Below are 144,179 nucleotides of genomic sequence, written 5' to 3'. Positions count from 1 at the left end.
GTTAAAGGTCATTAAACTTAGAACTTTAGATACATCCTCGGTAACACTCCACAGAGATACGCGAGTGGAGGACCCCTTTTGTAAGTAGAAGTTAAAACAGGATTTTCCGCATTATTACTTGTAAATTTGTTAATCTTAATAATTGGAGACACGTCCTCGGCAACACTACACAGAGATACGCGAGTGGAGGGCCGCCCCTATAACCAGAATCTCCTGGAGGGAGAGCGTGACTTGAGTGTATAGATCTATACGGGGCTGACTACCCCACACCTGGCTGCTAGCTACAGTCGGACCGAATGGTCCAAGGGTGACAAAAGTCATAAAATGATATTGGACTTCTTATTGCCATATCTAGTCTATCGTATGGTTATGGAACTCTCAATTTAGATAACAGAGATTTACTTGTTGGTAATAATAAATTTAGTAAGCTAATAACCTTAAGAATTAGTTTACTTTCCACACAATAGTTTTATATACGTGTTAAAACTAACATACATTTCAAGGATAACCAGGCTTTCAGGAAACTTCACACAAACACTTTAAGTAGGGTAGATACTTGTACATTACATTCAGATTCGATAACCAACCACAAACTTTTAAGTAAAATAAGGGTTTTTCCTAGGATAACTGAACTTGTTATTAACCAGATTGTGTAACAAATGGATAACTAAACTTTACTTATAAGAAAATATGGGATTTTCTTGGATAACACTTTTTCAGAAAACCAAAGGAAACTTGTTCATTTTCAGAAACAAACCGCTTATGAACTCACCGGCTTTATGCTTATATTTTTAAAACTGCTTGGATTCTCAGGTTCTCCTTAGATAAGTATCCCGCTTTCTTTTGCAGAAGACGGAGCATATGGAAGTCATGTCTTTACTTTTGTTTATACTATCATATCTATAAAACATGTATTACCTTACTTTCAAGTAAATGTAATGATTCTATGTAATGTAATGTTTTTTGTTTACTATGCTTACTATGTACATTGGTTGTGATACTTTACATGACGTCCTCCGCCCCGGAACGTTTCCGCCATCGGTTTCAGGGTGTGACAAGTACCATCTTAGTACACGAAATAGATTCATATCGGATAGTAGGGGGGGGGAAGAAAAGGTTGATCCTAATTGTAGCGGAAAGTGTCTGGCGGTGGTGCTGATGAAGTGGATGCATCTCGGAGACGAGCTACTTGTTGCTCGGTATCTCGTAGTCGTGCCTCCCGAACTAGTTGTCTTGCTCGGGAGTCTCCGTTCACTTCTTGTGTTTGTCTCTCATCTCTCTCAATAGCAAACCACATTTTTTTCCTTCGATTCGGGGTGTCCTGAGCTTGGTTATCAATACCTCAGGTGCGCCGGACCATGACTGCGAGGGCCTGATCAGCTGTCCTCTATGACTAAGATCGAAGAGACCTCGTTTCCTACCATAGTGTGGTCGTATCCCCTGATGGTGACTCCATTTCCAAATATCCAATGTTAGGGTGCAAAGTCATGCTTGGATGTAATGTGTTTAGGCTTTCTTCTTTGTATGTGTAAATGGGTTGAGTCTTTTCCTATAAATAGGAAGTGAGTGACTCCCATTATGTAAGAATGTAAGAGTCCATATGGAGTGTCAGACTAGAGAGAGAATTTGTATACAAGACCCATTTGTATAATCTTTCTAGATCTAATAAGAGCTTACAAAGATTTATTTACTCCTTGTGTTCTTGATTTTACATGATGATTCACTAGATCTTTCTAATTCCGCACATGCCATCATAATCAACACCACTTCAATTGGTATCAGAGCGGGTGTTCTTGATTTCATCAAGAATTGATCATTGATGGCTATTTTGATTTGGTGATTCTTATTGTTCATTGATCTTCGTGTTTAGAGAGTGTTTTTGTGTTCTTGAAGTCGAATTTTTCCTTGATTTGATCCATAATTCGACTTTCTCTCTCTAGAATACTTGTTTGTATCACTTTCTCTTTCTAGAAAACCCATTCAAAAACACTTTCTCTCTCTAGAAAATTTCAAGTTCTTGTAATCATGGAGCAATGGTTGGTTCGAAATGAAAGTTTTCTATACGTATACACTTCTTTTGAATGCATTCTTTATCAATTGACTGTTGGATCGCAAAGTGAAGATGCACTTATGTCAAATAGAGAAAGGGATAGAAAGGGAGATTTCATTGGTTATCCAATTTATCAAAACAAAGATTTGTTTGATCGATTGATTACAACATATCAAGAAAGACGAAGAAATAAGAGGAATGGTGAAGTCATAAAAGGAATTCCTCTTGCTAATTGTAAACCGGGAAGAAATAGACTTGAATATTATGCAAATTGTCGTGAAGCTCAAGAACATGTTCTTGATGATGTTCATCGTGTTCATGATGTTCAAGGAAAAGAAGTTCAAAACAATGGAGTTCAATGTGATGTTCTTGATGTTCAAGAAAAAGGAGTTCAAGTTGATTCTCATGATGAAAAAGTTTTTTGCTCAATTGGAGTTCAAACCGATGATATTTTGTGTTCTTGTGATTCGTTTGAAGGAATGATTCCTTATCGGAAGCCGGTGATTCAAGAAATTCACAAATATCAAACTCCAAAAGATTTGATTCAAACTCAAAATGTTCATGTTGTTGAAAGTGGGTTTGTTCATGAAGTCAAGTCTTCAAGATGCAAAAAGATGAGAAAGAAAAAGAAGAAGAAGATGAATCAGAAAAACAAGCGAGTTTACTCACAAAAATCATCATATGTTGTGAAGCCAAAATCCGTGAAGAAAATTTGGGTTCCAAAGCAACAATCTCCAAAGGTTGCATTGAATTTGAAGTCAAAACCCAAAAGTGTTGGTGGTTCTTTTGAAGATGTTCGTGGATCGTTGAAGAACACGAAGAATGAGTTGTACATCTCGCATGGTGGGTGGTAGAATGTTCATTTTGGAGATTTTCTCATTCCGACAAAAGAACCAAGATCTTCCAAATTTGATTCGTTCGTTGAAAATGGATCTCGATTCGTGAAAAAGGTAACTCAAATTCTCAAATGGATTCCAAAACGTCCATGATTTCGATTCGTACTTTACGTTTTTCATTTTTGATCGATTTGTCTCGTTGAATCAAATCCGTTTCAACACCATTGGTGATCCAACAATATTTTTTTTGATCAAGCCCAAATCAAACATTTAATTTTGTTTTGATTTAATCTTGAGCCCAAAATCAAAAGAACTCGTTACTGTTCATCAGATCTTGAGCCCATATGTTTTCATTTCAAATCGATATTTGGAGTCCACTGATTTTTTTTCGTGATCTGATTTCATCTATTCTGGAGCCCAAATGTTGATTAAATCAACTTGAAACATTTACTGTGTCCGTTCTTCGTCATGTGCATAATAGAGTTGTACTCTGTTGATTTTCTTGATTCTCGGTCTAAACATCAAGTTATTGAGTTCTGCTTTTGATTCAACGATTGTGTTATTCGTCTTGAATTTTCTTGTGATTATAATCTTGTGAATCGGTTATGATTTCTTCAATTTCATACCGATGAGGATCAAGTTTTGGCCAAGAATTAAACAAACAAATCTTTGATTTTGATGAATGAATCGAGAACAACTAGAATCAAAATGTATTGTATGTTTGAAGTCGATTGGTTCTCAAGATCAGTATCCAAATCGAGCCAAGCAAAATCAAATCGTTTTTATTTTCCTTATTCTTGATCGATTTCACCATGTGAATCAGTATGGAATCAAATTTGGAGATGCACATCTGAAATCGATAGATAATATTCAAAGCTTGGTTCGTCTGTGACATTGAAATCGAAAGGTTAAGATTGCAATCGATTTTAAAATGGTGATAGGTGTTTAGTTCAAATCGAATGAATCAAATAGCTTTGGAGTCGATTTCGATTGATTGATTCAACTCGTTCTCATCTGATTTGAAAAGTCAAAGAATATGAAACAAAAGTCAAAATCGAAATCAATTTGAGAATCAGTTTGATTTTTTTTAAGTCGATAGCAGATGTGTTGCTTCAAAATCGAAAGGTCATGTATTGGAGTCAATGTCTAAGTCGATGTTGATGATTCGATTGGGGTTACTTGGATAACGAAAGACGACATATGATTTGAGATGATTGAGTTCGAAGATGATGATGAACTGAAAAACGAACTGGTATGCTGCTTGATGCATTTGAAATCGATGCTTGAAGAATTGATATTGGAATCAATTATGCGAAGTCAAGAATTGAAGGCGAAATTGGGATCGTGGTTGAGAGTCTCCTTTACGGAATTGATATTTTTTTGGTTCGCATATGGATGAATCAAAATTGAGTTCGCATTTGGGTCTCAATATCAATTTCGCATTTGGTTACTTGGGATAAAGATGCGAAGTATTTTCCTCCATGATTTGCATTCATGTTTCACGTGCGAAGTAAGGAACGTGCGAAGTATTAAGATGCGAAGTCTTTTACTGTATAAGTGAATTGGGGAAGAAGAAAGTAAAGAGTTTCAGTTTGCACCCTTGATCTTTTCACGAAATGACAGTTTATACCCAACTTCGCAAAATGGGCAATTAAACCTGAGAAAAAAAATGCAGAATTTTCAGTTTTGGTCCTTGCAGTTTGTGCGAATTTACGCTTTATGCTCGGTTTCGCAAATGGGCTAGAGTTTCGCATATCTGACTGTTTTTGGCGCAACGGGTCCCTGCAAGTTTCAGAAAGTGAAAATTTCTACCCGGATTTTGAAAAATCTTGCAACTTTCACCCAAAAAGTCAAAAATTTTCATAAATTGGAAATTTTTGTGGCTTTTTCGTGATTGTTTTTCTGTGCAAGATTTTTGGTGATTCATTTTTGGTACACATCAAGGGGAGTATCGTGAAGACTATTCCTCGGGCGCTTCTCATCCTTAGTGGGTTTTATAATCATTTTTTGATTATAAAAAGGGGGAGAATGATGGGTATTCGAAGCTTCTCGGGTTTGTCGAATATTCATTTGCGGATTTGAAGACCGGTGTTACTTCGAGGGGTATTTTGGTCTTGATCGTGCTAGCTCGTTGGAGATTGAAGCCGGACATCCAATCCTAACTTTGAGGGGGAGAATGTTAGGGTGAAAAGTCATGCTTGGATGTAATGTGTTTAGGCTTTCCTCTTTGTATGTGTAAATGGGTTGAGTCTTTTCCTATAAATAGGAAGTGAGTGACTCCCATTATGTAAGAATGTAAGAGTCCATATGGAGTGTTAGACTAGAGAGAGAATTTGTATACAAGACCCATTTGTATAATCTTTCTAGATCTAATAAGAGCTTACAAAGATTTATTTACTCCTTGTGTTCTTGATTTTACATGATGATTCACTAGATCTTTCTAATTCCGCACATGCCATCATAATCAACACCACTACATATCGTGTGCCCACGGGGGCATGGGGCCACCGGGGCCCATACGATAAGTCGGTACTCTGGCTTTACATGGAGGATTAATGACATCGGATTCTGCATCCGAGTCATCATCATTATTGCCCTTGGGCACTTCCTCTTCGAGGTCCACTTATTGATTCGGCAGGTCCATCTGCAAGTTCTACTTCGTGTTCCTCCTCTGGTTCTTCTTCTGAGTCGAGCCACCCTGCTATTCCCTGACTAGGGAGGTAGGGGTTTCTTGGCTAATGATACTCATCTATAGTGTATTGCACGAAGGGGGTATAAATACTAGAAACAAATAGCATACCCATTACTCCTATAGTAATTTAATTTTGTTCAGGTTTGGTTCTATAAGCTCTTTTGATAATTAAATGGTATGTTTATGATTCATTGTCCATCACAATTACTCCCGAACACATGTTGGTCGTATTTTGAATGAATGTAATTGATCAGGCTACATTCACCCCCAATACGACTACATAACTGCCCGAGTTTAATGGCGATGTTCAAATCCTCCAAAGACTTTTACTGTTCTTGTTGTGTTATTATTCTAAAATGCACACATAGGTATGTATTTTAATTATTATGTTCAGAGTTAGTCCCATTGTATTTATAGTTGCATATCCTGTATGATTAGATATGCTAGTTCACTATAAACAATGCTCTGATACCAATCTGTCACACCCTCGAACCAGACGGCGGAAACATCCTGAGAATACAAGTTATTTTGAAAAACGGTCAACATAAAATGTTGGTGAGTTCATAAGCATATTTGTGAAAATGATTTGTATAATTTTGAATACCACCAGAAAATCCGATATTTTCTGAAAACTGTTTAGTATGTTTGTGTCAGATCTTGTATTAATGCATGTATGTTATTGTTTATTTGACTAGAAGGGTAAAGAGAATGTAAAGAGCATGTAAAGAGAATATTTTCAGACAACCCGATGTTGTCTGTAAAAGAGAAAGTTGCCATACCAACCCCCGAGGTTGAGTACTAGTAAGAGTATGTTTCCGAGTAATCCAAGAGAAAAGAGAATAGTCTTCCGTAAACTTCATAACGTTAATTCCTCTAAGCGAGTCGTCATAACCGTACTAATTAATGACAATTTCACCTGTCTTTGCGTCTTTAGGATGCCGCCGGAATAGAATAAGGCTTTTGTAACCCTAGACTGGCCTAGTCTAACTGTAGCAAACAGCTCAGGTGTGGGGTGTCATCCCCGTATAGATCTATACACAAATCCCCGCTCTCACTTCAAGAGACTTTGGTTATAACTACAGGCTACGATCGTACACTTAATAGGTGCCAACCAACAAAAACTCACTAGATCCTTAATCGAATTTACGCGAAGAAAAAAAAGTATAAACTCATTCTAGGCCCAATGATCCATGTAAGTGAACCACTAAGGCATCGCTAAACATGAAATCATTTCAAGGCCCAATGAGATTATATAACATGAGCCCGAAATATATATATATATATATATATATATATATATATATATATATATATATATATATATATATATATATATATATATATATATATATATGTGTGTGTGTGTGTGTGTGTGTGTGTGTGTGTGTGTGAAAAGACAACTAAGGCCCATTTCACATGTAAGGTATTTACAGGCCCAATTTGGGCTGTTAATCGGGTTAACCCGATTGGGTTTCGGGTTAAATGAGTCGGGTTAGTCGGCTTTTTTTAGAAAAAAATATTCACCCGAAACCCGACCCTAATAAGGTACGGGTTAGTCGGGTTCGGGTTAATCGGGTTTCGGGTTTGTAGGGTCGGGTTAATCGGGTTAGTCGGGTTGAGGTTGAAATGTAAGATGAATTTATGTTGTGCTATTTTAACACATAATCCACATGTATAGGGACTTAAATTGAAAAGTTGGTATACGATATGAATTTTTGGAGTTTCTTTTACCATATTAGTAATGTAAACAATGAATAAAATTCGTAAAAATGTTACAACACAACCGTACTGCATTAAGAAGAGAGGAAAGTTATGTCATTTTATACATCTCTATACATAGTAATTTTACTATCTGGTTCGTTTAAATAAGAAATATGTACTAGTTGTAAAATCTCATAGGATCTTGAATTCATGTCATTCAACGCAGTAAAAAAAAATTTGGTAATAAATTCTTAATCGGGTTATTCGGGTTGACCCGAAACCCGAATTGTTTTGAAAAAATCAACCCTAAACCCGACCCTAATAATAATTCAGGTTAGTCGGGTTAACCCGAATAACCCGATTAAGAGTTCTAACCCTATTAAACTCGACCCTAATTACCTTATTCGGGTTCGAATTGGGTCGGGTTGATCGGGTTCGGGTTTTTTTGACACCCCTAGGCCCAAATAGCACGCAAATAGTATCCAAGGTCCATCGCACATGTTAATGGGTCAATGAGGCCCAATAAACATATAAATAGTATACATGACCTATCACACATAAAAATGGGCTACTAAGGCCCGATAACCTAGAAAATGATCAAATTAATCTGATTGTTAGTTTACCGTTGGTTTTGGCTCAAATATTCACTAAAATAGCATAAAAGCCCACTTTTTTTAAAATGACGTTCTTGGCCCAATAAGCCAAAAATTTACAATTAAGGCCCAATTTTTTTAAGAATAACACTTTAGTCTCCATTTTGTTCAAAACTTGTTTTGATGACTAGTTTGTTGTAAAAATAACATTTTAAACCCATTTTTGTCAAAAATATCATTTTTGGCATGATTTTTGTGAAAATACACATTTTTCTGGTTTTGGGCTTTCCCAACCTAGTTGTTGGAAAATTTATAGAAAAATCATCGTAAGTCTAAATTTGGATCCGTAAATTCTAGAAATTTGGAAATTTTGTCTACATTGTTCACAGTTTTTATCATAATTTTTAATGGCTTCTAACAAGTGTGAAATTGCTCACCTTCACAGGTTGGTCCGAAATTATTTCAAATTTGATAAGCAGTTTTGTAAAATTCGCCAAAAATTATAGAAAAATCGTATGAAAGCGTGAGAGTAGTAACTTTAAAGGTATAAATCTGAACTCTATCCATGTAAAAATGTTTTGAAAAATATTTCCATTAAGAGGTTCAAAACAGTATGATATTGGACCAAAACTCTTCTATCAAGGGCTGTTTTATGAGTTTAAATTATAGATCTTAGAACACACCACTCATTTTTACTATTTAAAGTGTATAAATCCCAGATCTACTAGTTTATATGTAATATATGTGATAAAACATACTTTTCTCAAATTTCTTATGAAGATCCAAGTGATAAACTTCAAGTTCTTAACATATTTTTAGATTAATGAAGTAATCAACACATAATCACCAAATAATTCATGGAAAACACACATAGTCATGCATATACACATAGATCTACACAAATCAACTTGTATTCTCCCCCAAAAACAAGTAAAAATCGAAAATAGGGGGGGATGAACTCACCTTTGCTTTGATATTTCGGTTTTGAAGAAGAGATGAAGAGATTTTTTGTTTCCTAGCAACACCTTGAGAAGGTCTTTGAAGTCTATGAAGTTCAAGAGCATAGATCATGAGATGATGTGGGTTAAGGAGAGGTTTTGATGGAATCTTGAAGTTAAAACATAGATCCAAGTAATTACTTACCAAAGATGATGATTTAGATGAAGATCCTTTTGAGAGCACCCAAAATCTCCAAATTTTGGATGGGTGAAGGAAGAGTTTTTGAGATGGTATTGAGAGAGTTTGGAAGTGTAATTGTGTGTGTATGTTGATATTTTCGGCCATGGTTAAAGAAATATGAAGAGAGAGGATCAAGGTTAATGCATGATGGTTAAGGATGCCTTACCTTGTTACATGAGAGTCCTTTTGCCTAGATTACCACCAAGCAAAAGTGAGGTGTCAAGGCCTTATATTATATGGATTAAACTCTTTTTTTTTAAAACTTGGGCTGAGAACTTGGATTTAGGAAAGGAGTTTATTAATTTGGGCCTTTTCTTGATTTTTGCTCGAAAATATGAGGCCCACTAAATAAGTTTTCGGCCCATTAGACATTAGGATGGTTCATGGCCCAATTTGTACAAATAGAATGGATTTATGGTCCATTAAGGTTAATTGGAGTTGTTATGGCCCAATAAGGCCCATTAGAAATAAGATGGATCATTTTAGGCCCAAAGTAGTCAAGTTGAAAGTTTATTGGTTCGTTTGACCCAATAAGAGAATCCTAGTCCATAATAATATTGAACCGGGATTTCTAAGGTTTCCAACCCTTAGTTGAACATATGAGATGTATTTGAACGAGAATAGAGTATAGGCTTTTATAATGGATGATACTTACATGGGAATAGAATTTCCTAGAAAAATGTCAGTTGTGACTCAATCCTTCGTCCCGAGCCTCAAAAGGTTCAGGGTACATCTCACCCTCTGATCCGCAGGGCATGAACATGTGAAGAAGCAACCCTCCACGTCTGACAACCACCTCATAGCAACGGTCGGATCCTGAACTCCATCAAAAGTAGGGGGCTTCGTATTGTCAAAATCCCAATAATAAAATCCCCGACTGGCTCCTCCCCCTGCCGCTACCACAGCCGATGCGGCTGCCGCGGCCGTTGTCTCTGCAAGAGCCGCATAACGCTCATTAAAATACTCAACCATGGCGGTCTTGATCGACCCAAACAGCTCTGGAAACTCTGCCCGGAACATAGCAGCAACCTCATCATGCATGATATCATGAATCCTAGCATCCAACTCCTCCATACTCATCTGACCAATAACCTCGGCTGGTGCTAATCCATCCTGACCACCCTCTCCTGATCTCGATCCCGAACCGAATCCTGACTCGAAATGTCTCGCATCCGCCATGCTGAAATGAACCATAAGAATCTCAGATACCTCGCATAACTGTTGAGAACTAACCTCTAACCAACAACCTAGGGGTTGTGACTTCCTTGACATGCGTATGGGTCCTATGCTTTCAATAGTACGGGCCCATACTACCTTCCACACCTACCCATATTTTATCTCAAGTATCACCACAACGCCCTAAGTACAAACATACATAGCAAGCACTCAATCCTCACCCCTAACGGAATACCGAATAACTCATATCAAGGAACCCTAGGCTAGCAGGCATCATAAATCAGGCAATCCTATCATGCAATTCCTGAAGATCCCTAGCCTAGTACTAGCATGTTGTTCTAACATATCTCAAAACAAATAACTTGTATGGTATTTTGGGGTAACTTACTGGCTCCGGCTGATCGTACCCTCTGCGTCCTCCTTTACTTATTTTGAAAACCATTTTTGAAAACCTCCCCTTGATTTGTGACTGGATTCACACGAATGTTCCTCTAATTCACTCAAACCAAGGCTCTGATACCAACTTGTAATGATAAAAAATTTCAACCAATTTAAAACATTTTATTTCATTCAAAAACCATTACGTTCATACATCTTGGTTTCAAAATAGTTTAAACATCAGAGTATTCCCCCAAAACCATATCACATAATTCATAAAACATGAGGAGCAGTACGATCACGCCTTCTCCTTGCCACGATCTCCTGAAGCACCTGAAACAATAAACCACAACTGTAAACCCGAAAGCTTAGTGAGTTCCCCCTTGGGATGGAATACCCCAGGCCCGTCAACCATCGGGTTGGAATGCCAAAATACTATGAGTCCAATCATCCTACCTGGATGGAATACTCCTGGCCCACAACCATCGGGTTAGAATGCCAATCTACACTAGCCAACATGCACACATAACATGCAACCACATAACACTCTACAGAACCAACATATTAGGGCTCTATCATCCTACCGGGATGGAATACCCTCTGCTACTGCTCAACATACCTAACCCGCAGGTAACCTCCTACCAGCGTACATAAAGCAAGACCAACTACAGGTCTATAAATAATTACTACCCAACTACCAGTGCGCTAATCCAGCAGAACTAGCCATCACACAACTATCCATTTCTCTAGGATACTAAGCTAACAAGGCATATCCTCATATCACTATCCTATCTACCAGGATACTAGCACGCATATCATTACATAACATAACAAGCTCTAAACAACAATTCAAAGGGTCGACCTTGGTGCCTTAGACCCTTGAGTACAGTGAAGAAAACTCACCTTGCAACTGCCGAAATCCTGCAAATCTCTGGCCGCTGACTCACCGAAAATCCCAACTATCATATGAAAACCATCACATTAGAAACCATCATGAATATTTAGGCCAGGGGCCCACAACACTCATTAAGTCCATTAACCTCTTATTGGGCCAAGACCCAAAACCAAATCCTCTTGCAAAGCCCAATATTGGCCCAATTTACTAAATTGGGCCCACCTCACCAAATGGGCCTAGATCCAAGGTCCATAATAATTAGTGGGTCCAATTTACTCCATCCACACTGTTCAGTCACGGCCCAAGCCCAACTAGCCCATAAACAGCCCAATTACTCAAGGCCCAAAATTTAAAACCCAACAGAGGGAGTACACCGGGCGTACCCCTCTTGGTATGCTGGGCGTACTTCAAATTTCGCGGACTGGAAACGGGACGCTGACCCACTACGTTGGGCGTCCATCAGCTTACGCAGGACGTAATCTCGCTGAACTTAAATTCCACATAAGTTCTTAATGGCTTAAGCTCTTAAGCCCAAACTTCAGATCCTTCGACCAAACATACCTAGGATTTATAAAGTCTCAAACTTTATTACTTGGGATGTCCATAAAGCTCTTAACTCAAGGTCTTAATCCATTAAGACCCACCTACATCACACATGAGACAATCAAAGCAATTGGGACCTCATTTTTCTCACTCAAGACCTCTCCTAAGGTCTGGAAGGACAGCTAATCTCAACCAACTTGCATCATGTATCACTTTGGGGTTATTGGGACAATAAATGGTGTCAAAACTTCATAACACCTAGATCTACACAAAATAGATGTCAAGCAAGAGACTTTATACCTCAAGAGGGTTCCAGAAGATGATGCCTTCTCAGATCTACGAGCTCCAGCCACCCAACTCCTTCCTTGACAACTTCTTCTTTCTTCTCATAGGATCTCCTTTGACAAACCAAGCTCCCCAAGGTCAAATATCCACAACAATGGAAGAAGAACAGCTACTTAGGGTTTCTGAGGGTAAGAGGGCAGATATGGAGGCTAGGGTTGGAACCATGATGTTTCTTATATAGTGGCTGGCCCTAAAATTAGGGTTTTTGGACACTGGACATACGTTGGGCATAAATCCAGTATGTCGGGCGTACGTCGAGGAACTCCGCGTTTCATTTACTCCATTACGCTGGGCGTAACTATAACACCCCGAGTTCAAAAGTGCAAAGTTCAGGGAGCTTGGTGTAATTAAGGAGGATAGACTCGGCGAGTCCATGGATAGACTCGGCGAGTCGAGTCGCGATTTTGGTCACGAGTTTACTGACCAACTCGGCGAGTCGGCGGCTGGACTCGGCGAGTCGGTGCTGGAATGAGAAACCCTATTTTACAGGGTTTGCACCCTATATAAAGAACCTTATGTTTTCCCCTCAGCCTCTTTGCTGACCATTTGAGATCCAGAAAACCCTAATTCGTGAGGAGACCCCATTGTTGAGTGAATTAGAGCTTGGAGGAGGATCTTTGGTGCTTGAAGCTTGAAGTTTGGAGGCTTGTATTAGGAAGCTTGGAGAGATCATAAATCTACAGTTGGTTGGGCTCATTTCAGGGATAAGGAACCATTTACTTAAGCTATTTCTTCATGGATTCATGTATGGTGATTGATATGAGATCTAATTCGAGATAAAAGCTTGGATCTGAGGATGCTACTTCAGATCTAAGCTTGTGATGGTCCTATATGTCATAAAGTTCATGTATAAGAGTTGTTGGTGAAGCTCTTTTGTCCTTAGCCTTAACCCTAGAGCATTTTGGGCTCATAGCTCCTAGAGTTCGCGTAAAGTTTGCCACTTTACATGAGGAATGGCTTGTAGAAGGGTAGATCTAGGGATTTGATCCCCTGCATGGCTTGGAAAGCCTCTGTATGGAATGAGAACTGAAGAGACTCGGCGAGTTCCATGGGTGAACTCGGCGAGTTGGATGAAGATAGGCAGGAACTCGACGAGTTGGAAGAACAACTCGGCGAGTCTGTTGAAGATTGCCTTGGACTCAGCGAGTCTGGTCGTGAAGTCCTAACCTTTTTGGTTGAGTTGTGAATCGGTGAGTCGAGGGACGACTCGGTGAGTTGAGCGAGAAGGGACTCAGAGTTTGTTGGACTCGGTGAGTCTTGGGGCGACTCGGCGAGTTGAGTCGTGGATTGGGAGTTTCTGAGTATAGGGACTCAGCGAGTAGAGTCAGTCAGGAAGGTTGACTTTGACTGAGGACTTTGACTTTGACCAAGAGTTGACCAGTTGACTTCCAGGGGTATTTTGGTATTTATTGAGTTCAGTCATTTGGTATTGATCAGTGGTGGAGTTCGTGTCGGAGGTTGGAGCAGCGTGATCTTATCTCTTCAGTCAGCAGTTGCGAGGTGAGTTATCCTCACTATATCAATAGGGTCTAAGGCACCAAGGCCGGCCCTTGTCGGATGGAAATCCGGATAGTTGTTATGTTATTGCTTTGTTATATGTTTGCATCTTGGTAGTTAGGATGGTGTATGTGAGAGACCTGGTTAAGGTCGGAATCCTGGTATATATAGGATGATATTATGTTAGTGACCGGTTAGGTCGGTATCCTGGTTAGAGTATGTTATGTATGTGATCTGCTAGATCGGTTGGTTAGTGATGAATTACTATATGATTATATGTTTATGTGCACATGGTTGGTTGACTGGGGTTGGGTTGAGGCGGGTCCTACTTTGTGCTGTAGGCCAACATACCCAAGGCGGATCAGATATCCCAAAGGCCCAGTGAGCGGTCCGGATAGGCTGTAGGCCCCACGAGGGTGGACCAGACGTGCCGAGGCTCGGAGAGTGGACCAGGCCGACTGAAGGCCCGGTGCGGGTGAACCAGTCATACTGAAGACTCAGAGAGTGGACCGGCTGGGTTGAAGGCCCGATGCGGGCGGACCAACCACACTGCAGACTCAATGTATATGGCTAGACTCGGAGGGTGGACCAGGTGGACTGAAGGCCCGGTGCGGCGGACCAGTCACACAGTAGACCCGAAGTGCATGGTTGTTCTGTTATGATATGACATGTTATGTGTATGGTATATGTGGTTGGTATTTTAGGGGTATCTCACTAAGCTTTCGGGCTTACAATTGTGGTTTAACGTTTCAGGTACTTCAGGAGACCGTGGCAAGGCAAATGCGTGATCGTACCGCTCCTCATGTTTATGTTTTATGAGATGGTTCTGGGAATACTCTGACAATAAATGTATTGAAAACCTTTTTGTAATAACTTAATGAAATTTGGTTGTTTTTGAAAAGTTTAAATTGGTTGGAATTTTTAGAGCGTTACAGTAACCCAACCTACGCTGGGTGCACCCAAGCGTGTCCCAAAGTATGCATGGCCTTTCTTTGACAACTTTTTCCATTAAGGGACCATTATTGACACTATCTTCAAAGTGTCATAACTCCTTTATTCTAAGTCCGTTTCCGACGGACTTTATATCCACGAAAAGGTGGCGAGAAGCCCTACGCTTCTAGCAACACTCCCCGACCGGAAACCTTCCCGAATAAAACCCATTGCCCATAAAATATCGAAACACCCTTACTCTTGGTCTCGGGGATCCAGGAATAATTACTCTTAGAACGGGGCGTTAGACTGGAAGAGGGCTAGGAGAATGCCATCTGGCATTTGTGGTACTGTTTTATTAGAAGAGCAGATATATAAAATTTTATTGAAATACAATTTACGTTATGTGGGGGAAGCCATGTCACGTGGCTAAAATCTTATCTTTATTCGATAGGTAGACAGGTATGTAGATTTAAAAAAAAAAAGAAATTATTAATTTAAAAATATTAAGTTTTGTAAATAAGTTTATATTTTTGTTTTAAAATTAAATTATATACTATATATTGTTATAATATTCAATTTTCTATTATTTGAATATAATTTTTTTACTTTTCTTTTCTCATTAGCTTCTTCAAGGTAGTATACATTCTTGTTTGAATATGGTTAATAAGTACTAATAACATTGATATAATAAATAATTGATTTTTTTATTTTTTATAACATCTAAATAAATGTATATATATTTACTTACGTTGATCTATAATTTTTATTAGAGTAAATTACACGAATGGTCCCTATGGTTTGGGGTAATTTGCACGTTTGGTCCCTAACTTAATTTTTTTAACTCGAAAGGTCCCTACTATTTGTTATTGTTACACGCTTGGTCCCTATTGTTTATTTTTGTTACACATTTAGTCCATATCTTACGTAAAAAGACAATTATTTGAATAGGGAAAAATGGTAGGGTAGGTAAGGTAAGGTGAGGGGGGTGGGGTGGGGTTGGGGGTATATTTATTCAAATAAATTAAAAATTCAAGGGAAAAATAGACTTTTTATGTAAGACAAGGACCAAGCGTGTAACAAAAACAAATAGTAGGGACCTTCCGAGTTAGAAAAATAAGTTAAGGACCAAACACGTAAATTACCCTAAACCAGAGGGATCATTCGTGTAATTTACCCTTTTTATTATGGCAAAGTAGTTATGTGTAAAAGGTAAATTGAAAAATATTCTAAATAAAAATATATATTTATTTTATATATGTAGATGTAACATTTTCAATAAAATAAATAAATTAATGAGTTATTATGTTTAAGCAAATAATGGATATCCACTATTTATATTTTATAAGCTTTAATCAACTTAATAAATAATAAAGTTATTACAATTAATGAAAAATAAAAAACAGAGTGTCTGTAACCCTAGAAGAGATTTCACGACATATCAGAAAAAAAAAGAAACTGATCTACCCATAAAATTGTTTTCAGACATTTGATTTACGTTCAACTCCCACCGTAAAATACATATTGAATAGAAGGGTATGTCTACCTTATTACTTATTAGGACCTAAAAAGTTGAAATCAACCGGAAGCGTAATTTTGTAGGTACGATTCAGTCTATAATCCTCAGTCATACATCTAATGTCGTGGGTGATAGAGAGAAGAAGTCCGGTAAATATATTCCTTATTCTTCCTTATAAACAATAAGTGAAAAGAATGATAGATAAACTTATCTGTTTGAAGACCAAAATCTGTTCAATTCGAATAAGAGAGGTTCGACGCAGTTGGGGGACGAATTAATTGAGGACAAATCAGTGGGGCGAACTCAGAATTGATAGCAGATAAGTGGATATTAAGGTCGGAATTCGTAGAGGTAAAATTTTTTAATTTTTTTTAGTATTTAACAAATATGAATGACATTAAATAAAAAAAAATCAAATATAACTTTTGAGATTTACTTACCTAATGTCGAGTTATCAACTTATCATAATATTATTAGGCATTTTTTTTAAAATTGTTGAGTAATATTTGGGATTTTTTATATTCTTAAAGTAATATATGAGAATATTGTTTGCATATTGCATACAACATAAATTAGTTCAAGTTCTTTAAGAATAGACAAAATGAAAGTACAATGCATATACATAATTCAGTACATTGGTTAGTATTTACAGACACATAAAATAGCATACACACAATCACTTGGATTCTTCTTATGTATTATATATTTTTGCATGATTATGAAGGTTCCTTTGAAATCCTTGTGTATTTGGCACAATATTGAATTTTGTTTGTAAATGGTGATGTTCTTTAGTTCAATTTGTAGAATTTCTTATGAAAATGTATCCTGGTGTGAAAGAAGCGACCTGAAATTTTTTAACATGCTCTTTAAAAATAATGACATTTAAGGAAGAGTAGACCACAAAAAGAAAACTGAAATAAACACTTATATACTATTTACTATGTAGATTTTTGTGTACATGTATAATGTGTTGTGCAAAATTGCATGTTCATTCAACACTAATTTTGTTGATTCTTTTGCTAAACTATCATGTATAAAAGAAATAAAGTGAAGCCTTTGTTTTTTGAAAATTCATTTTAGCACTTGCTTAACTGAGTTAAAAAGAAGCTTTTGATTCATTATATATTTTTGTATAAATTTGCATAATTGTAGTTTTTCGGTTATTAGCTACCTCACTGCTCTTGCACTACAATGCAGAATTGTGGATTTTTTTGCTATAGTTTGCATAGTGGAATGTGAAAACATAGGTAACAGGTATCCTGGATGTGAAATGTGTGTTTTTAACTATGGGTTTGTTTTAACACAAGAGAATAAACTTTTCATGTTAGTGGTGAATATTTTTTCCGATTTTAATGTCAATTATATCATTTTACTTTTTTTTTCAATTATAGCATCCAAATTTCATGGTATTATTTTAATGGAAAAAATATTTTTCAATTATAGGACTGACAAAAAAAGCAATGTAATTTTAAAAAGACTTATAAAAATCATCAAATCCCAAAAACAAAACCATTCAAAAGCAGCAAAGTTAAAAATCTAAAAGGGTTAGTTATTATAGGAGTAATATGGTCCATTATACCCTGCAATTAAAAAAAACACTTGTATATTTAACAAAAAATAAACAAAAGAACCGAATATGGGCAATATAGTAATTTGGTTAAAGCAGATAAAGTATTTTACAGCAAGGGTGATATTCAAAGTACAAAGCTGGAAACAGTAATAGTACTTTGTTATAACAATGTACTTTGTTTGTTTGATAAATATGATAAAATAAATTCTAGTTATGGCAGGGGTATTATTGATTATAAGTAAATAAAAGAGCGAAAAAGGAATGGATAAAAAAAAAACTAAAAATTACTAAGTGGCGATTATACCCCTGCAAACATAAGTAGGTTTGTTGTCACACCCCAAAACCAAGAACGGCGGAAACGTTCTGGGGCGGAGGACGTCATGTTTAGTATCACAACACAGTAAATGTAAATAAGTAAACAACATCATCCATTGCATTAAATATATAATTTTAATACAAGCGTGTTCTGTACAGTTATAGACACCAAAATAATGTAAGTCAAAATAATAAGATGAGTCTTGAATACGCTCCATCTTCTCAAAAGCTGGCCTCGGTACCTGTCTACTGATGACCTGAGAATACAAGTTATTTTGAAAGAGTTTATCAGCATTAAGCTGGTGAGTTCATAAGTATTTTAGTGTCAATGTTTGTTGCCAAAAACGTTTGAACCTATCTCAATGTATAAGTTTGTAAAAATGTAAGTAAGTATTTGAAAGTGTTTGTAAAAGTTTGAATCTCTCAGAAAAACCTATATTTTCTATTAAAGTAACCTTCTACCAAGGCTTAACTGTTTTGTATACTTGCTTGTTGTAAATGTGTGTAATTTCCCAAGTATAACTATCATTTAATAAAATATAGTTTCTACATTAATGCTTAAGTGAGGTTATCACTAAAATATGTAATGGGTAAATCATTGTAGTACTGTAGTTTTGTATAATAGGAACTACTGTTGTACTAACTACCTTAAACCGGATTTATATTAAGGTATAATGTGCTAAATTGCACCATGCTATCGACTGGTAACAACGACATAATGAATGGTCGTCATAAAGAAATGACGTTTGGCACCCGCAGACCTGCAGGTCCGGCTGTAGCTAGCAGCAAGGTGTAGGATAGTCAATCCAGTATAGATCTATACGCAAACTCACGCTCTCCCTCCAAGAGAATTCTGGCTACAACTCGGGCCATGACATTTAAGGCATGCTCCGACACAGTGGATCACAATTGTTAACGTATTCATGTATATGAAATGTTTCTCGTCCTAGTATAATTGTATATGTTCTCCTTCTAGTATAGATGTATATGTCATGTTTCTAGTATAGATGTATATGTTCATGTTTCTAGTATAGCTGTATATGTTCATGTTTCTAGTATAGCTGTATATGTATGATCCTGTGTTAACCCGATGGTAACTAACTAATGATGTGTCTAGTACGTATGTATATGGAAGTACTTTTGTGTCTATATGTGTATATTTGATATATAATTAATATTGAAACGACCTTCGGATGGTCATCCGAAATCCCACCAGACCACATCCAAATCGAGAAAAAGGAAATAGGGCGGATGGCCTTCCTAAGCCCTTTAAACATTATTTATACATCTATACATATATGGGCATGCAATTGATAATATAAAGGCATAAATAAGTTTTCATAAGACATTTAAAACATAAATATAATTTCAAGAAAAGATCGACTTGATGTCAATCTCTAAAACAATTTGAAGGCATAAGTTGATAAACAGTTTAAGTATAAGGAACATATGTTTGAATCACAGTTTGTAAATAAGTTTGGAAAGTAAAAGAGTTTGTAAAACATTTCAAAGTAAAGCAGTTTGATAAATAGTTTGAACAGTGGTAAAAATCATTGTTTTCCTAGTTATTAATCACATGTGATTAAATGCAATCACATGTGATTGAAGCAATAACTATAAGTGTTTGACTTGTATCCTCCCCCATAAAGTATTTAAAACATTTAAAATCATTTCAAAGGTTGGTTAAAGGGGTATGAACTCACTTGTGGTGAGCTGTTTGAATTGCAGTGTCGGATACCGTGCTAGGTGGCAAACGGAGACTTGTTTACACGCACGAGCCTAGTTATCATATAATAAGCATATATATAACTAATTAGCCAAATAATAACTTAACAAATAAGTTAAGACACTTAGGAACATGTAAAACACTTTGCATAAGTGTTAAAGGTCCTAATGGTTGCATCTAAGTTGCTACGGGACAAGGCAAAAGGGTTTGAAGCATCAAATGACCTTGTATAAGAGTTCACCACCCACCAAACCCCACCTTTGGAGTTTACGGCCGTAAACTCATGGGTTTATGGCCGTGAACTCCTCACTTGGTGGTTTTGGGTGTTTTAAGGTGTTATCTTAATCCTAGAATTAGCCTAGCTTTGTTGGAATAATCCTTGAAGTAGTTTAAGGCCCTAGAATGCTCCATAGGGGAGTTTACGGCCTAAAGACCATATCCCCTAGAGTTTACGGCCATAAACTCCTATGGGTGTTGGTTTTAATTTATTTGAGGCACTTGCACATGTAGGATAGCTTCCATGTTTTTATCTAAGGCTAAAGGGGACAAGAGGCACACATTTGTGCCTTTACTTGGAGTTTACGACCCAAGTGATGTTCCTTGGTCATAAACTCCCTTTTAGGAATGGTTTTGATGTAGTTTAATCCCCATTCAAGTCCTATGTATTCAAGGGTAATTGTCTTAAGGCCTTAGGGGTGTTTAGGGTGCATTTTACCCTTGGAAAAGGGGTTTACGTTCCAAGAGATATTCTTGGCTGTAAACTCCTATAAATCTATGATTTTGAAGCGTTTTGGTGTCCAAAATAGATACAAGCATTAGAGGTTAAATGTCCTTAAGCTTTGGGGGTGGTTTAGGGCACTTAAAGCCCCTAAAAAAGGGGTTTACGGCCCAAGAAATGTCCTTAGCCGTAAACTCCTATTACTTGTGTTTCTTGAATGATTTCTAGCCTCTAATGATCATACACTAAGTCCTTAACTAGTTGCTTAACAAGAAAATGGGACTAGGAAGCTTATAGGCCTCGTTTTGGAGTTTACTCCCCAAGAACGTTCTTGGGCGGTAAACTCCCGGATCTTGTGTTTTAGACATGTAATTTATGTTATAAAGCATAAAATAAGTAATAAAACACATCTAGGAAAGTAGACTCACAATCTGGGATGAAAACCCGAAGATCCGTGAGAGAGAAAATGGCTTTTCTCTATTTGGAATTGTGAATAATGAATTAATTAAATTCAGAAATCTATTTATAGTCCTGAAATATTTTGGCAGAAAATATTTTTATTCTGGAAATAGGACTGCAACATTATGAAATTTGGAATGCTCAAATTTCACAAAACCAGGAGCATCCACTCTCCTGATATCTCCTTAAACGTAAACCCTAATGTACACAAACTTGTTCGGAAAAGTATGAAAATCACTGAAACTGGACTAGCTTCTATTGAATAGATAATGTTCGTACAAATGGAAATTTCGGGTTGTCACATCATCCCCCCGTTAGAAGGAATTTCGTCCCGAAATTAGAATTTAAGCAAATACGAAGTTACAAATAATTAAGCGAAAAGATGAGGGTATTTCAGTTTCATCTGATCCTCGCGTTCCCAAGTGAATTCCGGTCCTCGTTTGGCGTTCTAGCAAACCTTCACAATAGGGATACAACTTTGCTTCGTCTGCTTGACCTCACGGTCCATGATCTCTACAGGTTCTTCCACGAAGTTGAGGCTCTCGTTGATCTCGATCTCGTCGAGTGGGATTACGAGAGTCTCGTCGGACAGACACTTTTTCAAGCTAGATACGTGGAATGTAGAATGTATGTTACGAAGTGTGTCGGGTAGGTCGAGTTTGTAAGCTACGGGGCCGACTCTGGCAAGAATCTCGAAAGGCCCTATGTACCTCGGATTAAGCTTCCCACGCTTGCCGAAGCGTATCAAGCCTTTCCAGGGTGAGACCTTGAGAAGGACTCGGTCTCTCACCTGAAATTCCAAAGGTTTTCTTCGTTTATCAGCGTAGCTCCTCTGTCGGTCTCTAGAGGCTTTCAATCGTTCACGGATCTGAACGATTTTCTCTGTCGTTTCCCGAATGATTTCCGGACCGGTGAGCGTACTGTCGGAAACTTTCCCCCTTGCTAATTGGGTATCACCCACCTCAGCCCAGCACAGAGGGGATCTGCACTTTCGGGCGTAGAGAGCTTCGAATGGAGCAGTCCTGATGCTCGTGTGATAACTGTTATTATAGGAAAATTCAACAAGGGGTAAATGAGTATCCCATGCTTTCCCAAAATCAATCACACAGGCTCGCAACATATCTTCCAGTGTTTGGATGGTCCTCTCACTCTGTCTGTCGGTCTGTGGATGGTAGGCTGTGCTCATGTCCAGCCTTGTTCCTAGGGAATGTTGTAGTGATTGCCAAAATCTTGAGGTGAACCTACTATCTCTATCGGAGATAATGGACATAGGTACACCATGTAGCCGTACGATTTCCCTAATGTATGTTCTCGTAAGCTTCTCCATCTTGTCGGTTTCTTTGATAGGCAGGAAGTGTGCAGACTTGGTCAATCTATCAACGATGACCCATATGGTATCAAGTCCACCCGTTGTCTTGGGCAACTTGGTTATGAAATCCATAGTGATCCGCTCCCACTTCCATTTCGGTATCTCTGGTTGTTGCAATAAACCAGAGGGCTTCTGGTACTCGACCTTAACCTTTGTGCAAGTAAGGCATTTACTTACGAAGGTAGCAATCTCTGCTTTCATATTAGGCCACCAGTATAGCTTTTTAAGATCCATATACATCTTATCTGAACCTGGGTGGACGGAATACCGAGTGTTGTGCGCCTCGGTCATGACCAAGTCTCGAAAACCACCGTGTTTCGGGGTCCAGATCCGGTTCATGAAATATAATGCTCCGTCACCCTTGGCTTCTAAATTCTTGTCCATTCCCCTAAGGGATTCACTCGTCACATTTTCGGGCTTCATGGCTTTAAGTTGAGCCGCCTGAATTTGCTTAGACAAATGTGAATGGATGGTTATGGATAATGACTTGACTTTGCGACCAGAATATTCCTTCCGACTTAGGGCGTCTGCTACTACGTTGGCTTTACCCAGATGATAACGAATATCGCATTCGTAATCACTGAGTAGCTCGACCCACCGTCATTGTCTCATGTTGAGCTTCTTCTGATCGAAAATATGTTGTAAACTCTTGTGGTCGGTAAAGATAGTGCTCTTCGTTCCATACAAGTAATGTCTCCAGATCTTCAGAGTAAACACTACTGCTCCTAGTTCAAGATCATGGGTCGTGTAGTTAACCTCATGTGTCTTCAACTGTCTCGAGGCGTAGGCGATGACCTTACCTCGCTGCATCAGAACACATCCGAGTCCTTGATTTGATGCATCGCAATAGACTACGAAGTCTTCTATCCCTTCGGGAAGGGATAGTATTGGTGCGGTGCACAAGGCTCGTTTGAGCGTTTGGAACGCTCTTTCTTGTTTCTCTTCCCAGTCAAAGGCCACGCCTTTTCTGGGTCAGGGTCGTAAAAGGTTTCGCTATTCGGGAGAAGTTCTGAATGAACCTGCTGTAGTAGCCAGCGAGACCTAGAAATTGACGAATTTCTGTAGGCGTTTTGGGTGCTGACCAGTTCTCAATGGCTTTTATTTTGGATGGGTCCACGTGGATTCCCTCTTCGCTTACCACGTGTCCTAAGAATTCGACTCTTCGGATCCAAAATTCACATTTCGAGAACTTCGCATAAAGTTTCTCCTTTCGTAAAGTTTCTAGGACTTGTTGCAGATGATCGTCGTGCTCTTTCTTACTTCGGGAGTAGATCAGGATGTCGTCAATGAAAACGATGACGAACTGATCTAAGTAAGGTCGGCATACTCTATTCATCAGATCCATGAAGACTGCGGGCGCATTGGTCAATCCGAATGGCATCACCATGAACTCGTAGTGTCCGTAACGAGTTCGGAAGGCTGTCTTCGGGACATCGTCCTCTAGCACTCGTAACTGGTGATATCTGGATCTCAGATCAATCTTGGAAAAATAGTTCGCCCCTTGTAGTTGGTCGAATAGATCATCTATGAGTGGCAGAGGATAACGATTTTTGACCGTCAGTTTGTTGAGTTCTCTGTAGTCGATACACATACGGAATGATCCGTCTTTCTTCTTAACGAACAAGACCGGTGCTCCCCAAGGTGAGAAACTTGGTCTTATAAAGCCCTTGTTGAGCAGTTCGTTAAGTTGACCAGAGAGTTCCTGCATCTCAGCTGGTGCTAAGCGGTAGGGCGACTTGGCTACTGGGGTAGCTCCTGGGACTAAGTCGATTCTGAACTCGACCTGTCGTTGCGGAGGTAACCCGGATAGTTCTTCTGGGAAAATGTCGGGGAAGTCGCTCACTACTGGGATGTTCTTTAGTTCTTTCGTTTCTAGGTTCGTGTCGACAACGTGAGCAAGGAATGCGTGGTATTCTTTGCGCAGGTATTTCTGGGCTTGAATATTCGATATAATGCGAAGACTCGCACCAGGTTTGTCGCCGTAGACTATAAGAGTTTCATTAGACGGGAGGTTTAGACGGACTGCTTTCTCGTAGCACATGATGTCGACGCGATGAAGACTTAACCAATCCATGCCGATAATAACGTCAAAAATTTTTATTGAGACCGGCATAAGGTCGATTGGGAATGAATGGTTATCTAAAGTTAGGGTACAACCTAAGTATATGCTATTTGTACTTTCAGTTTTCCCATTGGCCATTTCTACTGTGAATTGTTCATTAAGTGCGTGTGGTTGTTGCTTAAGCATGCGAGCAAATTTGTGGTTTACGAAGCTTCGCTCCGCTCCACTATCGAACAGAATGCATGCATAGGAGTTATCAAGGAGGAACGTACCAGTCACCACGGTCGGGTCAGCAACTGCTTCCCCGTGGCCTATAGCTAGTACCCTCCCTGCTCCTCCAGTATTCCTCGCTTTGGGGCAGTCCCTTTTAAAGTGGCCTGTTTCGCCACATCCATAGCAAGATGGGCTCGCGCCTGAGCCAGAAACTTGGGAGATCGGTTGTGTCGGGAACTTACAGAAACAGACGGTGTGTCCTTTTCTGTTGCAGTTAAAACACTGCATTTCACGGCAGGCGCCGTTTTGATGGAAGTTGCATTTGTTGCACTTCGGCAAACTTCCAGCATACTGCTTCGTCGGAGCAGTAACAGCAGCAGGGGTTACCGCGGCATGTACTGCCACGATTTGCTACCTCTTGGCAGCTCGCTGTTTCTTCTTCTCATCCCAGAATTTCCGCTTAGTGTCGGCGGGTTTGGAGGGTTCTGGGGTGGATAGGGTGGTTGTGGTTGCAGGGGTTTTGACTCCATGGTTAATGAGTCTTTGTGCCAAACGCTTGGCATTGTCGAAGGTAGCGGGGTTCGATGCTAAGACATTCCCCTGGTACGGAGGCACTAGCCCTATATGTACCGTTCGATCTTTTTCCCCTCACTGGGAACCATATTGGGGCAGAGGGCCACCAGTTCGCTAAATCTGGCAGTGTAAGCGATCACATTGCTGCCCCTCATGGTCAGGTTCCAGAGTTCATGTTCCAACTTCTGGACTTCGCCCCTCGGGCAGTATTCCTCGGTCATGAGGTCCTTCATCGTTTCCCAGCCAATGTCGTTAGCCACGACGAGTGTTAGGGCTTTAACGTGGCCGTTCCACCACGTTAGGGCTTTTCCCTCAAAGGTGCATGCGGCATATTTCACTTTGCACGCAGCAGGGCATGAACAGATTTCGAAGACTGATTCAGTCTTCTCGAACCATTGCGAGAGGGCAATGACTCCGCCGGTGCCATAGAAAGGCTTCGGCTTGCAGTTTGTGAAATCCTTGTAAGAGCACTCTCTCGAGCGCACAGGGATTTCGACTGGAATAGATTCAACAGGGGTTCCAGCTCTGCTGGCATCGGATGAGTGATACTGAGCCATGGCAGTTGCCACTGCTGCAGCTACGACAACATTCAAGGCTGCAGTATCGATGACCGGAGGCGGTGGAGGTGCAGGATTATTCCTATTCCTGGGAGATTTGCGAGGAGGCATCTTTCAGCTATAAGTTTATAAAGATAAGAAAAATGGTAAGAATCAATTTGTAAGCAACGTGAGAGTGACACATGGACTAACTAACCATAGCCCAACTGTTGAATGAGTGTTTGAAATCACAAAACGGAATATTAGTAGGAAAACACAAGTGTGCAGGTTTTTCCCACAGATTAGATAGGTTTCAATAATACTGGTATTACAGATGTAATAAGTTCAGGGAAAATCGACCTAACAGTAGGTCTTACATCATACCAAATGGATAAGTTTGACAGTTCTTAGATTCCTAATTAGAGTACCGAAAGTTAGGAATATTTTACAGACAAGTGCTACTTAGAGCACTGATGTTCAAGGCTATTCCTAAATCAAAAGACAGAGATGTACTATCCATCATCTAACAACGATGGGAATTTCCCGGGCGAGCCCTAAGGTCGGAAACTTGACGAAACACCTCTTGAAGGTGTCGATCCTGAGCTCTCTGACGAGCTCGAAGTTCTAAGACCTCAGCTCGGGACGCAGCCAGCTGTTGCTGTAGGGTTTCGTTCGTTCTCCGGGTCCGTTCCATGTCTTCTTCGAGACGGTGGATGCGGACTGTGTTGACACCTGAGTTGGCATCAATCTCCGTGACCCGGTCGATGGCTGCTCGACCTTGCTCGACATTACGAGCTATTCTGCGGATAATGACAGGCAGAGCTCTGTCAGCAGAGCCACCATCGCTGATGTTGTAAAAGGTTCGGTCCCCAAAGTACGGTAAAGGTTGACCCTGCTCATCACTCCAGCGATTCAAGTTGGTTGCCCACATGGGAGTAGGACCTGGAAAAGCTGGTCGAGGGTTGTTGTTCGGGGCTTGACCTACAAGCGGTAGGTTGTTGACTTCCGGCTCGGAGTCGGATCCATCAGAAAAGCCTTCTGCGAGGTGATCATCCAAAGGGATTGGATGCTCATCTTCGGGCTCTTCATCGATCCACCCGGCATTGCCTTCATTTGGAAAGTACGGGTCACCGTGATGGAATCCAGCCATTTAAATCTACGCGAGAAGAGAGGTATAAGAATATAGTATACGTGTAATTAGTAGTACAAAATACACCTATAGTATTTTAAGTTTAAGTTCTACTGATCTTCTTGTGGTATTGTTGGTAAGTTTTTAGACTTGTTAACATATCACAACCATTCTAGGGCATATGCTAATCACTCCTAGGACCAGCATAGTTGATCAGGCTATGCCATTTCCAGGATTGACCATACATCCCCGAGCTCACTTGTGATATTTAACAATCGTAATACTTTTGTTCTTGTCATTGTGACACTGATTTTAGTATGAATGCAGACTAGTATACTTAATTAAATATTTTAATATTTAAAGTATAGACTCTTGGTCAGAGTGTTTTAATCCCTTTTGGGTTTATAGTTTAGTATATCTTTTATGGGTCGATATACTTGATTCACTATAAACAATGCTCTGATACCAATCTGTCACACCCCAAAACCAAGAACGGCGGAAACGTTCTGGGGCGGAGGACGTCATGTATAGTATCACAACACAGTAAATGTAAATAAGTAAACAACATCATCCATTGCATTAAATATATAATTTTAATACAAGCGTGTTCTGTACAGTTATAGACACCAAAATAATGTAAGTCAAAATAATAAGATGAGTCTTGAATACGCTCCATCTTCTCAAAAGCTGGCCTCGGTACCTGTCTACTGATGACCTGAGAATACAAGTTATTTTGAAAGAGTTTATCAGCATTAAGCTGGTGAGTTCATAAGTATTTTAGTGTCAATGTTTGTTGCCAAAAACGTTTGAACCTATCTCAATGTATAAGTTTGTAAAAATGTAAGTAAGTATTTGAAAGTGTTTGTAAAAGTTTGAATCTCTCAGAAAAACCTATATTTTCTATTAAAGTAACCTTCTACCAAGGCTTAACTGTTTTGTATACTTGCTTGTTGTAAATGTGTGTAATTTCCCAAGTATAACTATCATTTAATAAAATATAGTTTCTACATTAATGCTTAAGTGAGGTTATCACTAAAATATGTAATGGGTAAATCATTGTAGTACTGTAGTTTTGTATAATAGGAACTACTGTTGTACTAACTACCTTAAACCGGATTTATATTAAGGTATAATGTGCTAAATTGCACCATGCTATCGACTGGTAACAACGACATAATGAATGGTCGTCATAAAGAAATGACGTTTGGCACCCGCAGACCTGCAGGTCCGGCTGTAGCTAGCAGCAAGGTGTAGGATAGTCAATCCAGTATAGATCTATACGCAAACTCACGCTCTCCCTCCAAGAGAATTCTGGCTACAACTCGGGCCATGACATTTAAGGCATGCTCCGACACAGTGGATCACAATTGTTAACGTATTCATGTATATGAAATGTTTCTCGTCCTAGTATAATTGTATATGTTCTCCTTCTAGTATAGATGTATATGTCATGTTTCTAGTATAGATGTATATGTTCATGTTTCTAGTATAGCTGTATATGTTCATGTTTCTAGTATAGCTGTATATGTATGATCCTGTGTTAACCCGATGGTAACTAACTAATGATGTGTCTAGTACGTATGTATATGGAAGTACTTTTGTGTCTATATGTGTATATTTGATATATAATTAATATTGAAACGACCTTCGGATGGTCATCCGAAATCCCACCAGACCACATCCAAATCGAGAAAAAGGAAATAGGGCGGATGGCCTTCCTAAGCCCTTTAAACATTATTTATACATCTATACATATATGGGCATGCAATTGATAATATAAAGGCATAAATAAGTTTTCATAAGACATTTAAAACATAAATATAATTTCAAGAAAAGATCGACTTGATGTCAATCTCTAAAACAATTTGAAGGCATAAGTTGATAAACAGTTTAAGTATAAGGAACATATGTTTGAATCACAGTTTGTAAATAAGTTTGGAAAGTAAAAGAGTTTGTAAAACATTTCAAAGTAAAGCAGTTTGATAAATAGTTTGAACAGTGGTAAAAATCATTGTTTTCCTAGTTATTAATCACATGTGATTAAATGCAATCACATGTGATTGAAGCAATAACTATAAGTGTTTGACTTGTATCCTCCCCCATAAAGTATTTAAAACATTTAAAATCATTTCAAAGGTTGGTTAAAGGGGTATGAACTCACTTGTGGTGAGCTGTTTGAATTGCAGTGTCGGATACCGTGCTAGGTGGCAAACGGAGACTTGTTTACACGCACGAGCCTAATTATCATATAATAAGCATATATATAACTAATTAGCCAAATAATAACTTAACAAATAAGTTAAGACACTTAGGAACATGTAAAACACTTTGCATAAGTGTTAAAGGTCCTAATGGTTGCATCTAAGTTGCTACGGGACAAGGCAAAAGGGTTTGAAGCATCAAATGACCTTGTATAAGAGTTCACCACCCACCAAACCCCACCTTTGGAGTTTACGGCCGTAAACTCATGGGTTTATGGCCGTGAACTCCTCACTTGGTGGTTTTGGGTGTTTTAAGGTGTTATCTTAATCCTAGAATTAGCCTAGCTTTGTTGGAATAATCCTTGAAGTAGTTTAAGGCCCTAGAATGCTCCATAGGGGAGTTTACGGCCTAAAGACCATATCCCCTAGAGTTTACGGCCATAAACTCCTATGGGTGTTGGTTTTAATTTATTTGAGGCACTTGCACATGTAGGATAGCTTCCATGTTTTTATCTAAGGCTAAAGGGGACAAGAGGCACACATTTGTGCCTTTACTTGGAGTTTACGACCCAAGTGATGTTCCTTGGTCGTAAACTCCCTTTTAGGAATGGTTTTGATGTAGTTTAATCCCCATTCAAGTCCTATGTATTCAAGGGTAATTGTCTTAAGGCCTTAGGGGTGTTTAGGGTGCATTTTACCCTTGGAAAAGGGGTTTACGTTCCAAGAGATATTCTTGGCTGTAAACTCCTATAAATCTATGATTTTGAAGCGTTTTGGTGTCCAAAATAGATACAAGCATTAGAGGTTAAATGTCCTTAAGCTTTGGGGGTGGTTTAGGGCACTTAAAGCCCCTAAAAAAGGGGTTTACGGCCCAAGAAATGTCCTTAGCCGTAAACTCCTATTACTTGTGTTTCTTGAATGATTTCTAGCCTCTAATGATCATACACTAAGTCCTTAACTAGTTGCTTAACAAGAAAATGGGACTAGGAAGCTTATAGGCCTCGTTTTGGAGTTTACTCCCCAAGAACGTTCTTGGGCGGTAAACTCCCGGATCTTGTGTTTTAGACATGTAATTTATGTTATAAAGCATAAAATAAGTAATAAAACACATCTAGGAAAGTAGACTCACAATCTGGGATGAAAACCCGAAGATCCGTGAGAGAGAAAATGGCTTTTCTCTATTTGGAATTGTGAATAATGAATTAATTAAATTCAGAAATCTATTTATAGTCCTGAAATATTTTGGCAGAAAATATTTTTATTCTGGAAATAGGACTGCAACATTATGAAATTTGGAATGCTCAAATTTCACAAAACCAGGAGCATCCACTCTCCTGATATCTCCTTAAACGTAAACCCTAATGTACACAAACTTGTTCGGAAAAGTATGAAAATCACTGAAACTGGACTAGCTTCTATTGAATAGATAATGTTCGTACAAATGGAAATTTCGGGTTGTCACATCATCCCCCCGTTAGAAGGAATTTCGTCCCGAAATTAGAATTTAAGCAAATACGAAGTTACAAATAATTAAGCGAAAAGATGAGGGTATTTCAGTTTCATCTGATCCTCGCGTTCCCAAGTGAATTCCGGTCCTCGTTTGGCGTTCTAGCAAACCTTCACAATAGGGATACAACTTTGCTTCGTCTGCTTGACCTCACGGTCCATGATCTCTACAGGTTCTTCCACGAAGTTGAGGCTCTCGTTGATCTCGATCTCGTCGAGTGGGATTACGAGAGTCTCGTCGGACAGACACTTTTTCAAGCTAGATACGTGGAATGTAGAATGTATGTTACGAAGTGTGTCGGGTAGGTCGAGTTTGTAAGCTACGGGGCCGACTCTGGCAAGAATCTCGAAAGGCCCTATGTACCTCGGATTAAGCTTCCCACGCTTGCCGAAGCGTATCAAGCCTTTCCAGGGTGAGACCTTGAGAAGGACTCGGTCTCTCACCTGAAATTCCAAAGGTTTTCTTCGTTTATCAGCGTAGCTCCTCTGTCGGTCTCTAGAGGCTTTCAATCGTTCACGGATCTGAACGATTTTCTCTGTCGTTTCCCGAATGATTTCCGGACCGGTGAGCGTACTGTCGGAAACTTTCCCCCTTGCTAATTGGGTATCACCCACCTCAGCCCAGCACAGAGGGGATCTGCACTTTCGGGCGTAGAGAGCTTCGAATGGAGCAGTCCTGATGCTCGTGTGATAACTGTTATTATAGGAAAATTCAACAAGGGGTAAATGAGTATCCCATGCTTTCCCAAAATCAATCACACAGGCTCGCAACATATCTTCCAGTGTTTGGATGGTCCTCTCACTCTGTCTGTCGGTCTGTGGATGGTAGGCTGTGCTCATGTCCAGCCTTGTTCCTAGGGAATGTTGTAGTGATTGCCAAAATCTTGAGGTGAACCTACTATCTCTATCGGAGATAATGGACATAGGTACACCATGTAGCCGTACGATTTCCCTAATGTATGTTCTCGTAAGCTTCTCCATCTTGTCGGTTTCTTTGATAGGCAGGAAGTGTGCAGACTTGGTCAATCTATCAACGATGACCCATATGGTATCAAGTCCACCCGTTGTCTTGGGCAACTTGGTTATGAAATCCATAGTGATCCGCTCCCACTTCCATTTCGGTATCTCTGGTTGTTGCAATAAACCAGAGGGCTTCTGGTACTCGACCTTAACCTTTGTGCAAGTAAGGCATTTACTTACGAAGGTAGCAATCTCTGCTTTCATATTAGGCCACCAGTATAGCTTTTTAAGATCCATATACATCTTATCTGAACCTGGGTGGACGGAATACCGAGTGTTGTGCGCCTCGGTCATGACCAAGTCTCGAAAACCACCGTGTTTCGGGGTCCAGATCCGGTTCATGAAATATAATGCTCCGTCACCCTTGGCTTCTAAATTCTTGTCCATTCCCCTAAGGGATTCACTCGTCACATTTTCGGGCTTCATGGCTTTAAGTTGAGCCGCCTGAATTTGCTTAGACAAATGTGAATGGATGGTTATGGATAATGACTTGACTTTGCGACCAGAATATTCCTTCCGACTTAGGGCGTCTGCTACTACGTTGGCTTTACCCAGATGATAACGAATATCGCATTCGTAATCACTGAGTAGCTCGACCCACCGTCATTGTCTCATGTTGAGCTTCTTCTGATCGAAAATATGTTGTAAACTCTTGTGGTCGGTAAAGATAGTGCTCTTCGTTCCATACAAGTAATGTCTCCAGATCTTCAGAGTAAACACTACTGCTCCTAGTTCAAGATCATGGGTCGTGTAGTTAACCTCATGTGTCTTCAACTGTCTCGAGGCGTAGGCGATGACCTTACCTCGCTGCATCAGAACACATCCGAGTCCTTGATTTGATGCATCGCAATAGACTACGAAGTCTTCTATCCCTTCGGGAAGGGATAGTATTGGTGCGGTGCACAAGGCTCGTTTGAGCGTTTGGAACGCTCTTTCTTGTTTCTCTTCCCAGTCAAAGGCCACGCCTTTTCTGGGTCAGGGTCGTAAAAGGTTTCGCTATTCGGGAGAAGTTCTGAATGAACCTGCTGTAGTAGCCAGCGAGACCTAGAAATTGACGAATTTCTGTAGGCGTTTTGGGTGCTGACCAGTTCTCAATGGCTTTTATTTTGGATGGGTCCACGTGGATTCCCTCTTCGCTTACCACGTGTCCTAAGAATTCGACTCTTCGGATCCAAAATTCACATTTCGAGAACTTCGCATAAAGTTTCTCCTTTCGTAAAGTTTCTAGGACTTGTTGCAGATGATCGTCGTGCTCTTTCTTACTTCGGGAGTAGATCAGGATGTCGTCAATGAAAACGATGACGAACTGATCTAAGTAAGGTCGGCATACTCTATTCATCAGATCCATGAAGACTGCGGGCGCATTGGTCAATCCGAATGGCATCACCATGAACTCGTAGTGTCCGTAACGAGTTCGGAAGGCTGTCTTCGGGACATCGTCCTCTAGCACTCGTAACTGGTGATATCTGGATCTCAGATCAATCTTGGAAAAATAGTTCGCCCCTTGTAGTTGGTCGAATAGATCATCTATGAGTGGCAGAGGATAACGATTTTTGACCGTCAGTTTGTTGAGTTCTCTGTAGTCGATACACATACGGAATGATCCGTCTTTCTTCTTAACGAACAAGACCGGTGCTCCCCAAGGTGAGAAACTTGGTCTTATAAAGCCCTTGCTGAGCAGTTCGTTAAGTTGACCAGAGAGTTCCTGCATCTCAGCTGGTGCTAAGCGGTAGGGCGACTTGGCTACTGGGGTAGCTCCTGGGACTAAGTCGATTCTGAACTCGACCTGTCGTTGCGGAGGTAACCCGGATAGTTCTTCTGGGAAAATGTCGGGGAAGTCGCTCACTACTGGGATGTTCTTTAGTTCTTTCGTTTCTAGGTTCGTGTCGACAACGTGAGCAAGGAATGCGTGGTATTCTTTGCGCAGGTATTTCTGGGCTTGAATATTCGATATAATGCGAAGACTCGCACCAGGTTTGTCGCCGTAGACTATAAGAGTTTCATTAGACGGGAGGTTTAGACGGACTGCTTTCTCGTAGCACATGATGTCGACGCGATGAAGACTTAACCAATCCATGCCGATAATAACGTCAAAAATTTTTATTGAGACCGGCATAAGGTCGATTGGGAATGAATGGTTATCTAAAGTTAGGGTACAACCTAAGTATATGCTATTTGTACTTTCAGTTTTCCCATTGGCCATTTCTACTGTGAATTGTTCATTAAGTGCGTGTGGTTGTTGCTTAAGCATGCGAGCAAATTTGTGGTTTACGAAGCTTCGCTCCGCTCCACTATCGAACAGAATGCATGCATAGGAGTTATCAAGGAGGAACGTACCAGTCACCACGGTCGGGTCAGCAACTGCTTCCCCGTGGCCTATAGCTAGTACCCTCCCTGCTCCTCCAGTATTCCTCGCTTTGGGGCAGTCCCTTTTAAAGTGGCCTGTTTCGCCACATCCATAGCAAGATGGGCTCGCGCCTGAGCCAGAAACTTGGGAGATCGGTTGTGTCGGGAACTTACAGAAACAGACGGTGTGTCCTTTTCTGTTGCAGTTAAAACACTGCATTTCACGGCAGGCGCCGTTTTGATGGAAGTTGCATTTGTTGCACTTCGGCAAACTTCCAGCATACTGCTTCGTCGGAGCAGTAACAGCAGCAGGGGTTACCGCGGCATGTACTGCCACGATTTGCTACCTCTTGGCAGCTCGCTGTTTCTTCTTCTCATCCCAGAATTTCCGCTTAGTGTCGGCGGGTTTGGAGGGTTCTGGGGTGGATAGGGTGGTTGTGGTTGCAGGGGTTTTGACTCCATGGTTAATGAGTCTTTGTGCCAAACGCTTGGCATTGTCGAAGGTAGCGGGGTTCGATGCTAAGACATTCCCCTGGTACGGAGGCACTAGCCCTATATGTACCGTTCGATCTTTTTCCCCTCACTGGGAACCATATTGGGGCAGAGGGCCACCAGTTCGCTAAATCTGGCAGTGTAAGCGATCACATTGCTGCCCCTCATGGTCAGGTTCCAGAGTTCATGTTCCAACTTCTGGACTTCGCCCCTCGGGCAGTATTCCTCGGTCATGAGGTCCTTCATCGTTTCCCAGCCAATGTCGTTAGCCACGACGAGTGTTAGGGCTTTAACGTGGCCGTTCCACCACGTTAGGGCTTTTCCCTCAAAGGTGCATGCGGCATATTTCACTTTGCACGCAGCAGGGCATGAACAGATTTCGAAGACTGATTCAGTCTTCTCGAACCATTGCGAGAGGGCAATGACTCCGCCGGTGCCATAGAAAGGCTTCGGCTTGCAGTTTGTGAAATCCTTGTAAGAGCACTCTCTCGAGCGCACAGGGATTTCGACTGGAATAGATTCAACAGGGGTTCCAGCTCTGCTGGCATCGGATGAGTGATACTGAGCCATGGCAGTTGCCACTGCTGCAGCTACGACAACATTCAAGGCTGCAGTATCGATGACCGGAGGCGGTGGAGGTGCAGGATTATTCCTATTCCTGGGAGATTTGCGAGGAGGCATCTTTCAGCTATAAGTTTATAAAGATAAGAAAAATGGTAAGAATCAATTTGTAAGCAACGTGAGAGTGACACATGGACTAACTAACCATAGCCCAACTGTTGAATGAGTGTTTGAAATCACAAAACGGAATATTAGTAGGAAAACACAAGTGTGCAGGTTTTTCCCACAGATTAGATAGGTTTCAATAATACTGGTATTACAGATGTAATAAGTTCAGGGAAAATCGACCTAACAGTAGGTCTTACATCATACCAAATGGATAAGTTTGACAGTTCTTAGATTCCTAATTAGAGTACCGAAAGTTAGGAATATTTTACAGACAAGTGCTACTTAGAGCACTGATGTTCAAGGCTATTCCTAAATCAAAAGACAGAGATGTACTATCCATCATCTAACAACGATGGGAATTTCCCGGGCGAGCCCTAAGGTCGGAAACTTGACGAAACACCTCTTGAAGGTGTCGATCCTGAGCTCTCTGACGAGCTCGAAGTTCTAAGACCTCAGCTCGGGACGCAGCCAGCTGTTGCTGTAGGGTTTCGTTCGTTCTCCGGGTCCGTTCCATGTCTTCTTCGAGACGGTGGATGCGGACTGTGTTGACACCTGAGTTGGCATCAATCTCCGTGACCCGGTCGATGGCTGCTCGACCTTGCTCGACATTACGAGCTATTCTGCGGATAATGACAGGCAGAGCTCTGTCAGCAGAGCCACCATCGCTGATGTTGTAAAAGGTTCGGTCCCCAAAGTACGGTAAAGGTTGACCCTGCTCATCACTCCAGCGATTCAAGTTGGTTGCCCACATGGGAGTAGGACCTGGAAAAGCTGGTCGAGGGTTGTTGTTCGGGGCTTGACCTACAAGCGGTAGGTTGTTGACTTCCGGCTCGGAGTCGGATCCATCAGAAAAGCCTTCTGCGAGGTGATCATCCAAAGGGATTGGATGCTCATCTTCGGGCTCTTCATCGATCCACCCGGCATTGCCTTCATTTGGAAAGTACGGGTCACCGTGATGGAATCCAGCCATTTAAATCTACGCGAGAAGAGAGGTATAAGAATATAGTATACGTGTAATTAGTAGTACAAAATACACCTATAGTATTTTAAGTTTAAGTTCTACTGATCTTCTTGTGGTATTGTTGGTAAGTTTTTAGACTTGTTAACATATCACAACCATTCTAGGGCATATGCTAATCACTCCTAGGACCAGCATAGTTGATCAGGCTATGCCATTTCCAGGATTGACCATACATCCCCGAGCTCACTTGTGATATTTAACAATCGTAATACTTTTGTTCTTGTCATTGTGACACTGATTTTAGTATGAATGCAGACTAGTATACTTAATTAAATATTTTAATATTTAAAGTATAGACTCTTGGTCAGAGTGTTTTAATCCCTTTTGGGTTTATAGTTTAGTATATCTTTTATGGGTCGATATACTTGATTCACTATAAACAATGCTCTGATACCAATCTGTCACACCCCAAAACCAAGAACGGCGGAAACGTTCTGGGGCGGAGGACGTCATGTATAGTATCACAACACAGTAAATGTAAATAAGTAAACAACATCATCCATTGCATTAAATATATAATTTTAATACAAGCGTGTTCTGTACAGTTATAGACACCAAAATAATGTAAGTCAAAATAATAAGATGAGTCTTGAATACGCTCCATCTTCTCAAAAGCTGGCCTCGGTACCTGTCTACTGATGACCTGAGAATACAAGTTATTTTGAAAGAGTTTATCAGCATTAAGCTGGTGAGTTCATAAGTATTTTAGTGTCAATGTTTGTTGCCAAAAACGTTTGAACCTATCTCAATGTATAAGTTTGTAAAAATGTAAGTAAGTATTTGAAAGTGTTTGTAAAAGTTTGAATCTCTCAGAAAAACCTATATTTTCTATTAAAGTAACCTTCTACCAAGGCTTAACTGTTTTGTATACTTGCTTGTTGTAAATGTGTGTAATTTCCCAAGTATAACTATCATTTAATAAAATATAGTTTCTACATTAATGCTTAAGTGAGGTTATCACTAAAATATGTAATGGGTAAATCATTGTAGTACTGTAGTTTTGTATAATAGGAACTACTGTTGTACTAACTACCTTAAACCGGATTTATATTAAGGTATAATGTGCTAAATTGCACCATGCTATCGACTGGTAACAACGACATAATGAATGGTCGTCATAAAGAAATGACGTTTGGCACCCGCAGACCTGCAGGTCCGGCTGTAGCTAGCAGCAAGGTGTAGGATAGTCAATCCAGTATAGATCTATACGCAAACTCACGCTCTCCCTCCAAGAGAATTCTGGCTACAACTCGGGCCATGACATTTAAGGCATGCTCCGACACAGTGGATCACAATTGTTAACGTATTCATGTATATGAAATGTTTCTCGTCCTAGTATAATTGTATATGTTCTCCTTCTAGTATAGATGTATATGTCATGTTTCTAGTATAGATGTATATGTTCATGTTTCTAGTATAGCTGTATATGTTCATGTTTCTAGTATAGCTGTATATGTATGATCCTGTGTTAACCCGATGGTAACTAACTAATGATGTGTCTAGTACGTATGTATATGGAAGTACTTTTGTGTCTATATGTGTATATTTGATATATAATTAATATTGAAACGACCTTCGGATGGTCATCCGAAATCCCACCAGACCACATCCAAATCGAGAAAAAGGAAATAGGGCGGATGGCCTTCCTAAGCCCTTTAAACATTATTTATACATCTATACATATATGGGCATGCAATTGATAATATAAAGGCATAAATAAGTTTTCATAAGACATTTAAAACATAAATATAATTTCAAGAAAAGATCGACTTGATGTCAATCTCTAAAACAATTTGAAGGCATAAGTTGATAAACAGTTTAAGTATAAGGAACATATGTTTGAATCACAGTTTGTAAATAAGTTTGGAAAGTAAAAGAGTTTGTAAAACATTTCAAAGTAAAGCAGTTTGATAAATAGTTTGAACAGTGGTAAAAATCATTGTTTTCCTAGTTATTAATCACATGTGATTAAATGCAATCACATGTGATTGAAGCAATAACTATAAGTGTTTGACTTGTATCCTCCCCCATAAAGTATTTAAAACATTTAAAATCATTTCAAAGGTTGGTTAAAGGGGTATGAACTCACTTGTGGTGAGCTGTTTGAATTGCAGTGTCGGATACCGTGCTAGGTGGCAAACGGAGACTTGTTTACACGCACGAGCCTAGTTATCATATAATAAGCATATATATAACTAATTAGCCAAATAATAACTTAACAAATAAGTTAAGACACTTAGGAACATGTAAAACACTTTGCATAAGTGTTAAAGGTCCTAATGGTTGCATCTAAGTTGCTACGGGACAAGGCAAAAGGGTTTGAAGCATCAAATGACCTTGTATAAGAGTTCACCACCCACCAAACCCCACCTTTGGAGTTTACGGCCGTAAACTCATGGGTTTATGGCCGTGAACTCCTCACTTGGTGGTTTTGGGTGTTTTAAGGTGTTATCTTAATCCTAGAATTAGCCTAGCTTTGTTGGAATAATCCTTGAAGTAGTTTAAGGCCCTAGAATGCTCCATAGGGGAGTTTACGGCCTAAAGACCATATCCCCTAGAGTTTACGGCCATAAACTCCTATGGGTGTTGGTTTTAATTTATTTGAGGCACTTGCACATGTAGGATAGCTTCCATGTTTTTATCTAAGGCTAAAGGGGACAAGAGGCACACATTTGTGCCTTTACTTGGAGTTTACGACCCAAGTGATGTTCCTTGGTCGTAAACTCCCTTTTAGGAATGGTTTTGATGTAGTTTAATCCCCATTCAAGTCCTATGTATTCAAGGGTAATTGTCTTAAGGCCTTAGGGGTGTTTAGGGTGCATTTTACCCTTGGAAAAGGGGTTTACGTTCCAAGAGATATTCTTGGCCGTAAACTCCTATAAATCTATGATTTTGAAGCGTTTTGGTGTCCAAAATAGATACAAGCATTAGAGGTTAAATGTCCTTAAGCTTTGGGGGTGGTTTAGGGCACTTAAAGCCCCTAAAAAAGGGGTTTACGGCCCAAGAAATGTCCTTAGCCGTAAACTCCTATTACTTGTGTTTCTTGAATGATTTCTAGCCTCTAATGATCATACACTAAGTCCTTAACTAGTTGCTTAACAAGAAAATGGGACTAGGAAGCTTATAGGCCTCGTTTTGGAGTTTACTCCCCAAGAACGTTCTTGGGCGGTAAACTCCCGGATCTTGTGTTTTAGACATGTAATTTATGTTATAAAGCATAAAATAAGTAATAAAACACATCTAGGAAAGTAGACTCACAATCTGGGATGAAAACCCGAAGATCCGTGAGAGAGAAAATGGCTTTTCTCTATTTGGAATTGTGAATAATGAATTAATTAAATTCAGAAATCTATTTATAGTCCTGAAATATTTTGGCAGAAAATATTTTTATTCTGGAAATAGGACTACAACATTATGAAATTTGGAATGCTCAAATTTCACAAAACCAGGAGCATCCACTCTCCTGATATCTCCTTAAACGTAAACCCTAATGTACACAAACTTGTTCGGAAAAGTATGAAAATCACTGAAACTGGATTAGCTTCTATTGAATAGATAATGTTCGTACAAATGGAAATTTTGGGTTGTCACATTTGTTTTTTTTGATTTATACTCTAGTTTCTATGTTCTTCTTGTTAGAATGAAAAGAGAACATAAACAATTAATAACATTGTAGTATTGTAATAATAGAATAGTACATTGTCATTTTTGGCAAACTTAAAAAAGGTCAAAATTACATGCCTTTTAAACTTTGAACGTGCATGAGTGAATAATATGCAAGTATAAACTTTGAACATGTGTTTCATGCTTATTTAAATATTTTTTGCCAATATGTAGAAAGGAATGGTCGCTATGGCGGATTTTCTTACATAAATGGTTCTTATTCTTGATAAATTATTTAAAAAAAATGGTTAAATAAGCATGAAGAACATGATAGAATGGCCATTGTGTTTAAAAAATGGTCAATGTGGCATTGTTTAAAAAATAGATAGTAAAAATAGCAAAACAAAGACAAGGTTATTTATTAAAAAGTAGATCAAATTTATATGAAGTGATGTGAAAATAGAATGCTATTAACAGAAAATATTTTTTGTACTTTCACTTTTGCTGTGAAAAAAACAGGAACTTGTTAGGCAAATTCGATTATACAGGTAAAAAAATGCTAAAAATAATATTACTTTCAATTTTATATGAAGTGATATGAAAGTACAATGTTATTAACATAAAATTAGTTTTGTACTTTCACATGGACTATAAAATTGGACTCTAAAACAAAAAAAAAAAACGGAACTTGGACTTTGAAAACACACATATATAGAATCACGCACACACAAATGTTTGTGTTTAAACCAAAAAAGTAAAAATAAAAAAATTTATAACGAAGGTTAAGTAATTAATACTTCGAAAATAATAAGAAATTGACATATAAAGAAGAGGTAACAGGAAGAAGAGAATGCATAATTTTATATGTCTACTATTGCAAGAAGAAGCATAACGTAGAATAGCTAATCTGATGATGAATCTATGCTATTGAATTGAAACTGGAAGAATGTAAACGTATATGTATATACGAATGAGAAGTCTAAACCCTGTTTTAATGTTTAAATTAGGAATAGATTATAGCTAATTATTTTATTGTTATTGTTATTAAATAGAATTGAAATTGATTGACCTGATTTTTTGGGATTAAGTCAAATCATAATCGTAATGACATATGTGTATAACAGATTTTTTGCAGATATATATGGACAATTTGAAAATTTCAATTTGAAATTTCCAGAAAAGAAGGAAGACAGTAAATATGTTCGAATAGAAGGGCAAACTCGGAAATTCAGTTTCATGTTTTAAGCGGGAAAAATCGAGGCGGATGAGCTAAGGGAATGCCATGTGACATTTTGGGTACTGTTTTGTTAGAAGAGAAGATTGTAGATACGAACGTTCAAACATTTTTTTTGTAAACATTATTTATTAAAAACTAAACAACGCCAACGGACCAAAACTAAGGTTAACGTAGAATTGAATACAAACTAATATTCGTTGTGATCCATACATTACAATTCAAGTAAATTGGCATGGAGGTAAGACGACAATACTTTCAACTAGTATTTTCCAATGCATAAGGATTGGAATAGGATTCATCGTCTCAGTTTGAAAACCATTTCGATACACCGCGGTAGTTAACTATAAATTTACCATTTGCTGGATTTCTTCAATTTCTAGCATTTGTAGTGATGCTATAGCGTGATCACAAAGTATACCGCATTTTTGCCATTTCCTGCAAGTACAAATACCATGGTCTAATTGCACGGTTTCGGTGGTTAAATACTAACTCACTTCATATATGTCGCCAACAATATGCCTAACCCTACAACCATCGGAGTGGATAAATCTTTTTTGAAGCACTTTAAGTGCATAAGGGGTTAGAAGACTATGAAAATCCCCTATGAAATGAACTGAATCATCAAATAAAAATTATGATGTCATGTAATAACATATCATTATTACCTCTGAATGTTGCACGTTGAACATACACTCCTTGCATCGAGGTCATGGACCATTTGAATGATTGTTGTTATGGGTAACTCATGCCTTTTGTTCTTATCCAATTGACAACATTGGGAATATCAATGAATTTAACATTGAAACGACATTAGGGAAAAAAGCCCGTACCCATTTTGCAATAGGAATATTGTCAAGATCATTCCCATTCACCTCATTTTGTAAGCTATTCAAACACGCATAAAAATCAAACATATCATACGCTTTACATGTCTTCAAGAACAACTGCTCCACAACTGTATTGCTTCCGGTGGAAGTGCGTATTTTCTCAACTATATTTTTACAATAATAGCCATGATATGAATAAGGGTAGACTCTCTGAGCAGCAAAGTCTATGGAATCAGACATACGACTTATGAAACCAACTTCCCTATTTTCACCTAAACATTCTTTCAGCCTCCTCATGAACCATAACCATGACTCGTCATAGTTTATGGTTCCCAAAGCAAACATTATGAGAAGGGGTTCATGATTTCCATCTAAAGCAACCGCAATGTACATGGATGTTATGTACGTCCCAATTAGAGGTACGTGACCAACGAATATGATTGGTATTATAGACGTGAGAAATGTACGAATCTGCAAGTAAAGATAAGAATATTATTCATATAACAACTTTAAACAACAAAAAATTTACTATAAAGGATTACATACCACGCATCCCAAATGCCACAAAACACAATTGGAAACTATTGTACGAATCTTTTTTAATGCACGTGAAGGTGTTAGGATTGGTTCTTTGTAGATTATGAAAAAAAATCGGTAGGTTGGAGAAACTTTTTTTGAATACCTCACTGACTGAACTCATTTTCACAACTTTCGACACCTTCTAAAAATGAAAATGGTTGTCCAATTTAAAAGGAATCTGTAATCATTATTCCGTAGAACTATTTAGGCAATCTGCGGAAAGGACTTGTCAGTTTACAGAAGTTACTGAATTGGCAGTCCACGTAACTAATTTGGTAGTCCGCGTAAATGACTTGTCAGTTCGCATAATTGATTTGACAGTCCGCGTAACTGACTTGTCAGTCCGCATTAGGGATGTCAACGGGGGAAAACGGGACGGGGATTAAATCCCCCGCACCCGCCCCCAAAATTTTCCCGTTCCCCCGCCCCCGCTGTAACATCCCAAAAATACAGTCTGAAAATTTCGTTTTAAATTAGTAATAAAACCATATTCATCAAATGTCATATAAGAATCATAAAGAATATATCTCAAAATATCTTAACAACTGTCAAATATATCAGAGTATAAACATCCCAGGCTGAAAAAATGGTGTGTGCACTGCAATCTTCCCGAGCTCCTCTTTTAAAAATTGAGTACCTGAAACCAAAATTGAAAATCGTAAGCACGAAGCTTAGTGAGCTCCCCCAAACTACCACATACCATACAATAACATGTAAACACATACTGGGCCTTGCCCACTGCATCGGATCAAAGTCCGGAAACTGCATCGGGCCGAAACCCGGACTAACTGGGACCATGTCCCCTGCGTCGGACCGAAGTCCGGAACTACATCGGGCCAAAGCCCGGACTAACTGTAGCCTTGCCCCCTGCATCGGACCGAAGTCCGGAAACTGCATCGGACCGAAGCCCGGACTAACTGGGACCATGTCCCCTACATCGGACCGAAGTCCGGAAACTGCATCGGGCCGAAGCCCGGACTAACTGGGACCTTGTCCCCTACATCGGACCGAGGTCCGGAACTGACTGATCATAGCATAGCATAACACATATCAACTAGTATAAACACATATACTACATACTGTTGGGTTTTAGCCATAAGAACTTTCCTATGTGCGCATGCAAAACCCTAATGCTTGGATCTAGGTTTTCTAATTAAACATGCTTTGAATCCAAGACTTCTAATGACTAATTAGGTATAAAACAATACAAAATCAGATTTAGAAGTTTACCTTTGAACCTCTTGTTTGATCTTGTTGTCTTGGAGCTTCTAAAGTCACAATTGTCACTCCTCTAATGGATTACAAACACCAATAAGCAAAGAACATGATTTAAGAGAGAGGAGGGAGGAGGAAATCGGCCAAGGTTTTCTTACTTGAGAAGAGATGCCGATTTCCCTTTGCCATAGGGTCTATTTATACTTGTAGACTCCTTAAGGGTTTCACCTTAAACCCTAATTGGATAATCCTTTCCTTAAAGCAATACAAATCCTTACCATAGATAAGCCTTGGATGATTTTGAGCTATCCCAAGCTCTAGAATCCGTCCAGTCCCTATCTCTTAAGGATTTACAGTCTAAAGTGTAATTATCAAACAATTGACAGTTTATACCCTCTTATTTAATTAATCTTTTTAAATCACCAAATTAATCCTAATTAATTTATGACTTATATTAATCAAATACCAATATTATTATTCTTTATATTATTCTCATAATATATATTAATAATATTTATTCTCTCATAATAAATCATCCTACCAAGTTGCTATGGTGAAGGCAACCCAAAAGGACCATGCACAATCGGGTCAAATACTTGCCTATTATTGTTGCAACCTTAGACACTATTCCAACAGTCTCCCACTTGGATAAATCTAGTAACTATATGCACAAATACAATTCGATTTGCAATCATAGCTCTCAAAGACGCTGTCAAACTCTGATCTAATCAATCTTGTCCTTTAGATAAGGGATCGTACAGTCCTCTGTTAGATATCATGATGACAATTCTATGGAATGATTAGTCAAGCATTTAGGTTTCTCGATCTCTAATTTATTTGACATGGAACTTAATCGAACACATCAATTCAGTTCTGACCGGGCCCCGCACATAAGTCAAATCAAATCACCAAGCGGCCGAGATATCGCTTTTACCTTCTTAGGATAAAAGTTATAGATAAACTTCGACTTATATGCATTTACTTATTCATTAATCAACTATACACAACAATGCGTTTTATAACACCGAGTTACTGATGCGTTTTCGCATTATCAATGTACAACAATTAACAAATAACAAACCATATATCTAGGTTTTAAGACTATATGATATTATCGTCTTGCGATCACCCCTTTTATATCATATTCCATAAGGTGATTCCAGCAAGCACGGGTTTGTTCCAATGCTCAAAACCAGTTCATAAGCACTCATGAACGTCGCAACAATCTCTTGCTATGTCTAATACCATTTAGACAATCTACGCACCAATTCACGACAATCTTCATTCATATCTACTTCCAACATATGAACGATTGTGGACAATTTGAATAATTCGGTTATTCTTAATAAACTCAATTATTCTGGAAGTCAAAACATGCAAAATGAAACAATAGTTAAACAATTAACATAAGACAGTAACATTACTCATAAATAAAACTCCTTTATTTAATCATCAAATGTTAATTACATTTATCTATTACACGTTTCTACTACTACTATCTAATCTATGCTAATATCATCCTTAAGCCCAATACTCCTAGCATGCTGCAAGTGCTTAACCCTGCTCAGTCCCTTCGTAAGCGGATATGCTGGGTTATCTTCTGATGATATCCTCTTCACTACGAGTTGTCCTTCTTCTACACGATGTCTGATAAAGTGATATTTTATGTCGATGTGTCGTGATCTACCATGATCCCTCGGTTCCTTGGTCAAGGAAACCGCACCTTCATTAACATAGAAAATCACCATGGGCTCCTTTATGGCAGATACGACTCCAAGATCACTGATGAAGTTCTTCAGCCATATTGCCTCCTTTGACGCTTCGCTCGCTGCAATGTACTCTGATTCGCATGTTGAATCAGCTATGGTTTCCTGTTTGGAACTTTTCCAGGTCACTGCCCCTCCATTCAGGGTAAAGACCCAGCCCGACTGCGAACGGTAGTTGTCCCTGTCGGTCTGAAAGCTGGCGTCACTATACCCTCGCACCTTCAAGTCACCACTCCCTCCGGGGACTAAAAACCATTCCTTCGTCCTCCGAATGTACTTAAGGATATTCTTCACCGCAATCCAATGGGCTCTGCCAGGATTCCCTTGATATCTACTAACCATGCTCAAAGCAAAGGCTACATCAGGGCGAGTACAAGTCATAGCGTACATGATTGAGCCAACTGCGGAAGCGTATGGTACTCAACTCATTTCTGCTATTTCAGCTTCGGTACTCGGATTTTGTGTCTTACTCAACTTGGCATTACTTTGTATCGGTAATTCTCCCTTCTTCGAGTTTTCCATACTAAAACGTTTTAGTACCTTCTCTAAGTAAGTGTTCTGACTAAGTCCTATTAGTCTCTTACTTCTCTCTCTTACTATCCTTATTCCCAAAATGTAAGAAGCCTCTCCGAGGTCCTTCATAGCGAAGCACTTCCCGAGCCAGGACTTAACCTCCTGCAGAGTCGGGATGTCGTTTCCTATGAGCAATATGTCATCGACATACAGAACGAGGAAGCTTACTATACTCCCACTGGCTTTGACATATACAAACGATTCATCTTCGCTTCGTACAAATCCAAACTCTTTGACTTTCTCATCGAAGCAAAGATTCCATCTGCGAGACGCTTGCTGAAGTCCATAAATGGACTTCTCAAGCTTACACACTCTATTCGGATGCTTCGGATCCACAAACACCTCTGGCTAAGCCATGTAAACATCCTCAGCCAACTTCCCATTAAGGAAAGCGGTCTTGACATCCATTTGCCAAATCTCATAACCATGAAATGCGGCAATAGCTAGTATCACTCTAATAGATTTTATCTTCGCAACTGGTGAGAAGGTCTCATCATAGTCAACTCTGGGAGTTTGAGTAAAGCCCTTCGCGACCAAACGCGCTTTATATGTGTGTACGTTTCCATCCACGTCGGTCTTCTTCTTGAAGATCCATTTGCACCCAACGGTCTTACGCCCGGGCACATTATCAACCAAATTCCAAACTTGGTTATCATACATGGATTTGATCTCGCTATCCATTGCCTCTTTCCATTTCGCAGACTCCGGGCCTGCCATGGCTTCTTTATAGCTATTAGGTTCATCAAGATTTATTAGTGTACCATCACTAATATACGTATCCCCTTTGGTAGTAATATGAAAACCATAAAACTGGGGTTGAACTCTAACTCTATCGGAACGTCTAAGAGGTAAGGACTCGTCAATCGGTTCAACTGGAGTTTCCTCCTCGGGTTGAGTGCCAGCGGTAGAGGTTCCTTCATCTATCGACTCTTGAATCTCTTCAAGCTCGATTTGCCTCCCACTGTCTCCTTGGATTATGAGTTCTCGCTCTCGGAAAACTCCTCTCCTCGCAACAAAGACAACATTGTCCATCGGTCTATAGAAGAGATATCCAAAGGATTTATGCGGGTAGCCGATGAAAATACATCGCTCACTTCGAGGTTCTAGCTTGTCGTGAGTATCTCGTCTTACGAAAGACTCGCAACCCTAAACCTTGATATGTGCCAACGAGGGAGCTTTCCCTGTCCACATCTCGTGAGGTGTTTTGGCAACCTTCTTAGTAGGGACTCGGTTAAGGATATGGGCGGCAGTTTCTAAGGCATACCCCCAAAAAGAGATTTATAGTGAAGCACGACTCATCATAGAGCGAACCATATCCAATAAGGTTCGATTACGCCTTTCTGCCACACCATTCAATTGTGGTGTCCTAGGTGGCGTCAATTGTGAAACTATTCCACACTCCTTGAGATAATCGTGGAATTCAAGACTTAGGTACTCTCCTCCTCAATCGGATCGAAGCATCTTGATTTTCCTGCCCAATTGATTCTCCACTTCATTCTTGAACTCTTTGAACTTTTCAAAAGTTTCTGACTTTTGCTTGATCAAATAGATATACTCATATCTACTATAGTCATCGGTAAAAGTCACGTAGAAGCGGTTCCCATCCTTTGTGGTTGATCTAAACGGTCCACATACATCGGTATGTATTAGGTCCAATAGACCCTCACCCCTCTCACATGTACTTGTGAAGGGTGACTTGGTCATCTTTCCAAGTAAACAAGACTCGCACGTGTCATCTTCCCTAAGGTCGAATGACTCCAACACTCCATCCATTTGGAGTTGGGCTATGCGTTTCTTGTTGACATGTCCAAGACGACAATGCCACAAGGATGCTCTATCCATACTATTGGAAGAATCTATGTTCAAAACATCATTTCCTAAGTTATCAACAATCATAACAGTTTCATATATTCCATTACATGGTATAGCTTCAAAATAAAAGACACCATTTAGATAAGCTAAAATAGAACCATTCTCATTATTAAAAGAAAATCTAAAACCTTGTCTAAACAAACCATGAAATGAAATGATGTTTCTAGCCATTTCTGGCGAATAGCAACAATTGTTCAAGTCTAAACATAAACTATTCCTAATCACTAAAGAATACACTCCAATCTTGGTCACAGGCGACGATCTTCTGTTCCCCATGATTAGATTGATCCTTCCTTGCTCCACATCCCTACTTCTTCTTAGTCCCTGCACATTAGAGCAAATATGGTAACCACAACCGGTATCAAGAACCCAAGAAATAGCATTGTTAGATTTAATTGTGTATATACCTGCGAAAGATGGTTTGATCTTTCCATCCTTGATGGCTTGCAGGTACTCTGGGCAGCTTCTCTTCCAATGTCCTATCTTGTGGCAGTGGTGGCACTCTGCCTCCTTTGGGTTAGGGCAGGGCTTAGCAAGATCAACTTTGGTCCCACTAGAAGAGGCACCATCTCGAGCTTTAACCTTATGATAGTTCTTATACGAAGCCTTCCTCTTCTTTCCCTTTCCTTGTCCAATAGCCAAGACAGGAGCAGCAGGCGGATTAGGAGTTGGTGTAACAGACATGTCCTTGAAGTTGCTCTTAGCAACCCTCAAAAGACCTTGGAGTTTGCTTAGGGTGACCTCCTCCTTGTTCATGTGGTAGGTCATCCTAAATTGATTGTAGCTCGGAGGCAAAGAGTGAAGCACCATGTCGATCGCCAAGTCTTCCCCAAAGTCAACATTTAACTTGCGAAGGCGGTCGACATACCTTTGCATCTTTTGCAGGTGCACGGTAAGAGACTCTCCATGACCCATCTTAGCAGAAATCATGTTAGTGAAAATCTCATAACACTCTTGTCTCGCATTTTGGTGGTATCTCTCCAATAAGTCTTGATGCATCTCGTACGGGTACATGTCCTCATAGGACTTTTGGAATTCGGAGTTCATGGTGGCTATCATGATGCAATGTACCTTCGTTGCATCTCGCTCATGAGTTTCAAAAGCGGTCATTTCAGCCGGAGTAGCGATTTCAGGGTTGATTTTCTCGAGCTTCTCATCGAGGACATACTCCTTATCCTCATAGCGAGCAATGGTGCGAATGTACCTTATCCATTCGCTAAATTTCGTTCCATCGAAGGTGACCTTTTGAAAAAGGCTCATCAATGTGAAAGAACTAGCAGCAGCGTTGTTTGCCTTCATTGTAACGATCACCTATTCGATGTGCCGGTAAACCACACACGCTCCACTAACTTCTTAGCAAGGGTGCAAAGTGTAATTTCATGGGATTGCATCAATTCACTTTTCCTAAAGTAACTAAGATTGGGAAATTTTAAAAAATATGTAGCTACTTTGTATATTATACTTTTAATGAGAGGATGAGGTTGCCCTATCCTACCCGTTCGGCTAACGACCCTCCACCGATCAAGCAAGCGGTGGGTGTGAGTGTACACCCATTAAGCGCCATTTTATAGGCCGCAACCTTATACCCACCCTATAGATCGGCTTCGTGAATGAGGCCTACTAACGGTGTAACAACCCGAAATTCATATCCCTAAATGTAACCCTTTTCGCGACTCGTTCCAATCATCCAATCACCGTTTCCGATTTCGTTTCCGATTTCGGCATTTTATTAAGTCATTATTGAATATTTTATTTTATGACTTAATAAGTGTCTTAATACTCTTAGAACTCATTCTAACGTCTCATATTAATGATCTGAACATTTCTAGAATCAACCATATCGGGTTACGGCAAATTGGCCGGGTGCGACCAAAAGCCCCGTCTAAAGCCGGTATCGGGTAAAATTTCATCGTGTCCAAATACCGAACACTATTTAAAGTGTTCTAAGACTTCATTTTGAAGCTTTTGCCTCATTCTACAACTATCACCCCAACCTCTCTCCTCAAACTAGAATTAAAGGTCCAAATCTCAAGTTTAAGGCTTCAAATCTTTGAGGTAACTTCCCTAGCATGCTATACAACCTCTTTAGCCTTCAAATTCGAGTATAATCTATGGATTAGGACCATCATCATGTGTTTACGGCCCTAGAACTATCCTAGGCCGTAAACTCATATAAATGGGGTTTTTGGAGCAACAAAACCCTTCCAAACCACAATTAGACTTTAGATATGGCTAGATGACTTTATGGAATGAGTTTAGAATGCCTTGAAGCATGATTTAGAGCCTTGTTTAAGAGTTTATGGCCCTGGTAGGTGCCTAGGCCGTAAACTCTAATTTAGAGGGTTTTTAAGCCCTTAAACCCTTCCATGGCTCAAACAAGACTTAGATATGACTTTTAGAATATTGGAAATGGACCTAGAACACCTTAAACATAAATTTTGAAGGGTTTGTGTGAGTTTACGGCCAATTCTTGTGCTTGGGCCGTAAACTCCTTAAACAAGGGTGTAAACTCACTTCTAAGGTGTTAGAAAGCCATCCAACACCACCAAAAGCCTTGGAATAAATCATAGAACCAACCAAAAATAGTTTAAGGGCTTTAAACACATCAAAACCTCACATATGAGAGTTTACGGCCATAGAACATGCCCCATGGCCGTAAACTCCTAAAAGTGTGTCAAATGGTGCCACAAATTCATTTCTAGGCTTGTAGGAATTTTTAGAATCACATGTGATTAATTTTGGGACCTTAAAAACAATTATTCAAGGAGATATGAGAGTTTACGGCCATAGGCCCCATGCCAAGGCCGTAAACTCCCTTAAGGATTGTATTTGGTGATTTTAATTCAATCCAAGCCTTAGGTAAAATTATTCCAAGCATTTCCAAGTGTCAATAGCCATTTGTGACCCTTTAAGCACCATAAACCACCCCACCATGAGTTTACGGCCGTAAACTCATGGGGAATGGGTGTTTAGGCCGTAAACTTCATTAGGGAGTTTACTCTTGGGGAGTAAACTCAAATTCCAAGTCCCTCGCTTCAATTCCCGTCCGTAGATGTCACCCGGGTCACTCCAAACACTCGTTTTGGGGTGTTTAATCTCATTGGAGTATAATGTTCCATATAATTAGTGATTGTAAATCTAATTAGATATATATGGACATTATTTCATTTTACATAGGGACATCGCGAGTAATTAGGCCTCGATTCAATGTTTAGCATCCGAAATCGACACATTTTCGCGTCCGGTGAGTTCATACCCCTACCCTTTTTCCGTGTTTTTCACTGTTTTTCAGGGGGGGAATACAAGCAAAAGTACAAATATATTTTGTACTTAAACTGATTTTCAATTCAATGGTTTATTTACTAAATGTCTTGATTGTGATAACTGATGTTTTGAACTGCAGGTTAAATACAAATTTCTTTTAAATATTGTAATTATATTGTCTTTTGTAAAAGAAATCATACTAATTATAACTAAGTACGAATACGAATAACGAATATAACTAATAGGATAGAACGAATGCGAATACGAATATAACTAAGTACGAATACGAATAACGAATATAACTAATAGGATAGAACGAATGCGAATACGAATATAACTAAGTACGAATACGAATAACGAATATAACTAATAAGATAGAACGAATGCGAATACGAATATAACTAAGTACGAATACGAATAACGAATATAACTAATATGATAGAACGAATACGAATAGGCTTAGGACTACGAATGCGAAATAACGCCTTTGGATGACAACAAGACTTCGAATATACAGCTAGTGTACGCCTTGAACGTCACCAGAGTTCCAAATACGAAAGTACGCCTCTGGACCTCTACTGAGTTTCGATTACATCCGCCTCAGAATGTCGACAGAGATACGAAAATACAACTAATGTACTCTTTTGGAATCCACCAGAATAAACGAAAATACTGTAATGTACTTTTCTGGTGAATCCAAATATACAAAAATACAACTAAGTTTGTAGGTTATAGTCATACGAATGTAGTATATCTAGGAGTTTAGAATACCTAACTAATACTACACATATGGTAAGTACTAATACTTTGAAATCAAACCTAAGAACCAAACAACTCAACACATAGGAAAATATGGGATTTTCCTGGGATAACATAACAACTAGTAACGAACTTAGAATCAAATAGCCAATTCAACACATAGGAAAATATGGGATTTTCCTGGATAGTATAACAAAACATAAGCGAATAAAGTAACAAACGAATAACTAAAACTATAAGGAAAATATGGGATTTTTCCTGGAGTAACACAACAAACTGTTTTTGAAATTGTAACAAAAGATAACTAAACCATTATATAAGAAAATATGGGATTTTCTTGAACAATAACTATTTCAGAAAGTAAAGGAAACTCGTTCTTCTCAAAACTAAACCGCTTATGAACTCACCAACTTTATGCTGATTTTCAAACTGCTTGTATTCTCAGGTCAGCGTTAGACAGGTACACCACAACCTTTTGGAGAAGACGGAGTGTCCCGAAGACTCGTCTTTACTTTTGTTCATATTACATATGTAAAACACTTGTACAACTTTTCTTTTAAACAGATGTAAACAATATTATGTAATGTAATGTTTTGTGATTACTGCTTTACTATGTGCATTGGATTTGATACTCAACGTGGAGTCAACCCCGGAAATGTTTCCGCCTTTGGTTTTCGGGGTGTGACAAACGGTAAGACTAGCATTTAGTTATACATATATATATATATATATATATATATATATATATATATATATATATATATATATATATATATATATATATATATATATTAATCTTGTAATATTATGTTAGTATAGGGTTGTATTTTAAACCTTTTTAAAATCTAGGGTTTGAAATTTAAATTGTCTAAATTAAAACTTTTAATCACAAAACATAAATATCAAAACTTGAGGACAAGTTTTAAACATTTAAAACACGAAGGATCAAATAACAAATAATCTCAATTAACAATTAATTCCATAATTATCCATATTTGATTTATTTAATTATTTCTTGCAAGATAATTACCAATTTAATCAAAATAATTAATTAATTATTACATAAGGAAATTAAATATTTTATTAGCTGATAAATATCTTTAATTAGATCAAGATTTTAGTCATATATATCAGAAAATCGGATTAAGATTGATCTAATATGATAAAGGTAAGTTTCCATAAGATAAGTATGGAAAAATCCCGAATCTGGCCTTTCTTGACGCTTGAACTAGTCGAGTTCCCAACTGGACTCGTCGAGTCAGGCCAACTCGTCGAGTCCACCATGGGACTCGTTGAGTTTACGACATAGAAACACAAAATTCGAATTTTGCACACAAGTTTCAAACAAACAAGCAACAATTTAGTAGAAACCAATCTAGGCTCTGATACCACTGTTGGGTTTTAGCCATAAGAACTTTCCTATGTGCGCATGCAAAACCCTAATGCTTGGATCTAGGTTTTCTAATTAAACATGCTTTGAATCCAAGACTTCTAATGACTAATTAGGTATAAAACAATACAAAATCAGATTTAGAAGTTTACCTTTGAATCTCTTGTTTGATCTTGTTGTCTTGGAGCTTCTAAAGTCACAATTGTCACTCCTCTAATGGCTTACAAATACCAATAAGCAAAGAAGATGATTTAAGAGAGAGGAGAGAGGAGGAAATCGGCCAGGGTTTTCTTACTTGAGAAAAGATGCCGATTTCCCTTTGCCATAGGGTCTATTTATACTTGTAGACTCCTTAAGGGTTTCACCTTAAACCCTAATGGGATAATCCTTTCCTTAAAGCAATCCAAATCCTTACCATAGATAAGCCTTGGACGATTTTGAGCTATCCCAAGCTCTAGAATCCGTCCAATCCCTATCTCTTAAGGATTTACAGTCTAAAGTGTAATTATCAAACAATTGACAGTTTATACCCTCTTATTTAATTAATCTCTTTAAGTCACCAAATTAATCCTAATTAATTTATGACTTATATTAATCAAATACCAATATTATTATTCCTTATATTATTCTCATAATATATATTAATAATATTTATTCTCTCATAATAAATCATCCTACCAAGTTGCTATGGTGAAGGCAACCCAAAAGGACCATGCACAATCGGGTCAAATACTTGCCTAATATAGTTGCAGCCTTAAACACTATTCCAACACATACTGCATCGGACTGAAGTCCGGAACATATAACACATAAACACGCTTGAATCACAGAGACATCAAGCATACTGAACTACTGCATCGGACTGAAGTCCGGAACTACTGCTAACTAAACGGGCCGACATTGTGGCCATAGACCCGTTCCTAATGGAAGGAAACTCGTGAAGTCCCGTAGACAAAATCCCACACTGCCGAAGTCCCGCAGACTCAACCTCTAGCTACTAGATAATAGATTCCCGAACTGCCAACACCAAGATAACACCTAATTAATAATTGGGTTCTAACACATAACTATAAATACATACTTTGGGTAATTACTACATTACCCCTAGCTTGGCTTACCTAAGCCCAAGGCCCAATCCATAAGCCCAAAGTCAACTAGGGATCAAAGCCCAACATATGGCCCAATTTTCCAAATTGGGCCCAAACCTCTACATGGACTTCCCTTAAGGCCCAATTGATCAGTCCAGTCCAACATGTATCATTCTAGGGCCCAACATCATACAACCATCTAGGCCCCAACTATGGCCCATCTATGGCCCAATTTTCCAAATTGGGCCCAATCCTTCATATGGGCCTTACCCTAAAGCCCAACTAATTACTCTAGTCCATTTGATTATTCTCGGATGGCCCAACACAAAGCCCATGTGAAATTAGGGTTTCACATCAAATGATAACTAGGGTTAAGTGTTTCTTACTTAACCCACTAAGGACTTAACACACTAGGGACTTAATCCATTAAGTCCATTATTGCTTAGATTAATTTTTGCCAATGATTATTATTTAATATTTCACTTATTAAATAATTCTCGTGTGTCCTGATAAATTCCCAAATATTAATATTTTCTCAATTAGCTCATTAAGGACTTAGTCCATTAAATTCTTTACTCTACTAGATAAATGGCATGGAATAGTTTGGGCTTAATTCACAATCCAATCCCAATGGCCCAAAAGTGGGTCCAATAGGTCTAAGGCCCAATACTCATAATTAGGGTTTCCACTCAAACATGGCCCAATAGGCCCAAAATCAATATCTAAGCCCATTAGGGTTTGCTAGCGGGCACCACCTACTACCACCTCAGGTAGTGGTGGTCGATGGCGGCTCAAGGGCGGCGGCCACCACCCTAGGGTGGTGGTTTTCCATTTCATTTCATTAATCTTTTGGAAATTACAATTACAATGCTTTATACACACACACACACAACCACACCATGGTGGCCGGCGGCGGTGCTTGGCGGAAACCACCATGGCTGGCGGCCATGGTGGGTACCTATTCCATTATCCAGTATCAACACCATCAACAACCCACATATGCGATTCTGACTTGTTCAAGGGCTTAGCTACCCACCTGGTGGCTCTCATCGATGGCAGCAGCAACCCAAGAGGCAACAACGGCGGCTGTTGGACGGCAGCAACCATGCCTTCTCGGAGATAGCGCCACAGCAGGAGAGTAGGGACGAGAGAGGTAAAATGGCGACGCTTACGAGACGTGCACGACTGGCCTCCCTAACCCCGTATCGGTTCAAGGCTCGCATCTGTCGGCTATACGAGATACCGACCTAACCATGAAATCTTTCCCGATCCTAATGACTGAGTCACGTCGGAGTAGCGGCCTCTCGTCCTCGTCGACAACTAGATAACACGACGGCTTCTTGGCATTGACAACGGTCGCGGTGTCGGCTGGAACAACGAGCTCGTCGGTCTCGCCTGACAGGGACAATGAAGACAACTGCGGCTGAAGGAGGAGAATGAGAAGAAGAATAGTGGAGGCTCGGCGGCAGCAGGTTTATGGTGGTAGTCTCGGCGCCGGAAGTCTGAGAAGGAGGGTGACAGCCGGTGATTGGGGGCTTGAGGTTGGGAGAGATGACGGCTGGGGAGTCACAAGGTGGCGGCTGCTAAGGATTAGGTTTAGGGTTTCGCTTGGGTTATATCTTCATACACGGGAGGAATGACGAGGCTTCACCCGTGTTCTTTCTTCAAACTTGTAATATTTTAACAAGTTTAGTCCCCCTTACCAGATTCATTTTCAAACAAAGTCCTTAATTTACCAATTCAACCCTGCCCTCTGAAATTCCTTTCAAATCAAGCCCGAGACTTACACTCTAGCCCCCGACCCGATAAAATCTTCTCAACTTAAATCCAAAACATACCAAACAGACCCTGACCTCCGTAATCCTTTTCAATTTAATCCCGAACATACTCTTTTAAACCCTGACTTCCAAAATTCTTCACAAATTAGTCCGAGACTCACATTTACTAATTTTATTTAAATAAACGGGGCGTTACACCCGCCCCCACCCCCGAAATCTCCATCCTTTCCACCCCCGCCCCCGCCCCCGAATTCCCCTTCTGACCCCCGCCCCCGCCCCCGTTTGATTTTGGGCTACCTTATTTAGGCTAAAAGAAGTTCTTGTTTGGGCTAAAAGGAACTATTTTTTGGGTAACAAATAGATATTTATAACATAATTTTACATGTTACAAACAACTTAAAACATGTTTTTTGTAGAATTTTTGTACGTAAAAATCATTTTATTGTTTATTATATTTATATAATTAATATATGTCAATTTATATAATTTATTAACGGGGCCCCCACGGGGGTTTCAGGACGGGACTACCAACCCCCGCCCCCGCCCCCAAAATCAAAATGGGGGATAACCTTGCCCCCGCCCCCGCCCCCGTCCCCGATTTTTTTTAAGAAATGCCCCTATACGGGACGGGGACCCCACGGGATCGGGGTCCCACAGGACTTTTTGACATCCCTAGTCCGCATAATTGACTTGACAATCCGCATAACTAACTTATCAATCCGCATAACTGAGTTGGCAGTCCGCATAACTGACTTGATTGGTTACGTAAGTGACTTGTCAGTCCACATAACTGACTTGATAGTTCGCATAACTGACTTATCAGTGCGCATAACTGGCTTGGCAGTTTGCGTAACTGACTTATCAGTCCACATAACTAACTTGGCAGTCCGCGTAACTGCCTTATCAGTCTGCATAACTAACTTGGCAGTCCGCGTAACCTATCTTGTCATATAATAAAGCTTGTATCTATATAAAATTCACATCTTTTATTCACAAAAGGGATCCTTTCACAAAATGGCGTCCAATGTACCAACTTCTTCGAATGTAGCAAATCCGTCAAATGCAGTAGCTCCAACAAATGGTACATCTCCATGGACGACAACAAAGGTGTTGGTCCTAACACAATACTGGATTACCGTTTACGAGGGTCTACCAACAATGGATTCCCCTCATTGCCTTGTTGGTGATGAATGGTCTCGCCTAATAGTTATGTTCAACCATGAGGTGGGACAAGGACAAGAACGGTTAAAACCCGATATTGTTAGTAAATGGATGGATTTAAAGAATAAAGTCACATGATTCAATCGAGGCTACAATTATGAGAAAATACGACGCTCTCATGCAGACGATGAGATACTTTTTGAAGACGTGAACGAATGTTACCTGTGCGAGTTTGATGGAAATGATTTCGAGTATACTGACATTTGGAATCTCATTCAAAATAAACCTTTTTTCATGTAGACGACTCTTTTGTTTGTAATGTTTGTCAGTCGCACATCTTATTTGTAATGTTTCTTTTTCTGTTTTTTTGTAATGTTTTTATGTTATTTGTAATGATTTTTTTGTTTAAATGTATCGTAATATTTGTTGGTGCATTACGTTTTAAAAAATAAAGGATAAATAACATAATAAAAACAACAAAAAAAAAAACTCAACCATATTACATATAAATAAAACAATACAAGTGCAATACAAAATGCAGTATTAGTTAAAAATACGAGAGATTTTTCAAAATATTCCAAGGGGCTTCATAGTAAAAAATCTCTCCGTTGCTAATGAATTTGTATTATTCTTTAGCTGCCTCAAAGATTTCTTTCTCAATATCATTCACACGTGCGTCTTCAATCTTATTATAAAGATCGTTGAATAACACAACTTCTGTTTTCAATTCATACAATTTTACTGCTATATCAAGCGTGTTGCGATGGTTTTCTAAGGTGGTTTCAACGTCAGTGTTGAAGGTATTGGTTAAAAGGAGCCAAAACATTGTATCGTCCAAACTACTGTTCTCATAGACATTAATATATGCACGAGTTAGAAGCAAATACTCCTTAGCGGTCCATGACTTTGAACCCATTGTAAAAGATACAAAGTAGACGAAGTGATATAGATTAGATGAAATGATACACATTTTTGAGTCATTTTATAGTGAAATGATAGTTCGTGGAAGTGACTTGGGAGTCCATGAAACATATATAATAACAAAAATAAATAAAACACATATTTATATTAAACAAAATTAACAAAAAAAGTATTTCATATTAATATATACAAAGTTCCTAAAATCAAGTTATATAGTATCCCAAATAATATTTGTCATCCTATTTCTATAGAGAAATCCCGCATCTCTACGTGGCTTATTAATCTTCACCGGTACCCCCGAAACAATCATTTCCATAAACATGCATACGAGTACTCCACAATCCCCTTTATCTTCAATCTATTCCTACTTTGGGGCGTCTATAGTATCAACAAACTCCATAGCTGCGTTGGCTTTGTGTCCATCGGGGAAATCGTTCCAGTACTCAATCACATCTAACTATGAGATAATACTATCCCCAAAACTTTTGAATTCTCCACCAATCAGGTACTTTGAGAAGAAATTCATAGATCGTGTTGAATCATAAATGTGTACTTAGTATTTAAATGTAGCACTGCCAAAAACCAATGGACACCAACAACGTTTATGGGGAATAGAAGCTGCAAACAAAAAAATTAAATAGCCGTAAATTTAGTAATATTATATACATAAATAAATAATTATTAAACTTAACTAACCATATTCACATCCTTCCATTTAGGATAGTCTCTAACACCATTTGCTACATTCCTAAAAAAATGATTTTCCGGGTTGCAAATTGAGTTCTTGAGGGTATATCGTCCACCTTGTGTTCGTCGACCGTCTTTCCATGAGCAAGCCACTCCATATCACAATATGTTGTAAATTTTAAGATAAAAATGTTACAAATTTTTTTATATAAATTATTTTCTAAAAAAATAGTTAAAATTTAACGAATGTTACCGAAGAAATTAACCACACAGAGTCAATAACTACAAGTAACCTTGACCAAAACTCTACATCCATTGGGAGTATATGCAGCCTGTGTGTAGTGTTGAGGTTGGAATATATCATATTCCATTCTTTCCAAAAACCTAACGTACTAGCAGCATAAAGACTGTATAACATGAGATGATTTGAAACAACATTACTCTGTTCATTCATAATGTCTTCATTTGCTTTTTCAGGACTCTCCACTCCTTTTTTTTTCCTTTGGTTTGATGATTTTCTTCAATTTTTGTGTGGATTGCATCTAAAAAATTAAAATGTTAAATAATTATCAATAATGTAATATTTTATAAATACACCAAAATTAAAATATGAATTTTGTACCACTGTGAACGGCATCCGCTGATACCATGCAACACCCCTCTTTCGTTGAGGCCTAACAATAGGAGTCACTGTTTTTTTTTGTGATGTTCACCCACGTCCAATGACGGCTCAACATGCGTAGGTGTACGCCCAACTTCCCCCTCCAAACCATGAGTATATGTATCATCATACTCCAACTGTGTACCATGATAATATGTTTCTTCCTCTTCTTCATTTACCATGTCCTCCTCCTCTCCAAACCCTATATCTGGTTCATCTTTTTCCTGTAATACACGGTCTACTTTAGAAGTTAATTCAGCTACAACACCTATTAGACGCTTCACCAATGCCTTTGTGCTCGTCTTCTTCTTCTTCTTTGCCGACCTTGTTGATGTTTCGCTTGACATATAAGTTCTTTCTACTTCAAGTTGTTGCATGGAAGAAGCATTTGTGGCAGTTTCAGTTGAATATGTTTCCGACTTGTACTTCTTTTTTCGAGGAGGCAAGCCAACAATAGGTGGACTACGTTGCCAGGGGGGACTCTTCATGGTTAAGAGTCCAATTGATGTAGCGAATATAAAACAGAAACATGAGCTCTGTCGCGTTTTCCATGACAACAATAGGATGGTTTTTAAGCTGCAAAAATCAGATTGTTAGTTTAACATGAAAAAACATTGAAATTTGTAATTATATATAATTATAATATAAAAAGCATACCACAGACACGTTGATTATTCGACGACATTGAACCCAAGATAAAGGTGTTTTACTTCTCTACGACCTCATTCGTGGCATTTCTGTCGGCGTGCGTATATAATACTGGGCTGCCTCTGGGAATGTCTCCAAAATCCATATCTATGGAAAAAAAGGTAAGTATGATGCTATTATAGTATAAAAATGAAAGTACAACGATATTATATAGTACAAACCGAAGTAGAATGTTATTATCGTATAAAAAACGAAAGTATGATAACTATTTAAATGCATTAGAAACTAACCTTAAACGGAAGCATAAAACCAGCAACGATAAACTTATGTACTTTCTTGGATTCAGGATTGGTATGCTTGAATATTCTAAAATTTTTTATTTTCTCAAACATTCCACGCATCAACCCCAAAGTATAGGTCAAAAAATATGTACCCCATGCAAACCTGCAATTTTTAATTTATTTATTATAATTATTATAGTATTTATACACAGTTTTTAAATGTAATACCTGTTCCAATCATCTATATTATCAGCAAACTTGTATACTGCCGCGGGAATGCCCGTTTTAACGTCCCGTCCATGGAGACCTTTCAACATAAAAACAAGTTGGATAAACATTACATCATCTTGATCCTGAAGTGACAAATAATTCAGAGACATAATGTAGTCTTCTAAATTTTTCAGTCGCAAACGTGCATCTGTAATGTCTGGAAACAACCAAGCACGAAGATTTGAATTTGACTGGTCTCTTTTGTCATGGAGTAAATCCATATAAGGACCGACTTTTAAACCACAAATCAAAATATATTCAGTTTCACTAAAATCCAACTGCATCCCCTGTATCTCAAAAAGAAACCTCCCAATTTCAAACACTTCTTGCGACCTTATTTCATGCAACATAATCAAATGCACAAGTAAATGGTCACCATGGGGGACACGCGTTCCTAAGAATCTTCCAAACGACGAAGCTTCAAATCTAATACTAGTTGCGATTGTGTTAGGCGCAAAAAATAGTCTTTAATGATCGTACCGACCACGTCTTTTAAAGTTAAATCTGTTTTTTGATTGAGATCATTGTGCTACCAAACATATACATTTAATTTAATATAAAACGTTAGTAATTGAAAATAAAAAACAAGGTTTCAAAATTACTTTTCTAATCCAGTTTATTAAATAAATAGCAACGTACTTTTATATAATAAACAGTTGATATAAAATGGTACAAAAAAGGGGAAAAACGCCTTCTAAGGTCATTCCGCGGAGACCCTTCTGCGGAGTGACCAACACCTCCTTAGAGACACTTTTTTCCCTTTTTGTTTCATTCCGCAAGGACACTACGTCAATCCGTGGAGGTCCCTCTGCGGAGTGACATACCCCTCCGCAGAATGGATATTCCCAAATTCAAAACATGTTAATCCTAAAATCCAAATTTATACATGTTTAAGGTTATCAATTGGATTTTCATAATATTTCAATCTTAATCTATACAATACGACATTAATTCAAAGAGGGGAAGGTAAAAAATACCCGGGATTCGTATCCATCAACGAAAATATTGGGGAAATTGCGCTCAATTGGGGCCGAATTTTACTGGTTCAAATCGTTGTCACTGGAAAATAACGTCTTTGAAGTCGTTGGTTTGAAGTCCTCGCCAGAAAATCTGAATAGCCTTCCGATGCGGAGACAGTAATGAGATTTCAAAGTGGAAGAGGAATCGGGGGACCAGGGACCAAAGAGGAGACCCATTTTTGTCAAAGAGGAGAGGGGGAAAATTTTGAAAATATCCCCTCTCCGTAAAGAATTCGTCGTTTCGTGGAGCCCCGTAAAGCTTTCTCTGTGGACTACCTCCATAACCGGAAAAGTGTGTTTTGATGACTAAATTTTGAAATACCTAAAAAAAAATTGACCATAGCCGTATTTTCCCCGTTTACTCAATTACCCTGTAATTTTTGTGACGGCTAATATAAAACGTGGATTATTCCATCCTCTGGACTCCGGAGATAAAACCAACGATGAATCAGGGATTAGTTCGGATACTCCGCCCCACACGCAACATATCCTGCGCTTTCACGAACCTTCAGGTGCGGAATCATATCCGATGGATCAACACATACTCTACGATGAAGTTCTAGTAAACGGAAGCAAAACAGCACTCACTTTGTCCGCCGACGGGATACTCCAGTGGTACGATCACCAGAATGTTCTTCAATGCCTCTCCGTCGAGAAAGAAGTTCTCGGAGTGTCAATAGTTGGGCAACAGATCATAATTAGGTCATTCATTGAGACCGAAGGTGGTGGATTTTGCTTTGGAAGTAGCACAAGGAATTTGGTGAGGAAGAGCTTCGTCTTCGAGCCTTTGTTGGAGGATTCGCGACTGAATTTGTGCGAGAAGATTCAAGGATACGTTGACTCATTAGGTAGTTCATCAACTTCCCCCAATTAATATGCCCGAATTCATGTATGCGTATTTATAACGTGTGAAAAATGTAGCTTAGTGCTTGAAAATCTCGTAAACCTGAAACTTTTTGGTACAAATCTATCGAATTATCGTTCAATAGATGAATGTAACTGTAGTAGCGAAAAGCTTTAGCAGTAGACATATTTTTTTGGTTGCTGAGTTGATGTTGAAGACAAACATCTCTGCTATATGTTATAAATCCATCAAATTTTGTTCAAGTACATATCTACATATATCTGGAAGGTGAGATTGAAATCAACAGTTTACTTATTTCTTCATATCTCTTAAAATGGTTGTCTGTTGTCATGACAGGTCGACCAAAGAAGCTGTTTGTATTTGTTAACCCTTTTGGAGGAAGGAGATCTGCTTCCAAGGTTTTCACTGATGATGTAAAACCTATACTCGATGATGCTAATATTGAATATACTTTACAAGGTTTGTTTCATACTTCCATTTGCATCTCTTAATCATCATGCATTACACATTTTATTTATTGTAGTCTAATCATGCTCATTAAGGTTTCTTTTAACCTCAGAAACTAAATATCAGCTTCATGCGAAGGAGGTTTCTCATACATTGGATCTTTCAAAGTATGATGGTATTATCTGTGTTAGTGGAGATGGGATATTGGTTGAGGTTGGTTTGTTATGCATATCTTCCATAAGAAACAAAAAAAACCTTATATATGAAATCGAATTAAAACATCAGTAAACCTTGAATTGCAATTTAACCTCTTTGCCTTTCTTCCATGGGTTGGAAATTCTAGTAGGTTGTTAATGGATTGCTTGAAAGAGAAGACTGGGAAGCAGCACTGAAGATGGCTATTGGAGTTATACCTGCAGGTATGTTCATGTTTTCTTCCCCTTTGCTATCAATATATATTTTACACAATTCCTTCAGGAATGAGTCATTCCATTCTTTTTTCTGATTCCATCATCTCAAACACTACCTAATACTTGACATGAACATAATATATGATAAAGGTACTGGAAATGGCATGATAAAATCTCTTCTAGATTCTGTTGGTCAACCATGTACAGCTGCTTATGCTATGCTAGCTACAATCCGAGGTATGGTTTTTCTTTTTGATCATTTCTTTTGCATTCCCTTTTTTTTTTTTTTTTTTTTTTCATATTTTAGATTACAAATCATGTGACTTAATTTAAGTTTTTATATTGCATGTTCCATTTTTGGCAGGGCATAAACGTTCTCTTGATGTGGCCACTATTTGGCAAGGGGAGACAAAGTTTTTTAGTGTCTTGATGCTTGCATGGGGTAATATACTACTCAAGTATTTTAACTTTTAAACTTTCATTTTTGTTCTAAGGGCATTTTTGGAATTCTGTTTTGTTCCATTTTGGTTGCAAATGACTGGAATTGAATTTATTGAATTCATAAAATCTTATTACCAGTGATTGGAATTCTTTTTTTATCCTTCCTTCATTTGTATAAATAACTGAAGTACTCTTTTGTATGTTGATTTCTTGTTTTTACTATTAACTTTTTTGTAATTTGTTTTCATGTGTGGATAAATCTATGTCTATGTTTACTGATACATATGATTTATGTTTTACTTGATAATAGTTTTAAAAAGGTTTCGGGAACAAAAATTTAATACAAAAATGATTTAGTAGTTTTTAAAAGTATTTGAAAAAGTTTCGTGAACAAAAAAAAAACAATAAAGGGTAATTCTATTAGAAAGGAAGTGAATATCAAGGAATTAAAATCAGGATTGTTGTTGTTGTTGTTTTTTATTTTATTTTATTTTTTTTTAATTTTTAAATAGTCACTGATAAACGCTTATTTATTTTTTTATTCTTTTTAAAATTTAAAGGACTGATAGCAGATGTAGATATTGAGTCTGAGCAATATCGGTGGATGGGAAGTGCTCGAATGGATTTCTATGTAAGTTCAACAACTTTTCTTTTTGCATTTGATAATTCATACTAAAGCTATGTTTGACATACTACCTGAAAAGCTAGCTGTTAGCAGAAAAGCTAGCTGATAAAAAATGTCGTTTGGTAAAACTGGCTGAAAAACTAGCGGAAAAATATAAAATGACATAAAAGGATATTTAAAAAAATGTGTTCCTATAATTAATTAACGAGTATATTTGGAAAATTTTAAAAAAGCTAGCTTATAAGCTACTTTTTGGCTTGCCAAACATGACAATTTCAGCCATGTTTGGCGTACTAGCTGATAGCTGAAAAGCTAACTGTTAAATAAAAAACTAGCTGATAAAAAATAACGTTTGATAAAACTAGCTGAAAAGCCAATTGAAATATATAAAATTACATAAAAGGACATGTAAGAGTGTGTTTCTATAATTAATTAAAGGGTATATTTGGAAATTTTTAAAAAAGCTCATAAAAAGCTAGTCTAAGTAGCTTTTCAAAAAGCTAGCTTATAAGCTACTTTTTGGCTTACCACACACGACAACATAAAAAAGCTCGAAAAATAAGCTAGCTTATCAGCTAGCTGTGGCGCGCCAAACACAGCCTTAAAAAAGCTCGAAAAATAAGTTAGCTGTGACACACCAAACACAACCTAAGAGACTGTTTGATAGTTGCTGATTAAGTCAGATCCAACATCTTGTCAACCCCAGTAAGAGGCCTATATATATATATATATATATATATATATATATATATATATATCAGAGGCTTCTAATAGTGGTATCAAACAGTCTGTAAGAGGCATATGAAACAAACAAGCCCTAAGGTGAACCCGACTTGATGATTTTTGCAAAAACTTACTTGTTCAGGGTCTTCAAAGGATTATAAGGTTAAGAAAATACAACGGGTGTATTTCATTTGTGCCTGCTCCTGGATTTGAAGATGTAGGAGAGGCAAGCAATTTGGGTGTTGAGTCCATCTCCATGGAACCTCCTATCTCCCAACAACATGGTTACCATGGCCCTAAAGTTGACTTAGGGAATTCAATTTGGAGAAAGGTTAATGGCCCTTTTATTTCCATTTGGCTTCACAATGTTCCTTGGGGTGCTGAAAACACCATGGCTGCACCTAATGCCAAGGTTCTCTATTCTCTTCTTCATACTTTTATTTCTTCTTCTTATTACTGTGTATTGTAAAAGTTGATATTTCTTACATTTAATTTATAACCATATTTTGCTTATTTCCTTTTCTTGTTTTGATGTGTAGTTTGATGATGGTTATCTAGACTTGATTGTAATGCGTGATTGCCCAAAATTAGCCTTGATATCCTTAATGTCTGAAATGAGTAATGGCCATTACGTAAAATCACCACACGTTTTGTATATCAAGGTGAGTATGAATGAAATATATATATGCTATGTTTCCAAAAAAAAATGCAATATTTGAATAAAAGTACATTGCGATTTCTTGCATTTGACACTGGAATCTTTAATTACTTGATTTGACTTTTATGGTGGAAAGGTGAAGGCGGTTGTATTGGAGCCTGGTTCGAGGACAAGTGATTCAACAAAGGAGGGAATCATTGATTCCGATGGTGAGGTTTTGGCAAGAGGTAAGGGAACATATAAGTGTCACTTAAAGTCTTTAATGGTTTATGACAAGCTGAAAATAGTTGTGGATCAAGGTTTGGCCACATTGTTTACGCCTATTTAAATTTGTATTATTATTATTATTATTATTATTATTATTATTATTATTATTATTATTATTTGTTTTTGTCACATATTGTTTTATTAATACATTCGATGATTTTTTATTTTTAAAATGCAAAAAGAGAAACTACAATATAGTTTTTTTCAAATCCGGTATTCTATTGAACTAAATTGAAGAAAAAGACAAAACATTTGATTCCGATTCTTAAACTTGAATTCCATTCCATCAAACAATATATTGTTGAAACTTGCACCCTTTTCTAGGGTTATTTTTGATGATGGTGACATTCTCTTCTTTTGCATACGTGAGATATCAAGATTCAAGAGCGAGTTGTTAATTCACCTTTTTGGGTGGGGGACAAATATTAGCAATTTGTCGTATTGAAATTAGCCCCACTTTAATGCATGTTATAAATAGTATTTTTTTAATTAATTAATTAATTATTTATCTGTATACAACAACATTACATTAGTCAAAGGTGAGATGGTCGACAGGAGATACTACTACCGTAAGAGACTTCTAACAAAAAAAATAAAATAAAAATGCAAATGCAAATACAAATATAAATAAATATATACAACAACGTTGAACTTATCACCATCTTATAGTAAAAAGTATGATTTTTGTCTTGCAATAGATTTTTGTCTATAATCAAGGCAAAGATGTAGGGACTAATAGAGCTGAGCCCTGATGAAGTCTGATTTCAATAGGAAAAGCCTTTGTGTCCCCGATTAAAGAAAAAAAATATTATTATGGTTTTAATGTTTGATTATATAAAAAGAAAAATGCAAAGGAAAACTATATTAATTATTTTGTTATTTTATTAAATGAAAAAAAAGGTAAAAGTAAATTAAAAGAGGACAAGTATTATTTTGCTCATTTTTGTGTGTGCATGTTCATCGATGAAGAGAATAAAAAGGGAAAGAAGAAAAAAAAAAAATGCTAGAACCATATGAAATGTGAAACATGAAAAAGGGAAAAATGACCAACAAGATTTCCGGGTGTTTGTGTTTGTGAAGTTTTAACCACAAATAAGGGAGAGACACAATTGCCGATAATGGGGTGTAAGGCGATAAAGAGCATCACCTCATGATGTTGATGCTAGTGTTGGTGAAAGAAGACAATACAACACGATATTAGTAGAGGTAGGGGAGGCTATGATGACCATAATTTTTCCGATTTGTTACTTGGAAGGCCACCATAAACCTCCTATTTTCTCATTGGCATTAGATTTTTTGAGGTAATATTCTAACCCTAACTTCTAAACCTAAGTTGGTTTAGGAAATTACTATATGCATGTTCGAAATTGGTTTGGACTTATGAATTAAGATTATGTGAATTGATAGTTAAAGATTCATATATCTTTGACTTTTAGTTAAAATCAAACATTAGATATGCAATTGAATTGCATATACAAAAATGGAAGTGCTTTGCTAAGGAACATAAAATTCATTGGATACTTGAAAGTATCATGAAATGTAGGCATTTGACATCTTATAAATGATAATTTGTATACTTGAAAGTATCATGAAATGTAGGCATTTTGACATCTTATAAATGATAATTTGGAAAGATTGACAAGAATTAAAGATGTATAAAGTGAAACTAGAAGTAATTACTAGAAAAGTTGTTAAAGAATGATCATTCTAAAGTGGAACATATCATTCTATTTTTGAACATTTAAGTGAAAGCATGGGAAAATGAGTCAAACATGTGTAATATGATTCATTAGTATCCCCTATCTTAATAAAAAAAAAATCTTTTTTGATGATATGTCACTCCCACAATTCTTTTTCATTTGTTGTTAAACTAGGTGTAAAACCCGTGTAATACACGGGTTGATTAAAAAAAAAGATCAAATATCAAAATGTAAAGAATAAATATTTTTTAAAATAAAATTTTGAAATAAGGAATAAAAAACATATTAATTACAATTTATTATCACATTTACTATATTTAATACTTTACATATATACATGTAAATATTATGTGACTTTAATTTTAAAAATTAAAAAATCTAGAAATTGACATGTGGATTTTATTTTATTTTAAAAATATCACAAAATGACAAGTGTCAAAGCTTATGAGAGATTGACATGTGGCAAAATTGATCTTCATTTATTACAGTAGACTAGGTGTGAGTCCCGTGTATTACACGAGTTGATTTAAAAAAAATATTAAAAATTAAAGTGTAAACAAAAAATATATTTTAATGTAAAACTTTAAAATAAGAAAGAAAGAAACGTATTTATTGTAATTTAATATTATATATATATATATATATATATATATATATATATATATATATATATATATATATATATATATATATATATATATATATATATGATATTTAATACTTTACATATATAAGTATATGATTTTAATTTTAAAAATTGAAACAAACCAAAAATTGACAAGTGGATAAAATTTATTTCAAAAATACCACAAAATGACAAGTGTCAAAAATAATGAGAAATTGACATGTGGCAAAAAAAAACCTTCATTTATTAAGGAGGATTTATTATAGTAGATTACTTCAATACCCTTAGTTATTTTAAATCCATTTGACTTTTTGAATTGACATTTAGGAAGGTTGTAATATGGTAAGCTTTAAAGGCAATTCAAAACCAACCATATAATCCATACATTTAAAATGCTTAAAATTCGAAATTCATTATACACTTCACGAAATTTGTTAAATAGAATCCCATGATATAACGACCTTTAATTGTTTACCTCACAGATCTTCTGTAGATTTCGATCCAATTGTACAGGTATATATGTGTGGTATTTCATTTACACATTTGTTTTTCTCACAATCCTCTGCAGAAAAGAAAAGAAAAATACTTCAACCTTTCATTCGGAAAATACATGTATGTGCTTCTTCCTTAATCTTTTATTCCTATCTCATTCTATATGTGTATGTGTGTATGTCATTGTATCCGCTTACTTGGTTCGTGATCTTCCTTTTTTTCCCGTTGTTTTCCATCGACTTCATGTTCCTAGCTCATTCTAATACTGTTTTGTGTGTTACTTCTTTGTGTAACATCATTGTTTTCATAATTTCTAGTTTCATTCTTATTGAACTCTGCAAAAACTGTCATTATTAACATCGTATTTAAAAAAAATGAAGTTCAAACAAATATATGTCATTATTAACATCGTATAGAAACCATTTATGAAACTATAGCATCCTACTTTCATTTTTATATCCCATGTATGTAGTGGTAGAACTTCTGTTGTCCTCTTTCTTAATAAAATCACTCAATTTTTACCACAAGGACCTTTTGCAATTCCCCATCATTTAATTTTTTCATGGGGCCATCAGGACCATGTCAACATAAGTGGCATTGAAACACAAAAGAAAGACATTCTTTCGAGACTGTAAGATGTTTTAAAAATAATCATTTTGATTTTTCTTGGTTATTCCTAGGTTTGATCTTTGAATCCTTCCAAGTGATGATGTTGAAATGGAGTTTGAAAATATATCCATTATAATTTATAACAATCAGGAATATTCACATTTAGTCCACGAATTATAAATTGATGACATGAAGGAAAAATAAATAATTATAAAAGCATGCCATTTTTTTTTTTTTTTTTTTTTTTTTTTTTGTAAATAAGCCAAAACATTTTTTAAATACGGTATTGAGTATTGAGTATTTTTTTTAAATACTTTGATTGCTGAAGTTATTTAACAAAAATACTTATTTAGGAAAAATGCGAACGAACATAGGTTTTCTTAAAGAATTTTGAAATTTTGAAATTTTAAATTATGTAGGGGCTTTCTTATCTAAACAGTCTAAGAACTGTTATTTATAAAAATACTAAAATATAGTTTTGATCCCTTTTGGTGGACATGAAATTTGTAGGTTTGGTCCTAATTTTATAAAATTTGACATGAAATTTTCCTCCCCCTTCTGTCTCATTCGTCTTGCAACCATTTATAAGATTAATTATGTTTATCATATGCACAATCCTTTGCCTACTTTAGGGATAATCCAAAAATCTGGGACAATATTAGTTTCGGGGGTATTTTTGAAAAAACTGTCATATTTTGGTTTTGATATAAATGGCATGGTTCATTCCTTTTGAAAAAGAAAAATTGTATTTTTTTATACAGTAAGCTAATTAACTGTTCTAATAATTAACAAAATTTTCAATATTTTTTATACAATAAGCTAATTAATTGTTCTAATAATTGAATGTTAAAAGTAAAATCCAAAAAAAAAAAATGAAAGCCATGTAAAATAACAACATGTTTAGGGGTGGTTCGGTAAATTGAATGAATCTTGGTTCAAACATTATAATGGTTAAGACAATCCTAAGATTTTGATAGGTTCAAAATTGTTTAGACTTCGTAACAAACATCATTTTGGTTGATTCCGATTTGGCGATCCATTTTAGATGTTATCAAAATTTTATCATAAAGTGACTAAAATTTGTGTAAAAATAATTGTTACTTGACGAAGTAGCATTTCTCAATGACTCAACGTAAATGATTTTGTGACTTTTATGTGATCTTTTTTTTGAATTCGTGATACATTTTAAGTCAAATCGTGTGGCATCATATATTTATCGTGTCAGTATCTCAAAGATCCTATTTTTTTTACATGGGCAATTGTATGTTGGCTTGTCTAGAGTGGAAAATAGAGAATGATTAAACTTATTAATTTTAGATAAATATGATAGGCTTACAAATAAAACTTGAAGTGTTATGTATAAAGAAGTTTTTAGAAATTTATAAGTAAATTGTACTTTTTAATTTGTAATTTATTGTTTTGTGTTTATTTATTGTTTTACAAATCTCTTATATTTAATTTTTCATATATTATTGTCATTTCCATTATTGATTGTGTTTTTCTTACACTGTATTCAAATTAGTATTCTGTTTTATAAATCATAATTATATTAAATGTCTTCACATACATATTACGTGTATTGGATATTCAAATAAATATATTCATTAATTTTAAATAAACAATACAATTTTTTTTAAATCTTACTAATAATTTAAGTGTTTTATAAATATTTTATCCGTGGTTCCCATGGATTGTAACCTAGTATTATAATATGAATAATGGAATAAATATAAAAGTTTAGTAAAAAGGGAAGTAATTTGCTTTAAGTAGAAAAAGGATCAAAACATCTACAAACAAATGGAAAATGACATCTTGAACTAATATGCACGAGTATAAAATGGATTTAGAATGTTGATATGAGTATAAAATAGAATAATATTTATAAAGTGTTGGGAATATATTGCTAACAAATTAGATGGAACCTGAAAAGTTATACACAATTTTCTATTTTAGTAACTTTGTTGAAATAGTTTGCCTAAATTTGCATAAATTGTAAGAATATAGGATGTTTGATAATTTTGTTGGATTTGATGTGAAAGATATAAAAAATTTATTATATTGTTAATTATATATATGGAACTTGATGGTCACCCACAAAACATTAAAAGTTGTAAAATAAATAATATATTTATAAGTGATTATTTATTATTTACTAACCAAAATAAATAAATAAATAACCAGTTATTTATTATTTATAAAGCAAATAAATATAATTTTCTTATTTATTAATTAAGTTTGGACAAACTTGATTAACGACTTGAATGCCATTTCTAAAAGTCATCCACCAATACAAGTATAAAAGAAATTCAATTAAGGTATTATAGACAAGTATAAAAGAAATGCAAGTTACAAATATGAACACTATATCATATAAAATCCTAAATGCTCTATCTTTTTATCTCTTTAATTTTGGAGATGTAATATTTCTCTTCATAGTCTTGTCAATCAAAGGCAAATAAAGAAGCAAGAAAGATTGTAACATCCACTTTCGAGTCATTTCATAATTCAGATCCGCAACCTGAAGATCAAGTATCATAAGGATTCGAGATTTGGGAAAGAGAGGTTTAGACCCAATTGAATGTGGGTAATGTAGATTATGTGATCCAGGAGTTTGGTTTGTGCTTTGGAGTCAAAGGGTAAAATGGGAAAAGTGGTGTTTCAGACTTATTTTATGAATTAAGGATTTTAGTTCGATGTGTTTTAACTCAAAAGTAATTAGATAGAGTTGTAGAGCTCCTCAACACCTTTCCGTGCATATAAAGATCGTCGAAATCGGAGTTGAAATGAAGAAGTTATGACCGTTTAAAGTTAGGATGATTTTAGGTTAAGCCGCGTACGCTGGGCATACTAGGGCATCCCTGAGTACGCTGGGCGTACGCGATCAATACCCAAACCCTTTTTTTTTATGGTTTGAGCCCTATTTAAGCTCCTAAACTTCCCAAACCCATTCCATTCTCAACCTCCACTTCTCCAACACCCTCCTTTCAAATCCCTAACCCTAGTTTGAGCCTTTTGAGCAAAATAAAGTGATCTTGAGTGCTTTAAAGTGTTCTTAGTGCATCTTAGAGAAGAAGCTCTTTGGAGAACTATTGGTTTCTTGAAAATTTGTGACCCTGTTATGGATAAAGTTGGAAACTTTATCCATCTAAACATCATGATTTAGATCTAAAGGTTTGAGACTTGGACTTAATGGTTAAGTTGAAAAAGATGCACTTTTGGTCACTTTGAGACTTAAAATCTAGATCTTGTTTGTTTGGACCATTCTAATGGATAAAGTTGGAAACTTTATCCATTATGAAGTTATTAGGAAACATAAAAATGTATTCTTGGTCCTTAGTTTTCCTCCATGCATGTTCTAGAATGTCTTAATGAGTTAAGAAATTAGGGTTTTTGGTATTGAGCACTTCCTAACCATGCAAAATTATAAAGTTAGAAACTTTATGACTTAAGATGTTATTTCGGGACTAGATCTATTTTTTTTCGAAAATACTTAATGGAATAAGCTCTTAAAAAGAAGTGAAGTTAGCCAGTATACGCTGGGCGTACATTGGCATATGCCACACATACATGATTAGAGGCCCGATTGTGGATATTGAGTATGCCAAGTGTACAAGATGAGTATGCTGGGTTTACTCAGCTAAGTCAACTTGGTTGACTTTTGACCTTTTAACTTTTTGACTTTCGACTTGACTAGGATTTTGACTAAGTTGACCTAAGGGTATTTTGGGTATGTTGAGCTGTTGTCTGAGTTTTGGTCATTATTTGTTGTAAAGGTGATCGATAGAGTTGGTATTTGGAGCAGTGTGTGGTTGCAACTATTTCGTTTGACTGTGAGGTGAGTCTCCTCTTAGTGTTTGGCGGGTCGAAGGCACCAATGCCGACCCATGGATTATTGTTATTTGTATGCTAGCTATTTGTGTGACTCTTGCATGTGTTGTATGTATACCAGACGGAGTCTGATGCTAGGTGGGTCCTAATGAGTGTGTTGGGAGGGGCTCATCACATGTTACTGAAAGATCTGTATTGGGTTGGGTCCGATGCCGGGCAGGGCCCAATGAGTACTAGGTGGGGGCTGATGCCGGGCGAGGCCTGATGAATATCGGGCAAGGTCCGATGCTGGGTGGGGGCCTGATGGATTTCAGGCGGGGACCAATGTGTGTATGATATGGATGGTATGTGGTATTTTGGGGAACTCACTAAGCATTGTGCTTATGGTTTATGTTTATGGTTTCACGTACTTCTAGTTCGAAAGGGTAGAGCCCGACTTGATTGCAACGGATCCACCCATGTTTCCGCGTCTTTATGATTTTGGGATTGTACTCTGATAACTATTTTCACTTTGACATGTTTTAGAATGGTTGATAAGAACAAAGGGTGTTTATATATTGAAATAAAAATGGAATTTTTATCTTATGATTTTTGGGTCATTACAAGTTGGTATCAAAGCCTTGGTTTGAGAGATTCGGGCACACTCTCGGGTACAAATGAACTCAATCTGCGGAATTGGTAATCTTTCAAAAGAAAAAAATTTCTAAAAATAATTTATAAATAAAAAAGGGGTGTGATGCGTGCAATCATCCGGGCTCAAGTAAGTAATTCGTAGAATACACATACATGTTTGTTATGTTATATGTTATGAGAATTGCATGCTAGATTAGGGCTAAGGATCTACTCAGGATTTCATGCTAGGAGAGATGCCTTTATACGCATGACTGTTTTAACTTTTAGAATTGCATTCTAGTATGAATTTTAGATGCTTGGATGAATTGGCCTGATATGTGATGCATTGTAGCCTAAGAGGAATCAAATGTTATATTAGATTTGGAATCTTAATTGCTAGCAAGTGAGCTTGAGATGTACTTTGTTTGGTTTGTGGCTCAGAGTGTTACTGCATGAATGCTTCTTGCTTTGTGCTTTGTGGGACTCTTGATGATGTGCATTAACTATTAAGTGAATATGTTAAGTCACATGTTGTATAGGTTAAATAACCTTAGAGTGATTGATTTGACCCTACTATGCAGCTCTCGTCTGAGTCTAACTGTTGTAGGGTTGAGTCTTTTACTCGAAGGATTATCTAAGATTTGTCGCATGTGACTGTATTTATGAAGTAGTTAGTTGACATTAAATGGAGTTCTTCAGCAGCTGATGGTAGGGTGAGGTCAGGAACCTAGGGGAGACTGGGAAGTGCTTTAGTGGGTTAATTACGTTGATTAGTGGATATTTGGAGTAGCAGCAGAAAAAGTGATGTAACGCCCCGTTTATTTAAATAATTAATAAATGTAAGTCCCAGGATGATTTGTGAAGAATATTAGGAGTCGAGGGTTAAAAGTGTACGTTCAGGACTTAAATTGAAAAGATTTGAAGGCTTAAGGGTTTATTGGTGATTTAGGGATCTTTTATGAAAGAAATTTATGGGATCAGGGTTTAAAAAGTAAGTTTTGGATTCAGTTGTAAAGAATTTCCTAGGGCAAGGGCTAAAGTGTAAGTTTTAGGGTTAAATGGAAAACAAATGGTGAGGAGGGGTTGAAGTTGGATTTTTTGGATTGAAGTTTGGATGGACACGGGTTTAGACCCGACACCATCCTTCCCTCCCGTTACCCTCTTAAACTGTAACCATATTTAAGCAATGAAACCCAAGGAAAACCCTAACCAATATGTTTCAGCCGCCACCATGTACTCGGAGCTTTCTCAGCCGCCATTGCGCTAACAGGCTCGCTGCCGTCGCTACTCCTCCATCGAAGCACCGCCACGACTGCCAGACGTCGTGCAGAATGTCGCAAGGGTTGCCGGGCTGGGTGGCACGATCTCTGTCGTCGTTCTTCGGCAAGGACTTAACCTTCACTTCCCATTTCTCCTCCATGTCGGCTAGCTCATGCTGTTGCTGTCACCAGTCGCCGCTTACAGCGCCCTCGACTGTCGCTGGTGCCGTTCCGACCACCGCTGCTGGGATCGTTTCAACAGCCGCTGAGCTGCCTCTCCGTGTTTCTTTCTTCTTCTTCTTCTATTACTCAGTCAACCATGTCGCCGATATCGATAGGATGGGACACTACCATGGTCGTGGTGGGGTACTGCCGGCGATGCTACGAGCGTCAAGAACCACCGAGAGCTACTGCCCGCCTCCCTATGTCTGCCACCGCCTTTGTGGTTCTTCTAAGTTGCTCCGGTTGTGCTCCGCCATCCTTTCCCGTTGTCACAAGCTCGCTGCCGCCGGAAGATCTCGAGAATAGTATAGACTAGCCACTGCCACCACCGTGAGGTGGTGGCTGCCATCGCAATGTGCCATAAGGTGGGTGGCTAGGGTTGTGTTGTAATCATTTAGGGTGTTTTGTTTAGTAGAAGTTCACGGAAAAGCTACCGCCACCACCATGAGGTGGTGGCTGCCGCCTTGTACCACCGCCGGCCACCATTAGAGTGGTTGTGTGTGTGTGTGTTAGTTAGTTAGTGTGTGTATAAAGCATTGTAATTGTAATTTCCAAAAGATTAATGAAATGAAATGGAAAACCACCACCCTAGGGTGGTGGCCGCCGCCGTGAGCCGCCATTGACCACCACTACCCGAGGTGGTACTGGGTGGTGCCCCGCTAGCAAACCCTAATGGGCTTAGATATTGATTTTGGGCCTATTGGGCCATGTTTGAGTGGAAACCCTAATTAGGGTTTAGAAAACCCTAATTGTGAGTAATTGGGCCTTAGACTTATTGGACCCATCTTGTGGGCCATTGAGATTGGATTGTGACTTAAGCCCAAACTATTCCATCCCATTTATCTAGTAGATTAAAGGACTTAATGGATTAAGTCCTTAATGGGCTAATTGAGAAAATACTAATATTTTAGAGATTATCAGCACACACACGAAAATTATTTAATAAGTGAATATTAAATAATAACCATTGGTAGACATTAATCTAAGCAATAAAGGACTTAATGGATTAAGTCCTTAATGGATTAAGTCCCTAGTGTGTTAAGTCCTTAGTGGGTTAAGTAAGAAACACTTAACCCTAGTTATCATTTGATGTGAAACCCTAATTTCACTTGGGCTTTGTGTTGGGGCCATCCGAGAATAATCAAATGGACTAGAGTAATTAGTTGGGCTTTAGGGTAAGGCCCATATGAAGGATTGGGCCCAATTTGGAAAATTGGGCCATAGTTGGGGCCTAGATGGTTGTATGATATTGGGCCCTAAAATGATATATGTTGGACTGGACTGATCAATTGGGCCTTAAGGGAAGTCCATGTAGAGGTTTGGGCCCAATTTGGAAAATTGGGCTATATGTTGGACTTTGATCCCTAGTTGACTTTGGGCCTATGGATTGGGCCTTGGGCTTGGGTAAGCCATGCTAGGGCTAATGTAGTAATTATCCAAAGCATGTATTTTTTTTAGTTATGTGTTAGTACCCAATTATTAATTGGGTGTTATTTGGTGTTGACAGTTCGGGAATCTGTCAGCCAGCAGCTGGGGTGGAGTCTGCAGGACTTCAGCAGTGTGGGATTGTGTCTACGGGACTTCAGCAGTGTGAGGTGAGTTTCCTCCCAGTAGGAACGGGTCTACGGCCACAATGCCGGCCCGTTTAGTTAGCAGTAGTTCCGGACTTTAGTCCGATGCAGTAGTTCAGTATGCTTGGTGTCTTGTGATACAGACATGGTATGAGTTATGTGTTCCGGACTATGGTCCGATGCAGTATGCAATATATGTGTTTATATTATATGCTATGATTATGTTATGCTATGTTCAGTTAGTTCCGAACTTTAGTCCGATGCAGTAGTTCAGTATGCTTGGTGGCTTGTGATACAGACATGGTATGAGTTATGTGTTCCGGGCTATGGTCCGATGCAGTATGCAGTATATATGTTTATATTATATGCTATGATTATGTTATGCTATGTTCAGTTAGTTCTGGACCTTGGTCCGATGCAGTAGTTAAAGTGCTTGATGTCTTTATGATTCAAGCATGTTTTGTGTTATGTGTTCCGGACTCTGTTTCGATGCAGTATGCAGTATATATATATTCATGCTAGTTGATATGTTTATGGTATGTTATGTTCAGTCAGTTTCAGACTTTGGTCCGATGTAGGGGACAAGGTCCCAATCAATTCTGGACTTCGGTCCGATGCAGTTAGTTCCGGTCTTCGGTCCGATGCAGAGGGCAAGGCCCTGGTTAGTTCCGAACTCCGATCCGATGCAGTTTCCGGACTTCGGTCCGATGCAGAGGGCAAGGCCCTGGTTAGTTTCCGGACTTCGGTCCGATGCAGTGGGCAAGGCCCAGTAGATGCTTTATATGTTATTGTATGGTATGTGGTAGTTTGGGGGAGCTCACTAAGCTTCGTGCTTACGGTTTTCAGTTTTGGTTTCAGGTACTCAGTTTTTAAAAGAGGAGCTTGGGAAGATTGCAGTGCACACACCATTTGTTCAGCCTGGGATGTTTATACTCTGATATATTTGACAGTTGTTAAGATATTTTGAGATACATTCTTTATGATTCTTATATGACGATTGATGAATATGGTTTTATTACTATTTTAAAATGAAATTTTCGGGTCGTATTTTTGGGATGTTTCAAGTGACTTGGAGGATTCGAGATGATTCTTAATGAAAGTATGGATAGGTGTGGAAGGTAGTATTGGGCCCGTACTACTGAAAGGAAAGAATCCATACTCGACTCGAGGAGAGTCACGAAGAATCTAGGAAGCCTATGGGATGAGGATTCTTTGAGCATGTTCTAATTATTGTACGACTGCTTTTCAAAATGGCGATGATCACATGATGAGGAGGTCTAGGTTCTGGTTTGGGCTCAGGTGCTGGTACCGAGCTGATGGATGAGCAGATTCAGGAGTTCATCTTGTCGGAAATCACTTGTGGTATTTTGGAGCAGACTCGTGTGATTTTTGGTATGATCAAGGAAGAGATCATGGAGATTATTCAGGGGTGTTAGAATGCTTACCGCACTAAAATTATTGAGTGGTTGGATAAGCGAATCAGGACCTTTCGGGTTGAGATCATGACATGGAAGTTGGGGGGGGGGGGGGGGGGGGGCGCAGGTTCCCTCATTTCGAAAGGTCAAGGATTTTGGAGCTCCAGAGTTCTTTGGGCTAAGGACCCCATTGGTAGCCACCGATTATTCACTAATATGGAGAATGCCCAACAAACGAGTTTCTGTCGTGAGGGGAGGGGAAAAAGTGGTTTTGTATCTTGTCTTTTGAGGGACCGAGCTTGTGATTAGTGGGGGGAGGTCGGTAGAGAATTGGGATCTGCGGACGTGGTGGCCATGTCTTGGGAGGATTTTCTCATGAGATTCTAGGAGGATTTTGCATCGACAATTGAGATGCAGCAGCTGAAAAGGGGTTTCATGACCTTCGTTAGACTATTGTGACTGTGGCAGAGATTAATGCCAAGTTTCAGGAGAGAGCTTTGTGGTTATGTAGTATGCAACGGACGATGAGATGAAGAAGGTAAGGTATTACGATATGCTGAGGGATGACATTAGGGAGTTTGTGAGCATGTTGGGGTGCAAGACCCTAAACAATACGATTACTAGAGACCGGGAGGGGTAGATTAATTTGGAGCACATTGGGAAGAGGAAGACAGAGCAGATACAGATCGTAGTGGGCCAGGTGTTGACATATCCCACTGGGAATCCGTCAACGATAACAACCACTAGTTCGACAAACGGATTGGCCAAGGGGAAACGCATGAGTAACATTGGGCCTTCACCCTCGCCTTCGAGACCCCGTATCCGTTCCTTGGTGCCCAAGCGCCAAAGCTAACGTTATTGACAAAACAATACAAGTGTTCTCCAAAGCGATATGTGTAGTGCTCTGGATGCTGCTTCTGGTAGAATCTGCACCAATAGCAAACAATCATCCCTGGAACAAGATCCTCCAATCAAAAGCCATCAGCCGCTGCCAAACCTGAAAAGGTAGAAGATACTGTCGGGGATCTGTTCCCCCTAACCACAACTATAAAAGGAACCCTTCCCCCCCCAAGAGAAAGGGCCAAGATCAAAAACCCTTTAACACTCTCTTTACGCTTTAAACCCCCTCTCTCTCTTTCAGACTCTCATTGACTTGATCGTCTGAGCCTCGTTCCGGGACAACCTCCTGGATGATGACTGACGGTCCTATTTTCTTTTCTATGATTCTCAGGCTCTTCATTTCCACCCCTCGTAAAGACGAAGTTAAGCCGATGACATATCACAATAGTTGGCACCATCCGGGCTTGCACTAAGTATTGCAAAACCCACTCAATAACACCAGGCACCGAAAATGACGTACAAAGGACCGTAGTGGCAAGAAGGTGACACCACTATCCTGGTTCGACCAATGAAGTCCCTCGACGGAAGCGGTCCGTCGACACTGGAAGGACAACCACTAGCATAAACACCGACACGCTGCTGGTCGGTTCTGCAGTGGAGTTCATCGGTAGTTTATGGCGGCCAACACCAGCCGTAACGACACATTTGGCCACGACGACAACCACGGCGCCCCAAAGGGCATCAACCACACAATCACAGCCAACAATTCACCAGCAGCGATCCATGCGGTAGGAAGGGACAAGCACCTGGTGCCTGAGCACCATCCTATCCGCTATACAACCAATACCTGTAGGTCATCTGTCTTCCCCGATGGCCGCCATGTCACACATCCGGCTATTCACACAACAACCAACGTTTAACCCATTGTCCTATTACTACCAAGGAATATAACCTCAACATAGCTGCAAAACAACAACATTCAAGGCACACCGATGCAGGGGACCCACTCACACACCATGGGACCAACGGAGTTGAGCTCACAGTCAAATCAACTGGTGCATGCATACCCCACACATGCAGTGTATGTTCCAGAAACGTCGGGGTACAACCACGGATACCATTACAAATATGGTCAAGAGTATGCCAACCCCTATCACATATAACACGCAATGGCCAGTGGAGCACCTGCATATCCACACATGCCCGACTCAGTATCAAGTATTAGCTTGACATTTTTCCAGGAGCTCCTGCAGTACGAAATATCACATTCTGCCATGATCCCAAATATTCCAAAATATAACGGCACGAAAGATCCCAAAAAACACATAGACACTTATGAATGGACGATTACATCGCTCCGGATGGACAAGAGGTTCACCTGCCCTACTTCTCGATCACACTGTCAGGAAACGCCAACAATTGGTTCAAGGCTGTTGAGTATTTGAGATATTGAAACTGATATGGCTTATTTGGTTATTTAGGGAAGCCTTTTTAGGGTTAATCATTTTATGATTCCCTATGATGCCTTTACAGTATAAGTTCTTAATCGAACTCTTCTAAGGCATTGATTTTAGATTAGGCATATATTTTATATTTATGGTAGATATTTATTGTTCCCTATAAATAATCATTAGGTTTACTTTTGGTGTGAGATTTTGACCATATTAGGGATTTATCTATACGTTCATCTCATAATCAATACAAGAAAAACTTTTATCAGATTACTTGCATATGTTGGTGATTGATTCTTGATTGTTCTTGATATTCCGCATTCTTCGTCTCAGATTTATTCCTAAAAAAGGCGTTACAACCGAAAACATCTCCAACTTTGAACAATTGAGACATCTATTCCTACACAATTTCATGTAGTTGAGAAAAGTCAAAGGAGATGCCAACTCGATCATGTCATGCAAGCAAAAGGAGGGAGAGTCCATCCAGGCATATTATGACCGGTTCACCTTAGCAACTTTAAGCGTACCAGGCCATGAGGAATTCTTAGTCACAGTCACCTTCGCCCAGGGGCTACTCCCAGGCCCCCTGTCAAGAAAAATGCATGGCACAATACCGAAATACAGAGACGAGCTTAAATACTGGGTCGAGAAATACCTCTGACAGATCGAAGGAGAAGAACGCAAACAAGCAAATTTAAAGGCTGTAGCGAATGCCTACCTCAAACAAGAGTCAGTCGAATCCTACTCCCGCCACAACCATAAAGTGCGTAATGATGGAAACCACGACAAACAAAGCAGAAATTCGAGACATTCCTCCTGCAGATTCCCCCCATTCGTCAAATACGATCTGAGGAGCCACACGTCAGAAGTACACACTGTAGAAAAACCCCCACAATGGACAGAGAAGGAAAAAAGAAAATACTGCGAATACCACAAGAGCAAAACACATGACACTGGAGAATGCACAATAGTCAAAAGAGAAGTAGCGGACAAGCAATTGAACGGAGCCCTAACAGAAATAACAAGGACCCTACAGTCAAAGTTTGAAGTTGACCAAAAAGATGGAAGAACCCCACAAGGAAGCAAGGTAACAACCAATCAAAAAAGAGGAGATTTTCTCAATAGTGAGACCCAAGGATCAAGACAGGTACCAACGGCCGGCCAAAGGTGATGCGATCACACCGGAAGGCACTCTAAACATCAGTTTCTCACAATCAGACCCGCGAGTGCCCGAATGGGACCCAACATATCCAATTATAATCCCTGCCACGGTCATACAACATAAGACCTGGAGAGCCTTAGTCGATGGGGGTAGCAACACCGATATCCTCTATGAACACTGTTTCAAACAACTCCCGCCATGCTGGAGAAGGAACCTAAAACTCCTAACCTAGGCACCACTCGTTGGCTTCATGGGACACAAGCTGTGGCCACTCGGAACCAAAAACCTTCCATTAACTATAACCAGTGCCGATGGGAAGGAACAAGTAACTAGGATAATTGAGTTCTAGGTAGTCAAACAAAGGTCTGATAATGATATAATCCTTGGGCACCTGAGTATTTTTCAGTTACAGGCTATCCCATCGATAATACCTGGCACGGTCAAGTTCAGAACAACCAAAGGTTCATCAACGGTCATAACCATTAACACACGAGCAAGGACAATCTGGACAATCGCCGCGCGGGCTACCACACACATCCCCAAAAGTAGTCTGACCATGATACTTCCATCCAAAATAGTCAAAGACGAAAAGAAAGATACCACACCCCCGATAAGAAGAACAAGAGTAAGCCGCACACATGTAGCCCAAGGAGGGGGGGGGGGGAAGGGTGCGGTAGCAACATCGTTACCGCGCTAGATACATCATGTATTGTTAGTACAAACTCCAAGAAGGGCTGAATACCACTAAGCATGCGCATGCGCCTTCAGGTAGTGAATACACAAAGTACGAAGAAGAAGCCTGACATAAAACAAAACCAAGGGATCGAAAAAGCCGGGGAGGGAAAGACAGGGAACCACCCTGCAAAAGAAGATATAGATAGGACGCTACCAGCAATGGAAAGAGCCCATAATTGGGTGAAATTGTAAATTACTATGTTGTAATATGAAAAAAAATGAATAAAAGTACATTTCTATTTCTTGCATTTGACATTGGAATCTTCCATTACTTGATGTGAATTTTATGGTGGAAAGGTGAAGGCGGTTGTGTTGGAGCCTGGTTCGAGGAAAAGTGATTCAACAAAGGAGGGAATCATTGATTCCAATGGTGAGGTTTTGGCAAGAGGTAAGGGAACATACAAGCGTCACTTAATGTCTTCAATGGTTTATGACAAGCTGCAAATAATTGTGGATCAAGGTTTGGCCACATTGTTTACCCCTATTTAAATATGTATTATTATTATTATTTGTTTTTCTCACATATTGTTTTATTAATACATTCGATGACTTTTTATTTTTAAAATGCAAAAAGAAAAACTACTATATAGTTTTGTTGAAATCCGGGTATTTTATTGAACTAAATTGAAGAAAAGACAAAACATTAGATTTTGATTCTGAAACTTGAATTCCATTCCATCAAACAACTTATTGTTGAAACTTGCACCCTTTTCTAGGGTTATTTTTGATGATGGTGACATTCTCTTCTTTTGCATACGTGAGATATCAAGAGCGATTCTTTAATCCACCTTTTTAGGTGGGGGACAAATATTAACAATTTTTCTTATTGAAATTAGTCTTACTTGAATGCATGTCAAATACAGTTCAAGGTTGTTGTCTTGTATGTTATTGAAATTATCCTTCCTCAACGTTACATTCCTTATTGATCATAGAACCCATGTATTTGAAGCTCTTATTTCGGTGTGGAACATGTTCATCAACATATACTTCTCTTTCTTTACCACTTTGATTCCTATTGACATTTCAACATAAATATTATGTTTTAACAATGCTGATGCATAACAATTTTATTTTTCAAAGATGCCTTCCATATAGCCAACCTAGCATTCAAATTTGTTCTAGACTTAGCCACTAAAACTATGTCGTCAATAAAAAGCATACATCATGCTATCCCTTCGTGAGTCTCACAATAGATTTTTGTCTATAATCAAGGCAAAGATCTAGGGACTAATAGAGCTGAGCCCTGATGAAGTCTGATTTCAATAGGGAAAGCCTCTGTGTCGCCAATTGTAGTTCAGGCGCAGATTGTAGATCGATAGTATATATCGCGTGTCAGCAAGACATAACTTGATGGGACCCATCTAAGCTTCCAAGGTCTTCCAAATCATCCCATGCAGGACAATATCATATGCATTCTCAAGTTTAATGAACACTATGTATAGATCCTTATTTTTTTATCGATATTTCTCTATAAGACATTGAAGTAGGTTAAGTGCATCAGCAGTAGACCTCCCCGACATGAAGCGGAAATGATTTTTCGATATCATTGTTTCTTGCCCTAACCTAGCCTCTAAAACCTTCTCCCATAACTTCATGGTATGACTAAGAAGTTTAATACGATATCATAGTTTCTTATGTTTACCTGTTTTAATCTATGTTGCAATGCACAATCCTCATCTGGAAACACATTGCAGTCGATGCATGCCCATTGTTCTCGTTATGAACAAGTATATAGTTGAGGTGGGTGCGATTCCCACTTCCACTTTGAAAAGTAATCAGATACATATCCCCTTTTTTAAAGTACTATATTGTGTGCAACTTCAAACCCAAGCAACATACCCCCCTCTTTATTCATACTACCATAACTGAAAGCACCATGCACTCCCTACTATCCATTGATTTCCCTTCCTATATGACAACTGGAGTCTCCCCATACAGTTAGTTGTTGGTCCTCCAAGATGATTATAAGTAAATTATCTAACTATTCCCAAAAACTATGCTTTTGTGAATCCTTTAACCTGACCTATGGGCATAAACACATAAGACATTCACCACTTCATCTTCTACTATAACCTTTTTTTGATCATCATGATCCTATCTCGACATATACAAGCTTCAACTACATTGTCTTTGAGCTCTGAACACACGAAGATACCCACCCAATTCTCGCATTCTCGATGTCAGAATACCACAAATTATACCCATTACACTCTCTAGCTTGTGCCCCTTCCATTTAGATGAGGGATGGAAAATGTTTACATGATTGATACATACGTTTACAGAAAAACGATACATATCATATTTCTTATACAAGAAAATATATTTGATTTTTTAACAAAGGTACTCATGTATTATGTAATGGGTAATGGATATATGAATTGTTAACAGGTGGAAGTCTACTAAACGAAATAGGGAATTTTGACACTAAAAGGGTGGTAATTGTAGCATGGACAATGATTATATTGAGTAATGATCCAAAAAATTAATTAAATATGGATTATATTAAGCCATGAACCAAACAATTAATTAAAACTTTAAGATGTATATTTAGTCTTGGTAATTAGTAATCAAAGTCTAGTCCAAAACATTACTATGTATTTGGGCTAAAGAGAAAGTACATTTTTAAGAACTAAGTTTAATATCAATTGACCATTAATTAAAACTTTAAGATGTATCTTTAGTCTTGATAATTAGTAATTTAATATCAATTGACCAAGGGATGGCCAATTGGGCCTAATGGAAGTCTAGTCCAAAATATTACTATGTATTTGGGCTAAAGAGAAAGTACATTCTTAATAACTAAGTTTAATGGAATCCTAATTTGTTTTAATGAGATTAAAAATTAAAGACATATTATTAGTATTTGTAAATAATGTTTATTGATTAAAAGAAAATGCAACGGTTGGATTAGGTGATTGAAATTACCAGTTAAAACCAAATGGCTATAACCCAACGGTATCCGGTGTTGTCATCTCTCTTTGAGGTTAAGAGTTCAAGTCCCGCAGTGGACGTAAGTGAAATTAAGGAGTAGGTTATGAATAGAGTAAATTTGAAGCTTCAAAAAAAGAAAAGTACCAGTTAAAGAAAAAAAATATTATCATGGTTTTAATGTTTAATTATATAAAAAGAAAAATGCAAAGGAAAACTATATTAATTATTTTGTTATTTTATTAAATGAAAAAAGGTAAAAGTAAAGTAAAAGATGAGAAGTAGTATTTTGCTCATTTTTGGCATGTAGCTGGAAGTGCTACATGATAGAATGTGATTATATCACATTTGAACATGAAGGAAGGTATCTTTCATGCTAGAGTCTGATTCAAAGAGACCTGATTCTAACCATTGCATCATATGATGGGAGGTCATTAGAACATGACCAATCGATATGTTACGGTAGTTGAACTGAAGACCTTAATTTCGGTTATGTAAGAGCAGGAGCCTCCAATGGAGATCAAATTTAAAATGAAGAGTAAGACCAACACCGTTAGCAGTCAAGAAGTTTAAGAGTTAAACTCAGTGGAAAGGACATAAGAGTCACGCTTATCGCCTAAGATGGAGAGGTAATATGCGAAATTCATTATACAAGCCCTGCTTTGTTGATGATTCTGAGACATAATCATTCGAAGGGCGAGAAAATTGTAACGCCCGCAGTTTGGGTCAGTCAATTTAAAGATAGTAAACTTTTAAAATGACTTTTTGATAGAAGGTTATTTAGGATAAATAACCTTAAACAAAGTTATAGTATATGCGACAAGGATTCCGTACATATAAAGAACACTGACATTCAACTTTGTATGAAGAAGTTATGCTTCTTTGAAGTTTTGCAATTAAATCAGCACAACTCTACATATGGTAAAAAGTGCTTTTTTGATAAATTTATTTTTAGCCTAAGACGTCTAAATGAATGTCGCAGTAGTCGTTAAACTGAGAGTGTGCACATAGATAACGTCAAAATCTGACTTCATGAGAGAAAGTTATGAGTTTTCTAAGATTGAGTGTAGCCATATACAACTTAGAAATCAAATTTTAGATTGGGCGATTTTTAGCCTAAACAATCTAAATGAGAGTTGAAGATCTGGGTGATACGATTCTGTCGATATAAAGACAGTCGAGAACGGCTATCACATGAGAGAGTTATGAACATTTAAGAGACTTTAACAGTCTAAGCGTATTAAAAATATAACTTTAAAAATAAAGTCTAAATTAGCCGATTGAGTCTAAATGAAAGTCGTAGATCTCATCGACAACTACACGTAAATATAAAACCCATCGAAAACAGAGCTCGTATGAAGAAGATATGAGTTTTCTAAGATTTTATAATAATCTGCACGTACATACATGATGCACAACGTGCATCGATAACCCACGAGATTGCCACAGTGTCACCACTAGATGAGCTCCACGTCACCACCTCCGACATAGTGCGCGGAGAGCATAGATAGGGTGCACGTCGCACACTGCTTTTTCAGGATATAAACACCAGCCTTTGTATAAGCTTTCATCCTCACACCCCTACACTCCTTTTGTCTCATTATTCTTTGACTTATAGCCATTTTACCTTAGTTTCTAGAATACCGGCGAAGTCCTGCGACTCCCGAGTGCCCGTCAAGTAGTATCCATCGAGTAGAAGATCTTCCAATGCAATTTCAATACTTTTGTGTAGGGAATCTCTATAAGCTAAATTACACTCTAATCTATTTTAGTTTAATTTTTATTTAAATTCATTGTCCTTGTTATGAATTTATAAAAAAGGTTTGTTAGTTGTTACAACGTCATATTACCGATTGATCTACTTATGGGGATGATGTCTAGGTTGGATTTAATGAATTTTTTAAAGTGGGATTTCCAAACAATATACTCTATATACCAAACAAACCCAACCTCCAATGTGATTCTACCTGGCTGTCTCTTATTAGCTATAACTCAGTAGACATTGGGATTATTAAGGAGTCTTATCTATTAATTATTCATAAGAAATAATAAACTATGCCTTAGTGATAATTGAACCTATGTCACATCAATCTAAAAGCCAAGTGCTAAAGTGAAGCACTGCCCAACTTTCTAATCATCCGCTTTAACAAGTGAGTGCATAGTTACTTTCATCTTACACATAGATATGAAGTATCTAGATAGTTACATGATTATGTGCTTATTATCTATGCTAAGAATATTATGTGTTAGATAAGATATTATGAGATGATATTTAACTGATTTAATCATATAAGTATTATACACTTATAAATATGTATTGGGTGGTAATAGGTGATGATAAATAGGAGATGATAGATAGGTGATGGTAGATAGGTGATGATAAATATGAGATGACTAAGAGGTGCCCTGACCTTGACTTGCGATGTTTCGATGTAGTCATCTACCATAGTATAGATGGAAACCACTAACTAATCTAAAACAAGTCATGTGGAAACACCAACATGCTGATAACATGTAGGTGATGAATTACTAGTTTAGGCGATGTTGTAACTACTTATTCATGCAAGGATACTCTAACCCTTATTAGATTTGTATTACGGGATTAATCCCTGAAACAATACTGTTTATGCGATGTAGGAGATGATCCTTAGGAAAAGCAACAAATGTATAAGGAAATGCGATGTAGGCGAGGATAGGTAAAAGCAATGTAGGTGATAAACCTTAAGATAACTCTCTTAGGGAAGAATAAATAAGAAAAATGGGATGGGTAATTGGGTTAATTATTTATTAAATGATTAAGCATATTAACTATAAGATTGTGGGTTGAAAAACCTATGTACTCATCAAGTTTCCCAACCTGGCCCATACAATTATTTTGTATCACAGGAATCGATGCGAGGATACATTAAACTGAGATATTAAAGGAGATGTATATAATTAGTGTAAATTAATGTAAGGTCTGTTTATGCTTATGTTTTGTATCAGCTGTGACCTCCCATGTTCTAAAAGAATATCAATATCAAATATTTCTTTGGAAATGTTTAATGTTAATATTATCTCACATTGAAATAATATTTTTCAGACCAATTCCGCAACAAAAGAAATAATATGTTTTAAATTAAGCATAAATAAAAAATTTAAAAATGAGTGTAACAAAAGGGGATGTCACACATAACATGAAAAATCATTCTAACATTTAAAATATGGCTTTGATACCAGTGTTGGGTTTTGATACATAAAATGGTGCGTTTTTCACAAAAACCGGCAACAAAATCTTTAAAAATTTCTAGTAAATTTCAAGTATATAACAAAACCCAAACCATCAAGGATCCTTTTAAAGAGGTTAAAATGATATAAAACAACCATCGACAGTTATGGATAACAACCGTTGTAGCCTTTGGACCCTCTTGGATTTGGGATGTTGGTGTAGATGGCAAGAACAAGTAGCTTGAACTTCTCTATAAGTAATCCACCACCAAGAGTAAGTTATCAAAAATGCTAGTTTTCTTCTTGTATGACATTTTTCTTTAAGCCTTAAATTTTTAAATAATTAAGCAATAAAAGGAAGACGCAAAGTAAGCACCAAAAGGCAAGCAACAACTTCAAAAGGGAGAGAACTCCAACCTCTAAGCTACATACAGTTTTAGTGTGAAAAAGAGAAGAAAAGAAGTAGCCAAAATTCATGCAAACACTCTCCTTTTATATCCCCTGAAAAGTAAAGCCTATTTATTATAATACTCTAAAGTATTATAAAGCAAAAAGCTAAAGTGGGAAGAAGACACAAATTGTTTTCTATCCATTTTAACCAAGGTAGAATAAGTCTTTAACTTAACCATGGTTAACCAAAGTCTCCAAAACTTTGTACATGACTTATATTATGATACCATATCATATAATGACTAGTTTTCTATTTCTTATAATAGTGTTTTCAAAAAACAATAATTTTTATTTAATTAAATACAAGAGTTGAATTTATTTATTAATAACCAATTACTTAACAGATATTCAATAAGTACCACCTCGATTAAGGTGTGACCCTATATAACCATATGTCATTAGCAATGTCACCAAATAATGATTCTTGAGCATATAGATCCAACAACCATTAACATTAAAACATGCATACATATTCATATATAAGATTATAATACATATATTCATAATCTAGTGAGAGGGAGTTATAACTCACCTTGTTAGTTAGTGAAAACTAACTACCCTTGGCTACAAATCTTGAATTGATTCTTCTTGATTTGTCTTCTTTGCTCAAGGCCTATTTATACAACAAATCAAGATCCTTAGAACATGTCTTTTCCTATTAAGAGCTTAATCAATCTCCATATCAAAATGATCGCTAAATTGATCATAATTCTATCATTTCATTTTCTACCTCTAAACATATTATACCTCGACGAATTAACCGTCCCATACTACCTAATTCATTACACTATAAACTCTATTGCATCAATTCATCTTCCTTACTAGTTAGGGTTTGAAACCCTAAGTTATAAATATATGGATTTCACCTTGGAAATCAGATACAAAACTTGTTCATAGCTTCTAAACACACTTAATAAATTACTGATTGATTTATAATCCTATTAAATCAAGCAATCTAGTAAAAATAACGATTTCATCATTGAAGCTTAAAATATCATATATGGAAAAAATCATTACCTTAAGAGGGAAAGGATGTTAATCCTTGGAATCCTCCATGTATAGCTCATCTTTACACTCTTATGGGTTCAAAATCTACATTCTCTAGCTCTCCATTGAATTTGGGGATTTTTTGGTCGAGAATGTTTCCTTAACAAATTTAAATCTATTCTCTGATTTGCGTAATCATGTTGCGGCAACATCTCTACCACTCCATGGTGCACCTAATTGGGCCGCAGTTTCCTTCTAATTGAGTCGTAGTGCCTTTCCCTTTTAACATCATACTTTCGCCACCATGTCGTGGTGCAAAGTACATGGATCTCTACTTACGACGAAACTTTCTTCCACTTTACCAATTTGAAGCCTCGCTGTGATAAAACTCTTATCACGCCGCGGTGCCTGCACTTCAACAGGTCCTTAATTGATTCCATTCCAACTTTGGGAAAGTTTTTCTTCCAACTTCTAACACTCATAACTTCTTCATTTAAAACTCATTTTCAGTGATCTTTATATTCACATGGAGGTTCTACAACTCCATTAAGTCATTTCAGACTAACTACTTATAGGTCTTAATCAATTAAGTTACAAACTTGGCCCCAAAAGCATAAAATTCCCGTTTTACCCTTTATGGCCTAAATTTACCATCTCTTATATTTCTTCTCTTATAAAAGAGACTTAGACTTATCTTGACTCATTTCATGAAGTTACATCTTCTCAATTCATGGAATTCCTCAGAATGACCAAATCGCTATTTTCATCAATTGTTCGCCCAAAGTCAAATCTTTCTAATTTATTGGGTTTTTACAACATGAAGGCTTAAAATCTATGGATCCTTCATCCTTTTCACCAATGTACTTGCTTCTTCTTCAATATTCCAATCCAATGGCACTAAAATTCAAGAATCAAGAAAAGGAGGCTAGGGTTTCAAGCTTCTAGGGTTTTTGGATGTTCACAGCCAACATAAAAAACCCTCGGAGTTAGTGTCTTTAAATATTATTCAAAACCAACAGGGTTTTGGGCTATTCATAGCGACATACCATGAACCATTTAAAGACGTGTCACACCCCATGTGTTCCCCACGTGCGACAACCAACACATGGTCGTGTCACAAAGTCACTTTCCTCCTAAAATCCTCTTTCTATTTTCCGTAAAATTAAATAAACAAACATACTCATAAAATAGGCTTTACAAATGAGCAACTTCTACTAGCTAAATTTAGGTCAAAGAAGATTTGAGTTTAAGCATGTGATGCTTTTGTGTAACTAAGCTTGAACAATTCAAAATCAGAATCTAAGCATACACATAAACTTGGTATTGATTCAAAATTCTGACCATACATGAGTTCCAACTAGGTCCAATAAAATTAGAATATGGGTATAGGAAATCAATACTTATATTTTAGTAGGATTTTGGTTGGACACATGAATCGTGACATGTAGTCATGTTCTTACACGGATTAAGCACTGGTATTGGGGGTAAGTGGAAAAACTAGCTTACGCAATTGAAGAGGATAAGGAAGAAAGAAACAATAACTTCAAAAATCGATTGGTAGGCATGAGGGAAACTAAATTTCGATGGATTTTCTATGTTTAGGTTACAAAAATGAAGCATGGTGATGATAAGTATATATGAATGAGGAGGGGTGTGATGGAGCTAAAGAAGTACCTTAATTGAAGTTGCATAGGCATGGTTGATCCGCATAGTTCCGAATGAAGTAAGGTAATGAAAAGAATGATGGGTTTTGAGCACTATAACATCCCTATGGTGCAAATACAACCCTAATGCTTTGGATCTAAGTTTTCTCAAGTTATACATTCAATTTCATTTTATCCAAAACATATACCCTAGATAGCATGCAATTGGAGATATACAACATAAAAAAACTAGTTAGATGAATACCTCTTAGTTGTAGCTTGTAGTTCTTGGCCTTTCAAGAGCTTAGTACCTCAACTGTGATACCTCTAATGTGTCACAAACACCAAACACAAATGGAGAAAGATGAGAGAGAGAGGCTAGGAGGCACCCAAAAATGGCTAGGGTTTCTTCTTGGAAGTTTTTGCCAACTTTTGGAGTGCTACGGGTTACATTTATAGTGTGGAATTCCTAGGGTTTCAACTTGTGGACCCTAATTCATTCACTTAGGCCTTTAATCCAATAACTCATTTGATGGTCCCTTTGGACTAACTTTAAATGGACTCTCACATAGAATTAGTCCATCCCCTAATCAACATGGATCATTAACCCAAACTATAAATATTATTGACTTACTTAATCAGTCCCCGTTAATTTAATTAGTCTCTTTTGATCATTAAATTAATTCCAAATTAAGTCTTGATCAATACTAATTAAATAATATGATTTCTCAATTAATATAATATTCATTTAATATATTAATAAATAAAAAATAACCTCTTTCTCAAATATCCATCCTATCAAATTGCTCCGGTGAAGGCAACCCAAAAGGACCATGCCACTATCAGGTCAAGTACATGCCAATTATAGTTATGAGCTTAGACACGTAATCCAACAGTCTCCCACTTGGATAAGTTTAATAACTATAGTTTCCAATGTAACTTCAAAATCCAATTAGCAACCGTAGCTCTCAAAAGCTGTTGTCAAACTCTGATCTTATCAGCAACGCATCCTTTAGATAAGGGATCATATTGTTGGATTAGTGTCTAAGTCTATAAATATTTTGGTATGTACTTGACCCGATGGTGCATGGTCCTTTTGGGTTGCCTTCACCAAAGCAACTTGATAGGATGAATTATGGAGAGAAAGGTTTAAATATGATTTATTTATATATTATGAGAATAATATATTAAAGGAGAAATCATATTGTTTAATTAATATTAGTCAAGAATTAATTGGTCATTAGTTTTGTGACTAAAAGAGATTAATTAAACTTAAGGGACTGGAATTGTAATTATAAGATAATTGCAATATGGGCTTCGGATTGTCTTAAATTAAGGAGTGGACGAATTCTATGGGAAATCCATGGGGAAATCATCCAAGGCCTTAATTAAAGGAGTACATGGGTTGCTTAGGGCTTAAGCATCCAAATTAGGGTTTCCTTGTTAGATAACCCTAATAACCTCACTATATATAGATCCCTTATGACCCAAAAACGTGGTGAAGCTTTCTTCTAGGGTTAGAACACGTTTTGGGCAGCCTCCATCCTCTCTCCTTTTCATCCTCTTGCTTATGGTGTTTGTGAACCATTAGAGGAGTGACATTTGTGACTCTAAGCTTTCTAAAGTTAATACAAGGAGGAGTTGGATTGTTATTGCTACATAACAATCAAGGTAATATCTTAAACCTATTCTCATGTTAATATGATTACTTATATGCTAGAATTAGGGTTTATAGTCTTGTATAACTTGCATGTACAATAGAGAAACCTAGATCCAAGCATTAGGGTTTGTATGAGCACATAAGATGTTCTTATAGCCAAAACCCATCAGTGGTATCAGAGCCTTGATTGGTTTCTATTGTATTGATGCCTTATTAATTTGTTCATGCTTGAAAAAATCATTTTTTGCCTCCTGCCTGATGTACTCGACGAGTCCCATTGTGGACTCGGCGAGTCCATAAGGGGACTCGGCGAGTTTAGCTGTCAGACAGGAGGACTTTCGGGATTTTTACCTATTTTGACTTAGGATAATTGCCATAATTGTTTAAACTTAATAAAATTCGAATTTTGTTAATCCCTTATGATTATCCTTGTCAAAATAAAAGATTTTGGTCATCTAATTAGATAATTGTTACCTTATTTGATATATGTTAAGTTATGGAAATTATTTGATCATTATCTTGCAAGAATTTGAACTAGATCTAATTAGATAACCACCAATTATAGTTAATTGCCTTATTTGAATTATGTGATCTAGAATATTCTTGACAAAGTTTGGAAAAGTTTCAAATTAATCCCTTTAGGTTTTATAGTTTAAATTAGAACTCAAAAGTTTAGTTTTGAAATTTAAATAGTTGAAACCCTAATGTTTTGAAAAGGTTTCAAAACTTGCCCTCAAGTTTTGGAATTTAAATTTTGATAAAAAGTTTAATTTTGATGTATATTTAAATTCTAAACCCTAAGTTTTTGAAATGTTTCAAAACTTGTCCTCAAGTTTTGGAATTTAAATTTTGATTAAAAGTTTAATTAGGAATGTTAAATTCTAAAACCCTAGTATTGTTTTGAAAAGATTCAAATCACTCCCTTATGGTTTTATTAATTAATTAAGGTGTATAATTAAAAGAGGTTTAATAAATCGATAAAGTTTTGGTTTACAATTTGATTGAATTAAAAGTATAATTGTTAATTTTGACCACCTACTATTTTGAATGTGTAAAATACACCCTATACTATATATAACATTAAAAGTCTAACATTATATATATGTATGAGTAAAAGTCAGTCTTACCGTTAGTAGGCCTCATTCACGAAGCTGATCTATAAGGGGTGTTTAAGGAAATTGCCTATAAAATGGCGATTGAATGGGTATCCACTCTTACCCACCGCACTCTTGACTAGTGGAGGGTCGTTAGCCGAATGGGTAGGATAGGACGAAACCTTCCATTATAAGTATAATGAAGTACAAAAGTAACTAAATGTTTTTCAAATTCCCAATCTTAGTTACTTAGGCAAAAGTGAATTGATGCAATTCCATGAAATTACACTTTGTGCCCTTGCGAAGACGGTAGTGGAGCGTGTGTGGTTTATCGGCACACTAAATGGTTCTAAGCAAAGGTAGCAAAGGGTGACTCAATGTTTGTCATAGTTCGGTGGAGCGTGTGTGGTTTACCGGAACATCGAATAGGTGACTGTAACATGTGAGGGCACCATGTAAGTTTGCATGGTTATTCACACCCGCTTTGTGATCCTCGGCATCCCAGTCACAAACTAGAGGGACATATCGAGATTTAAACATGCCATTGAAATGTTCAATGAATCTCAAAGGATCTAGGAGTTTTCATAGATTTGAAACTTAAATTTCTTTTTCGTTTTTAGTGGTGGAAATTAGTGAATCGTCATTCACTTACCTTCAAATATTCTGCAACTAGATTACGACATCCTTTTTCTAGGTTGTAGCGTATTGTGTTGGGTCCTAGCCTTAGTATCTCATTTGGGTGATTTACTAAGGACTCAATCAATCAACTAACTTGAATTCATTTTCTCCCATTTTGTAGATGTCAAAGTTCGACAACTATGGTCTTCCCAAATCCCGTGGAACAAGCATTCGACATGAAGATGATATTCCACGATTCGATCGAGGAACAAGAAATCATGCTTCACTTCCTCCACCTCCTCCAATTATTCTCCCTAACCCACAAGTTCAAAGGTTTGAAAAGTTCAAGCTCACTCAAGCTATTTTGGCAAGTAAACATAAAGAAGGAAAGTCGGTGTGTGCACACGTCCTAGGGATGAAGTCACACATTGATAGGTTAAGAATGTTGGGATTCGTTGTCTGTGAGGAGATGGCTGTTGATTGAGTTCTTCAGTCACTTCCTAACTCGTATAGTAAGTTCGTAAGAGAGTACTATACGATGAACCGCGACGTGACCCTTATATATCTCACCTATATGCTTATTGCTGCTGAATCAGCAATGGTTTGGCGCAATAGAAAAACAAAGCTGATTGGTGAATCTGCCTTCAAGACCTCTATGGATATAGATGATGGCAACGAAAGACTTGCTATGATCAAAAAGTTTGATCATAAGAAAAAGGCAATGTCTGAAGTAGTTCCATGTCCTGTTCCAAAAGAGTCAATCTGCTTTTATTGCCCAGAGAAGGGGCATTGGAGACGAAGCTGCCCTATTTACCTAAGAGATATAAGAGATGGGAGAGTCAGAACGTATGGCTTTGCTTTAGGTAAAATCCATTGTCTAACTCTTTTAAGCTTCTATTCTAGATTCTTAATACATAATGTGATAAGATTACAATAGATGTTTTGTAGGATCGAAGAAAAGAAAGGAAGCTTAAGGGAAGAAGTGAGCAGAATCTAACCATGAAGGAATGGATTTCGATCGCATTACTTGAATATTAGATTCTTGAGCTACTACTTAGAGTTAGAACTAGATTGCTAAGAAATATGTATTAGCATAGTTTTTCAATGAATTGCATTTCCGCAATAAAATAAATTTTGATTTTATTTATTTATCCTTACAATGGCGTATATGAAAAAATTGATGTTTGAATGTTTCTATTATTAGCAATAATGGATTTGATTCTTAATTATGTTATTTATGGAAAGTCGAGAATTTACCAAATAGGGAGAGTTTCTCATCGCTTAAGTTTCAATTGGACAGAAACTTGGAATCATGCAACTTGGTTGCACGATGGATGAGAAATTTCATATTTGGAAATTAGACTAATTCATTGACAAAGTGTCAAGTGAAGAACTTGGAGATCGAATACACAAAGTTGCGTGTTGATCAAGTTCGCCATAAGAGTAACAAAGATATTCGTCATGATTTACTAAAGGTTTAGTAAATATGATTATACTTATAAGATTAAGTGTAATTGTGAATTGATTAAAAAGGTTTAAATCAATAGCAAAACGAATAAGAAGAATCAAGTAGGCAGAAAGATAAAAGTTTCTCCATTCTAAGAAGAAGGGAGAGTAGCTTTTATGCTTTATGATAAGTCTTAATGATTAAGAACCATATCTCAATTGATCCTCTAAGTAAATCTTAGCACAATTGTATGTTTAAGAAAAGGAATCAAGGATTGAAGAAATGATTAAATCAAGAAGTCTATCATACTTCATTCCAATAACAAGTCTTAAAGTTAAGATTGTGACAATGAGTGAAAAGTATTAAAGGTTTATAACATTCATCAAATGTGGAAAGTTGTGACGTCTTGAATAAGACAAAGACCAACTAGGACCAATTTATGAAGTGTTTTGATAAAAGCTACACTAACTCTTGAATATTTGTTTGTCAAGAAATGGTTAATGACAAGAAAATCTTATATGTCAAGGAGTCAGTGGGAGTCTTAATGGTCTTGAAAGGTTTCAAGAACAAATCAAATAAACCGTATCGATCATCACTAGCACACGAGTTAAAGTTTACAACCTATCGTGTTGACATTATTTATGTGCTGTTCCAATTGAGTTAATTATGCATGTGAGTTCTATGAGTTCTAATTTTGAACGCATAAACGGCAAGGCACCTTAATCAATGAAAGGTACATTGATAGGAAAGGGTGAACTGCTTAACTACTTGGAAGACATGGTGGGCAGCTGTGCTACCATAAGGCAAGAAATCAAGATTAAGAAAGTTCGGTCCATATGAGTTTGAATTTGTCGTAAACCTTGGTTTTAACAAATTCACATGGATAGGAACACATACACTGTTTAAATCAAAGTGTCATAAGATTTCCTCCTTCATGAAAATGATTGTGAGGAAATGCTTTCACTAAGAAAGATTTTAAGAAGATAGTGATTGTAAAATTGCATTCTTGAATTTGATTGTGGTTACGGTATCCCTTTCCATAATTTGAATTGTGAGGTTTGGCAATTGTTTAGACACACATATGAACTATCTAAGGCAAAGGTGTATAAGTTCAAGAAGCCTTGATAAAAGATTATCAAAGCACCAAGTATTAGAAACATGAACTTAAGAAATTCAATAAGCATTGTTTTTCTGAAAGTTAAGATGTTTATGAATACATGTCAAAGCTAGTGGGAGCATAAGTGTTATGTTTATAATAATCATCATGATAGTGGGAGCATAAAAGTTATGATTGTATGATTATTAAGGCACGTATTGCAAGTTGACAATATTAATTATAGAAAACAAGAGTTATACCTTGCAAAGTCGTAAGGGTTGTAAAGTTGTTTTGCTAAAATTAAGGGAGAGAATATTATGCTTCATTTCAAATCCAAAGGCTTAGGTTGAGAAATGTTAATAAATTTAGTCAAAGGTACATAGTGTGTTCTTAAAATTTCGATTATGATTACGACATTCCTCTTCACAATTCGAATTTTGAGAACATAGCAAATAAAATATTATGGCAGAAGATTGATAAAGTATCAAATCTTTATGTAAGGCATTATGCATCGTGTCCCATACGCTTCGGATATAGGATCGATTGCAAATGCTTTAATATTTGACCATTCTAAAATTTTCCAAATGTCTAGCGCATTTAGAGGGAAAAGGGACTAGAATCGGTTTTGACTAAAATAATTAAACAACTATCAAAGGACAATCCAAAGTTCGGCGAGGATTGGTTGCTTGTGAGTAGTTGGAAGCATCGTATTGAATGGACCATATCGACATTACTGTGAATAGAAAAGATTCTATTAAGAATGAGTTATCATATGGAAAATATGGAAGCGTGTCCATATTTGGGAATTGAATATTGAAAAATCTATGTCTAGATTAGAAACTTTTATGCAAAAGGATGTTCAAAGGAATGCACTTTGAGTGAGAGACATCATATCTAAGGAATTGTCTTGTAATAATCTCCGATAGAAGACTTTGTAATATCATTGGCAATAGTCTTTGTGACTTTGGTGCAGTGACATTACGAAAGGATAGTTGCATAGAATGTTAGAATCTAGCATATTCTATAAGTAGCAAGAATTTGATATTCTTTCACTTATGAAAAAGGATTTGGAGTTGTGAAATGAGAATGATTGGAAATGTGCTCAATTTGGTCTATTTCACAAAGTAAGAACCATAGGTAAACATTGTGTGCATGCCAAGAGCATGAGACAAGTGTAGTAATAATTCAAGTAAGAAGTTGATTACCCTAAAAAACAAATAATGAGTAATCGATATGGTGATAAATAAAAAGTGTTTTATTTATGCTCAAAGGTTTGAGGCCATATGGGTTTAGTATTATTCTTGTTTTTCACTTTGCATGTTTTGACTTCCTGAATAATTTAATTGGTTAAGAACAGTCAAAATATTCGAACGGACCACAGTCGTTCGTATGTTGGAGGTAGGTATGAATGAAAACTGTCATGAATTGGTGTGTGGGTTGTCTAAAGAGCACTAGACATAAGCAAATGTTTGCTGCAACGTTCATGAGTGCTTATGAATATGAATTTGAGCATTGGATTAAACCCACGCTCACTTGGATCACTCCATGAATTGTATCACAAGTGATTGGTGAGACGATAACATCTTATATTCTTGAAACCGAGATGTGTGAGTTGTATCATGCAAATCGGTTGCACATTGATAATATGTAAACGCACCAGTAACTTGGTGTCATAAAACATATTGTTGTGTGTGATTCGGTGAGTGAGTGCAAGCAAGCATTGTATCAAAGTTTATCTGTTCCTTTTATCCAAAGTAGGATAAAAGCGATATCTTTGGGCCCCTCGATGATTTAGTGATGACAAACATAAATGCTCGGCCGGGCTAGGGCTAATTTGATTTGTTCAATTAGTCAGTCATCATAAATCGGGAATCGAGATATAGTACAAAGAGAATGATTTGAAATCATATCTCATATGATATCTAGAATGGAGGAATATATGATCCCTTATCTAAAGGACACACGTATCTGATAGGATCAGAGTTGACAGCGGCTTTGGAAAGCAACGATTGCAGATCAGGATCTGAAGTCATACGCATAATAGTTATTAGACTTATCCAAGTGGGAGACTGTTGGATTAGTGTCGAAGTCCATAACTATTTTGGTATGTACTTGACCCGATGGTGCATGGTCCTTTTGGGTTGCCTTCACCATAGCAACTTGATAGGATGAATTAAGGAGAGAAAGGTTTAAATATGATTTATTTATATATTATGAGAATAATATATTAAAGGAGAAATCATATTGTTTAATTAATATTAGTCAAGAATTAATTGGTAATTAGTTTTGTGACTAAAAGAGATTAATTAAACTTAAGGGACTGGAATTGTACTTATAAGATAATTGCAATATGGGCTATGGATTGTCTTAAATTAAGGAGTGGACGAATTCTATGGGAAATCCATGGGGAAATCGTCCAAGGCCTTAATTAAAGGAGTCCATGGGTTGCTTAGGGCTTAAGCATCCAAATTAGGGTTTCCTTGTTAGATAACCCTAATAGCCTCACTATATATAGATCCCTTATGACCCAAAAACGTGGTGAAGCTTTCTTCTACGGTTAGAACACGTTTTGGGCAGCCTCCATCCTCTCTCCTTTTCATCCTCTTGCTTATGGTGTTTGTGAACCATTAGAGGAGTGACATTTGTGACTCTAAGCTTTCTAAAGTCAATACAAGGAGGGATTGGATTGTTATTGCTACATAACAATCAAGGTAATATCTTAAACCTATTCTCATGTTAATATGATTACTTATATGCTAGAATTAGGGTTTATAGTCTTGTATAACTTGCATGTACAATAGAGAAACCTAGATCCAAGCATTAGGGTTTGTATGAGCACATAGGATGTTCTTATAGTCAAAACCCATCACATATATTCCTCCATTTTACAAGATATCGTATGGACTGAGACATGGATTATAATCATTCTCTTTGTCCATGTATTGTTTTCCGATTTCCGATTTATGATGACTGACAACAGACTATAATTAAACACATCAACTTAGTCCAGGCTTGGCCAAGCGCTTAGGGTGTCATCACTAAATCATCGAGGGGCCCACATATATCGCTTAGGGTGTCATCACTAAACTTCGACTCATATGTTTGCTCAGTTTACTCATCAAATCACACACAACAATAAGTTTTATAAAACCAAGTTACTGGTGCGTTTACGTATCATTAATATGCAACCGACTTGTAAACTACAACTCATATGTCTCTGTTTAAAGAGTATAAGATATTATTGATATGGGCATATTTAGTCATATAATATATATATATATATATATATATATATATATATTATCTCATTTAATGAACAAAAGGTGATTAATTAGTTTAGAATTTTATTTTTCAGCAACAATGACATGCTCGGATGGAAAAGGAAGCGGAACTAGTGATTGGAAGCTTGGAGATTGGATTTTGAAGAAAGAAGGTTGTTGCTGGACAGCTTGACCCATTGTCAGCTTGACCCATTGTCAGTGTTTTGGCCATATCTCATGAACCGTGAATCCGATTGATGATATTCAAAATGTTATGAAAACTAGACATAATGTCGGACGGCTTTTGTGTTTTGAGAAAATGTTTATTCAAAATGAACTCAACGAGTTGAGCATCAAGTCAACGAGTTGATCAGAATGTTCGCGATTCTCAACGCTGACTTGCCGTACATGGGATTTTAATGACCAACTCGACGAGTTGGGTCACAAACTCGTCGAGTTGGCCCTGTTTTCAGAATTTATATATAGAAATGCTTCTTAGTATCCAACTGGTCCCAAACCTTATCAAGATTCTTGGGTTTTATAAATTCAAGATCATTTGGCCAATTTTAGAAGCAAAAAGCAAAAAAAATTCACAAATTGGTCCAAAGAAAATATTCAATGCAACGGAGGGATCGATATTGAGTTTATTGGAAGTTTATTAAGTTGGGAGTCCAGCTCAACACTCGCACAAAAAGAAGTGCTTGCGGGAGGCACCCATCATTAGAGTTTGCTTTTCTTTTTCTTTTTCTTTTTATTTTGTGTGTTTGGTTTGGTTTGTTTCTAAACTTCTAGTTTATTAGGGTAATATAGGAATGCTAATTTGATGTTTGTTTTTTCTGTTATTATGTAGTTTTTTTTGTCTTTGATCTTTGCAGAAGTTAGGGTGAGATTAGAGCCATTTCTTAAAGCGTGAAGGAAATGAAATGAGGAGTCGAGTCGTAGACGAGAAGATTAGAAGACTTTGAGTGATATGTTGAGTCTGATGTTTATATTTTCTAAAAGGAGTCTCGTCACAGAAGATTTTAAGGAGATGTATTACACCAATACCCTCCCCTAACACCAAATCAGAATTGAAGCAGAAAGAAGAGTTTGTCTGATCAGAGCCAAAAACTCGTCGAGTGCATACATACAACTCGATGAGTTCCAGAGGAAAAACACAATTTCTAACCAAGTTACGATCCAACACGACGAGTTCTCCACTATCAACTCGGCATGTTGCTCAGTCATTTTATTTTTGAGTCTTTGATTAGATTCCATACAACGCGAGTATTGTTTATATTTTGAAGTCCAATGCTAGGTGATTCCAAGAAGCTTTTTCCACTACATTAGGAGCTATACCACACAAGATTTTGACACTCAAGGCATGGATGAGTTGTTCCCATGCCTAAAGTCAATTGAAGATGGAGCTTAACAAGAAGAAGATCGACCTCGCAACTGCTATCCCAGGGGAGTTTGTTCCAATTCCTTCTTTACTTTTATGTTTTCTTATCATGCATAATCTGCAATGGGGACATTGCATGAATTAAGTGTGTGGTAGGGGTTGGTTATATGAGTTAAATTAGTAACATTAGAATCCTAATTTAGGTATAGTTTTTAATTTTTTTTTTCATAAAATTGCTAGGGTTAATTTAGAAAATTTTGGTAAAAGAAATTAGGATTCCATGCTAGTATTGTGTTTGATGATTCCTTGAGGACCTAAATGTTTAGTTGAGCCTATATACGTTCTAGTGCATGTGTGGCCCCCTTTATTCTAGTGAAATCATGGAACAAAAATGTTGGGCTTATAGTGTTGCCTCATGGGCTTGGTCCTTAGCCCAAGTTTTGTAGCCGGTTTGGGCCTGTCCAACCGTGCATGTTTATGTTCTAGGGTTTTAGTATTTAAGGTGCATGCATGCATCCTTTGTTTGTAACGCTTTCATTATTTTTCTCACAAGTATTGTAAACCCTTGCTCGCCTCTACAATGGAAGTTCTTCATCGAGCTCTGCTGAGGCGTGACTATATTTGAATCATAAGCATTACGTTGATTCCATACTGTGTTCATAATTATATTGTGTTTGTTTTGTTTGTTCATCATCTTTATACCTGTGAAAGATCTAATCGATTTGAGATTTATTCTCATAAATTGGTATCAGAGCAGGAGACTGTGTAATTCATACACATCTCTTCTGTCGAAGAAGTTATTATGGTTTTATTCCGCATTGATTGATATTAATTGAGCCGTCATTCCATATTGATGTATCTCATAAATTGGTGATGTTACTCTAATCGATAAAATTACAAGTCTGATCTTAAACAGGTTATCGATAGAACTTCATCACAATGTCAATGGATGATTCGCAAACCAATCCAATCAACATCTCCAATAGTATCGGATCAATGACAAGGATTCCAATCCTATACACTCAGGATTATGAGGTTTGGGCGCACCACTTCGAAGATTATGTGATTGGCTCAGAAGATAATGGATACTTGATCTGGGAAGCCATCACAGTTGGCCTGTTTGCTCACTCAAGCACCTCAAAGATTGTTAAAACTCAAAAAGAGTACAATCAGCTTGTGAAGATGTGAAAGACATTCCTCAAGACGAGAAGGAGAAGTTTCAATGCAACATCAAGGCCTTAAGAATGATTAGGTTTGCTTTGCAGTCAGATACGTTCCGTTTGGTGAGTTCTTGCGCTACAGCTAAAGAGATATGGGATAGGCTGAAAGAATTGTATTCCACTGATGAAGACCTGGAACACTCAATACAAAATCTATTGCTTTCTGAATTTGGTGATTTCAAACAGAAGCCCGAAGAGAAACTTGTTCAGGATTTTGATCACTTTAATCATCTTTTAAGTAAGATGATAAAGCATGGAATCGAAAGGAAGGTTATTGAACAGAAGGTCATATTCATGAACGGTCTAAGACCTGAATGGATGGCAGTGGTGTCCACTGTTAAAGCACATGAACAGTTTAAATCCTATTCTCTAGCGAACTTGGTGGGAATTCTGAAGTCCCATGAAAGTGCACTGTTTAAGGAAACGAACGTAGTTTCCAATTTGGGTTCGTTAGCCATTGTTTCTAAAGGGAAAAGTTATGTTGAAGAAGAAGAAGAATTGGATCTTGCTGACTATGATCTAACCGGTGAAGAGTATGCCCTGATGTTGTCCAACCCTAGAAAGGTCGTCAAAAGAAAGTTCCCAGCAACCAAGAACCGAAATTGGCAGGGAAGTTACAGTTCTGAAAAGGTGAAGGAGGAACCGAAGATAGTTTCGAAGTCAGAAGAATCCAAGAAAGAGGAAAAAGTTGGTGGATACTTAGGATTTGATTGCCATTATTGTGGAGGTAAGAATCACTTCACCAAAGATTGTATGCTGAAGAAAAAGGCAGAAAAGATAGATGAGGATGATGAGGAAGCGAGCCTCCTGAGACGGTTGGAGGAGATCAAGAAAAGAAAATCAGCTGCTAACAATAAAACTATAAATGCTTTGATCGTACACAACACATGTAACAGTGATGAATTCGGTGGAGTGGAAGTGTGGTCCACAGTTTCAGAGGACGAAGAAGTAAGAAAACGCACTCATGGCAAGGCGATGCTGGTGAAAGAAGAACCTGCAGCAGGAAGGTGTTTGATGGTGACCAAAGGAGTATCTCAGATAAGAGGATATACAACTGATGGTGGGCTAGAAGACGAGAAGGAGCGAGAGGACAGGTGTTTTGCTACAAAATCTGTTAGTGCACAGATCAACGAATGTTATGAGTTGATCAAGAAGGTACAAAATATTATTGCTTCTCTGAAAATACTTGTTACTAACTATGAAAAGGAACTAAATAGCTTAAAATCTAAATTTTCTAGTATAAGTAGCAGTCTTACCCAAACCCGTGTCACAAACTCTAACCTGACTGATCAAATTAGCAGGATATCGTCAAATAGCGAGGAAAGGAGGATGTGGATTGAGCTGAAGGAGAAGGAGTTGATTAGATCTAAGGATGAATCATTTTATTTGCAACGATACAATCTTAAGCTTTTAAAACAGCGAAATGTTTTTTGTTTAATTGCTAAAAGACTTTATTTTAATATCACTCAGTTGCATCTCGATTGTGAAATATGAAAGAAGATACATCGCATGATTTTCCGAAGCTTACAATTGTGAAAACGTTGTATCTTCTGATGAAGTCTCTCTAGCATACAAAATTGGTCTTGACAAAATTGAGTCCTACATAAAGTCCAAAGACCATAAGGACATGCTCAAAAATCTATTAGATGAAAATGATAGATTGAAATTAAGAACCGAAAGTGTACAGAAATTTGACTCATTAAATGCCAAATTAAGTTCAGAAAATAAAATTGATGTTGAAAATGCATATGAAATTAATGAGGACGATGATCTGAGTGAAATCTCTGTAGAGGATGTGGTGGACTGCTCAGAATTTGTCAAAAGCGAACCTGAAACTCACAAAAATCTCATTTCTGAAAATTCCGTTGAGTTCGCTCGCTCACCGAGAGACAAGACCAAAATTATCAAGGCAAAGGCCGTGGTGTATCAAAAAGTTCAGACCACTCCCAATTAGGTCTACACAGTTCAAGGAGTCACTCCTCAACAAACAGCAGAACTGACTGCTATGGTTGAAGAAGATAATGCAGCTGGATGTGAAGAGTTCTTCTGGTCAGCACCGATAGACAACGCTGATGAGACAAAAGGCCTATGTCAGAAAACCTCATGGAGAGTGAAGGGTAGGTACGTGCCTGAACCAGTTAATGAGCCTACAAGATATGATGTGCCAAGCACTACTGGCACCAAAACTTCTTTGGGCGAACCAGTGCTCACTACCAGTGAAACATCTTCGTCTAAGAGCGAAAGCAATGCTCGTGTTCCGAAGAAAAAGGCTAACATCCACAACAATCCAAAACAGGTGGCAGATCGAAAACACCAACAAAATCTGAGATACAAGAAGAATCTCTTAGAAAGAAAACAGTTTTGGATATCACAAAATCCTCATTATGTCAGGTATGAAAGGACGCATAAGTCTCAAGAAGAATCAAGAAGCGACCGAAAGGATAGTTTCGGTCCCTCGAATACGAGGAACCGAAAGGACAGTTTTGGTCCACAGCAAGATAGCAACCGAGCGGAGAGCTTCGGTCCTCAGAACATCAGCAACCGAAAGAACGGTTTTGGTCCTCAGAACATCAGCAACCGAAAGAACGGTTTCGGTCCTCAGAACTTCAACAACCGAAAGAGCGGTTTCAGTCCTCAACCCAATATCAACCGAAAGAATGAGTTCGGTCCAAAGTTCAATCAGAAGAACAAAAGGGAAGAGTGTTCCCGTTCTTAGCCAAGGAAGAGTAATAATCAACGATCCAAAATCTTTTCTAAACCCTATTCTTCTTATTCCAATTCTTATCCTTTGAATGATTTAAAAGGAAAAGGAAAGCTCTTTCCAGAAGACAACAGATGCCTAAATGAGAACCAAAAGAGCGCACACGTCAAAAACTCAAAACCTACGTCAAACAAAATTAAAGTTTTCACAATAAAAATAAAAGATGAAACTACTTTAATTAAAAGAACTTATTTGGTTGATGTTTCTCTTACTATTCCCTGTCCCGTAAAAGGCTCACAAGGACCCAAGAAACTTTGGGTTCCTAAATCTGCTTGATATTTTGCAGGTTATATGTGACGAGCAGTTTGACGAAGAATGGTATATTGATAGTGACTGCTCGCGTCACATGACAGGAAGGAAGGAAGAACCGAGGGAGTTTCAGTCTCTCAAGGATGGTGGAATTGTGAAGTACAACAACAACTCATATGGAACTATCAAAGGCTACGTAATGATTACGAATGGTGATTTCTCAATAAGAAAGGTCGCATACGTTGAAGGATTGCAGCACAACCTTATCAGTGTATCATAGTTGGTGGTTGGGACATGATTGAAAGTATCATTTGATGATGAAGGCTCAGAGATAGTCGAGAAGAAGTCCAATAATATTCTGTTGAAATCGAAGAAAAAGGGGGAAATGTACCCTTTAAACCTCAATCCAATTCGAGGGAAACCAACAGTCTGTTTGCTAAAGAAGGCTCACTCAGACGAAAGCTGGTTATGGCATCAAAGACTCTCTCATCTTAACTTCAGGGATATCAAAAAGCTTGTTTTAGGAGATCATGTTCGAGGTCTTCCAGTCCTTAAATTCGAAAAAGAACATTTATGCGCAGCCTGTGAAATGGGAAAGTAGAGTAGACAAAGTCATCCTTCTATCATCAATACAAAGGTGATAGAACCATTGGAGCTATTGCACATCGACCTGTGTGGTCCCTCCTCTATTGAAAATATTGGTGGGAACAAGTATATTCTGCTCATCGTCGACGACTTCTCTCGCTTTACATGGGTGTTCTTCTTGAAGCATAAATCAGAGGCTACTCCTAAGCTCAAGCTCTTCATAAAGCAGGTAGAAGTTCAACTGAGGAAAGTAGTTCGTAATGTCAAGAGTCATAATGGATTGGAATTCAAGAACAAGGATTTCGAAGATTTTCTAGCTGAGAAGGGAACGAATCATAATTTCTCGGCCCCATATACTCCACAGCAGAATGGAATCGTCGAAAGGCGAAACCGATCTCTATGTGAAGCAGCTCGTACTATGTTAAGCTTTGCTTCACTACCTCTGTATTTCTGGGTTGATGTTGTTGCTGCTGGTTGTTTCACTCAGAACAGGTCATACCTAAAAGGCGATTCTCCATTACTCCTTACGAAATCTTGAACAATCGCAAGCCGAATGTGAAATTCTTTCATGTGTTCGGTTCAAGATGCTTGATCTTCATCTCCAAAGAGAATCGTAACAAGTTTGATGCTAAGGCTGATGAAGGAATATTTCTGGGCTACTCCTTGCGCTCAAAGGCCTATAGAGTTCGGAACAAGCGCTCTAAGAAGATTGAAGAGACATACTATGTCACTTTTGATGATAGCTATGTCAAGAAGATGAAGTCTACTGAAGATGCACTGTAGGAAATCTTTCCAAAGACCAGTCAAGTTACAGCTCCTATCTCAAATCTTTTTGAGCAATATATGCTTCTTTTTAATGAACCTGAAAAGGCTATCGATTCTGAATCCAAGGCGAAAGATAACAAAGGTGACAGTCTAAAGCAAGTCATTGACGATGCTGCACGAAAGATGGCTGACGATCAACCAGAAGCAACGGAAACACCAGTCTTAAGCGAACCTTCTGGTGACCGTCCCTCTGTCCAGGGGGAGGGTCCGTCTCTACAAAAAGATCAAGGTTCTTCATTCCAGGGGGAGAATTCAATGTCACAATCATCCAGCTCTACTGAAAAACCAAACGAAGGGGAACATTCTGATCCAGATATTGAACTCGTGTCATCATTCGAGGGGGAGAATTTTCATATCAATGATGATGATACACTATCTGAATTGGAGGAAGAGATCAATGTAGAATTGGATCCCTCTTGTGATCCAAACTACCCACCACTTGTTAAATGGGCCAAAGACCATCCTCAAAGTCAAGTTATTAGGGAATCTTCAGAAAAGGTTTTAACTCGATCACAGATCAAAGCGAAACAAGCTGCACTATTTTCTCAAGTGGAATTTTGCATGTTCAATTCTTTTGTTTCCAAAGTTGAGCCAAAGATTGTTAATTCAGCTCTTGATCATTCTGACTGGGTCCAAGCCATGCAAGACGAGTTAAATGAGTTTGAAAGAAACAAAGTATGGCGTCTAGTTCCATCTCCAAAAGATGCTTCAGTTGTCGGTCTCAAATGGGTTTTCAGAAATAAAATAGATAAGGAGGGGAATGTAATTCGTAACAAAGCTCGGTTGGTTGTGAAAGGCTACTGCCAAGAGGAAGGTATTGATTACGAAGAGACCTTCGCTCCAGTTGCAAGATTAGAGGAAGTTCGAATCTTTCTTGCCTATGCTACACATAAAAACTTTGAAGTCTATCAGATGGACGTCAAATGTGCCTTTCTCAATGGAGAACTTGAAGAAACTGTGTACGTTGAGCAACCACCAGGCTTCGTGAACGAGAAGTACCCAAATCACTGTTACATACTAGACAAAGCGGTATATGGCCTAAAGCAGGCTCCTAGAGCATGGTATGAAACTCTCACTCGATTCTTAAAAATGCCTAAATTTAAACAAGGTTCGGTTGACCCAACCTTCTTTCGTAAGAGAGAGGGTAACCACCTTATGATAGTCCAAATTTATGTTGATGACATCATCTTCGGCTCCACGAATCCCAGCTTAACAGCTGAATTCAGGAAGTTGATGGAAACTAAATTTGAGATGTGCTTAATGGGTGCAATTAACTTTTTCCTTGGCTTAAACATTAGACAGGGACCCGAAGGCATTTTTATCAATCAGGAGGCATACACCAAGACACTACTTGCTAAGTTTGGCATGATGGGAAACTCAAAAGTGAAAGTTCCAATGGCTTTTGGGACAAAGCTTACATCTTCGTTGGAGAAGCCAGCCGCTGACATGACGCTTTATCGTCAAATGATTGGGTCACTAATGTATCTAACAACCGATGGACCTGGCATCGTGTTCTCAGTCTGTTACTATGCTAGATTCCAGGCTAACCCACGCGAACCTCACATGCTAGCCGTGAAGAATATTTTTCGCTATCCGAAGCGAACCTATTCTCTCAGTCTATGGTATCCAGCAAACTCAGGATTCTTTGTCCAAGCATTCTCAGATGCTGACTTAGGTGGCTGTGGATTAGATCGCATAAGCACCACTGGAGGATGCCAATTTCTCGATGGAAAATTGGTCAGCTGGAAATCAAAGAAACAAACCTGTATTTCTCTCTGCACTGCAGAAGCTGAATACATTGCTGCCGCTTCATGCAGATCTCAGGTTGTATGGATACAGAGTCAACTTAGAGATTATGGGCTGAACATGAAGAAAATCCCACTATATTGCGACTATGAAAGCGCAATTAGGATTTTTCATAACCCAGTGCAACACTCGAAGACTAAACACATAGCATTGAGGTATCACTTCATCAAAGATCATGTGGAAGATGGCAACGTGGAAATTCACTTCGTAAGGACAACTGATCAACTGGCAGATATATTCACTAAGGCTTTAACTGAAGCAAGTTTCAACAAAATTTTACAAGGCCTAGGAATGATGGAAGCAGAATTTGTACCAAAATCGCCTTTGCTTCAATAAAGGTAAGAAGCGAAATAGAGCGAACCGAAATGAACCGAACGTTCGGTCTATTTTGGGTTCGGTTCAACCAAGAACCGAAATGAACCGAACACTCAGTCTATTTCGGGTTCGGTTGTTCTGCACTCGTTCGTTTCTTTTTCATCACAAGGCATTTTGTGTGTATTCTTTTGTACATTTTTTTAAAATACTCTTTTTATGTTTCTTTTAATTTTTTTTTATTTTCATAAAATCCAAAAATATTTCTCTGTTTCATTATATATATATATATATATATATATATATATATATATATATATATAACCCAAAAATATTTTTCTTTTTTGTTTTATTTTCATAAAATAAAAAAATATCGTTTATTTTATTTTTTATGTTTTATTTTCGTCTAATGTTTTTCCTTGTATAAGTGTTCTTCTCGATGGTGATGCTCAAGCAGGTATATTCTCTCTTCTATAAACTTCTAACGTGTCCTTAGAAGCATGCTGTTGCATGTTGACTAAAGCCTCTTTAGATTTTGAGTGAAGCCTTAATAACATGATACATACAAATCATGTTTTCCCAAACTACGCTGTTACATTCACTCTAATCATGAGCTACCTTACTCTTCTCAAATTGAGCTTAGAGTTTTCTGCTTGGCCCTTCTTTTATAGCAGAGGTACATTCGCTTCTTATACCACCTATATCATTTTTCTTCATTACACTTCGTCTCACTAAAGTAACCCTTGAGACTCTCAACATTTACCACTGAGGTTTATGGTTATACAAAAATCTGTGTTAATGATCTTAGTTTCGTGTCATTACGTACTAAGTGAAACCCACAATTCAACACCTTTAATGAATTGCCGGTACAACATCACTATGTTACAGTTCTTATATGAAATCTCTTTTTATTTTGAGTGATTCTTCTGAAAATTTCTATTACCAAGATTTTTTCTTCCCCAAGGATCCAGTTAAGTTTTTCTTGAGATTTCTCATTTGTCCACAAGTCAATAAATATCATCCCTACCTACTTGTTCAACATATCACATTAATCTCACAAGTACTTCGTTAAGTTTCGGTCTTATATCAAGTATCGATATCTTGAATTGAAGCAAAAGCCACCCTTTATAGCCTTAATTAAAAAGATGCCTTTCAATACTTCTTAACAAGTACTTGATCGTTATTTAATGGGAATCCACACAAGCACTTTAAAGTCTCTCTTGACTTTGAAGGAAGAGATTCGTGCCCAGAATCAGTTGCTTTATGTCTCAACAAGAAATCACTTAAACCATAAAAAAGTTTGCTTTATTTCTTTATCTTTCACACTCTATGCGTTGTCTTACGTGTTACAACTTCGTTTCTACAAGTACTCCAATGCCCGATAATGTTAAAAGTGTTGGATTAGTGTCTAAGTCCATAACTACTTTGATATGTACTTGACCCGATTATGAGCATGGTCCTTTTGGGTTGCCTTCACCATAACAATATGTAGGATGAATTAAGGAGAGAGAGGTTTAAATATGATTTATTAATATATTATGAGAATAATATATTAAAGGAGAAATCATATTGTTTAATTAATATTAGTCAAGAATTAATTTAGAATTAATTTTGTGGTTAAAAGAGATTAATTAAATTTAGGGGACTGGACTGCAATTATTGGATAATTGAGTTATTGGGCCAAGGAATGCTAAAGGAACAAGGGGTGAACGAAATTATGATGGGAGCCCATCATATTTTCGTCCATGGCCTTATCCAGAAGGTTCCATGGGCTGCTTAGAGTTTAAGCTATCCATTAGGGTTTTGACTGAAACCCTAGCAGCACACACAAGTATATAACGGACCCCTTAGGCCCCAAAAACGTGGACAACTGATTCTATAGGGTTTCTAGTCGTTTTGGGCAGCCTCCTTTCTTCTCCTCTTCATCCAAGTTGCATAAGGTGTTTGTGACTCCATTAGAGGTGCAACACTTGAGACACTAAGCTTTCTAAAGCCAATCCAAGCAAGGAATTGATTGTTATTGTTATATAACAATCAAAGGTAATTCTCTAAACCCTAATTCAGTTTATAATATGTTAGATCTAAGTTTATTAGTCTTGGATTCATTGCATGTACAATAGAGAAACCTAGATCCAAGCATTAGGGTTTGTATGAGCACATAGGATTGTTCTTATGCCTAAAACCCATCAAAAAGGTGATGACGGTTCATGTAAAATATGTGGGTGACGTTTGGGATAAAGTTAAGGCTGAGTCAGCAGTTATCCAATCATTTTGACAATTTGAAAAAGCGCTTTTTATGGAATGGCGTGTAAAAAGGAAACGTCATTTCTCTTTCCTTCGTCATCATCGGGTTTGACAACTGTTCCTCCGTCACATCAGACACGATTTTCAAATTAATCCAAGATATCAACCGAATATTTCTCTCTCTAACTTACGTATAAAAGGATTTGGCACGCTCTTCTTTACCCTTTCATCACTTACAAACTCTCTCAAAGCATAAGGACGATTTCTCTCACTGTTCATCTTCTTCTTCTTCTCAAGCTTCATCAATGGCAGACTCCTCTTCTGTTCACGATACCTCTGTTCACTCCAACCTTCTCACCATCAAAACTTAACAAAACCTCATTATTGATCTAACACCCTTCATCTATGAATCCTATATGCTGTACATCGTCAAATGTCTCAAATACTCACCTCTTGTCGACGCGCTTTCAAAGGTCGAAGTTGTTCCCATGTCCTGCCTTTCTCACGTCTATTCAACAACTTACTATGAAAAGGCTGCTGAGTGGATTCACTTTGATATTCACAATGAGAAGACCTCCATCTCCAAGACTCACTTCTGTGTCCTAATTGGTCTTTCTCAAGAACCAACTCTGGTAAACCCTGACTCGATTACTATTGGTCAACTGTTCACTATGTTCTATCAAATGGGGTACACTGAAACCCTCACCATAGTGACCAAATTCAATAAGTCTTGCCTTCCTCCCCAGTGGAATGGTCTTTTCACTCTTCTCTTCAAAGGTTTATCAGAACGCAGCGCCGACTTAGATGGAGCAAGCAAGTCGTTTATGACCATGCTTTATGGGTTGTATCACGGGATTAATTTGGACTATGGGACCGTCATCTAGCAACAACTGGTTCAAAGCTTGGTTTCTTCATCAAGACATTCAGAGATCTCATGTGGAAGGTACTGGTCCATCATTACAAAGTGGGCAATGGATCGTCTCCACGTTCCAATCATGGCACACTCTCTTCTCTCCTCCATCGCCACCTTTCACACAAAGATAATAGTCACAGATCCAACCAAGTATTCCTTCATTGGATTGATCCCTGAAGCCATGCTTGCCTGTGTGTCTGATGCAAGCAACGTTCTTCAAGAATACAAGAAGCATCCTTCTTCGAGTCCAAGGGAACTCACACCAACCATGGTTCGCTCCATTGAAGAGGCTGACAAGCCAACCAAGAGGGGAAAGAAAACAGAGATACAGAAGGAGGAAAAAGTAACAAAACCAACCAAGGGTCAAACACCTCAGAAGCGAAAGTCAGACAAGGCTACTCCTTCACAGCCTAAGCCAAAGAAGCAAAAGAAGCCAGCTCGAAGACTCATTCTTCAATCGTCAAGCGATTCGGACTTCGAGTATGTTCCTTCTAAACACAAATCCACCGCTCCTTCAGACTCAGAGAGTGGAAGTTCTGATGAGGAGGCTTCGGGTCGTGGTGATACCCCGCCTCGCTCGCCTACCCCAAAAATACCTGTTCGCTTCCAACCACCTTCTCTTCCACCCGTTTCTATACCAATCTCAACCCCTCCAGTTTTCCCATCACTACCTCTCAACCATCAATCACTATTCCTATCCCCGATCCAATCTTCACGGAAACAACCACAACCACCACTACTGGAGTTCGAACCAACGTATCTAATATGGGGGCTCGTTCTTCGGAAACCGAACCTCTTGTTACAACCGAACCGCCAGTCACAACTGAACCTCCCATCACTACAAAACCCTTATCACCTACACAATCCACTGACACCTCCTCAGTTCTTGGAGGTGAGGACTTGGAGTTTGATTCCACTTACTTCAGTTCTTACCGTGTTCAGAGTGATGACGACGAAGATGATCCTGTCACCAAACACCATCTCAAGACTGTTAATGACAAGCTTGATCAGCTGCTTTCCTCCTCTTCCACTGGTACCTATTCCGACGTTGCTCTCAAAGCTTTGTTCTCCTCAGTTGTCCAAGAACATAATGCCTCTCTCACTGTTGCAGCTAAGGCTATTGACACCTCTACTTCCCAATTCCAGAAGGCCTCCATTGTTGTTGAGGCTTCAACAAAGGTGTGTAAAGAAGCAACCGTAAAAGTCAATAAACTAATTTCCGAGGCTCATTTGTTTTTAGATTCTTTGCAGGAGGCTGCTCAAAAGAATTCTCAGACGGTGAATGCTTCGTTTGATAACCTTCAACGCTCTCTTCAAGCTGAAATGTCCAATCTTGAAGCTGATCGTCAAGCCATCGAAGCTGCCAATGCCACTCTACATGCTAATGTCAATGATCGTTCGACTCAACTGGAGGTAGAGTTGGCTGTGGAAAATCGCATCATGGATGAGTTGCACAAACGTACATCTCAGCTAAAGATGCAAAACCTCAAGCTTCGCGCTGCAACAATCAAGCTCAATGACTTAAAGTCTGAAAGGGAGGTTATTCGAATCTCTGTTGGCGATGTTCATTCCATTTTGCTTCACCTCCTTGATGCCCATGATCCCATCATGACCATTACCATCCGAAGGCATTTGGCTGAGAAACTCAGACCTGCATTGGACATCCTTATTCGAATTGAGGGTGTTCCGGTGACTGGTGTCCAGCCGAAAGAAGGGGGAGAGAAGGCGAAATCTCAACCTCCTCCTGAACCTAAGGCATCCACTGAACCGAAGGTTAATGAAGCTTCGGTCAGTAAAAGAGACAAGAAGAAAAAAAGATTGGTGAAGATGACATTGATGATGAAGATGATGTTTTTGAATAGGATCCTGCTAAGCCTTTTCAGAAAACAAAATCTTCTGATAAAGAGCTTGCAGAAAAGTTCAAGAAACAAATGGCTGAGCTAGAGAAGAAGCAAAAAGAAAAGGAGCTCTTGGAAAAGAAGAAGTTCATTTTTCTAGAGTGGACCCTTGATTCGCTCCAAAGGTGTGCTATTGATAAACCAAGTACACATTGGCTCGAGCCTGTTATGTCGTTCGGGCTTGAAAACTCAAAGGATGAGAAGTTTGATATGCCAATCACACGAAAGGCATTCATTTTTCACTGCTTCAACTCAACTGTTCCCATCCCATCTCCAGACCCGAAGGTGGATCAGGATCTATTAAAGTTCTATCTGGAGTTCGCTAAGCCCCAGTACTTGACCTGGAGTTCGTAGAAGATCACAACTGTCAAGGTACTGAAGCCTTATACAGCAGGGAAGTTTGTCAACGTCAAATTCAAAGTGACTCGAGGCTCTGAAGGCTCGGTTCACAATTTCACTCTTGCTGATCTACCAAACCTCAACCCCCATGACTGGATACTCCTCAACAACATCTTACCGTCAAATCCTCAGGAGTATCAGCCGATCATTGACCATATCAAGCGAATGCTTGTCTGCTACATTCACGAAGTAGTGAAGATGGATCAAGAAATCGCCTCAACAGTTCACAAGCGAACGACGATCAAAACAATGGGAAGAGCTGGCGATATTAACTCGATGGTCAAAGGGAAGATTGACTCAAAGTACCACACCGTGATGTTTATCAGAGGCGAAGGTCAAAAATGCATGTTCGCTCTTGTTGATAAGCACTTGTTCTCAACCTCTTGCTTGGAGCACATTTTAGAGATTATCCAGAGGTGTAATCAGAACACAACAGCCGACAAGAAGATGTTTACTGATATACTGAGATGGTACATTCAATTTCGGCAGACTCTTCTTGCGATCATCCCTCGGCTGTTCAAGGTTGTGAAGATAGTGAAACCAACTCAGAAGAAATAATCTCTCGCCTCATTTGACGCAAAGGGGGAGATTGTTGGGCTTATAGTGTTGCGTCATGGGCTTGGTGCTTAGCCCAAGTTTTGTAGTCGGTTTGGGCTTGTCCAGCCGTGCATGTTTATGTTCTAGGGTTTTAGTATTTAAGGTGCATGCATGCATCCTTTGTTTGTAACACTTTCATTATTTTTCTCACAAGTATTGTAAACCCTAGCTCGCCTCTACAGTAGAAGTTCTTCATCGAGCTATGTTGAGGCATGACTATATTTGAATCATAAGCATTACGTTGATTCCATACTGTGTTCATAATTATATTGTGCTTGTTTTATGTTCTAGGGTTTTAGTATTTAAGGTGCATGCATGCATCCTTTGTTTGTAACGCTTTCATTATTTTTCTCACAAGTATTATAAACCCTAGCTCGCCTCTACAGTGGAAGTTCTTCATCGAGCTCTGCTGAGGCGTGACTATATTTGAATCATAAGCATTACGTTGATTCCATACTATGTTCATAATTATATTGTGGTTGTTTTGTTTGTTCATCATCTTTTTACCTGTGAAAGATCTAATCGATCTGAGATATATTCTCATCAAAAAACACAACCTTGCTTAGTTTAAGGGACACAACATATTTAGTATCATGTACCAGAAATGTATCTAGGAAAACTTAATTAGTCATTGCACATGAGACTAATTCCTTTAACCAATAAATGATGAAGTTAAATCCCCTTGCGTAAGCATATGTTTTTTTTTAGGTTTTTAGTTTTGAGGGAAAAAAAGTGAGTGTTGAAAAATTTAGAAAAACAAGAAAAAAAAATGAAAAATAAAAAAATAGTGATGCAATGTTTGAAAGAAAAAATCTACAAAGCTATGAAGAAAAAAAGAAATATCAAGAAGAAAAGCTACAAATTATTGAAGATTAAAAGTATCAAGTATTTTTATTTGCATTGTAATTTTCTTTTCTAGGTTATTTTATCGTATGTGTGCTTGGGGGTTTAACCAAAAATTACTTGAGGTTAAGAAAGTTTTATGGGGATGGATTCGGAGGGATGCATAAAATAAGCGTTGTTCAAAAGAAGTAGGCAAGTGTTTATGAGGATTGTAAGTATTTAGGATTAGAGGGGGGGGGGGGGGGGGGGGTCCTTAGGAAAAATTTAGACACAAATGCGTGCATTGTGGTCTTGGCATAATGGCTGGGTTCAATTGGGATTTTCTGATGTGATATTAGTGTGCTAAAATTCAATTTTGCTTCGGGGCAAGCAAAAGTCAATTGTGGGTATTTTGATATGGACATATTTAGTCATATAATTTATATATATTATCTTAATACTTTATGTTGATTTTATCTCATTTAATAAACAAAAGGTGTTTAATGAGTTTAGAATTTTATTTTTCAACAATAATGACATGATCGGATGGAAAAGGAAGCGGAACTAGCGATTGGAAGCTTGGAGATTGGATTTTGAAGAAAGAAGGTTGTTGTTGGACAGCTTGACCCCTTGTCAGTGTTTTGGTCATATCTCATGAACCGTAACTCCGATTTATGAGATTCAAAATGTTCTGAAAACTAGACACAATTTCAGACGACTTTTGTGATTTGAGAAAATGTTGATTCCAAACGAACTCAACGAGTTGATAAGAAAGTTCGAGATTCTCGACGATGACTTGCCGTACACGAGATTTTAATGACCAACTCGACGAGTTGGGTCACAAACTTGTCGAGTTGGCCCTGTTTTCAGAATCTATATATACAAACGCTTCTTATTCAAATCCTAATTAATTGGGGAAGCTTTGGACGATTTTTGGAGGCTAGAAGGGTTCTTAGAGATGTGGTTTTCGAGATTTCAACCTAGATATCAATTTGTAAGAAGATCAAAGGCAATAACACATTATTTTTTTCTTAATCTTTTGCATGAACCATGTTTCAATCATTATATTTCATTTTTAGTTTGTTATTTGCTGTAGATATGAGCTAAAAAGTCATTACTTCTATTTAGACTAGATGAATTTATGAATATGGTGTGATTTTATGGCTTGGATTTATTTTTGTGAATTTTGTTTTGTTAAGCTTGTTAAATACCCTCATGTGTTGACAATATCTATTTTCTATTAATTATCAAGTCTATTAAGTTGCATGAACATCTCTTAATTGCTTGTCTCATATAATTTATGTGAAAACAATATTATATGCCTAGGAATAGTGAACATGAAACTAGGGTTAACTAGAAAATAGGTAAGTCGATGTGTGAGCTTGTGTGATGAACAACTATACAAGAATCTAATTGAATTAGTAATTTAATTAGCTAACTACAAGAATCTAGGAAATTCATTAGTTTAACCAATTGGCAACTGTTTGAATTGATTTTTTTTCTAAGGATTAGTAAAAGTGAACATGAACCTAATCACATTAGTCGGTAGCCAATGACAAATTAATCCATTGCACTTGCCATAAAATCAACCATAGGAATAAGTGAGTCGAATCTGAACAAAAGTCTTTTTTATTATTGAATCTAGTTATCTTCTATTCTCTTTAGTTGTTAATTTCCTTCGTTTAAGTGTTATTTGATTGTTTAAGTTTCTAGTCTTGCAAAACTAGAGAAAACCCCATTTCTATTAATTGTTTTATTTAGATAATATTAGCATTTATTTTAATTGTTTACCGTTCCCTGTGTTCGATACCCTACTTACTTGAACTATATTACCAATAGATAGGTACACTGTCTTTCGTATGTTTATTTTGTGTCTAAGTTAGTAGGATTAAAACTAGTGCATTTCACACACATCAATTATCGTCTCACAATCACTTGTGATAAAATCCATGAAGTGATTCAGATGAGCATGAGTTTAATCCAATACTCAAATCTTATTACAGGAGTACTCATGAACACTGCAACAAACTTGTGATATGTCTAAACACTTAGACAATCTACAGCCGGATTCATGACAGTCTTACGTCATTACTTACTTCCAAAGTATGATTGACTATAGATGTTTGAATAATCTTATTATTGGGGAAGTAAAGCATGCAAATAGAAACACAAGAATAATCCAATCCAATATGGTCTCAACCATATTGATTACACATTATTAATTATATAATGTTTCGACTAATCAACTTTATACTTGAATCAAAACACCAGTAATCCCATGCTCCAAGCATGCACACTATGTTTGCCTATGGTCCTTACCTTGTGAAATAGGTCAGTCGAACACATTTCCAATGATGCTCATTTCACAATTCCTTAATCCTTATTATAAGTGTAAGAATACAAAATTATTGCCACTATTAGAATCTTGTTAGATCTAAACTCACAAGCAATTATCCTTTTGTAATGTCAAGGCACCAAAGTCACAGAGACTTTGTCAATGATATTACAAAGCGTTCCATTTGGAGATTGTTACAAGACAACTCCATAGACATAAAGTCTCACATTCAAAGTACATTCCTTTGAACATCCTTCTTGCATAAAAAGTTTTTAACCTACACATAGATTCTTAATATCCAACTCCCATTTTGGAAACATTTCCATATTTACCATACGACAACTCATTCATAATAGAATCATATCTATTCATAATAATGTTAATATGATCCATTCATTTACTATACTTCCAACTACCCACAAGTGGCCAATCCTTAGCGAACCTTAGATTTTCCTTGACGGTTGTTTAACTACTTTAGTCGTATCCGGTTCTGGTCATTTTCCCTCTTAATGCCCTAGGCATTTGGAATAGATAGAACGGTCGAATATTATAGCATATGCAATCGATCCTATACTCGAAGTAGATGGAATACGATTCATAATGTTTTACATAAATAAATAATACTTGACCAGTCGTTTGCTATAATATTGCCATATATAGAATTTCTTATTTTTAAACATTTCAACATGGCATTTATGACCAAGTATATTAAAATTTCAATCTGAGCTTTTAGATTCGAAATGAATTATGATTGCCTCTCCCTTAAATCCTTCTATAGCGAAACAACTTTTCAAACTTTGCACCTTTGCAAATTAAAACTTTGATTCGTATAAACAACATTTCTACCTTGCAACACTCATTATAACGATTATGCTCCCACTAACATAATAATTATTCTTACTAGCATAACAATTATGCTCCCACTAGCTTTGACATGTATCGAAAAATCAGCTGGAATTCTAGAAATCAATACTAATTGACTTTCTTACCAAAGTACAGATTTCTGATATAAGATGCTTCGATAAGACTTTTTCTAGGCTTCTCAAACTCATACACCTTTCCTTAGATAGCTCATATGTGTGTCTAAACTATTTCAGAACTTACATCAGTAAGTCCTAAATATTCAGACTATTTGCCATTTCTCACAATTCAAACTATGAAGAGGGATGCCGTAATCATAATCGAATTTTAGAATGCAATTAACACAACTGCTATTTCTTTAAATCTACTTAGTAAAAGCGTTTGATCACAATCCTTTTATGAAGCAGAGATAAAATTTTGCCACTTAGATTTTATGGTGCATGTGCTCCTATCCATGTGAATTTATCATAACCATAATCACAAGACAAGGTTTGTGACAAATCCGAAATCCTATGGACCGAACTTGTTAAATCTTATTTTCTTTCCATTTGGTAGCACAAGGGCCTACCATTGCTTCGAAGTTATTGAGCAGCTTACCCACTCTGATCAATGTACTTTCACTGATCAAGGTGCTTTGCCTTATGCAATTAAATGAGGACGCATAGAACTTACATGCATAGTCGACTTAACTGGTATGGCACAGAAACAAGAATATGTCTACATGGTGGGTTACAAACCTCAAGTCATGTTCTAGAGATTAACAATAGGTTTACTTTTGATTAGTTCTTGAAACTTTTCAAGATCTTTAAGACTCCCACTGACCTCTTGACATATAAGATTCTCTTGTCAAGAAACATTCCTTGATAAACAAATATTCAAGAGTTAGTGCAGACTCTTATCAAGAAAAACACTTCATTTATTTGGTCTTAGTTGGTCTTTGTTTTGGCCAAAACATCACATCTACTAATTCCAAATGTGAAAGAGTCAGAAACATTTCTACTCCACATTTGATGAACGTTATAAAACTTCTTAAGATTATGTCACTCAAGGCACAATCTTGGAGTGTGACTCTAAGACTTGATTTTGGAATGAAGTATGACTTATCTTCTTGATTTAACCATTTCAACAATTCTCGATTCCTCTTCATAGCCATACAAGTTCGCTAAGGTGTCCTTAGAGGATCAATTATGATATGGTTCCATAATCATAATGATGATCATAAAACATGATACTAAAGTATTCTCCTTTCCTTTTAGATTGGACAAACTTTTATCTTTCTGCCTAATTGATTCTTCTTATTCTTTCTGCTTATACTTTGAAACTTTTCAGGGTATTAGAATTATACTTAAACTTGTAAGCATAACCATATTTACTAAATCATTAGTAAATCATGACAAATAGACTTTATCATTCTTTGTGGTGGATCTGACTAGTTCACATCAATGTGTACTACATCCTTTAGTCCTTCACTTGACTCACATATATATGAGAACAATGAATTAGTCTCAATTTTCTCAAGTACCAAGATTTTCATACTTCATATAATTCAAATCACATGATTCCAATTTTCTATCCAATTGAAACTTGGGAAATGAGAATCTTTCATTACTTAGAAAATTACGACACTACCACAATCGATATAACTAAGAATCAATCATTTTCAATATTGCTATTAATCGAAACATATAATTTTTTTTTCACAAATGTCATTGCAAGGATATCATAAAATAAGACAAAATCAAAATTTTTCTGTATTTATAAAAATGCGGAAAACTTGTCCTTAGAATGCACATATATAAGAAGACTATGTTTCTAAATATTCCTAAGCAATCTATCATAACTGCTAAGCAGCCGCTCAAACATCTGATCAACGAACCATGTGATCGGAATCCACTTCTACATGATTAGACTCATCATGCTATTTTCTTTAAGCTTCCTTATTTAATTATGCAAAAAATCAAAATGTAACTTTACATCATGTAATAAGAATCACTAAATGGGAACTTAATAGAGTTAGATAATGGACTACCAGGAGTAGAGTCATACATTTTTACTTTACCATCCACGAGATCTTTCAGGTAGATACCGCAGCTTCGCATCCAATGCCCCTTCTCTTGGAAATAGAAACAGACTCTTTTGGAATTGCACACGGGACAATCTCAGACTTAGCCTTTCTCTTTACCATTTGGTCAAACGGTTTGACATTGGCTGATCCCTTTCCATTGGGAAGAGAAAACTTTTATGGACTTCCAATGTTGCCATTGTCAATTTACATGGAAGTTTGGGAGATTGATCTTCCAATCAAATTTGCTTGACCAGTGCGCCGGATCATTGCTGATTCAGCAGCAATTAGCAAATAGGTAAGATCGATAAGGATCACGTCGTGATCTTTTATATAGTAGTATTTAACAAACTGAACATACGACTTGGGAAGTGATTGAAGAACCAAGTCAACAACCAACTTCCTCGGGAAAACGACACCCAACAGCCTGTCAATATGCAACTTCATCTCCAAGACGTAAGCACATACAGACTTTCCATCTTCGTGTTTGCTTGCCAATAAGGCTTGAGTGACCATGAAATTTTCAAGTCGACGAACACATGGGTCAGAATAATTGGAGGAAGACAAGGAAGTGAAGTATGATTTCTAGCTCCTTGATCAAAACATGGAACATCATCTTCAAGAGGAAAGCTTTTTCCAAAAGATTCGGGAAGACCATAGTTGTCAAAACTAGACATCTACAAGGGGAGAAATTCAAGTAAGTTGATTTAATCCTTAATATAACACCCAAATGAAATATTAAGGGTAGGATCCAACACAATAATTCACAATTCGGAAGAGTGATGCCGTAATCCAATTGCAAATTATTTGAAGGTAGGTAAATGATGATTTACCAATTCCACCACGAAAACGAAATTTTAAATGAATTAGGTTTTAAATGAAATTCCTAGATGTTTTGAGATTCATTGAACTTTTCAATGACATGTTTAATATAGATTATGTCCTTCAAATTTGTGACTTGAATACCAATGATCACAAACAAGGTGTGAATAACCATGCAAATTAGCTTGGTACGCTCGAAGTCATTTATCACCTAATCAATGTGCCGGTTAACCACACACGCACCATTGATCTATAATAACCTACGAGCTACCCATTGCTATCCTTCATTACTCCCATATTAGCGTGTCAGTTAACCACACATGCTCCACTAACGACCAATAAGGTGCAATGTGCAATTTCATAGGTTAGCATCAAATTCACATTTTTCCTAAGTAACTAAGATTGAGAATTTATAAAACATTTAGTTACTTGTATTTCATTATACTTATTAATAAAAGTTTGTATCCTATCCTACCCGTTCGGCTAACGACCCTCTACTGGTCAAGGGTGCGATGAGTAAGAGTGTACTCCCAATGACAGTCATTTTACAGCCCGCTTCCTTAAACACCCCTTATAAACCAGCTTCGTGAATGAGGCCTACTAACACTAAGACTGACTTTTAACTCATACATATATAATATATTAGACTTTTAATTTTATATAGTATAAGGATGTATTTTACACATTTAAAATACTAAGTGGTTTAATCTATTAATAAATTAGACTTATAATTTAATTAAACTTAAATCATGTCATTATGGATTTATTAATTCTCTCTTTTAATTAACCACTTAATTAATTTAATAAAACCAAAATGGTGTAATTTGAACTATTCAAAATATCAAGGTTCTAAATTTAAGATTTCAAAATTAAGGCTATTTATTTAAATTTTAAGTTACAAAACCAAGAGGTGCACTTATGAACCTTTTCAAATTACTAGGGATTTAAAATTTAATATTTCAAAATTGAAACCTTTTAAATTCCAAAACTTGAGGACAGATTTTGAAACATTTTCAAAACACTTGGATCAATTTGACACAAAATTGACCTAATCTAATTTCATATAGCAAGATGATTCAAATTCTATAAACAATTAGTTTTTCACTAAATCAAGTAATTATCTTAAAATTTGACAATCATCATTTAATTGGATGAGGATAATCATTACCTTATTAGAAAATTGGATTTTGTGATACAAAATAGTTTGTGGTAATGATCATAATCCAATTCTGGCCGAGAAACTCAAAAAACTGCAAAACAGATGATCCAACTCATCGAGTTCATGGCATGGTCTCATCGAGTTGGACCAACTCGTCGAGTTCCCTCACGGGACGCGTCGAGTCAGCAGTCAGAGGCAAAAAAATGAAGTTTTTTCAGCTTTGAAAAGAACACAATTGCATCAATATAATTGAAAACAACCTAGGCTCTGATACCAGTGATGGGGTTTGAGCACTATAACATCCCCATGGTGCACATACAACCCTAATGCTTTGGATCTAAGTTTTCTCAAGTTATACATGCAATTTCATTTTATCCAAAGCATATACCATAGCTAGCATGCAATTGGAGATATACAACATAAAAACTACTTAGATGAATACCTCTTAGTTGTAGCTTGTAGTTCTTGGCCTTTCAAGAGCTTAGTACCTCAAGTATGATACCTCTAATGTGTCACAAACAACAAAAGAAAATGGAGGAATATGAGAGAGAGGCTAGGAGGCACCCAAAAACAGCTAGGGTTTCTTCTTGGAAGTGTTTGCAAACTTTTGAAGTGCTATGGGTTACATTTATTGTGTGGAATTCTTAGGGTTTCAACTTGTAAATCCTAATTCATTCACTTAGGCCATTAATCAAATAACACATTTGATGGGCCATTTGGACTAACTCTTCATGGACTCACACATAGAATTAGTTCATCCCTAATCAACATGGATCATTAGCCCAAACTATAAATATTACTGATTTAGCTAATCAGTCATCGTTAATTTAATCAGTCTCTTTTGATTATTAAATTAATTCCAAATTAATTTTTGATCAATATTAATTAAATAATATGATTTCTCAATTAATATATTATTCATATAATATATTAATAAATCCCAAATAAGCTCTTTCTCAAATATCCATCCTAACAAATTGCTCTGGTGAAGACAACCCAAAAAGACCATGCCACTATCAAGTTAAATATATACCAATTATAGTTATGTACTTAGACACCAAATCCAACAAAGAATGGTGTGAGGACCGAAGAGAATCTTGATTTCACAATAGTGTTGTGGGGAGAAAATAAAAATTGATTTAGATACTCGTGATGCTTTTATCTTGAGAATGGATCAACAAAATAACGTGTTTTCTAGGCACATCTCACCTAAGGGTATGTTTGAAATGATGGATAGTTGGAATTTAAAGTCCATGGAATCCTTTTTTTGGTTTTATTGTACTTTAAATTCAAAAATATTCAAATTCAATATTTAAAGCATTCTAAAAATCTTCTCTAACCCCGAAAATTTGAGAATCAAATGCGTCTTGTAATCTAGCTTTACAAATTCTTCATGTACTCCTTCATGCTTCCCATCCAATTCACCATGGAATTCATAAAAAAAAAAAAAATTCAACCTCCATAAAATATGGATTTCGTTGATCCTGCCATAAACCACCATCTTCCACAACTTAGCCATCACTATAACCAATACATCATTAAATTGGATGAAAATTGACGAAGCTAATTTTGATCGATAGTTATCTTATCTTATGCAATTTAGAATGTATTATGTAGAATAAATCTTATTTTATTACATCATCAAAAGTGGTAGACAGGGAAGTATTATCTCGCTTTATACATAAAAGTTTTTAATACAACTTTTGGACTCTATCAAAATTTTTATGATGATTTCGCACATTTATGCAGAAGAAAGTCGCTGTTATTATGACGATGTTGTGCCCCCAAAGATTTGGTGAACATGCTGGCCACTTTCATCTTGATATCTTTTTGAAAGGGAAGAACTTCTTTCGAACCCACTCTTTTTTCTAAAAGTAGCAAGTAACTAGTTTATAAGCAGCTTGTATTGCAAGTGAACATCACAATAAGTGAGGATGTTTATATATCCACCCTTTGGAAATGAAAATGCTTTGATCGGGTGTCTTTTTGAGGTAACAGAGAACCCTTATAGCTGCTTCCTTATGCATCTGTTGAGGGTCACCAACATACTAGCTCAATACGTTCATAATAATCAATGTCCGACTTAGTTATTTGGAGGTAAAGAAGCCTCCTTGCAATATGATGATATTGGCTGACATCAATTTTAAGACTCACTATAATGATCTAATTTTAAATTTTGTTCCGTTGAAAACAAACCAGGGGGAAATCCTTGTAATCCATTTTCTTTAGTATATCTAATGTATATTTTTGCCGACTTAAGACATGTTCATCCGTCGTGTGAGACACTTCAATGCCTAAAAAAACTTCAACGCCCCAAGATATTTGATACTGAACTTTTTATCAAGATAATCCTTTGTTTGATGAATTGTAGCCATGCCACTTTAAAAAAAATTACATTTTCCACATAAATAAGGGAGGAGACGTAGACACAATCATTTTGGTATACAAACATGGAATGATCAACATTCGATTGTTTGAAACAGATTTGAAGTAATGATGCAATAAACTTTTGGTACTAATTACGTGAAGGTGGTCTTAATCCGCAAAATGATTTCATTAGCCTACAAAATATCATTTCCTTTTTTCTTGATAAGCCCAAAGGTATTTTCATTTACACTTCTTCCGATTAGTCTCCATGTAAGAATGCATTTATTACATCAAGCTAATGGATGATCCAAATTTTAAGAACGACGTAATAATTTTGACAAATTTTAAGGACGACGTAGTAATCGTGAGAAATTTTATTTTTATGACCATTTTAACAAAATCACGAGAATCAAAATAAATGAACTAGAAAGATAATAACAACCCATAATATGTTTAAGAAGATAAGCTTTGAAGCTTTTGATCTCACTTGGAATTGGGGAGTTGATGAAGATAAAAAAACTCAAAAGTTGAGTTTTTCTATATTGTATCCACGGTCAAGAGTAAGACACATTGGAATGCTAGTTCTCATCTTGTATGAAGTACTCCTTAAGCATTAAGTGCTTAACAAAATTAAGAACTAAAGTAGAAGCACTTCTGTAACATCCCTTTAAAATAAATAAATAAATAAACTAGTTAATAAATAATAAACCCTAAAACCCCGAAATATATTTCTAAATTTTTATTTTAGCCCTAAGGTCATGTTAAATTAGCAGGGCGTACACCTTGGGGGTGCTAATAGTTACATTTTATGGATATTGAGGGTTAAATTGTAACATATGGACTTGAAATGTGAGAATTTTCATATAGCAGGGGTTCTTTGGTAAATTATGGATTTAAGTTGAAAAAGAATTGAAAAGGAGGGGCTGAAAGTGAAAAATTGGAATTAAGTGGAAGAGTTGGGACGAGACTTAAACCCGTCACTCCCCTCCTCCCTTGGCTATCATTTGAAGCAAAACCCTAACCCTAAAAATGGATGCAACCGCCACCTTATCTCTCAAACTTCCTGCCACCACCGCCACCTCCTTGACGCTGCCTTGAACCACCAAAGCGACCCGTCATTGCTCCTGTTGCCGATGAGGTCAACGACCATCAAAGTCGACGTCGTGGATGTTGCTGCTGTTGTTCTCGGTGGCACATCCTTCATTTCTCTGATTTGCTGTCGGTCACGCCACTGGTATTACCGATTGGTTACGTCGTCGCCGCTAGCGCCGACTATTAGCGCCACCACTGCCGCTGTTTCGTTCCACTGCATTTTTGTCGTCCCTCTGGCTGTCGTCCTCTTCCAAGGGTGAGATTGCAGTTGCATTGTGGGTGTTTTCATGTGTGTGTATGTGTTTGTTGACCGGAAATCAAAGAAGAGCCCACCATGGCAGCCGACCACGGTGGCTGTCTCCATCCTACCACCACTAGCCACCACCTCGGGTGGTTGTGTGTGTGTGTGTGTGTTGGATTAATGTTTTGTGTGAACCTAGATGCTTTGGATAGTATATTGGCTTAAAAATTTATAACTCCCGACATTAAAAATGGTGGGTGCCGCCTCTCGCCGCCAACCACCACCGCCCAAGGTGGCAGTGGATGGTTCCCGATTCATAAAACATTAAATGACCTAAGCATTTAAATTTAGTCTAAGTGGCACGTATTTGGGTTGGAAACCCTTGTTTTGGAGTTTTTCGGGACCCGCGTTAAAACTGTTAATTGAACTTTAAATTACACTCGGTAATGCCCTGCGATTAACTTAATGCAGTATTGGACTTAGTGAATTAATTCCCCAAGGGGTTTAGTGTGGAACACTAACCCTAATTATGATTTTATGTGGAAAATCCTAGAATCGGGAAGCCCTATTTTAGACAATGACCGGGGAGTGTATTTTGGATATTGCTTTTGTTGAATCATAAAAAGTGACACACTTGAACTTCAGCTACCGCAACCGACATGCCACCGCAGTCAAGTGTCTTCATCAGCAACTGCAACCGAAGTCCCTATCTACCACAGTCCTTTTTACTAGATTACTTTACTTATCTTTTATAATACTCTCTATTGTCCAGTATGCCTTGCATGCCTACTCTTAGAGATGTAATCTAGTGTAGTTCGTGAGTCTTTATAAATAGAACTCATTATCTTGTATTAAAATTTACGCATCTAATTCTGATACACATCTCTAAAGTTATCTTTTCTATTTCTCTTACTCACTCTTCTTACTTTCATAATCGATTACAATCTCTCTTCGGAGCAAGTCTTCCGTGACTTAATCACTAAGTTTGATCTCACTTATTAACTTGGCTTGAATGCATTCCTTGTTATGAATCAGCTTAGGTGTATACTTGATATAACAATTGTTGTCATTTCCATTTCTTTACTTTTCTGCAACTAACTCTCTAACATCTAACTCTAAATATTATTGTTGAGCTTTTAGATCCTTCAAGATTAACTATTCCGCAATATACTTGTTCTAACGTTTGTTTAAGTGTGTCTCAAAGTTTTTCTCTCAACAATTGGTATCAGAGCCATAGTGGTTGCTTTTTGAAAATCGAAACTTTGATTTTTTGAAGAGCCTTCTATACCACTAAGCTCATTTCTAAAACAATAACAAAAAAAAGTTCAAAATATGGCACAGTCGTTATCTATGAATGTTTTCAACAGTGTTGGTGGTTCTAATCGAGCCCCAATACTGGTTGCAAATGAATATCATCACTGGTCACAAAGAATGGAAAGATACTTAAGGAGACTTGGTAGAGATGTATGACAATCCATAGAAGAAGGACCACATGTCCCAGTCCTTACACCAGTCCAAACTGACGGAGCTACAACAAGACTAGGAGGAGGTCAACCAGCTATGAGCCGTCCCACCAAGGATGATCTCGATAAAATGGAAAATGATGTTGTTGCTTTTTATGAAATCTCCTGTGGAGTTGATCCTGACAACTTCGATATTATCATAAATTGCAAATTAGCAAAAGAGATCTGGGATGTTCTCAAGAATTTGTACGAAGGCTCAGAACAAGCTCAAGACAAGAAGCTTACAACTGCACTCAATGAGTTCAACAACTTCAAAGCTCATACTGACAAAAGTTTGGAAGACTCCTTCAAAAGGTTCAACATGATTGTCACCAAGTTATCCAATGCGGGCACCATCCGCAGTAACCATGAAACAAATCTTCAGTTTCTTAATGGCTTGGGAAGACATTGGACTACGGCTAAAATGATAGTCCAAGGCGATAGAAAGATTCATTCCTTGTCACTCTACAAACTCTATGGGGAACTACAAGCATAGGAATCCATCGTACTTAAAGACTGTGCTGACTTTGGAGGACCTCTTGCTCTCATAGCACAAAATCAATCTTACTCTACCTCGTATGAAACTTCACCGCAGTCATACGAAGTTGATTCAAAGTATGATGATAAAGAAGAATTTCAAAAGGCAATTGCTCTTGTTAGCAAACAATTCAACCGACTACCACCTCACTCTTTTCGCAAAAATCAACAATTCAACAAACCACCTTTCAATCGTAACTTCAACCCACAAAACAATCACTCACATTATCCTAAAAATTCTCATCCACCACCGCAATCTCACAATACTCAACCAAAGGAAGCACCACAGCCTACTCAAACCATTGACTCCGGTACTCCCTCAAAAGACAAGACTGATATTGTAGTTTGTCACAAATGCAACAAAGAGAATCACTTTGCAAGAGATTGTAAGGCCAATGTAGTTAAAGACAGATCATTCTACCTTAGAATGGCTCAAGAGTTGGAAGAAAAGGAGAAAGCAAGGGCATACATAACACATGTCAAAAGAGACCATCAAGTCTGGTCATCCGGAGACAAAGATGAAGCCATCAGCAATATCAATCGAAAAGGGAAGATCTGCATGTTGGCGACTGTGGATGATGATGGGTCTACAAAGATGGACAAAAACTACTGCTACATGGAAAAGGATGGAACTCTAAGCATCGTCGAATAGGTAAAACTCATGATCCAAACTCTAAACTATAGCATGCATGATTGTCAACCTTACATAGATAATCTTAATGACACATGTGCTGCCATCCTAACAGACTATAACAAAGCCTTAGATGAGAAGAACATTGCGTCCCAGGAGATGTTCCATGTGAGAGGACGACTGGATAACAAAAGACTCAAAATGGCTATGTTAGAAAGAGATTTAGAGTTAGAAAAAGATGCAAGCATGTTGAGTGAAACCTAATTAGAGATAGCTTTGAACCAGAGAGATTTAGCTCAAAGTGAAATTGTATGTTTAAACTTGAAAACTTGTTCAATGAAAGTGAAGCTATTGAAAATTTGGTAAATAATGGAACAGTGGACAACACATATAATTGGGGTTGGTAAAATGGATATCCTACCGCAATGGATTCCTCACCCCGGTTCAACAAAGACAGACTGTATGTCTCTCCAGACCGAGAATTTCATTTCCCAGTCAATGACAAGACTTTTCCCGAAGATATCAAAACTCACTTCGGTAGATTACATAGTCTAAGCAACAATTGTGTCATTGAGGAAATTGTGCCTGAGGTTTCAGGTCACACATGTGATCAAATTCCTATCTGTGGCACTACCTTCCCAAATTCTCAAAACGCATCCATAGTCGATGAAGAAATTGTCATTGAGGACACTGAAGTCTCGAAAGACTTTCCATCCATGTCGTCAGACCGCAATGTCCCTCACTGCAGTCAAAAGTCCCACCAAAGTCCCACTGAAGTCCCAACTAAGACTTACTCTGCGGTAGTCAAGTCATCCTTACCGCAGTCTTCAAACAAAAGTTCTGCCACTCTTCAAACGATTCATCATGAATTACCCATAGAAAACTTTGAAGTGGGCTAATGTTCTCAAATCCCAGAATCTTCAAGTTCTGATGACTCAAGCCCACGTTTTCACAAAATTTGAAAGGATTCTAGGAAACCGCAGTTGAATAATAGAGACTGCGGTTCACCAAAATCCTTAGCTAAAAAGGTTTTCAAAGAAGAAATTCGCTCTCGAGGCACAAATAGACAAATGTTTTCAAAAACCAAAAAGCATGTCAGATTTCAAAAATCCAAAAGTCCAGAAAAAATTGTTTTCTGTAACTATTTTTCAAAAAACCATACTACCAAGAAAACATCCAAAAAGGAATGTACAGTTTCAATAGTCATTCCTAATTCATCTGACACAATTCAAAAGAGTGCAAAGTCTTCTCGAAACAGTGTTTTTCAAATCTATTACTCAGATGACCCGAAATGGAAGGTATTTTACTCATTCCAACACATTTAAAGTCATGTCAAAATTTTAACGAGTGGAAGGGTAATTTACCAAATCCAAAAAAAAGGACACAAAGATCTACACGTCCTAAAACTTTTTCAAAACAAACTTTTCAGAAAACTAACAACACTCATGTCAGATCCTTTCAACCTTGGACTAGTCAAAAGCCAAACAACTCTTCCTTTAGACCACTGACCAAACGTGGTGTCAGACCAAAAGACAAAATCTCAACTTGTGAGTGTCAGTGTAGTTGCCAAAATCAGAAACTTCGTAACTTTACAAAAACACACAACACTCCAAAATTACACAAACACCCAGGACTAGGTTTAAAAGTTGACACGAAACCAGTCCATACATCACTCAGAAACTCACTTATTGTTCCAGGCTCCAAACCAATTTGGATGCCTAAACTAACCGTGTAATTCTCAGGCTTTGTGCAAGGAGGAACAAGAAGATGAATGGTTAATTGACAGTGCCTGCTCCTTGCACATGACCGGAAGGTTAGAATACCTTCGGGATTTCAGGCCAATTTGCAATGGTGGAAATGTTACATTCAACAACAATGCAAATGGAATCATCCGAGGTTACGGTGTACTCACTACGGGGAACTTCTCAATTCAAAAGGTTGCTTATGTAGAAAGCCTTAAACACAATCTCATCAGTGTTGGCCAACTATGTAAGGCAGGCCATCGAGTTGAATTCGATGATCAATTTTGTTATGTAATGAAAAGTGATAGGAGCACCTGCTTGATCAAGTCATGATCTGAGGGTACCATGTATCCTATGGATGTCTCTCTTATCATTGGCAAACCGCACCTATGTTTCCTTTCCAAAGCTGTATCCGAAGTCAGCTGGCTATGGCACCGCAAGCTCGCTCATCTCAACTTCAGATACATCAACACTTTGGTCACTGGAGAGCTAGTCAGAGGACTCCCTGTTCTCAAGTTCAAGAATGACACTCTCTGTCCTGCTTCTGAATGTGGTAAGCAGTCCAAAGCAAGTCACCCCATGGTGATTGACTCTTCTATATCTGAACCACTTAAGCTTCTGCACATTGATCTCTGCAGTCCATCAATCGTAGCCAGTCTCCATCACAAAAAGTATGTACTGGTTATAGTAGATTACTTTACTCGCTTCACATAGGTTTTCTTCCTCAGACTCAAATCTGAAACACCGCAAATTCTCATCAACTTCATCAAAGAAATAGAACTTCAGATCAAGCTGCCAGTAAGACGCATCCGCAGTGATGATGGAACCGAATTCACTAATCATCCTCTCAACAGCTTCTTGGTGTTTAAAGGTATCACTTACAACTTTTCAGCTCCTTATACACCTCAAGAAAATGGAGTAGTAGAGAGAAGGAATCGTACTCTAGTAAAAGCAACCAGATCCATGTTCAACTTCGCACACCTTCCTCTTTACTTCTGGGCTGAAGCTGTAGCAACTGCATGCTTTGTTCAAAACCGAAGCATTGTGTGCAAACGCCTCAATAAAACACCATATGAGGGCCTTAACAACCGCAAACCAAATGTTTGTTTCTTTCATATCTTTGGGTGTAGATGTTTTGTGATCAACAATAGAGACCATCTTAACAAATTTGCACCGAAGTCTGATGAAGGCATCTTTCTTGGCTACTCCACGAACAAGGTTGCTTACCGGGTTCTCATCAGACGTACACGGCTAATCATTGAAAGCTTCAATGTGAAATTTGATGATTATCACATCCACAATGCCCCTCCATCTACTGAAACCACCGCAATCATGGAAAACGATATTCCTGCTTCTTTAGGTCCTTTAAATCTAGTTGACATCAATTATGATGACCTTTTCGACCCTGTTGAAACGGCAAAACTATCAGAATTTCTTGTGTGTCCAACTGCTCAAATACAACACGCTGATGTTTCTAGTCAATCTCTATCCGAAGTAGCATCTCTCAATACCTTCACCTCTCCGGTTGTGGTGGAAAGCTCTACTCCGGATCAAGCAACAACCATCGAGGTTCCAGTACTTGATGATGCTCAAGTTCATATCCGCAGAAAATCATTACCATCAAATGTATCTTCGGATTCGGATGATGAGCCCATAGAGAACATTGACACTAGAACCGATTCAAGGATCATCACTTTCCCATCAGTAGTCCAGGGGGAACCTTCTCACGTTGTAGAAGAACTCCCATCAGCAATCCAGGGGGAACCTCTCCAAACTGCTCTAGAAAATTCCATTCTCGCTCCAACAAGCCAAGATGATTCCATAGGATGTTCTCAAATCCAGGGGGAACTGCCATCTCCAACCGTAGAAACTTCTGATATTGAAGACATTCCCTCTACCACAGCTGCTGATCATCTTCAACCCTGTCTACATGTATGGACAAAGGATCATCCACCAAGTCAAATCATTGGTAACCCATCCGCAGGTATCCAAACTTGCTCTACCAAGGACTTATCTGATCATTGTCACTACAAAGCATTTATGTCCTCAGTTGAGCCACGATCGATCAAAGAAGCGTTATTGGAACCTGATTGGATTTCTACAATGCAAGAAGAACTGGAAGAATTCAAAAGGAACAAGGTGTGGCAACTCGTTCCCATACCACAAGGTCACACTATTATTGGTACAAGATGGGTATTCAAGAACAAGTTAGATGAATCTGGTGCGGTCATCAGAAATAAAGCTAGACTAGTTGCAACGGGGTACAATCAACTTGAAGGTGTTGACTACGATGAAACATATGCTTCGGTGGCATGAATGGTAGCCATCCGGATCTTCTTAGCGTATGCAGCCCACAAAAACATCGAAGTACATCAAATGGACATTAAGAGTGCTTTTCTCAATGGGGAATTGAAAGAAGAGGTTTATCATCAGCAACCTCCTGGCTTTAAAAGTATTGAATACCCTGACCACTGCTACAAGCTTCAAAAGGCAATCTACGGTCTGAAGCAAGCCCTAAGAGCTTGGTATGAGACTCTTTCTGAATTTCTAGTCTCTTCAGGTTACAAAAGAGGAGTGATTGATCCCACGTTATTTAGAAAAGAAAATGGTGACCACCTTATGCTTGTCCAAATATATGTGGATGATATCTTCTTCGGATCGACTGATCAAGGAATGGTGGATGAATTTGCTAAGCTCATGACAAACAAATTCCAAATTAGCATGAACAGAGAGATTAATCTCTTTCTAGGTCTTCAAGTCAAACAAATTCAGCAAGGGATATTCATTCATCAAGAGAAATACACCACTGAACTATTGAAGAAATACTCTATGGACAATTGTTCCTCGGCTAAGGTCCCTATGGCCTTCGGTTATAAGATCTCTGCTGATCCCTCTGGTGAATCTGTGGATCACAAGACTTATAGAGGTATAATTGGCTCTCTAATGTATCTCACCGCAAGCCGACCAGACATTGTCTATGCAACTGGTGTATGTGCAAGGTATCAGGCTAACCCAAAAGTGTAACATATGACCGCAACCAAACAGATTCTCTGGTACCTGAAAGGAAGCAAATCTATTGGTCTATGGTACCCCACAGGCAGTGATTTCAGGCTTCAAGCATTTACCGATGCTGATCATGCCGGATGCAGACTTGATCGAAAAAGTACCCCAGGTGGATGACAATTTTTGGGAGGTAGACTCATCAGCTGGTCCTCAAGAAAACAAATCTGTGTTTCATTGTCTACCGCAGAAGCCGAATATGTGGCCGCAGCCAACTGTTGTTCTCAAGTTCTATGGATGAAGACAGAACTGTTAGACTACAAATACAGAATGCTGCGGATACCAATCTACCGTGACTCTGGAAGTGCCATAGCGATTTCTCATAATCCTATTCAACACAACAAGACTAAACATATTGAACTACGGTATCACTTCATCAAAGACCACATTCTGAAAGGTAACTTTGAACTCATCTTTGTCCCTACTCATGAAGAGATTGCTGATGTATTTACAAAAGCACTTGACTCTACCAAACTCAGTGCGTTCTTACAAATGTTAGGGATGATGAATCCTGACCCTCAATTCTTCTTGAATTGATAGGTAACACAGACCATTCTTGGTCTCCATTGCGGTCCTAACTGAAAGTTATTTATAATAGATGGTTTTGGTATGTCCTGTGTACCGCAGTCTATGTACCGCAACCATATATTATATTTATCTTTCACTGGTCCTTCTTGTTTGTTATTACTGACTTATTGTACAAGTGTTCTCCTCAGTTCCTTCCACTATAATTATCCGCAATGGCAGAGGAGCCATCTGCAATGATGTGTCCATCCGCAGTCACATTAATTGCTTTTCAGACCGTTCTTTTCTTTTTTTCTTTTTTTTTTAAAAAGAAAAACAAGATGTGCTATTTAATGATCCTTCATTAAATAAAATATTAAATAAAAACATTCCTTTGAGAAACTGTCCCATTCTTTTTCCCTAAACCTCGTGTCAGACCTATTTTAGGTATGATGACAAAAATGAAAGATTTTCTAAATCAAATCCTTTTAATATGTCTTTTCCTATTACCCAAAAACATCACATCCGTTACAACTTCCTCTTTACCCAACGGATTAATCTCTCCCCCACCACACGTTCACCAGACGTGGTATCAAATCTGACATTTCATTAAATGCAATCCCTTTTTGGTAAATCCCAAATTCAGATTTAATCCAGTTTTATCAATTTGTGGCTGGGATTAAAGATCCTAATTCAAAAGATAAACCAAAACGTTTTTACCCAATTTCACTTAGGTCAAAAACGTTTCCCGCTCCCTTAAACCACTTTAAAACCCCTTTCTTCTCCACAAAGAAAAGTTTACGCTCTATAAACCCTCAACCTTCTCCTGCATTTTTCAAAGCCTTTTCAAACTGATAACAATGGTGAAATCCGATGTATCAAAGAAACAATCCAAGGCTTCTGGATCAGTTAACCCTACTGGTTCAGACTCTCCCACAATTGCTTCAAGCAATTTCAGAGCCATGTTTGAAGAACACCCTTCCTACAATGCTCCCACAAAACTCATGATCAAATTCCTGAAGAATCACCCTCTGTCTGGTTCCTTTGGTGCTTTCACAGATATTGTTCCAATCTCAACCCTCTTTAAATGTGCCTTTTCTGCCTATCGCCCACTCGAAAGCCCCCAAGAAGTTCATCTCAACCTGATTAATGATTCTTTGGTTATTTTGTCCAAAGAAAAGTTTCTTACTGCCATTAACCTTCTAATTCATCCCTCCATCAAGATTTTCACCCCATCAATGGCAGACATCAGATCGGCACTTTACCAAATGGGATATCAGAAAAAGATCAAAGGAATTGGTGAATTCAAAAAGAACCAATTGCCTGCGGTCTGGCAATTCGTGTGCCACTTTGTCATCCGCAGTCTATCCGGCAGAATCGGAGGCACCGATAATATGGGACTTAAGTTGTTGGAACTGGTGTGGAGCATCTTCACAGTAAACGATGTGAACTACGGACATATCCTTTAAGATGATTTTCTTCAATACATTCCCAAAGAGAGCCCAAGGGAGAGCCCAACTGAACTTACCTTTGCTAGGTTCTGGTCCCTCTGCATTTCAGACCTACATGCGGACGCAGGGATTGACATGGACAGTGACATAAACTTCTTTGTCACAAAGGATCTCAAAAGGTACAATCCTTCATCCGATCAATCAATTTTTGGACCAATCTGCAGACTCCCTACCCATATTCTTTCTACCCTCGGTCTTGAGACTGCTGATGTCTCAGACCACATTGAAGCAACGGAAGGTATTGACCCATACCTTCCTACCCCACCTCTTCCATCCGCAATCGTTAACCCTGAAGGCACCGCAGTCCCTTCCTCCATAACTCTCTCTAATATTTCTCATACCCAAAGACGTAAGCATAAAGTGTCTACACTACATGGCCCCCGCAACACCAAGAAATCAGGAACTCCTAAAAAGGATGCTTCCAAACCTTCCAAGCAAAGGAAAACACCACCAGTAATCACTACTGTGGAACCAAGACAACATGACTCAAGCAGTGATTCAGAAGAGGATAACTAAGCCATTTCAATCCTCAAGAAACGCAAAACTAATCCCTCTAGCCATATGCGTGACGGGACAGATACCTCAGCCTCTCTACAGGCTCCGGTAGTCCTTGGGATGCTCGCACATCCATTTGAAACTGCCATCTTCTATCTGTCAAACTCAGAAAGTGAGTCTGATTCACAGCAACGAGGAGACTCCCCCTTGTTCAATCCCAAGAGGATAATATAGGTTCTCGCCCTAAAGTCTCTAGGGCTTCCCGACTGCATATCATTTCTCCTGAGGAGTTGAACTCCATCCTTTTGAATGTCACCCATACACTGCAAACACATTGCCAATCGCAGGGCACTTCTTCCGCCCATGCCAGAACTGAGCCAAGGCCAAACTTGAGCACTGGTCAAGGAGACCAAGGAACCTCAGGAAATCCTACGCTGCTTACATTGGTAATAGGTGGTTTAGGCATGGTGAGCACAAATGTGCAAGGATCCGTGAACCCGAGGGACACCTCGGTGCAATTTCAAGGAATTGACGATGGTGACTCAACTGATTCATGAAGTAAGTATCAACCCTCCAACGAAGCTGAAGCAAAGAAATATGCCGCTTTTCGTAGGGCATTCCAAGCACGCAAGGATCAACAAATCAAGCAAGAGCAGTTGAAGGAACAAGAAATCCAAGCAGTGGCTAAGTATTGGGCAGATGCAATTAATAATGCCAATACCGTAGCCACCATACTAAAAGTTCAAGCCTGGATGATTGAAATGGTCGAAACCATCCACAAGACTCAGGAAGCAACTGCTGACCAACATGCTTCCAAAGTTCCTCACACTCCCACTGCTGAAGAATCACAAGACGAAGGACTCGAAATCGAAGTGAGTTCTACTCCTACATTCGAATTTGATGATGCTAAACTGCAAGAGGTGAACAAACCCTCTCCTTCTGATGATGATCTCATGATGTTCGATGAAGAAGAAGAATCCAGTGGCTCTCATCATTCAACTTCTAAGCCCAAAGAGAAGAAGAAAAAGAAGAAGAATGTTGTTACTAGGAAAGAATTTCTAAGTCTTCAATCCAAGGTTGATCAAATCCTTGCTGCGGTCAAGCCAACTCAACCCCAACCAGAAGATATCCTTGGACCGCAGTTACTGATTGAACGGATTGATCGCCTGGAAACACGTGAGAGATTGGCTGCGGAACGTATCTCACTCAAGGTTGAAATGGGGATCCGGTCCCTTGACAATAATCGTCAAGCAGACCATAAAGAATTCATGGCTGCTGCGAAACGCCTCATCTCTGAGGTCACCACAATCAAGAATGATCTTCAAGCAGCCGTTGCGGATCAAGCCTCCCACTCTGAAAAGCTGATTGGTCAGACTCACACTGCCTATGAGTCTGCAATCTCAGTCCTTCAAACTACAATCAATCGCTTGTAGAGATCCTTGTCCACAAATTTCCATGGTCCCGAAATCCTTCATCTCACCAAGGAGATTCACTGACTACTCTTCAACCCCACCATCCCAAACAATCAATAACTAGCCGAAGCCCTCAAAGCTCAATTTCAAGAGGTTTTTGCCAAATTTGATGTCCTTCGTCAATGGCTTGAGGAGGCTCCGGGTCTAAACTCCTCAAGAGGGAGAAGTGAAGAAGAAGTCCATCACTCCAACCATTCCATCTCACACCATCAAACTCCGCCTATCACTACAGAAAAAATTCCTACACCACAACCTTCACCGCAACCATCTCATCACACTCCACCTCATAACTCTCCACTGCAACAGGAAAACACTCCTGAGAAACCAGAGACTCCCTCTCACTTCAAAATCCTTGTGGAGCACATGTCTTCTCCAAGATCCAATGATTCTTCTGCCACCACCCAAAGGAAAAAAGATTGGAAGCCAGCCAAACTTGCTGAAGATGTATGAGTCTTTGATAAATTCTTAGATCAATCCTCACCGTAGACTCCTTGATGATGATTACACTCCTCACCTCACATATGCGGAACCTCCTTCGGATGGCTACTGGGATGTTCCAATCTCTCCGAATGCCAGATACTTCATTGTATTTGCGCATTTCGACCGCGACCTTCCAGACTCGAAAAGACTGCCAATGAAATTTGAGAGACTTAGTCAATTTTATGCTAAGCATGCCTCTCCTATTGTGAATATATGGTCTAACGATAGACCATCCGCAGTCAAGAACTACAAAATCAGGAAATTCATGAAGGCTGTTTTCATCTAGTACACTCTGACTAGAAAGGAACACGATTATGTCTGCACCCAGGCTGATTTTCCCAGTATGAACCTAGAAAAAGTCTTTCTCATTGCAAAGGTGTTTCAACACAAGTCGGAGAAGCACCCAAAGATGAAGATTGCACTTGAAAGGGCTAATACTTTCTTGAAGGAAACAGTATGTGATTATTCCAAAATTGACGTAGACATCTACCCCACCATTGCCAAGAAATTCAATCTGCCACCATTTGACCCTGCACCAATGCCTTCCGAAGGCTATGAAGAAAGATCCCTAGGTGCAACCAACTACCCTGAACTTGGAGTCTTCTTCAAAAGGAAAACCAATAATGTCAAATACTTCATTCATATGACTGCCATGCATCACCTCACTAGGAAGCAACTTGATATCTGCCAGAACGCAGTTGATAAATCAAAGCACACTACTGTAGAAGTCGAGTTCGAGATCTTAAGAAGAATCAACTGGTTGGAGAACATCAGGAAGTTTTAGTGGATCCTGATCAAGTTTCTTAAACTTGATAGCTGATCAAAAGTTAAAGAGGTCACTTAGGGAGAAATTGTTGAATCATAAAAAAGTGACCCTCTTGACCTTTAGCTACCGCAACCGACACGCCACCGCAGTCAAGTGTCTTCATCAGCAACTGCAACCGCAATCCCTATCTACCACAGTCCTTTTTACTAAATTACTTTACCTATCTTTTATAATACTCTCTATTGTCCAGTATACCTTGCATGGCTACTCTTAGAGATGTAACCTAGTGTAGTTCGTGAGTCTCTATAAATAGAACTCATTCTCTTGTATTAAAATTTACGCATCTAATTCTGAATACACATCTCTGAAGTTATCTTTTCTATCTCTCTTACTCACTCTTCTTACTTTCATAATCGATTACAATCTCTCTTCGGAGCAAGTCTTCTGTGAATTAACCACTAAGTTTGATCTCACTTATTAACTTGGCTTGAATGCATTCCTTGTTATGAATCAACTTAAGTGTATACTTGATATAACAATTGTTGTCATTTCCGTTTCTGTACTTTTTCGCAACTAACTCTCTAACATCTAACTCTAAATATTATTGTTGAGATTTTAGATCCTTCGAGATTAACTATTCCGCAATATACTTGTTCTAACGTTTGTTCAAGTGTGTCTCAAAGTTTTTCTCTTAACAGCTTTGATTATTATTATACTTGAGAATGACTAAGTCAACCTTAATTAGTCCTACCCTTAGGTTATTAAGTCCTTAATGGGTTAAGTGTCCTTACTTAACCCTAATCGTCATTTCATGTGAAATAGTCGCTGGTGCAGGTTACTCTGACTTGTGATTGGGGATTGACTCTAGTATCTTCCTATAGGTGATTGGAAGTGAATCGAAGTTGGTAGATTTCTTTGTTGCTACGATGGTTATCTACACACATATTGAGGTGAGTTTCGACTCATTCTACTGTAGGTCGAAGGAACCAATGCCGACCCATTATTTTTTGTTATAGTTAGTAGAAGGATGCCTTATGAACTATATATAGTCATGTAGGATAGACTTAGCACCCTTGATCTAAGCTCTCTTATATGTTCCTTGTTTGGTTGTAGTTCTAGAATTGGATCACCTGTTTGGGTGATTATCTCACCTCTGAGTATATACGACCATGCAATCCTTTGATTGTCGATATAATTAGTATGTTCCTATGTTGTAGTGATCTGCTAGATCTATGTTCTAGTATCAAGTATGTTGCTATGATGTAGTGATCTGTTAGATCTGTCTCCTGGTATTGAGTATGTTGCTTTGCTGTAATAATCTATAGAACTATATGTTATATGTGCTTACTGGTTATCATCTATATGGAGTGCCCTTACAGACTGTCTGTGGTCATGTATGTTATCCTGAGAACTCTTGATCCAAAATCTCTTTCCTTTTACTTGTTTGGTTGTGGCTCCAGAGTAGGATCATCTGTTCGGGTGGCTATCTCACCTCTATTTACTAATGGTTATGCATTCTATGGAGGTTAGTTGGTAGCGGGAATGTATGTTGTGAGAGGACTAGTATGTGGTAGTGACTTGTATGATTGTTGTTTGCATGTACTACGTGCCTACTTGATCCTTAATGTTTATATGTCGCCATGTCGTGTTTGGTTTAGGTTGAGGGGGTCTTGCTTTATGCTGTAGGCCAAGATACCCGGTGGGGGTCCGTTGTAAGTCGTTGGCACAAAGGCTCAGGAAGAGCGATTGGGTTGAGGCTGTAGGCCAACTTCGAAGAGTGGCCGTTATGCACGCTTGTATGATTATTTGTATTGAGTATTTTTTTTTTTGGGGGGGGGGGGGGGGAACTCACTAAACTTTATGCTTATCTAGTTGTGTTGTTTTAGCTATCATCGGTGGCTATGAGAAGGCAAAGGTGGGACTGTACACACTTATTTACAACATTGAGGATTTAGCATTTTCTATGATACTCTAAATTTTAATAAATGTGATTGGGAATAAACGGTTTTATTAATAAATGAGTTATAAATTAGGAAGTTTTACCTTAATAAAAATGAAAAATTTTGGTTGCGAATATGGGGCATTACAAGTTGGTATTAGAGCCTTGGTTTGAGTGAATTGGAGGAAAACTTGTGCGAATCTAGTCTCAAACTAGGATCCAAGAATTTTTGTAAATTTTTTTTGAAAGAAATAATTTATAATAAAAGGATTGGGTTAAGGACATGGGTTCAGTCTCTTGTCATTTTCTTGTTTGATTGTTGGCTTAGGATCGGGAACGAGGGCCTTTAATTAACTTTGACTTTTTCAGGAGGATGCAGTGTGTACAATCAGCCAGAGCCCAAACTGGAGGGTGCTTCTCAAAATACCCATACTGGTTATGTTTACTGAGTATTGATTTTTGCTGATATATGAATTGTTAGAAAAGCATGTTATTGGATAACGTTCTTGTAGAAACTGTTAGATATTAATGCTTGATTTCTGTGATGCATTCTGATTTAGGGAGTTTCTTACATGATATACACTTTTGATTATGTGATTGTTGCATGTATGTTGATTAGTTTTGTATTGTGACAACCTAATATTTCAAGTCAATGTAATGACCTAAGTCAAGTATTATAATCTATTTTAAATTGATAAATAAATAAAAATAGCATCAGAAATGAAATGTTCAAAAGTCTCAATTGGGATACATAAAGTAGTAGATATCGTAACAAGGTTTTCAGAAATATAAAGAACACAAAAATCCGACTTTTAATGAAGAAGTTATGACCCATCGAAAATCTGCAGCAAAACCGGTAAAACATTGTTAAGCGTAAAATGTGAAATTTCAATAAAATACTTTTTAGCCTTAGGTATCTAAAGGAATGTTGTAGATATCATTAAACATTGAACGTACATAAAAAGAACGTCCAAATCTGACTTCGTGTGAGGAAGTTATGATTTTTCTAAGTTTCGGAGTAGCGGTAGACATCTGAAAACTCGAAATAGAGATCTAGCGATATTTAGCCGACACGATCTAAACGAGAATTGAAGATCTCGACAGTAGTAATACAACGGTAAAAAGACAGACGAATACGGACATCGGATGACGAAGTTATGAATTTTTAACGGTCTTTTCCTGTCCCAACCTATTAAAAATATATAATTAAAAATAAATTCAAAATTTGCAAACGAAGTCTAAATGGAAGTTGTAGATTATATTCTCACCCACACATGGACATAAAGAACGTCCAAAACGGAGCTCGTACACGAAAGTTACGGAA

The 144,179-nt window shown here is 37.7% G+C and overlaps 1 protein-coding gene across 2 annotated transcripts; it reads left to right on the top strand.

Moving 5' to 3' along the window:
- Positions 1–62,350: 62,350 nt before the first annotated feature.
- On the top strand, positions 62,351–66,470 carry LOC111879136 (sphingosine kinase 2). 2 transcript variants are annotated; one of them, XM_023875612.2, is made up of 10 exons: positions 62,351–62,766; positions 63,120–63,242; positions 63,343–63,443; positions 63,577–63,649; positions 63,791–63,877; positions 64,005–64,082; positions 64,642–64,712; positions 65,572–65,841; positions 65,969–66,091; positions 66,224–66,470. In XM_023875612.2, the coding sequence occupies exons 1-10, from the start codon at positions 62,448–62,450 to the stop codon at positions 66,413–66,415; spliced, it is 1,437 nt and encodes a 478-aa protein (XP_023731380.1). In that variant the 5' UTR covers positions 62,351–62,447; the 3' UTR covers positions 66,416–66,470. The 2 variants fall into 2 exon arrangements, with proteins under 2 accessions (XP_023731380.1, XP_023731387.1); XM_023875619.3 differs by lacking the exon at positions 62,351–62,766 and having other exon boundaries at positions 63,219–63,242; positions 63,574–63,649.
- Positions 66,471–144,179: the final 77,709 nt, after the last annotated feature.

This window comes from Lactuca sativa, chromosome 1 (assembly GCF_002870075.4).
Source record: "Lactuca sativa cultivar Salinas chromosome 1, Lsat_Salinas_v11, whole genome shotgun sequence".
Lineage (NCBI taxonomy): Eukaryota > Viridiplantae > Streptophyta > Magnoliopsida > Asterales > Asteraceae > Lactuca > Lactuca sativa.
The sequence above is the reverse complement of the archived record's forward strand: the minus strand, read 5'-3'. Positions and strand labels throughout refer to the sequence as shown.

Bases quoted from the DNA above. Each gene is read 5' to 3' on its own strand.
- LOC111879136 (XM_023875612.2), top strand. From the start codon at position 62,448: ATGGATCAACACATACTCTACGATGAAGTTCTAGTAAACGGAAGCAAA. The intron at 62,767-63,119 runs GTAGTTCATCAA...TTGTCATGACAG, and splicing joins AGGATACGTTGACTCATTAG to GTCGACCAAAGAAGCTGTTT. The intron at 63,650-63,790 runs GTATGTTCATGT...TATATGATAAAG, and splicing joins TATTGGAGTTATACCTGCAG to GTACTGGAAATGGCATGATA.